This window comes from Mesocricetus auratus, unplaced genomic scaffold (assembly GCF_017639785.1).
Source record: "Mesocricetus auratus isolate SY011 unplaced genomic scaffold, BCM_Maur_2.0 Super-Scaffold_100006, whole genome shotgun sequence".
Classification (NCBI taxonomy): Eukaryota; Metazoa; Chordata; class Mammalia; order Rodentia; family Cricetidae; genus Mesocricetus; species Mesocricetus auratus.
In genome coordinates, this window is record NW_024429190.1 from 15,773,886 (window position 1) to 15,901,041 (window position 127,156).

Consider the following 127,156-nt stretch of genomic DNA (forward strand, 5'->3'; position numbering starts at 1 on the left):
ATCCTGTCCCTGGCCCTTCTCTCCTCATCTGTCTGCTTCCTGACTAACACAGGATGAGCAGCTAGATGATACCATGCCCTTCTTCCATGATGATTGACTCGCCACAGGAACAACAGAGCGAGCCAAGCATGCCCTGAACCCACGGAAAGCCTGAGCTGAGACAAACCCTCTTCCTTCATGCCTCTGTCACCATGACAAGTGACTATCACAGAAGGTCCATCTGAGGCAGGAAACTGACAAGAAAAGGGGGGAATGTAGGTAAAAGGACCAAGGAGAAAGTACCCTTCCCCTGACTAAACCCAAGACCTGAGCCGAGGAAAAACACCCTGACCCTGATGACACCAGGACCAGGACTTGAAATCCCACCAATCTCTGAGCTTGCCCCATGGTCAGGCTGCAGAATTCCACCAATCCGTGAGGTCCTTGAGCTCGAAACGCCATCAGTCTCTGTGCATGAAATCCCAACAATTCCTGACCTTGCCCCAGAATTCAACACAAAAGTCCACTAATCCCAAGGGCCTGAAAAGCTCTGCCCTACAAACTCTGTACCCTGTTGAGCTTGCTGCTGCTTCTCACCCTAGAGACAGCCACCTTCCCAGATTCTTCCTCCCCAATAAATCTCTCGAGTGATATTTGTTGTGTGGTGTGACACTTTCACCCGAGCTTGCCCAGCTGTAATGATTTTCACCAGAGCTGGAGCAGAGTGGAGCCGTATTATAACACCTTTACTGGGGAAATTTTTCCCTGCTAGAGCAGAGTTGTTACACTTGCCCTGGGAAGCCTTTCTCTGGAGCACAGCTGTCAGCTGCTATGCTTACAGTGACCTGTAGTACTCATTGGCTCCTGACTGCCATGATACCTTTTCATCAGAACTGCAATGCTTACAGGGTCGTCATGGACAGACCAGCCCAAAAGAAGATAGATAGATGGGGACAAAGGTTCCTAGGGTTCTGGATCCTGTGTACATAGCACTATGAGGCCCTGGTCCATTTCCTTCCTAGGACCATGGAGGCTATTTGAGAAGCTGAGTTGTATCTCGGATTCACACTCAAAAGTCCTAGTGTAAGGCCCCTAGCTGAGTGGCCACAGGGCTTGCTGAGTCTGAATGAGGTCACTAATTTAAGCCCTGATCTAACTCCACTGGAGTCCTCGTAAGAAGAGAACTTTCAGGACAAACACAGACGACAGGCCCAGTGTAGACCCTGAGAAGGTGGCTCTCTGCAAGACAGGAGAGAGGCTTCAGCAGAAACCAACCCACCTACCTCTGACCCCTTAAACCTCTGGTCTCCAGGTTGTAAGCTAATACTTCTTGATGTTTGTGCTCCCAGCCTGAGGCTCTTTGCCGCAGCAGAGACAGCAAGCGTAGGAATACCTTGGCAGCCCGAAACTCCACTTTGGTTTGGGCTATGCACCCACCTCTCCTAATAACACAGACTAGCTCCATCCCCTGCACACACTGCGCACACACCCTTCTCTATACAATGCACCTAGCAGCCTCAGATTCCCCCCTGCATCAGGCTACATGTGCACCCCTCTCTGGACAGTGAGATGTGCCTCTGCCCCTAACAACAGTCAAATCAAGGCAGATTTTATCCAACACTCAATGTATCTGGGTGTAGAAAGGAAAGGTCCACCCAGTCTGAACTGGCTTGAGGTATATGTGCATAAGACAAACTGTCTTCAAGTGAACTTTTAGGAAGCACCCCCTATTTACCATCATATGTCTATGCATAATTGGGCATACCTATGATTAAAATCAGATATATTATGGGAAAGGATTGAGCAGTGGGAAAAAATGAATATAAGACTCAAGTCAATCAGTCAAAGCAAGAACCACCCGAGCCAGGCCTCTCCGAAACCAGATTCTCCTCTTGAAGGTCATAAACAGAAGTCCAAGAAATAACACACCATTGAGTGTCCTCCCTTCTGGCCTGCTTGTCACTCTTTGGTGTGTCCCTCTTGGATCTGTGCTTCTGTTTCTTCTCCTGAATAGTCACTTGGTTTCTTTTGCAAATCTGTGAACCCTTCTTTTCAGTGCCCAACCCCCTGCCCATGGGTAACACAACCACCCTTGCAGACTGATACCCAGGAGCCCTGGCTATCTAACTGGACCTCAGTATCTATCTTCAGTCACAATGATGGCAAGGATAGTCACACTTTTATAAGTAATGTCACACACCACATACAGGCAGCCTCTACAGCTTGTCTGGTCGGCTTACCGGCCTAAATGGACAGCTAAGACAAAACTGCTCACAAAGCTGTGACACCAAACTCCGCCCTGGGGACAAGGGTCCTTTGTCTGCAGCAGGAACCCAGTAGCCTCCTGCCAGCTGTTGGCCTCTGATGTGTCTGGTCTGTATTTATGTACCTTCCTTCTGTCATGCCAGGCTGAAGAGATGCCTTCAGATCCCCTACTGTGGGGAGGGTTTCCTTCCTTGTCCTGCTCCAAATGCTGTTTTTTCCACAGACCCTAGCCCTGGCCTACATGCCACTCTCGCCTAGTGACTCCACGAGAAGGCTGCAGGGGCTAAAACTCTAGTTTCCCCTCCCTCAGCCCTGCCACAAAGCTCCTATCCCCTCAGCCCACCCCACCCCTCAGCCCCCTCTCTTACCCTGCCCAATGTTTGACACTTACACAGAAGGATGCACAGAGACACTCAGCTCAGTCTCCAGGGGTGTGTCTGTCTTCCCAGTAAGCCAAGCCTGCCTGCCAAATACAGCCATGTCTATGGGCACAGTACATCCAGGCCTACAGGCCCTGCAGAGCCAGCTTGTAGGCCTGATACCTGCAGGGATCAAGTTTCTTGGTTTGCCTGGGCCTGCAGAAGCCCCTGGCATTATGCAAGTTGGGATTCTGTTTCTGGCCCAGAGGCAAGGCAGCTTGTACCAACCTATGTAGAACTCTGTGGTTTGTAACTAATGCCAGCCAGCAACCATGTAATGGCATGGTGACTTCTTATTAATTATGAAAGCTCAGCCTATAACTTAGGCTTGTTTCTAACTAGCTCTTATAACTTGAATTAACCCATTTGTATTCATACATGTTTTTTACCTTTTGTTCACTCTGTATGTCCTACTCCTTCTGTGTCTTGTCGCTGTCTCATGTGCACCTACATTTATCTACTTCCTCTCGCTCTGCCCAAAAGTCCCGCCTATACCTCCTGCCTAGCTATTGGCCACTCAACTCTTTGTTAAACCAATCACAGCAATATGTTTTTCACACGGTGAACAAATATCCCATAACAGTGGTTGGCTCTGTCTGTTGGGGGTATTTAGAGGCCTCATCCAAAGTTTGCAAGTTGGACTGTGATATCGGAAGTTTCTCAGGACATCCCTTCTCTCTGCCTCACAGCTGTTTCTCTTTAATACGCATATGTGGGTGTAAACACACACACACACACACACACACCAAACCAAAACAAAGGGCCAGGACTCAGACGCCTCTGGTTGCCCCACCCCGGCACACACTCAACAACAGCTGCCCTGAAATGCCTGAGCCAGAGAGCCCTGCCTCCCCCGTGGCTTGACTTCACTGTGCAAAGGGTGAGGCCACGTCTGCCCTGGATTTCATAAGGTCCTTTCCAAGCAGAGAGGCAGCTGGCTGTTCAGAACCTTTGCACAGGGTGTTGCTTACTTCCTTCATGGCTCTTGCCCGTTTGCCCCCTTCCTCCCTATCCTAAACTGTTCCCAGTCCAACCCCTGGGCCGCATCTCCATGTCTCTTTAACCAGAGTCTGCAATGGTTATTGAGGTTTGGTAATTGTCTTCTTCCTCCAGGGAGCCCTCCAGAGCCAGCAATGGGGCCCTCCTACATCCTGATCAGAGCATCACTAGGGTATCCTCTCTTCCTCTGGCCTTCCCTATATGGCCACCAGTTCAAGACCCTCCCATTTCTGACAGCTTGAATGTCCATCACCAGCAGCCCAATCCTCATGCCATTATGGTTAATACTGACTTCCAACTTAAGATCTAGAATCATCCATGAGACAAGCCTTAGGGCATACCTAGGAGCAATTTTCTTTCTTTCTTTCTTTCTTTCTTTCTTTCTTTCTTCCTTCCTTCCTTCCTTCCTTCCTTCCTTTCTTTTTTTGTATTCTACAGTCTTACAGACTTTATTAGCAGCAGAACAGAAACATTGCAAAACCTCAAAACACAAATGAAACCATAACATACAGCGAACAGAACACAAAACATCATAATGCTATCAGGAAATGAGACATGTTGCTAACTCCTAATGACAGGATTATTGCTGAGCAGTAACTCACACTGTCTTGGTTTCTTAGAAGAGCAGAAGAACACAGGATGGTAATCACTGGTCACAATCGCTTGGACTGCCAAGATGGGGCCTCACAGCGAGCTGTTACTACAGACAGCAAGTGTCAACATAGGCAGATTAAAAACACAGTCAAATGAGAGATTGGCCTTCTTTGGTCTTTGTTTTTGGGCAATAGAACTGAACACCAGAGGCGTGCCATCAGAGAAAAGAACGTAACTCCACACAGTGTGCATTGACCCCCCCACTTCCTCAGTCAATGCCTACAGATTCTGAGGGAGATCCTCAGAAGGAAAGCTGGCTTTCGTGTTTTCCAATTAGGCCATGTATTTGCCTTTGAAGGTTATCTTACTTGACTAAGGGGACTAAGGGCGTAGGCCAGTTACCACTGACTACAGGGTGGCACAGTGACCCTGCACCTGTCACCTCCTCTCTCACAAGAAAGACTCCAGACATGGTTCGGCAGGGGAAATGGCTGCTTGGGCCTGCTTAGCCTACGCCTGCCTTGGTGTGGGTCACTGCCCACCTGCCTAGCAATGGTGCCCAGGGAGCCCTCCAAATGGACAATAGACTGGGATATGTCCAGGCCTTTGGGACAGGCTGCTGGCCTCTTTTTACTGTCCCTGATGACCTGGCTCCCTGATGCCACAATGCCCACGGTGGGATGAGACAGGTAATGATGGCTGGGTCACTTGCCAACTATCACCTCACCAGACCCAGACCCTGTGGACACATTGCATTCTTGGAGAAAAGAGCTGCTATGGATTTGCAAACGGAAGACAGACCTGGGATCTTGGTCTGAGAAGATTTGGGGCCAGACCCTCATTTGTTGCACATACTCAGACACAAGGCATGCCTGGAACTCACACTAGCTCTCCTGCAGTCAGGAAAGTGCTGGATTAAAAGTAAATAAGAAAGAAAAAAGAAAAGGAAAGGAAAATATAGTACCCTACGCTCCACCAAGCCCTTCTCCATTCACTGATGGTCCCAAGCAGAGGGATGTATGTATAGGAGGGTAGGGACTGACCCACCCTGTCACCTGTCAGGTGGGAAATGTCTTGGGCAGGTACGAAGTGTAGTCCCTGCAATGCTTGGCAGTGTGCAGGGGGAAGGAGGAGGCAAGGGCTGTGCTGATGGCAATGGCACTCCTCCTGGCTTCCTCTTGGGCTGGCAGGAGTAGTCCACCCAGGACCCCGTTGCTTGCCATGCCCAGACATCCTCCCCTTTGCTGGATGCTAGGAAAACACACCCTCAGACGAGGGTGGCGCCTTCTGCCTGTGGCCCAGATGTAAGGAGAGCCAGGGGAAGAGCCACTCTGTGCTGACGTTTCTGCCTTGCTGGAGTGCTCATCTGCCTTGTCGCTACCACTGCTGTGTCCTTTGCTGCCACCAGAGCCCAATTTCTCCAGATGTTTCCACTGTGCACTAACAAGCAACCCTCTAGCAATCTTCTACACCTTCAGCACCAGATTAGCACCACTGAGATATGTAGCCTGGTGGACTAAGCAAACGCTGGGTTCTCAGCCTCTCCACCATGCAGCCGCTGTTGGACAACCCAGCCCACATCATGTATGGCAATCTAATAAATTCTCCTGTGAAATGCATTTATTCGGTGGGTCCCATTTCTCTGGAGACTCCTGACCAATGCACACATGCTCTGTAGGCCCCTGCCTGGTCTGGCCTAATATGAATGCCACAAGTCAGACTGACAAAGAGTCCTGCTTCTCGTGGAAGCTGTGGGCCAGTGGGAAGCAATGAGCTTTAAGACAAAACAAAACGAACAAAGAAGCAAAAATAGTGAATGAGTGGACACATGGACCCAGGACTTTGCCGCCAATGGGCAGTCCCCCAGACCTGCATGTTGGCTCAGAGACACAGACATGGTGACAAGGTTCTAGGTCTTCTCTAGTTCAGCCCTCAGGACTTTGAGACCATAAAGGAAAAGAGCCATCCAAGATGTTTAGCTGGGACAGTTGAAGGGATGGAGGGGCAGTCCTTGATGAGACCACTCCCAGGCTTTGCTTTGGATCCAGAAGGCATCTGGGAGCATCTTTCAGGTCCTTCAGTTCAGGAATAGATGACTTCCCACACCAGGTCCCAGACAATAGGATGAAACCCCTTACCAGCCCTTCCTACCCAGAGGCCTCTGGGACTCCTCCATGTATCATGTATCTGCCTGCAGACTTCAGGGCAACACCCTCCTACCCCGCCCTGCCCAAGCTCAAGTTTTTGTTTCTTGTCAACATCTCCCCTCCTTCTGGGTACTAGTGTTCCGGTGGGTGACTCACTAAAGGGCACCAGCTTGGCAGACTGTGAAGGCCTGGTAGGTTCCTTGTCCCCCAGCCAGAACTGGGCAGCAGCCCAGCCCTCCCCATCCCTTCACCTGCCACAGAGTTTGTTCACAGGGATCCCATTGCTTCCAGTTGCCCCCTGTCTTAGTTCACAGTGATGAAACTCTGTGACCAAAGCAAGTTGGGGAGGAAAGGGTTTATTTGGCACACACTTCCCCATCACTACTCATCATTGAAGGAAGCCGGGACAGGAACTCACACAGGGCAGGCTTCTGGAGGCAGGAGCTGATGCAGAGGCCATGGAGGGGTGCTGCTTATAGACTTGCTCTGCATGGCTTGCTCAGCCTGCTTTCTCTTTTCTTTTCTTTTCAATTTAATTTATTTGTATTTTATGTATGAGTCCTCTGCATGTATAACCACATGCCAGAAGGGACAAGATCCCATTATATATGGTTGTGAGCCACCATGTGGGTTCTGGGAGTTGAATTTGGGACTTCTGGGAGAGCAGCCAGTGCTCATAACCTCTGAGCCATCTCTCCAGCCCTCATCCTGCTTTTGTATAGAGCCTAGGACCACCAGGCCAGGGAGGGCCTCTCACATCAATCACTAATTAAGAAAATGCCCTGCAGGCTTGCCTGCAGCCTGGTCTCACAGAGACATTGCCTTAAGGCTTCCTCCTCTCAGGTGACTTTAACTTGTGTCAAGGAGACATAAAACTGCCCAGCACACCACCCAAGGCAGGGAACTTTATGTCCCCTTTCTCCATGCCCAGGCTCCCCTCTCCTGTTGATTCCAGCTTAGGGGTGTCCTCCTCTAAGGAGGCTTTCTTGAGTATCCCTCACACCTGATATGCCTTGATCTTTCTTTCAAGTGGGCAGTGGACCACATGTCTCTTTCTGTGATACTCAGTTTAACAAGTGTCTCAAGCACATAGTCCTGGCCAGGGTCCATTGTGAGTGCCACCGAGAAGGACTTATCCTTACTCCCCCCAGGGACTTCCTCGCTGCCACCAGAAGTGCAGAGAAGACAGAGAGCCCTCTCCGGGTCATACTCCAGGTGTCTGGGGTCAACCCAGACAGATAACTTGGCTCCTGAACCTCATGGCCTCAAGATGGCAGCCCGTCCGAGCATTGCCTGTCTCTGTTGGCCTGGCCCAAAGGAGAATGGTGTTTGAAATGCAATATTCCTCTCTGATGTACAGGTTGGCACAGGCAATATGCATAGCCCTTGCCTGTCACTGAAGGCCAAGTCCAGCCTGCAGCTGGCACACACCAAATCAAGTCCTGGCTGTAGCTGTCAATTGGTTCCTGGCTGGTATAAGGCTATCACCAACCCTGGCTAGTAGATTTCAGCTTTGAAAGAAGATCCAGGTAAGAATTAAGCCCTTGAAGTCATCGAGCCCAAACCATAATAACATCACTAGGCATTCATTCTAAAGCAGGATCAAACTTGGGAGATCTGAGAGTGTGACCCGAGAGTCTCCTTTCCAATGAGCTCTAAGGTGACACAAAGCTGTCGAACCTTGGGTTCCACCCTGGGAAGCAAGGATGGTCCAAAAAACACCCAGCATAGGTCCAAAGGGTCATGAGTTATATCCCTGACCTTTGAGCCACTGAGGAAGTCAATGGAGACTAATTTTGCAACAACTGGATTTTTGTCCCACCTTCCTCCAAGGATGGAGTGGGCAGATAGCAAGGTGGTAGGTAGGTGCTTCCTTGTCAATTCAGGATTAAGAACCTTAAGTGGGATAAACCAATTTAAAACATACTGCCATGTGGGATTAAGTAAAGCAAGTTTGAACTCTCAAACTCAGAAGGCCCTGAGTGCCAGTCAAGAGCTGTCCCTGCAGGGCAAGTCTGCCATGCTGGGAGAGTCATAACCCTTGTAAGCAGCAAGTCTCTGAAGTGGTGGGTGATCTCCAGATCTGGAGGCTGGAACAAATTCCCCTCCACAGTCCAAATGTGTAGTCACAGAGGCTGAGGCTGGCATGAGTCCCCTCATCTTGAAGTCACATCCAGTCCTGGAAGCTAGCAGGAGCCTCAGGTCCTAGAGGAAAGTTGGAGGTCATGCCTGGTGACCCTCATCTCTTCCTCCTCCATTGAATTCTTTTTTAATCGTTTTTATTTACATTACACACCAACTACAGTTTTCCCTCTCTCCTCTCCTCCCGTTCCCTCCCCCACCTCCCATCTACCCCCTCGCCTCACATCCATTCCTCCTCTATCTCCATTCAGATGGGGTAACTCCTCCCATGGGAATCAACAAAGCGTGGCACATCAAGTTGAGGCAGGACCAAGCTTCTCCCCGCTGCATCATGGCTGAACAAGGCCTCTCACCACAGGGAATAGGTTCCAAAGAGCCAGCTCATGCATCATGGACAGGTCCTGGTCCCACTGCTAGAGGCCCCACAAAAGACCAAGCTACACAATTGTAACCCAGGTACAGGGGGCCTAGGTCGGTCCCATACTGGCTTTTTTGCTGTCCATCCAGAGTCCATGAGCTCCCATAAGCTCAGGTCAGCTGTCTCTGAGGGTTTCCCCATCATTATCTTGACACCCCCCTACTCATATGATCCCTCCTCTCTCTCTTCAACTGGACTCCCAGAGCTCAGCCCAGTGCTTGGCTGTGGATCTCTGTATCTACTTCCATCAGTCACTGGATGAAAGTTCTATTATGGTAGACAATTAGGGTAGTCATCAATCTGATTAAAGGAGAAGGCCAGTTCAGGCACCCTCTCAACTATTGCTAGGAGTCTTAGCTGGGGTTATCATTGAATTCTAATGTGCCCTGTGCTCCAAAGGCCAGATTTATAGCTGCACCCTGATTGGCTGAGTGAGGGGACACAAATGGGGTGAAGAATAGGGCCAGCTGGGAAAGAGCCCTGAGACCACCAAAATTTGCTAAAAGTTAGTTCACAGTCAGGTCTGGGGTCTGTCTCGGCAGATACTTGTTAAAATGTTGACATCTGTTTTGGTAGACCTTGTAGACAACCTGCCACGCCCCTTCCTTCACTTCCTGCTTCCTTCAGCCTGCTGGAGCCTGCGACCTGTCAGAATGCTCTGCATTGGAGGGGTCATCTACTCCCTAACCAGTGTGTTAGGGAGCGGAGCTTGTGCTTGCAGGAGGGAGTATCTGTGCAGATGTGGAGCTTAGCAAAGAAATTGGGTCTGCTGGGACTCAAGGAGAAAGCAAGCTGTCAGCTGTCATTAGAACTGGAGAATCAGCCAGAAATATGGAGGGAGTGATGAAGCCAAAGGATGAAGGGCTGAGATAGGATTCTGCCCCTCCCCCACACCCAGAGATGTTTTTCCCCACCAGGGGACAGGGGGACCAAAATGTTATCTTGTTCTCAGAGTACAAATGGGTCTTGGCCCTCATTCTTGTAAGCTTCCAGCAGAAAAACATGAGCGCTGGCTTCACATCTGGGTGAAAGCAGGACCATGTCCCCTGCAGAAGGCAGGATGGCCAGTACATCCAGCCAGTGCAGCTGTGCAGGGCTGTGTGCAAAGCCAGAAACACATGGCCCCATCCTGGGGCCTCCCTTAGGATCTGTCAGTGGAGGCCAGGCCAAGAGGCCAGAAACAGGTTGTGCACTCTGTGTAGAGAAAAGAGTCCCCATCCCTTACTTGGGACGTCCCTGCACACTCCGGCCTGTCCCTTGGCTCTGCATTACCCCCGCCCCAACACACACATGTTTTCTTTTAGCTTGTTTTAAACTCCTAGTTGCTGTGTAGCCATTCTGAGTCCTAATTCTTTTGTTTTTCAGAGTTTTCATTTTATTTTATATGTATGAGTGTTTGACTGCTTGTATATGTGTACCACTTGCGTGCTCAGTGCTCATGGGGGCCAGAAGAGGTCATCAGAGCCCCTTCAACTGGAGTTTTAGATGGTTGTGAGCCACCATGTGGGTGATGGCAATCAAACCTGGGTCCTTTGCAAAAGCAGAAGGTGCTCTAAACTGTAGAGCCATCTAGCCAGAGTCCTAATTCTTTATATGTGATTTCTTATACAATCCCCTGGCTAGACTGTCTCCCATCTGCCCTCCAATTCTCCATCTTGGGGACATCCCTTCCCTTTAAAATGGAATTATTTAGGAATTTACTTTCATATCCTGATAACATCCCTGCATTGCTGTTCATCAAGTTTGTAGCTTAGCATGTCAGTTATTTCCATATGCTGACCACGGCAACCATGACATCCTGTCCTTCCACACCTGTTCCCTACGACTTCACCCACACATGCAAGGACAGGACGACCCTGTCACCTGCAGCAGACCAGCACAGTGCACTCCATGGAGATTTTCACTTTTTCTTAATTTAATGCTTATTAGTATTTTATGGGGCTGGTACTGGGGACTGAGCTTAGGGCTTTGTGCATGCCAGCCAAGGGCTCTACCAGTGAGCTATATTCCAATCCCCCTACAGATGTCAACGATCTTTATTACTCTATTATATGTGCATGTTTAATGCCAATTCTACTCCCAACTCGTCTGTTGCCTGAACCCCCTGTGGACACAGGGTGTGCTCTACATCTTCCTTGGCTTTGGTGACTCTCCTGTTTTGAAGGAGCTTAGACCGCACCTACTCTAATAAAGGTCAGGGGAGGTGAAATAGCTGTAACCTGACAATGTGTACATCCCAGTTTCAGGCTCAATGAACAGTTGGGTTGGGTGCAAGACTCTTGTTTAGAAATCATTGTGTTCAGGAAAGGGTAGGAGAGGCCCGTTGTGCAGGGGTTTATCCGTCATCACCTTCCAATGACCATAACTAGAGTAGCAACTCAAAAGCTACTCAAATCTTCATACATGCAGGACCCCTCTCTCCTGTTACTATTCTTGGACTAGCAAGTTGGCTCAGTTAGTAAAAGTGCTCACCATTGCAAGCGTGACAACCTAAGTTTAATCGTTAGGACCCACAATAGACTCCTGAAAGTTATCTTTTGACTTCTACATGTGTGTTGTGGCAGGCGTGTGCGCTACACACACACACATAATTAATAGAATTTTTAATATTTTATTTTTAAATTGTGTGTGTGTGTGTGTGTGTGTGTGTGTGTGTGTGTGTGTGTGAGTGCAGGTTCCTGTAAAGATCAGAAGAGGGCATTAGATCCCCCTAGAGCTGAAGTTACATAGCTGGTTATGAGCTGCCCATCTTGGGAGCTGGAAACTGGATTCTGGCCCTCTGCAACAGCCATGTGCTCTTATGCACTGTGCCTTCTGTCCAGCCCTATAAATTTTTTAAATTAAAGTAAAAATGTCTTGAAAGGTCTTATTTTGTACTCATTTCTGCATTCTCCAAAAGGGCAGTCATGGTTTTACATGTGGTCACCAACAGGACTACAGAGTCCCAGAATGATCCAAGGACTAAGTAGTTTACCTAAGTGAAAGGTTGATGGTGTGTCACTGTGGAAAGGCAGGGGGGTGATTACACCATTTCTTACTGTCAATGAGTGTCCTCTGGGTTTGCAGTGAAACTTGGGTAAACTGCGGGTGCTAAGCCACATGTCTGACTTCTACAGCACAGCCCCTAATCCTGCTCACCCACCTGGAGCAGGAGATCTTCCAAGTACAGCTGCCCCAGCCCACCCTGCACCAGCACCCTCAGTACCCACGCCTCTGGCTAATGGTATGCTGAACCAGCTCCTCCTGAACCACTCTAGAAGAGCCAGCTGGGGGCATCTCTTCCCAGGCCTTTGCTGTCCTTACCTAGAGCCGTTCACTAAACATTTCCCTGCATAGCACACTGAAGCAACAACAGAGAGCAGAAACCAGGAGGACTGCGCAGGCGCTGGTAGCTGTGCCAAGGAGGCTGCGGGGGATTGTGGGCTACAGTGCACCCATGACTGGATTCCTGGTCTTTCAGTACAGGCATCAGAGGGAGAGGGAGAAGGGAGAGCTCACCCTGCAGTACCCAAGGGCTTCTGTAAGCTGAGAGCTAGGAGCTGGGCAAAGTACTTCCCTTCCTTGGCAGGCTACGGAGCAGCACCTCACTGTGGGGTGGGGAGAGCCTCTTACTGAAGAGCTCCTACTGGAGTACACTGATGATTGGAAGGTTCTTCTGGGGCCTGGGGCCACCTGCTGTGAACCTCAGGGTTAAAATGGTGGTGAAGAAGAAGCTGAGTCCCTGTACCTTTAGGACAGGAGTTGAGTCTCTTCAATCCTTAAAATCTCAAGTGACTGGAGAGATCTGTCCTAATCAGAGTCCCCTCTTGTATTGGGGTATGGATGAGGGGAGGTCCAAAGCAACAGAGAGGGATGGCCTCAACCCAGTTGAATTCACCCCAGATCCTGTGCCTTGCTGTAAGAGACCAGGAGTACAGGAGGAAGCTGCCAGGGAGCCTGGAGCCTCAGAGACCTCAATGCTGCAGGTCACCCTCTAAGAGGACATAGACTCCTTCCCTCCCATCTACTTTGGGTTTGAAGTGGGATGGTCTAGGTTAAGGGCCTTTAGAAGCAGATTACATCTGAGAATGAACAGCCTGGTCGAGAGCAGCAGGAACAAGACAAGGCTGTCCACTCTCTCCATATCTCTTCAATATTGTACTTGAAGTTCTAGCTACAGCAATAAGACAACAAAAGGAGATAAAGGGGATACAAATGGGAAAAGAAGAAGTCAAACTTTCACTATTTGCAGATGATATGATAGTTTACATAAGTGACCCAAAAACTCTGCAAGGTTACTCCTAGAGCTGATAAACACCTTCAGCAATGTGGCAGGATAAAAGGTAAACTCAAAAAAATCAGTGGCCCTATTATATACAGATGATGAAGTGACTGAGAAAGAAATCAGAGAAACATCACCTTTTACAATAGCCAAAAACAGCATCAAATATCTGGGGATAATGTTAACCAAGGAAGTGAAAGACCTGTATATCAAGAACTTTGTGTCTTTGAAGAAAGAAATCAAAGAAGATACCAGAAAATGGAAAGATCTCCCATGCTCTTGGATTGGTAGGATCAACATAATAAAAATGGCAATCTTGCCAAAAGCAGTCTATAGATTCAATGCAATCCCTATCAAAATTCCATCACAATTCTTCAAGGACCTGGAAAGGGCTCGGTTTATAATGTTAACAGAAGCACACTGGAGACTACCCTCAGGGGCTTTGTCACCTAGGGCCTTGGTCACCTCATCTGTAGACGAAGAAGTGACTGTGAGAACTAAGATGAAATGTGGCTTGATGAACACTTAGTGGCTCTGGGAAGTCCTCATATGTGTTGTCACTCATATCACTAGTTGTCAAGTTGTCTACAAAAGAACCCAGGCCCGTGGTGACCTGGACACAACACACAAGTCCCTTGAACCTCTGTTTGGAGCAGGCTCCAGGCTTTCCTCTAAGAATCCAGAGCCTTCTTCAAACTGCAGGTCCTGTGACTCCAGTCTGGCACCAACACACTATGGGATGCCGGAGAGAGCCTGCCAGCCACCTCTGGTTCTCATTAGGATGCATCACCTCTCCTGCCATGACCCTGTCGGGAAGTGTCTCACTTCTCACTGTCCTCTGGGGACCTCACAGCCAAGTCCAGCGTGCTTGCCAGAGTCAAGCAAAGGAGTCCATGCCTTCCAGAGAGGGGGTGGTGAGAAGCCCGGCTTGTCTATTCTGGCTCTCAGAACAGGCATGGACTTGGATGCTTTCAGCAATGGATCTAGGTAGTCTGGACCGTGCACACACAGGTGGAGTTGGTGGGGGAATATTCCCTGTCCTGTGGGCCTCTGTTCATGGCTGGGGACGGGGGACATGCAGTTGATGGGGGACATGCAACCCCTTTCCCAGAGTCAGTGCTGGATGGTACTGATTTACTAGATGTGTGGCCAGGGGAGCGAAGGAATCCTGATGATTTCTGGCTGACTTGAATGGGATTAATGGATGAAGATTGCTAGCAGGTCATTTGGTACCTAGTGATGTCTTAAATGGGTCCCCTCTGTGCTCCCAAAGGCTGCCTGGGACGCCAAGACTGCTCCCTTCACCTCTCCCCTTGGGCTCTGCCCTGAATTTTCCTTCCCGAGTATGCTCCAGATTTGCCTCACCGCATCCAGGGCTCCTGCACCATGTGCCAATGGCCAGCCTGGTCCTTCATTTTTGGGATGCTTCTGTGTGCATGCTGAATCTGTATGAGCTGTGCAGAGACCAGGTGACTCGACAGTTGTTCATACTCGCAGCTCTGGAGAACAAAGGAGGCGACTGCATGCAGCTGCAGAGACCTTTCTTCCTGGCCTGCAGGTGGCTGGCTGCAGTCTAGTCTTCTCACTGGAGTCTTCTTCCATAGTACACAGCTGGGCTAGCAAGATGGCTCAGTGGGTAAAAGTATGTCACAGAAGTCTGATGATCTGAATTTGATTTCCTGAACTCACACAAAAAGCTGGGTGTGGTGGTGTGCATCTGCAGTCCCAGACTCCCACTGTCAAATGGACACAAGAGGACCACCTGGAAACTCTCAAGTCAGCTAGGAAGAGAACACCATTTAGCAGTTACAAGAGAGATCCTGCTCCTACAAGGTAGGAGAGAACTGACTCCCAAATTCGGCCTCCATACATGTTGTGTATCATGTATATACCTACACACACACACATGCAATTCAATTAATAATAATAATAATAATAATAATAATAATAATGTGATAGGGGTTGGATAGGACACAAGGGTGGAGCTTCATGATGTCATCTTGGTGATTTTGTAAGAAGATCACATACACACACACACACACACACACACACACACACACACACACACACAGCCATAATATCTTAAGCTATTTCTAGACTTTCCCAACAAAACAAGAAAGCCATCACCAGATGTTGCCTTTGACCTCGAGCCAAGACGGAGAACCAAAAAACCAAATAAATCTCTTTTGTAAATAAGTTTTCAGCCTTGGGCATTTCACTATAATGAGGGAAAACAGGCTACCAACACAGATGTTTCTCCTATCATATGGATCCCACCCTCATGACCTCATCACCTCCTGTTTTTACTGTCAATTTGACATCATCAGGAGTCAGGTGGGAAGAGAGCTTCAACTGAAGACTGGCCTGTGACCGTGTTTATGAGAGACTGATGAGTGATACAGGAGGGCCCAGCCTGCCTTGGGCAGAACCATCCCTAGGCAGATGGTCCTTGGGTTGTATACAAAACTGGCTAAGCATGAGCCAGTGAACAATCCTGTAAGCATCATTCTTCCATGGTTCCTGCTCCCAGGCCCCACTCTTGAATCCCTGCCTTGCCTTTCCTCTTTCCTCAGTGATGGGTTGTGATCTAGAAGGATAAGCCAAGTTTCCTCCCCAAGTTGCTTTTAGTTCGAATGTTTCTTTAAATTTTTATTTAAAGTGTTCTTTTTATTTTAATACCAACCACAGTTCCCCCTCCCTCCCCTCTTCTGCCCCCTCACCTCTCCCTGCCACCCCCCAACTCTCCATCCACTCCTCAGAAAGGGTAAGGCCTCCCATGGGGAGTCAACAAACTTCTATCAAGTTGAAGCAGGAACAAGCCCCCCACCACTACCTGTATTAAGGCTGAGCAAGTTATCCCTCCATAGGAAATGGGCTCCAAAAAGTCACTTCATACACTGAAGATAAATCTTGGTACCATAGCCAGTGGCCCCCCAGACTACTCAAGTCTGGGAACTGTTGCCCTCATTCAGAGGGCCTAGTTTGGTCCTATGCAGGTTCCCCAGCTGTCAGTCCAGGGTCAGTGAGCTCCCACTACCTCAGATCAGCTGTGTCTGTAGATTTCCCCATCATGATCTTGACCCCTTTGCTCATGTAATTCCTCCTCCTTCTCTTTGACTGGGAGCTTGGCCAAGTACATCTTACACCTGCCAGAATGGCTAAGTTCAAAAACACTGATGACAGCTTATGCTGGAGAGGATGTGAAATAAGGGGAACACTCCTCCACTGTTGGTGGGAGTGTAAACTTATACAACTACTTTGGAAATCAGTATGACAGTTTCTTAGAAATTTGCAAATCAATCTACCTCAAGACCCAGCAATACCACTGTTGGGCATATACTCAAAGGATACACATTCATACACAAGGACATTTGCTCAACTCTGTTCATAGCAACAAAATTCGTAATAGCCAGAACCTGGAAACAACCTAGATGACCCTCACCTGAAGAATGGATAAAAGAAATGTGATACATTTACACAATGGAGTATTACTCAGCGGCAAAAAAGACATCTTGAAATTTGCAGGCAAATGGATGGAACTAGAAAAAAAAAACCATCCTGAGTGAGGTAATCTAGACCCAGAAAGGCAAACACCGTATGTAGTCACTCATAAGTAGATACTAGATGTAAATCAAATGATAACCAGACTACAATCCACAAGCCCAGAGAATCTAGAAAACAAGGAGGTCCCTAAGAGTGACACACATGGAGGACACCAAAAAGGGGAAGTTGTTAAGATCTGAGTAAACTGGGAAAGGAAGGGGAGGGAGGGGTGAGGGGGAGGAGAGGAGAACATGAGGAAATGGAATGGCTGAGTTGGGGGAGGGACAGAGAGGGAGAGCAAGGAAAGAAAAATATTGATAGAGGGAACCATTACGGGGTTAGGGAGACATCTGGTGCTATGGAAACTCCCAGGAATCCACAAGGATGACTCCAGTTAAGACTCCTAGCAATAGTGGAAAGAGTACCTGAATTAGCCTTCCCCTGTAATTAGATGAGTGACTACCGTAATTGTCATCATAGGACCTTTATCTAGTAACTGATGGAAACAGAATTTTTTTTAATCATAGCAAATTGAAAGCAAACCAGGGCATCCCCTCTAGATGCCCCGCCCCCTAGCACCATCCAATTCAGAAATGATGCAACGTAAAACTCTAGAGGAACATAGACTATTTTATCTATAGTGGCATTTGAACTCAGGGGACACTGTCTGGCCCAGAGCAACATACCCTGAGACATAACAGATGCAACTAGAAGGGACATAATGCAAAAGATGCCTATGGGGATGTTAGCTTCTCCCCTCCCAAAAATTAGGAAAAAGTCATCTATAATAATAGTGTCAAAGAAATCCATACTCCCCCACGCAGTTTTGCTCACCTGGGGGCTAGCCAGCCACAGGCCAGGAAGGAAAGACATTCATGAGCCTACTTGGCACCATTTGGTGCTGAGCAGATGTGTCCCATTATGTTGAGCAAATATGGTTCATGCACTATGGAAAGAGACAGAAAGGAAGAAATGAAGATGGTAAAGAGTAGGCTGATATTGAAGGCTGGCTTGCCACCTGTAACCATGGTGATGTTGGGGCTGGGCTGCTGCCAAGAGCCAAGTCTGAGTCCCTGGTCCTACCACAGCCAGGGTCTGTGTTGAAGTCCATTGCCCATGTTGCCACCAAAGGCCACATGGAAGCCTGGGGGTTGGGCCACAATCTGTAGCCTCTTTATGTCCATGGGCCATGCTGTAGCCAGGACCATACAGATCTGGGTGGCCTGTGCTGCCGCCCTAGGCCATGGTGTCATCCTGGCTCTGGCTGTTGCTAAAGGTCGTGTCTAGGTCTGTGGTCCCATTGCATCTGGGGTCTGTGTTGATGTCTGTGGCCTGTGTTGCCTCAGGGGACCATAGGAACCATGGGTGATGAAATCAGAGGGCCATGCTGAGCCAACCCTGCCTTTCACTAGCCCATGGGAAGCTGGTCCTGTCTTTAGCTGGGCACTGCAATAAAAGAGCTGGCCCCAGACACTCACTGGAGAGTTGGCCCCTGCACTTGGGAGAACTGATCCTACCCCTCACCACAAGAGAGGGAAAACCAATCCTGATGGCATGGGCATAGGGGGGGCTGGCTCTGCCCCTTGCCTAATGTGGATGACCCCAGTGGCCCAGACTGACCAGCTCAGCGACTACCCAGTCCCACAGCCGGGCCTTGGGTCCGCCTACCCTAACATCTACCCCATCTAGGACCTGCTGGATCTCATGAAGGGACTGGTCCTGTGGAAAGATACCTGTAGGGTGTCCATGACTTGGGGTAGCCTAGAGCTATCCCAGAGAAGTTTTGGTGAGGATCCATGAAGATGGTGTGCCAGAAACCAGGGGCCTTTGACCAGACCAGTGACTCGTTGCAATGAACATTTGCAAGTAAGGCTGATTGGACAGAAGGGTGTGCTGTGTGACACACTGTTCCCAGTGCGACGGGAACGAGTGAAGAGGGGTTGGAGAGGCAGTAAGGAAGGTGAAGGGAAGGATTATCTTGGGGGAAGGTTGTTTCATTCTTGTTTTTGCTTGTTTGTTTGCTTGCTTTGTTTTATTTTGATTTTTTAAATTTTCTTTTAGGGGGCACTGCAGGAGTGTGAGGAGGATGTGGGGGACCAGGAGGTGAATGGAATTGAGGTGCATGATGTGAAATTTCCAAAGAATCAATAAAGAAGTTGTTCTGAAAAATAAACAATAGTGTCTGTGTAATAGAGGACCAAACTCATCTTCGTGCCAGCATATCTGAAAACTGAAATTAAATTTGTTTCAATATAAGCAGGAAGAGACCCACTGAAACTAAGGCACCTGTGCCCATGAAGCCATCCATGGCCCTGGGCTGGCAGGAAAGGGAGGACAGTGGGATACAGGGGATTCTAGGCCACAAGGTTCATTCAGCCGCAACTATTTCCACAATGCAGAAACTTCTGCCATCCCGAGGTCCTCACATGGTGGCTCTCAGATAAGAACCCTGACATCTACTGGGTTTATCTGGACTCTGGATCCCATGGTGCAGAAACTCCACTCAAAGGAGCTGAGGCCAGAAGGATAATGAATTGATTCTGTAACCGAGCGTCTGGGGCATGTTGATCCTGACCCAGGCATGGCTGGATCCACCGTTTTCAGTTACCCCATCAGCACCAGCCCAGCTGCAAAAGTGGCAAACACCAGCCCTCCCTGTCTCTCGACACATCTAGTTGGAAGTTGGGAAGAGATTTGGTTCCCAGGGCCCTCGAGGTGGCCATCACTGGGACAGCACCCTGGGGAATGCAGTCCTTGACCTTTCCATGTGTGAGCTGGCCCATTGTGTCCTGACAACATTCCGCTGGCTCAGGTCTTGGAAGCCTCTGCAGAAAGCCTCTGTGGTTTTTGGATGGAAGGTAGCTTTGAAAGTCCTGAACCACCAGGATGGGCTCCAGTGTTCTGCTGAAAGGGACACAGAGTTCTCATTCCTTATTCTGAACATCAGAGGCTCCGAGACAGAGAGGAGGAAGCATGTCAGTTGGCAACTGGACAGGGCCTGTGCAGCTGCTGGGGAGGTGAGCGATGTGGCTGTGTGCACGGGAAGGCAACATGTGTATGTGAACATGTGTGTCGCCACACGGGACAGTCTTCTTTCATGGCCTCTGCCAGGACTGCAAGATGAACCCAGGTCATAGGGTACCCCTGCACACACCTTCATTTTGCCCCACATGGGTTGGTGGTTCTTTCTATGGGCCTTGGTCCTGCTGCCTTCTTGGTTTTGTGTCTTCTGGTATCCACAGGGAGCTGGTAGCCCATGGCGTCTGGCTCTGCTGCTGCAGCTTTGAAGTCTGCTTGCCTGTGACCTGGGGTGTCCCAGGCAGTGTTCGGCTGCAGAGCTGACACTGCTGTGTCCCTCACCAACAGGCTTTGACCTCATCTGACCACAGGGAGTCTGAGGCCATGGGACACAAGTCCTGAGCTGCATAATCCTTGCAGGAATGAGTCTGTGCCTCAGCCATTGCTGCCGGAAGCCTGTGCAGATACTCTGGCTGGCCATTAGGCCTTCTCCCTCTCTGACCGCAGACCCATACCTCACCTCATTGGGTCACCCTCTTCCCATAGGCATGTCTAGTCTTGTTTGAGTCTGAGTGTCCATGGCACTACCTGACACTCACCATGACACCTGAGGCTAGGAGTATTTTGCTGTAACCAAGTGACTTTTACTGTGCCCACAACAGGACTTTTACGTCCTGCAGCTTCCTTGGACTATCTAGCTGACAGGATGCCAGGTGTGCCAGTGGAGTCTGGGGATCTTCTGCATACATCCTTTCTCACAGCATGGCCAAGAGGAAGGAGCTAGATGGAGTCTCCCAGGGCCTTATCTGTGTTCCTGTCTGGGGTGCTGGTTCTCCCCCTAAGGCTGCCTGTGCACTGCCAGGTTCTGCACCTGTGCCTTGACACAGAGCACCAGCCATGGCCTCATTTACTCCAGGAACCTTGGCAATGTCTAGCTGACTGGTCTATGCAGAGCTTCCAACTGATGGTCCCATTCCAGAACACCAGGAGAGTGTGTAGAGCTGTGATCAGCCACCTTTGTGATTTACCTGTGGGGTTCACCATGGACAGAAAAGAGGGGAAAGTAGGGTATGCATCCCTGCCTTGCTGAGTGCAGACGTGTGTGGCACCTGCTCCAGGTGGCCTCAGAGACTACTGGGATCAGGCTGTGGCCTGAGTTACTCCATATTGTATAAAACAGGAGCTTCTCAGACTATGCCCTACTCCAAGCAACTCCATTTTACAGGCAGACTTTGACTCCACTTTGCAGATGGAGGATGACTATGTGCCTGAGTGGGCCTGCAAACCACACTTCTATCTGGCATCGCCTATGCAGCACAGACTGATAAGTGATTTATTCCTGAGAGTAGGAAGGAACCAGGGTAAATTGAGGCTGTGCAAACACATGAGTGTATTATAATCACATGGTGGGGGGGGATCAGTCCCAAGAATGTGTCAGACAGAGAAGACAAAAGAAAGGGTGCAACTCCCTTTCCTGCACCCATGAAGAAGTGGGCGCCTAGCATTGCAATGGCAATGGCTCCATGCCATCCTCACGTGACATCTGGTGTCTGGCTCAAGGATATGACTGTCCCTGAGGCTTTGGCTCTGCATGTTCTGTTCCCTGATGTTCATGCAGTTTGTCCAACCACTATTCACCTAACTACATACTCACCTGTCTGGACACAAATCCACCATCATTTCTGCTCCAGACCCAGGTCTGCCCTTTCCTAGGTGGACTCAACACTGTGTCTTCGCTCTCAACTTCAGCGCTGCGGCCTGGTCCCTACAGTAGCAGCTTCCCTGCAGCTGGTTCTAGCCTTGGCTCTTTTGCTATCTTACTAACACAGACTATTTGTGTTTCTATCCGCTCACTTCTGAAACCTCTTCCCTGCATATACACATACAGATAAAGATTTGTTTACTGTGTGATGTGTGGCCTGGGAGCTGACATTAATAATTAAGATTAGAATAAACATTGTATTTATGGGTGAAATCTCCAAACAATAAAACAAATATTGTGAACAACAACAAAAGATTAGGATGAAAGAACATGCATTCTCCTTGGTCAGGTTGCCAAAGGAGGCAGGATTATCTGCAAACTGCTGTAAGTTGTAAGTTTGATATTCAATCGATTCTGACATTGTGGAGAGACACAAATGTGTTTGTTTAATTCTGGAATAGTGTGCTATGACAGACTCTGTGGTCCCTGAAGTGTGGGTTCCTGGGTACAATGGGTGAGGAAACCAAGGGCTGAGAGATTCATTCAAGTCTCGGGCTACAGATTGGAGTGGAATCAGGTCATTTTCCTGGGAGAGTCAGGCCATGTCCTTGTGTTTCCAGTCACACCTGCCTCTTTTGTGGCCACAGAGGGTCCCATGACCTCCTGGCATCCCATCAATGACCACTGAGTCTAGAGTGGCCTCTTCTAGTGGCGAAAAGCCAAGTGGGGTTCCAAGATGGTCTGCCTGGGGTGGCCTGGGAGCCCCAAGTGGAGGCCTGAACTGAGGAAGGTAGTACCAAGATGGCACCCACTCTTGGGGTGGCATTGCACTTTTAGCCTGCTTCAAAGATCTGCTGTTCCCAGCTCACTACTGGGACCTAGCTGCCTGGAATTCTTAATGAGGCCATGCTAGCTGGGCACCAGAGGGCAGGGCTGAGGTCTGGAAGACCAAGGCCCTTTTCAAGATGCAGGAGGTGGGCCATCACTCCCTGGAGTCTGCTGACCTGTGCTTCTAAGTTCCACCAGCAGGCTGGTCTTTTCGTACGAACCTATTTTCATCTTCTATAGCTGAACAAGGTAGACATCCATGCATGTAAAGCTCATGGCATGTAGCATGTGTGTTTGAGAGATTGCTCCATGTTACCACAGAGAATTTAAAAACTGAAGACAGTGAGAGGCTGTTCTGCAGAGGCAGTAACCATGTGACCTGTGGCCTGGTCCTTCAAGTGTCCCCTTAGGAGGGATGACAGCTAGGCTACAGGAGGAGGGTCCCATCTGGAAATTCTTTTTAAAATTCTAAGACCCCATGGCCTTAGATTCTAAGCATTCCAGGAAATCCACCCTGCCCTCTACTATGCTCCCACCCAAGTTGCTAGGCCATTTGTCACCTTCTGGCTACAAAGGGACTAGACCTCACAGGCCTCAGAGGTCCTGTCATGAGGAGCGTCAGTTCAGTGCAAAGTAGTACCCTTCAGGGCTTTGGCTTCAGAGATGGGAGACCTCAATGGCTAAGCAGGTCCCATTTCCCAGATCATCCCTCCTACCCTACTACCCCGTTCAACTGTACCCCAGCAAAAAAGAAAAGAAGTGTGGGCCGGTTAGGACCAGGAGATCCCCACCTCAGGGCTTCCCTCTCCCAGAAGTGTCCTGAGACTCAAAGGTTCAACCAGACCTAGCTGTCTGAGCTGCTGCCTGCCCAACCTGGGGAAGGGCCACTCTGTGAGCTGCAGGATGCTGAACTTGACTCTTCTCACAGGATGCCAACAGCATCACTGTGTGACAACCAGATTCGACTATGGATGTCTCCAAGCTTTCCCTGGAGGACATCACTGCTACTAAGGAACCTTCATGAGGTTCTCGGGCACCGGCTGCTTTTTCTTCTCTGTGGTCTGTTTTGAATTCCACATGTGCCAAGAGTTTGCCGAGCAGCACTCGGGGATTGGTGCTCACCTCTGGGTGTCTGGGTGTGCTGCAGCCAGCAATGTTTTATTAAAAGAATCATAGCTGTATTAATCAGGCTTCTCTAGAGTAACAGAATTTATATAATGAATCTCAATTGTATATAGTAAGGGGATTTATTAGAATGACTTACCGGCTGCAGTCCAGCTAATCCAACAATGACTGGCTGTGTACAGGAAGTTCAAGAGCCGAGCAGTTGTTAGTCCTTGAGGCTGGATGTCTCAACTAGTCTTCAATATATGCTGGAGTCCCAAAGAAGTAGGCGCTAATGCTAATGAAGGAACAGACTTGCTACTGAGGGTGAGAGCAAGCAGGCAGGGAGGGAGCTTCCCTGTTCCATGTCCTTTATATAGGCGGCCAGCAGAAGGGGTGGTCCAGACTTAGGATCTGAATTAGAGGTGGATCTTCCTAGCACAAAAGATCCAGATCAGAAGTGCATCTTCCCACCCCAAATGACTTAATTGAGGAAAAATCCTTCACTGGGCAGTGCTGGTGCACGCCTTTAATCCCAGCAGTGGGGAGGCAGAGGCAGGTGGGTCTCTAGGAGTTCAAGGACAGCCTGGTCTACAGAGTGAGTTCTGGGACAGCCAAGAAACACTGTCTCAAAAAGAAGAAAAGAAAAATATCCCTCACAGGTGTGCCTGGTCATTTTGGGTTTTAGTTAATTCCAGATGTAATCAAGTTGATACAAGAAGAGCCATCACAGCAACGAAGAAAGATGAAGGAGCTGTCACTAAGGTGTCAGGGTATCTACCAACAGAGCTCTGAGGGTGCCAGCAGGGAAAACAATACAAAAAGGCCCCAAGGAAACCCCTGTGAGCCATGATGATTAAACAGACCTGGCCCAGGAGGAAGACGGCTCTGTGTCCTCGGGCTGGTGTTGCATAGGTACAAGGGGCTGCAGCTATGAGCTCATACATTTAACCGATTCTCGGACTCAAGTCCCTTAGTGCCTGACACCCATAAGGGCTGAGCCATGACACTAAGTCAGTGCCAAGCACATGTGAGATGGTGGCTGGTTGAGTGTTCACTAGCCATTTTCTGAGCTTTGAAAAAAAACTATAGTGTGTGAGTATGTGTGTGTGTGTGTGTGCTTGCACACATGTGTACATGACCTCCAACAGCACATGTATGGAGGTCACAGGACAACTTGCAAGAGTCAGTTCGCTCCTCCCACAATGGACCTGGGGAGTCAAACCCAGGTGGTCAGGCTTGACAGCAAGCACATTTACCCCATGAGCCATGTCACTGACCCCATTTTCACTGAATAGGTTTTGAAGTTTCAGGAAACAAGATAGTCATGCTTTCACTGTTTCTGTAATGTCTGTATGTAACAGAAATCTGGGCATAGCTAACAATGTTTAGGGAAAAATCAAATCTCGCATAGTGTTGTGACAGAAAACAGGTAATGCTGCTTGTATAATATTCTCAGTGCAACAAGATGCCTATGTAAACAACATGCTAAGAAATCAAGATGGTAAGTAAAAGAAGAGGCTAGGCATCCCATGTGCATGGACAGAAAGACTTAGTGTCATCAGAACATCAACTTGGTCCTTTACCTATAGACTCAAGGCCAACATAGTCAAACCCCCAGCAAGTTGTTGTGTGCCTGTATCAAAAGAACAGGCAAGGCAGGCCTGCACTCAGATAGCTGTGGGAATTGTGTGACAGCACATGCTATCACTTGTGCTGTTATGAACAATCCTAATTTTTTTCTCTGTGCTTATATGACTTTTATGCCATGAACATGTGTTACATTTAACATTTGAGAAGAGCCGTAAATTTTTTTAAGGAAAAAATATGCAGAAATATCAGAAAGCAGGCCCAAGAGGGGCCAGGCAGATGAGTTTAGCAGCCGGATCTTTTCAGAGTGGCCTGGATGGGGCCCAGGAGTGTCACTAAGGCGGCTGCCACACGTCTCCTTCCTGGAGTCTGGCAGCCCCTCCTGTCCAGAGTTCTGACAGGGAGGTATCCTGGGGTCCAGGCCCCTCTGTGATTCTCATCTGTGGAGATGGAAGGCCTGGGCAGCTTCCCATTTTCCAGGGCCTAGATGGGTTGGGGGATTATTTCTCCAGCTGGGGTCCTTTATTTTAAAATGCTCGTAAGATGAACGATGGAACAGAGATTAAGAAATTCAACTGCAGTGTCTCAGAATCGTGGCCCCTTGTCTGCAGAGCCTGAAGTAGGAAGGCCCTGAGGAGGCCCCGGTTGTGGAGGTACTCCTCACGCTGCTCAGCCCTCAATGCCTGGCTGTCAAGCACCACATGCCCTGCAAAACCACCTCTGCTTTACTGAGCCCACAAAGCTTGCTCCCTCACAAACCTTCCACCTCTCAACTTGGGTCCCTGAGCTCTTTTTCCCCAGCAGGGGTCCTGCAAAGGAAGGGGAGTGGGCTGAACATGAGACTAAGTGGTTTTTCTGTTGCTACCTGGTTCTGGGAAAGGCTTAGAGTAGACTCTAAAACTCCAAAAGTTGGCTAGGGGCAAGATGATCTCAGGAAGTCCTAACTGGGGAGAGAAGTGACTCAGGGAGTGGAAAGTCCCAGTCACACATAATGCACCTTGATCTCTCTGGACACTGTGTGGGACACACCTAGTGACCACAAGAGACACAAAGAAGTTGGTGTTGCCCATACGCCATTGTCCACCTGTAACAGAAAGACACCAAGAGTACTGCTTCCCTATCACAGGACATACTCCAGGCTGCATCTTGCTCCAGTGTCCTCGGACCCCCTCAGGAACACTGAGCTGTCCCCAACATCCTATCAGAAAGCAACATTTGATGAATGGCCTGTGCTGAGGAGCCCAGGAGTGGCTAGGTATGTGAGGTCACCCAACTTTTCTCTTTGGGCCCAGAGCAGGTACTTGGGGGACGTTTGAAAAACAGTGTGGAGTCAGGGATACCTTTGTCAGCTCCTCCAAGTCCTGGAGATGGCAAAAGCATGAATTCATTATTCAACACATATTTATTGTCGTCTGCACCTGGTCATCCCCAAGCAAAGTCAGCCTGAAGCTGGTAATGGTGAGGAAGTCCCAGCTCTCATGGACAGGTGTGGCCAACACAGCTCCAGCTTTGGAATCCTATTGACTGTGGCTCCCATTTCAGCTCTGTCATCTTCCTGCTGCACACGCAGGAAAGTACCTTTGCCTGAGTTTGTCTCCTCCTTTGTGAAAATAGGAGACAAATACAGTTCCAGGGTCACTTGAGGATTTGATGATATCATGGACATCAGTGTTCAGTACAATGCCTTCCACATGTGAGTGGTCAACACAGGCGTTGCCATGGTAATGGTGGTTAGATGGGCTCCTTTTGCCCAGAACTGGTGTCCCAAAGCAAAGAGTGCTAGATCACCATGCTGAAGGAAGCAGCCAGAAGGCCTCAGAGGAAGCATTAACAGTGTCTAGTGTGTCTTGTATGTGTCAGCCTTGGCCTCCACTGCCGAGGTAAACATAGCTGTTATGCTTGAGTGGGGATGCTTGGGCACAGCTGGCTGGCAGCTGATGTTTCATTCCCAGTTGGGAGGAGAGGATAAGGCAGCTGCAACACCAGGTGCAGCCTCAGCCAGAACCACCCCTCGCTTAGTTAAGGCTGCAGGCATGAGGTGGTTCTTGCAGAGCACAGCGGGACCAGGTGCCTGTCCAGATCTCCACAGTGGATACAACATGCTCCGGCAAGGTGGCTGAAGAGAAAGCTTGTGTAGGCGGTGGCTCCCCAAGCAGGAGCCAGAGGGGCAGCCAACTTACTTAAAGTCACCCTTCCCTCCACAGAACTAAGTCCAGCTGGGCAGGGGCCTGGTTAGCAGCTGGGGACATGGGGCTCCCACTGGCATGGTTCTCTGTGCCTCCATGAACGTGTCCAGGACAGATTCAAGAAACAGGATCACTAAACCCAAAGGAACAAGTACAGAAACCTTCTACAAGGCAAATGGGGTACTCCAAGCGGGAAGGGAGAGTGTCCCATGTGCCCACAGCCCGCCAGTGATAGACAACGTGTCCCCTCAGGGCCTTAACTCCCCAGTGCAGACTGATCACCTCAGTGTTGGATCACTTTAGTTTCCAAGCTCGGAAACTGAGACCTCATGCCTTTCGCCTTGCAGAGATGGGGAAACTGAGGCTTAGGAATGGTAACATGGTAGCAGGTACTCCTTCTTTGGAGTCCCTGCTGGCCCAGTTTGATTGTCTGGCTACTCAGGGTATCAGCACTTGGTGTGGGGAAGATGTTCCCACCTTAGGTCAATGGAAGCCAGAGGCAACAGAATGGGAGAAGGGGCAGAGTCCAATTTAACAACCACCTCTGCCCATTTCCATGGTGTAAATGTTCCTGCCAGTGCCAGTTCCAAGCTGCCCACTGAATGTTGAGGAACATGGCATTGGAAAGATACACACAACCTGTGTCTGGTGGGCATCACCCTGAATGTCCTTTCTTACAGCAACTCCACTTGAATCTGACTATTTCTGTTTTAAAGACAATAAGAGGGTGGAGGAGTGGTGGCACACACCTTTAATTCTATCACCTGGGAGACAGAGGCTGGTGGGTCTCTGGGAGTTCTAGGACAGCATAGTCTACATAGTAAGGTCCTAACCAGCGAGGGCTACATAGTGAGACACTGAAGACAGCCAGCTGGGACAGCATGAGTACTTTACCTCAAGTACAGTAAACTGTACACAAAAGGTGGCGTGGGGTGAGTGGGAGCCCCTCTCATGTGTGGCATCCACTGAGCTATCTGGGTCTACACCTACCTCACCATTCTCTGACAAACATGTGACCTTCGCAGAAGACTCTGCAGGCTGCTTTCCTCAGGAGAATGTTGTGGACCTGCCTGGTACACAGCCTTTAAAGCTTCAGGACAGCCATCACGACTGCCATCCTAAAGGCTCAGTAGGAGACCACCTAGGGTCCCACAGCCAGGTCCAAGCCACTTACTGGAAGATTAGAATGAGAAATTGGGGTGACTCGTCTCCCATGGCTGCCATTTAAGGACCCAGTCACAGGGTGAATGTGACATCTCCAAGCCTTAGCCCCTTCTAGAAACATAGGACAAGATGCTATACACCCAGGGTTCATCAAGATGTAAGTAAACAGGGTGCCGTGAGTGGTCCTGTTTTCTTAGAAACACCTCAACACGTGCGGGCCAGGAAAGGCATCCGTGGCTGTCTGAGACAGACCCCACACCACTCAGGAGAGAAATCTGCTGTAAGACAGGATGAGGGGCACATTGTGACTTGAATCCCTGAGAGTCAAAAGGTGAGGGAATAGGTGGATAAGATGGTCCTCCAGTGAGGATCCTGAGGGGACTGTACCCTGCTGTGGAGCTCTGGGGTCTTTTAGGCCATTTGCTGCAATGCTGCCATAGTGCTTTAGTTATGAATATCCCCACAAAGGTCATGTGCTGAGGGCTTAGACCCTACCTTGTGATGCTACTGAATGGCAGCTGGATAACGAGGGTGCTGATCATCGGTGGAGGCACTAATGGACTAGGCCATGAGGAGATGGGGGCTTGGGGCTGCTTGGATGAAGTAGGTCAATGGGAACATGGCTTTGAAGTGTACATCTGTTCCTGGCACTTGGTTGTGGTGACGATGGTATTGCTGCTGCTGATGGTGCTGATGCTGGTGATGCTGGTGGTGATGGTGATAATGGATGGTAACAATGATGGTGATGATAATAGTTATGATAGTAATGATAATTGCTAACACTTGGGAACACCAAGAACCAGGCAGATTAACTTAATTTCACCTGAATTAACCCATTTAATCCTTAGAAAAACCTCTAAGGTGTGCACTTCTATGGCTCCCTACATGAGCTCATCATGTTCAAGTCATCCCAGGTAGAGAGCAGCTTGTGTGAGAGTTGGGGTTCAGGGGCAGAAAGGAGAGGGTACCTGTATAATCTCACCCTCACTCCCATGGGGAGGGGCACTATCTGCTTTCCTGGTCTAAACCCAGATCTAGAGAGAATGAGCAGCTTGCCTGAGGTCAGCAGAGACCAGGCAGGACTCGGGTAGGTTCAAACTCAGAGCATTCATGAACACATAGGCCAAGTGCTGAGGATGCAAATCTGAGCCAGGTGGACTTGGACCATCAATGTGCATGTCTGATGACTGGTCTGCTGGGGAGACAAATTCATTACATGACGGGGAGGGGGGAGAACGGGACAGGGAAGCCCTCCAGCCAAGGGTTCAAAAGTAATGCATAGTTCTGGGGAGAAGAGATCCACATTTAAAGCATGGCCGTATGGAAGCCAATGGGCAGGGTTATGCACACACCTGCTGCTCTCAAGCCCTCATCCAAGCCCTCCAAGCTCCCAGACGCACCACTGGCGAAGCAGGACTGTGGCCTCGGCAGCTGCCTCACACAGGCCTATTTTTAGGTCAAGTTCAGCAATGAAAGCAAACAGATTGTCAAGATCATGGCCAGCTTGGATCCCACCCACGAACAAGCCTCTCTGTGACATCAAAAGACAAAGTGGGTCTGTGTTGTGGTGACAAGGACTTCTGGCAAAAGCCTTGGCTTCCAGTGGTCGGAGGCCAGATCCCAGCCCAGCCCTTGGGTGAACCGGAAGCATCAAGGCCTCCTCCGCATCCAGTATAAAAACGCACAGAAACAGTGTAACCATTCAGCTTGTGAAATGGCCACTTCCCACCAGTGTGGCTGTGGTGCCAGGGGAGTGGGCAGAGAGGCCTGGGGTGGGGGGCCTGGGGTGGGTATGGGGATGGGTGGGTCCTGCTTGCTGAAGTGAGTTTGCTTTGGAAACTTTGGTGCTGCTTCGTCACTATGTTAACAGCCATCAGCTGTCGTATGAGGGTCTTGCAGGGTCTCTGGACCACCTTAGCATGACAGTTTTAATAGCCTCCAATGGTTTGACACCTGTCCCCTGTGTGAGAGATTTGTCTACCCCCCGCTTTCCCTCTGCATCGCTGCCCATTTTAGAGCTGTGAAGGCAATTTGTTCAAAATTTAAATTCAGACATGATTTGATTTGCACCTTAAATATTCTCAAAGACCATGGTTTCCAGGCTCTGGTGCCACTGGGAGATAGCAGAACCTTCAGGAATTGGAGCCTAGAGGGAGGCAATTAGGTCACTGGGGGTGTGCCCTTGAAGAGGAACTTGAAATGCCAGCCACCCCCACTCCTGGCTACCAGGATATAAACAGCCTCTTCTACTATGTACCCCTGAGGTGCTATCTAGTACCACCACAGGCCCAGTGCAACAGGGACTATTGACATGGACTGGAATTTCCAAAACCATGAGCCCAAACAAACCCTCCCTTCCCTAAAGTTTTCCGTATGGCCACATCAACCTTTCACAGCAACAAAGGTCCAAAGCAGCTTAGAGTCTGCCCACACCCCTGCTCCCATTCATCCAAAGATGAGTTCATACTTCACTCCAGTGAGCATCCTACCCACCTGGCTGGGTTAGATGCTTCCTATGTTGGAGGAGAGGTAATGCTGAGACAGCATCCCCACCAGACAGAGTCCTTACAGCCGAAGATGGTGTGTAGTCCTCTCTACTGTCCCTTGGATCCAGTCCTGACAATTCTCTCAGGACAGATTTGGAATGCAAGCTGGGAAGAAGCAGGGGTTGAATGTGGCCTTTTATTCTATGAGGAAGGACACCAAGGTCCCAGGGTGGGATGGGCCATGCAAGACGGAAGTCAGGCTTAGATTCCAGGGTCAGAGTGACCTAGGCAGCACTCCTCATGCTGCTGGGCCTTAGGCATGCTGCCACGAGGCTGTCAGGTCTGGAGGGTTGGTCTCCACACACGGTCATGATGCAAGCTGTGCCCCATCCCCTACCACGAGCTCCAGACTGAAGACCAGGCCTCTCGTGCCTTGAACACATGCAGAACTGCCCTAGTGATTGCGTATATAGACATCACAGCTTGGTTCCCCTCCCTCATGCTGTCTGCATAATGACAGTGGACCAAGAGTGGCTTCTTTTTTCCTTCTTAAAATTTCTGGGATTGGTATGTAAAATAAGATTGTTTTTAATTTAAATAAAAATTTATTTTAAAAAGTTTAGGTTAAAAAAACACATAATGTGAGCTGGACTTTGGTGGTACATGCCTTCAGTCCCAGCATTCAGGAGGAAAAAGCAGTCAGATCTCTGAGTCTAGGGCCAACTCGAACAACAGAGTGAGTTCCAAGATAGTTCCAGGAAAAAAAAACCTGTCTTGGAAAACCAAAAGCAAAACCAAACAAACAAACAAAAAGCCAATCATACCACAATGTAACATAAAATGTCTGATGCTCACCATTTTAAAGGCAATGTTTAGTGATATTCCAAAGTACTTGTTAGGGAGAAGGAAGGGGTGGGGAGGAGAGGGGATTGAAAGAGAGAGAGAAAGAGAGAGACAGAGACAGAGACAGGCAGACAGACCAACAGAGAGAGAAGCCAAGAGCAGAGTACCTCAAGGACCTGGTCCCGATACCTACTTCCTCCAGCAATGCATCACCTCCCAAAAGTAGCACCACCAGCTGGGGACCCAACATTCACAACACAAGCGTGCAGGGGACATGTCACAGTCCAACCATGACAGGCTGAACACACTGTATGCCTGGTCAGGATGTGTTTCTCCAGCCATCTGCCGTGGATGCCTGTGCTGTTTCCAGGAAGTGGTTTTTGTGACTCTATCAGGGACTCTGTCAGGTGCTATGGAGAAAATTCCAGAAAAGTTCATTCATGGTTGATGCCAGCAAATAACAGAAGTCTCTAAGCACCCGTGTTGGCCAAGTCCTGCTGCCCACAGCTCTGCATAGTGTGGAACTCTGCACAAGTGGTGCATTTAGGGACGTAGCATAAGTAGGTGTGTGTGCACAGTTGTGTGTCTGTACATGGTGTGTGTGTGTGTGTGTGTGTCTTAGTTACTTTTCTATTTCTGTGATGACCAGGACCAAGGAAACTTAAAGAAGTTTATTGGAGCTTATAGTTATTAAGTATGAGAGTCTGTGACCATCTTAGCAGCCAGTTAGCTGGCATGGTGTTGGAGCAGTAGCCTAGAGCTTACATCCTTATCCACAAAGAGGAGGCAGAAAGAGAACTAACTGGGAATGCCCTGGGATTTTTGTTGTTTGTTTGTTTTGTTTTTTGAGACAGGGTTTTGTAACAACCTTAGCTGGCCTGGGACTAGTTCTGTAGACCAGGGTAGCCTTGAACTCACAGAGATCCAACTGCCTCTACCCTCCTCCCCGAAGTGCTAGACTTTTAACCTTAAAGAGTCTGACCTGTACAAGAACCCCACCTTAAGTGATCCGCAATAGGTATTCAAACTACAGTCCTCAAGCCGTGTGTGTGTGTGTGTGTGTGTGTGTGTGTGTGTGTGTGTGTGTTATGTTGAGCCCACATGCCATGAGAGCTACATGGAGGTCAGAGACAGATGTGGAAGTCAGTTCTCCCCTTCTGTTGGAGTCCCAGAGGTTAAAGTCAAGACATGATGTGGCAGGAGGTGCCTTTACTTGCTGACCCATCTTGCCAGCACACTTCTTTCTTCCCTTTTAAGCAACTTCTAAAGAAACATGAAAGCCATTGATGGCTCCTTGTATATCTGTCCTGAGGAAGGGGGTCAGGGCCCATCCAAGGCAAATCAGACTCTGACAACAGGCAACCTGACAGGGAAAATGCCCTACCATTCTCAGAATCCTGAGCAGATGGGTCCACAGAGTTCCAGAGGAACACTGGGTTTGGGGAGCAAAGTCTGCCTCCCCTACATGTCAAGACATAGGCACAGGGGGTCCAACAAGAACATCCTGCCCCCCTAAGAGATCAAGGCTGTTGGTCAGTACTGCTGATGAACACATGAGGGTCACAGCCTTTGCCCCACACCAGGTACAGCCACCCATCATCAATAAGTCAATTCAGAAAGTCAGAGTCATGGCGGGAAACAGCAAAGGGAAATTCATTCAATGTGGCCACATTGGAAGGTGGATTTGAGAGGACTGCTGCTACTAAATATCTTTGTCCCACTCCCCGGGACCTGGGAGAAGGTTCTAGTCAGAGGAGTCACTGGACAAAGGCCAGGCCTGGAAAAGAGCAACCACTGGATCCAGGAAGACCTGAAGACCAAGATCCCTGGGGCTGTGTGAGGGAGGAGGGGTGATAGCAGGTAAGACGGAGAGTCGGTGACTCCGTGGTAACTTGTACTGCTCAGGTCAAGGGGCAGGCACAGCCCAAGGCTCCTACTCCCCTCAACTGGGTCTTATTCCAGAATTTTCATCTTTGGTTACCCTTGTGACAGGGAGGACATAATGAACCCTGAGGGTCAGTGCTGGTACATGGCCACCCTGGGCTCCTTACTGAGGAGCAGTTTGTCCTGCAGCAGCTGTTGCCATGGCTCACTACCTGAGGGATGGGTAGAACCTTCCCAGGTCGCCTGAAGATCAGCCATCCGTTCATGTATGACCTGGAACAGTCTTCTTCCTCTCGAGGCCTCAGTTTCTCCCACATCCAGCAGGGTATTGGAAGGCAGGGCCCCATGCTGGTTAGTCTGTTTGTGAATGGAGCTCCAAGTTGGAACTGCTTGTGAACGCCCCTGTTTACTGTCTCACGGGACACACAGTGGAGGGCGGGTAGGAACTTAGCTGTTGGGGTTCGTGGGAACCCAAAGAGTTGCACAATACTCTGGCGGCAGCTGGCTGACTCTGAAAAAGTTGTTTTTCACGAACTGCAGCTGGCTGAGCAGCTGAGGGTCAGCCCACTTGGCTGGGAGCGGTCAGGGACCACTCTCCCAAGCCTGGGAGAGGACGGGGACTGCTATGGCCACCCACACAGGAATCTGGGGTGTGGGGATTGGTCCCCGGTATATGGTGAGCCTTCTCTAAGAACTCCTGGCTATCTCTGGGGGTATACGTTGTGTGTCCATGACCTCACTGAATACCGAAGCTCAGAGCTAAAGGGCAGTGGGTCAGATCCCAGACAGTCCATCCCCCTGAACTCAGAGACTCCACCTTCAGCCTCTGATTTCATATAAAGTCAACCAGAGGCCAAACCAGAGAATAGTGGCGTAGGAACAGGAAGAGAGGAGACGGGTGGGTGGCACTTTGGAACCCAGACACCCCTGTGTGCCTTTTCATCCAGGACAACAGTATTAACTTCACTTTACAGCTTGGGAAACTGAGGTAGCCACACCACCTGGTACTAGGTCTGACTATTGTGGAGGTCCTAGGGGGCTTGTGGGTGCTACAGCCAGTAGGGGTCCAGGCAGGCCCAGAAGAGCACAACTTGACTGAGTCGGTACCTGAGAGAGGAGAGGTCTGTGAGCCCCTATCTCTCAACTGCTATGGGGTGGACAGGGGCTAGGAAGTAGGACTTATTTAGGGTGCCAAAGCCTGCCTCAGTAGGCGTGGGGATAGACATTGAGGGGAGCTGAGCTTCTGCCCACCATGTGGAAGACACTAACACATGGTATAAACAGCAGAACGTAGACCTGGGTCTGAAATGTTTATGGTGACCTGTAAGGTCTTTGTGTCAAGGTCTCCACAGAAGCAAGCAAGGGCCTACTGGGTTTGGTCCAGCCCGGTGGGAGCTGGCAGGCACAGCATGCTGGGAGGGGCAGATACTGTGTGAGCTATACCAGGCTCTGAAGCCAGGTCTGGTCTCTCAGAAGAGGGTAGTGGCGGGTGTACTGGAACAAGGGGTGGACAGAAGCGGGGAGCTGATGGGCAGCTATTGCGGGGTACAGCGAAGGGTTGGGAAACGTTGGTATAGCCCTGCCGTGGTAACTTGTGCCTGTGCCTCAAAGCTGAGAGTGTGGCATGTGGGCTAGCAGGCACCTTCCTTACAAAGGTACTTGCTGCTCCTTTCTAGTCCTTTCTGCCTGGGTACACTCCCATCTTCTCTTCTGGTTAGCCATACAGCACGCAGCCAGCTATCCCTCCACAGCTGCCAAACATTAAGACATCCGTCTCCAGAGAGTCCCAGTACAAGACACTTCTGCTGCCCTGGGGAACTTATGAGGCTGGGGAACAGGAGCCCTAGAGTGGATCGCTCAAACGCCTGCAGTTTATGCTGTGCAGACCCTGCCCCTGTGGGCAGGCTGAGCTGGAAGGTCCCAGATCCTTCTGAACTCCAGTAGAGAGAAGCATGGGTGTGGGTCTCCAGCCCCAAATCCCCACTCCAAGCCCTTCTGAGAATTTCCTCTCGGAAAACTCTTACTCCCAGCCACTGTGGGCTGTGGGTAGTATTCAAGAGAAGAAAGAAATAAGAGGGGCCAGGGAAAGAGCTTGTCCACATGGCCAAGCTGCATGGAAGGGCTTGGGGACCACATGCCTTTCTCACTGATGTTGCTTCCCACAGCAACCAGGAGTTGGGTAGTGTCAGGAGGGAGATGGGAAACCTCAAAGCTGGATGCGAGGGAACTGTCCCCAGCTTCAGGCTGCCCACAGCAGCAGGCTGCCCTAGGATCGCTGCGTTCCTTGCTACTTGTGGCTGACACATGGAGAGGCCACTTACAGGTCTCAGACCGGCACCAACAATGTACTAGGTGTGGAGCCCCAGCAAGAGCCCGGTCGGTGGGGGTGCAAACACCTCTCCGTGACAGCTATGCGCTTGTAAACTTTAATTTCGTACAGTAGAGAAACATACAGTACAAGCAACACGGGCAGTGGGGGTAATTTTACAGCAAAGCTCACAAATACACTTGAAACACTAGGGAGAACGAAGATGCCCTCGGGAGCCTGCTGGCTGCTGGGTGGCAGTCTCCAGAGACGCACCAGAACTGTGTGCCTTCAGAGGTGAAGTGGCTCAGTCCTTGCACCTCAGGCAGGTGCCAGCTCCCTCTCTGGTCACCACATGGTCACCTTGGGAGAATGAGCTCTCAGGATTGGGGTCTGTGATCAAGACACTCCTTCCTGCCTGCCTGGGCCAGCACAGGCTCAGCTGGGCAGTGAGGGACATACCTGCTCCAGGTCAGGACCTTGGCCTCTCCAGGAGACAGCTGCAGGGCCTGACCCCCAGGGATGCCAGGTGGCAGGGCGAGCAGCCCCTGTCTTACTATGAGGGGGTGCTGAGGCAGACGGAAGGCAGGTGGGGTCAGGAAAGCACTGTGAGGGGAGAGGTCTAGGTCTAGGCACTGGGACACCATGGAGACGAGTGGGATGGGAGCCAGGTGGGCCTTCCTGAGGGTAGAGGCTGGGAGCCGGGGTAAGGGCAGACTTCCAGGGAAATTTCTAGGAGCTTGTAAATCCAGAGAACTCAGAAGGTGACATCAGGAGCATTTGGTCCAGGGGACACTGTGCTCCCTCTGTTGGAAATGGAGTTCAGGGTTAAGGCTGAGATCCAGGCCCCTGGTTAGGTCCAGCCTCTGACTCAGCCCCGGATGCAGAATAGGAGCCTGCTGGCCCTTCTGAGGACCACAGCAGCCCATCATCCTGATCTCGTGAAGGTCGGGACCCCGCCTTCAGCAGGCTTTGGCATGGCACTGGAAGACGGTAACTTCACATCACCACCTCAGGGGTGATGTTGAAGAGGAGGTCATCATTCCCCCGCCGCACCTCCAACAGCAGCGGGGATTCACTCAGGACTGCCTCCTGCAGCTCACTGGAGTCCGTCAAGGGGCGTCCATTGACTTTGACAATGATGTCACCATCTTGGATGCCTCCTCTGCAAACCAGGAGAAAGACCCTCAGCATGCACATACCCCCAGGGCTCGGGTGGTGCTCACCTGGGCTCAGCAGCAGCAGTTTAACAAAATGATTTTGAGGAAGAATGCCCGTGGAAAGTCAGAGGCACTGATGTTCAAACTGCAGAAGAGGAGCAGGCCCACCTCCCCACAGCAGACTACAGGCCAGTGGGGCCCCTCTAGATCCCAGAGCCACAGCTCAAAATAACTGATGCGACCTACCCATCATGGCACTCACGGTGACCCAATACTTAACATCGCTTTGTTTACTTGTTTGTAACATTTGTTTGTTTGTTTGGATTTCATGGGTTTTGTTTGTTTGCTTTTGAGACAGGGCCCCATGTGGCTTAGGCTGGATCTCTATCTAGCTGAGACCAAATTGAGGATACACTCTTGTGCCACCATTCCAGGGCTGCACCTAACGTTTCTATAGTTCTTAAAAAAACAAACAAGGGCCGGGCTTTGGTGGCACACCTTTAATACCAGCACTTGGGAGCAGAGGCAGGCGGATCTCTGTGAGTTTGAGGCCAGCCTGGTCTACAGAGCGAGTTTCAAGACAGCGTCCAAAACAATACAGAGAAACCCTGTTTTGAAAAACCAAAAAACAACAAACAACAACAAAAACCAAAGGCTTTATCTCATTTTCTGTGACAAAGTCTCTAGGATGGGGGTCAGCAGAACAAGATCCTTTCTACAAATGAGAAAACTGAGGCCCCAGCTCTTTCTGTAGAGAGGGAGGCTTGGAGACAGCCTCTGCTTCCTGAAGGAAAGATCCCTCTGCTCCAAGGACAGGCGTGGCCAATGCTCTCAGGGACAGTTCATCCCTCCCATGGCTCAGAAAGGAGGCCAGACTCCACAGCTCCTTGCCAGGAGGCTTGTGGGTCACATAAGGTCAGCGAGGAGGCCCAGCCCAGCCCCCAGCACACACCTCCCCCCCATGACTGAGTGTCAGCAGCCCTCCCTCTGCTGGCCAAGCATACCTCTGAGAAGGTGAGTTGGGAACGACCTCTTGCACGTATATTCCGCTGCTGACTGATGGAAAGTCTGGGTTGGCGGCCTTCAGCTCCTCCACCAAACTGAAAGGGCAGTTCTGTGTCAGCCTCTGCCTCCAGCCCAGGTCCCTGGCATGTGGCTGCCCCTTTCCGCCACCACTCAAGCCAGACAAACAGCCTCCTGTGGGCTCTCAGAGCACCTTGAACCCCATGAGACGGGGCTGTTTAGTGGCCATAACTGGCTGAGAGTGTGGAGAGGAGACAGCTAGACGGAGGATGGGTTCTAAGGGGTGGAGGAGGGAGGGCAGGTGGGCGGGTGGACGGATGGCACTGGGTGGAAAGGCGGAGGATGATCGGTCATAGAGTGGACAGAGAAGACGGGACAGATGGAAGTGGATGAGCTGGTCTGCTGGTCTTAACTGCAGATTGCTTAAAATCTGCTCCCTAGATTGACAGCTGCCGAAGCAGGAAGAGTGAGTTAGGGGTGGCTAGTAGATATCCCAGAGTTATCCCCAGAGTTCACAATGCAGTAGAGCCTCCTTCACAGCCCTGGGCTGGGCTGTCCCCCCCTTCCTCCTCAACCCCCTTCTTTATCACTTCATCCTGTAATTCCAGGCAGCTGTCCTGTTCTGAACCTCTACCAGGGCCAGGGCCAAGAGGAGGGTGGGAATACAGCCATCTCCTTGGAACTCACAGTCAAGGTGGCAGGCAGGGTGGGAAGGTCACCAGACAGGCCATTCCACCCCGGTGTTAAAGGAAAGTGGGGTGTACAAACAAGGGAGGCTCTTCTACGTGAGTGGCCTGTGGAGGTGGAGAAATGTCCACTAGGACCTCAAAACATGACCATGTTTGGAAACAAGGTCTTTGCCACGCTAGTTGGTCAGGGACCTTGAGATGAAGTAATGGACCTGGGCAGCTCTCACATCCAGTGACTGGCAGTTTTGGGGCTCAGGCACAGGCTGGAGAAGGCCATGTGGAGATGGGCGAGGATGAGGGATATGACAGCCTGCTGAGGAAGGCCCACGGCCAGGGGAGTCAACACACCCAGGAAGGATGCACTCTGGAACCTCACAGAGTGAGGCTTGTGGGCACCAGAACTCTCAATATATTTTGGTTGTTTTAAGCCACCCAGTTTTAATTACTCATTGTGGGAACCTCAGGAAGCAAAGTCTGGAAGCTTCCTGGAGGACGGGGCATCTGGATAGAGCTGGGAAGGAGCAGAAGGAATCCACCAGGCAGTGGTAGTGGGTCTGTCCCCTCTAGGACCTGCCGGCAGATGGCCATAGTGGTCAGCATATGGAAGGGTCTCGGGAGGACAGGACAGGGAGATGTCGCCCATGGCATTCACCTTGGCGTGATGGTCCGCATCCGGATGCCAATGAAGCGCTTCTTCCAGTCTGGAAATGGAACACATTGGGCTCAGTTAGGCTACACAGTCTCTGCCCTTGAGAAGGGAACCCCAAGGGTACTCAGTAGGGTGGGGAACCAGGAGTCAGTTTGCTATTGAGCAGGGGCCTGGGGCTGCCCTGTCCTGACTGCTCTCTGGATGTGTCTGGCTCTAATCTGCTTCTGGCAGGTGGGTTTAGTGCCTTCCCTCCCCTCCATCTGACCCCTCCCCTTTGCCCCGGCTGAGCTCCCTCCTCACCCCAGCTCTTCCAGCTTCCCCACCGCTGATGCCCCACTGGGGCCTGAGCCCATACCTCTCTCTGCTCTCTCTGTAAAGGCCACCTGACTATGCACAGAGAGCACTGGTCACAATGAGGTGCAGTTCTCAAGGGCCTCCCCAAGCCTCCCCCACCCTCGACTGTCCTCGCCCTCAACCCTGGCTGAAAACACTGGGACAGGTTCCGAACCCAAAGCAAGGCTTGACACATTTCAAGTTTTCATTTCACTAGAATTCCCTGAACACAGTGGAATCAGACCAGAAACCAACAGTAGAAAGAGTCTGTGAAACCCCAATGCTTAAGAAGTAAGAGACAAGAAGCCTTACTCAGAGATGAGAGCAAAAGGAGAAATGAGAGAATATTTTCAACTACATCAATGAAAATATTCCTAACTAAAACTTTCATGGAACAGAGGTTGTTCTTAGAAGTAAAGAGCACAACTAAACACCCATGTTAGAAAAAACATGACTCAGGTAGGCAAGACAGCGCAGAAGGTAAGGGTACTTGTGGTACAAGCATGGTGACTTGAGCTTGATACTCAGAACCCATATAAAGATGGAAGCGGAGAGCTGACCCCCACAAAGTTGTCTTCTAACCCTCTGCATGCATGCCATGGCACACACACCCCTCCTGTGGAAATAATAAAAAATGTAAAGAGATTTAGTAAGTTTTGTTTTATATATATATATGTATATATATATATATATATAGAGAGAGAGAGAGAGAGAGAGAGAGAATTTTATGTTTTACTTGCATCCCATGCATGCAATGCCAATGTTGGCCAGAAGGGGGTATCAGATCCCCCTGGAAATGGAGTTAACAGCTGCCATGTAGGTGCTGGGAACTGAACCCAGGTCCTCTGCAAGATCAGTAAGTGCGTTAAACTGCTGTGCCATCCCTCCAGACCCAGTAATTTTTTTTAATTTAAAGAGTAAAGTATCAAACCAGTGGCTTCAAATTCCCTTAAAGAAAAGGCCAAGAGCTGGTGGTGCATGCCTTTAATCCCATGTTCAGGAGGCAGAGGCAGGTGGATCTCTGTGAGTTCAAGGCCAGCCTGGTCTGCAGAGTGAGTTCCAGGACAGCTAGGGCTACACAGATAAACCCTGTCTTGAAAACAAAGAACAAAACAAAACAAAAACAAGAAAAAGGTGACCAAATGAAACTCAAAGACAGCAGAAGAAAAGATGAGAGCATGACCCAACGAGCCACAAAACAGCCCAGCAGAGATAGAAATGAACCAAAATCCAATCCTCTGAAATCAATAAAATGAATAAACCATTACCCACTGTGATCATGGGGAAAATACAGATAGTTACCAATGTCAAAGATTCGAGATGAGTTGTTGCTGCAGACCTCAGACCTCACAAGGCTGCTAGGGGAGCTATCCACTGTTTCATGTCCATGCATTCCACCACTCAGGGTCTGGAAAGCCCCGAACACTTAGGTCCATTCAGGGAGAAATGAATGGCCTCCGTCTAGTAAAGAAGCTGATGAGTGGCTAAAAATCTTCCCACCAAGAGCCCAGATGATATCGCGGCTGAAACTGGTAGTTTAAGGGAGAAACAGCCTCCAGGGGAATCAAAGTGCTTGGAGATCCTGGTAGCAGGCCTCAGAGATTGGTCAGGCCATCAGAGATTGGTCAGTATAGTGTATACCCACTATAACATGTGCTGAGAAAAGCTAGGTGCTGTGATCCTGGATCTGGGGGTGTAGCACTGTTAAACTGGCAATTGCCCCCAAAGTCTTTAACAGACACACTGCAGCTCCAAACAAAATGCCATCAGGCCTTTGATTTCTTTCCATACAAATCAAAAAGCTGATTCTCAACTGTATCTGGAACAAAGGGAGCTCAGAGAGCAGAGATGATGAGGAAGAACAGAGTGGGACAGCTCAGACCTCCTGCGAGAGCCACAGGCACTCGGACCACCTGCCTCAGGACCTCCTGGGAGAGCACAGACCTCAGGACCTCCTGGGAGAGCACAGACCTCAGGACCTCCTGGGAGAGCACAGGTGCTCAGACCACCTGCCTCAGGACCTCCTGGGAGAGCACAGGCGCTCAGACCACCTGCCTCAGGACCTCCTGGGAAAGCACAGGCGCTCAGACCACCTGCCTCAGGACCTCCTGGGAGAGCCACGGGCACTAAGCCATGCAGCACTGGGACAAGGATGAACGGCTTGATAGATGGGAAAACTAGGAAACCACTGGGGGTGGGAGTGGGGTTGGAGTCCTTTGAGCACATGGTACTAGAATAACCTATTATCCAGAGCAAACGATGAATGGATAGCAACAATGCCCAGGGGAGCTGGGCTGGGAGGCTCTGGACTCTACCCGAATCCCAGACACACTCAGCTGCCGTTCTGAGGCCTGTGGGAGGGACTGCGGTGGGGCTGGAGCGGCACCACCGTGAGCTGGGGCTCTGGTGATGCTGAGTGACGGAGTAGTCGTGGGGCCAATGAAGATCTACCCAGGAGGGAGGGCACAGGGACTTGCAGATGGGTGGCAGAAGGGCACAGGACTCGGGGAGAGTGGAGATACCCTTAACCGAGGGATTTAGGTACAGTGCCTCTTATACTCATGTGAGTCCCATAAGCACTTGTACATTCAGCTCATGCAAGGAGAGGCTGGGAGGGGAGGTGGGGAGTATGGTGCTTCACTGTGGATGCCACCTAAATCTAGGAACCAGTACAGGATGAAACCCAACTCCCAAGCTTGGGTATCCAGGAAGCCCCTCCTTCGACACCTCCACTGGCCTTTAGCCTAAGGCCATGTTTAAAAAGCACAAAGTTCAGCTTCCCATGGGTGTAGGGAGTGGGGCCTTATCCCTTTCCAATGTGGGATGGCTTCCTGGCAAAGCAGCAGCCTGGGGTACCTTTGAGGCCAGGGGCGTCCTCAGACAGGGGACCACCATTTCAGGTCACCTGGCAGTACCACAGCCCTAAGCACAGAGGCTGGGTATTTAGACACACGGCTGGGGTGTGGCACAGAGCTGGGGCTGGGTTCTGTCTCCAAGGCTAGAGCAATTGTGTCTGTCAACCCTTCCACCCCGCCCCGATCTCTGGGAAAATCACCTCCGTAAGGTACGTGCACCCCAACGGGAAAGGGACTATGGGAATCTTCACTTAGAACATCCACTTTAACGAGCATCAGGGCATCAGCAACAGAATCCCAAGACAGGGAAGGGGGTTACCTTAAATGGTTGAGACAGCTGGATACCTGAGAATGTTCTGGACCTATAGAGTAGTAGCTACAATAAGCACCACTACATCATATTTGCTGCTGTAATTCACGCCTCCAAATAACATCAAGGGCAAGGCTCCAGCCAGGGTTTCACACATTTGAGGGATCGTTCTGAGATAGCTTGGTGGGGCACCTGACCCTAAGGATAAACAGGGGACATGGGTGACATTATTTCCATAAAGGTTCCTTAATGTAAGCAGATTTTAATGTTTCTGGGTTTGTTCCTTCTTTAAATAAGGTGAGCATTTAGGAGTAGATCATTTGGTCACCTGAATGACAGCTGACAGGCCCTTGTGCCTCACAACCTTGAGCAGGGCTATAAGCCAGACAAAGCCTTCTTGGCAGCCCCTTTGGTGGTTGTGCACACTCCATGGTCCTTGGGGTGGGGGAGGGGTGGGGCCCTCCACTCCAGCTGCAAGAACCTCTATAGCTGCAGCTGCCTCTGGAGCCAGGAGGAGGTCTCCCTCCAGTCAGGCCAGCTCCAGACGGTTCTGGGATGCCTCACTCAGGCCTTGAGAAGACTTGGTGACCTCCACACAACCCTGTCCAAGATGCTCCAGCCCTGGCAACAGAAGTCTTCAGCAAGTTCTGGGTGGAGTGGGGTAGGGAGGGGGTGGGGCAGCATTTCCCCCAGTGGGAGCTATCCATCACAAACTGCTTGCGATTGACAGAAAAGTGGCTATGCTCCTGAGAGACTTGTGATTGGTGGACAGGAAATTGTGCTGTGATTGGTAGAATCCTACCATGCTCTTTCTAGCTATATGAGGATGCATCCCTCAGACCCTATAAAGGTTTATTACTGACTGGTTTTTTTTTTTGCCTACTTCTGATCTTTATCACAGACAGAGGGGGCTGAACTGGATGCACAAAAAGCAGATGAGAAAAACCCAAGTTCCCAGCTCAGTTGGCAGAAGCAAGAAGACAGCTTAGAGCTCCAGACAGGCACTGAGCACTACAGACCCTGACACCCAAAGGCACTGAGCACTACAGACCCTGACACCCAAAGGCACTGAGAACTACAGACCCTGACACCCAAAGGCACTGAGAACTACAGACCCTGACACTCAAAAATCCGATCTGTAGCCCCACAGGGAGTTGAGAGTCCCAGACAGACACGGAAAGCTACAGACCCTGACACCCAAAGCTCAAAGCTGTAGCCCCAAATGGAGCTTAGAGTTCCATACAGACACTGAGAGCTATAGACCCTGACACCCAAATCTCAGAGCTGTAGCCCCAGTGGAGCTGAGAGTTCTAGAGCGCCACCAAGAGATACAGACCCTGACACCTGAAGCTCTGGAGAGTTCTGGAGATCAACAGAGGGGAGACCCAGAAAGAAAATGGCCAAGAAGCAATACTACAACCTGGAAGAGCATGAAGAGCTGAGACTCACTGCCTCTAGATGTGGAGAGTGCTGAGGAGAGATGAGGAGCAGAGGGTCCCCACACCCACTGCTCTGCAGCTGTAACTCTCGGAACTTTAGATGCCCAGTCTCTGAGGCCCTGCTTCTCAGGAACATCAACACCAAGGGAGCCGCCCTTTGCTTGTCTGGGATTTCTCCCAGGTCAGATCAAGGAACCCCAGCCAGCTGTCTGCGACAGCTCCCCGGCATTTGGTTCCCTCCTGCTTCAGCACATAAGCCCCTCCCTGGCGCCTATACCAACTCTTGCAATTGGTGAACCCGTGTTTCAACCTGCAAACAAAGGCTGACTCAACCACGAGAAAGGGGCTGTGCCCTGATGTCTTCTTGCCTCCTTACTCCTTCCCCAAGGCCCCACAACACCTAACCCATGTAGGCCCCCTGCTCTGGAAGTTTCCTCAGTACCACCCCACACACTGGCCTCCTGGGATGTTGGGCTAACCTACACTACCCCCATCTGGGATAGGCACGACCCCATCTCCTGAGCTCCTCCGCTCCCCATTTTCCCTACCCAGGTCCATCATTCAGATGTCATATCTTTCCAAGGTCCTCTAGGTTTCCCTCCTGGCTACAGCGAAGGCTCAGAGGGCTGTGTGCTCAGTTTGTAACAGGCAGGGCAGCTCGGCCAGTCATATACTTGCTATGACTGCCCAGCTTTAGGAAGGAGCTGAGATGAAGTCAGACCTCTGGGTCCAAGGCTAGCCCATCCTCAGTTGTCATGGTTCCCAGAGCTGTCCCCAGCAGGATACAGGCTCAGGGCCCAGCCCAAGCTCCTATCCAGCCCCTGATTCTGTGGCAGGTCCTGTGTGTTCCCTAGGCCACCTCCTCATCTGGGACTCCACCAAGCAGGGAGTTCCCCAAAGGGAATCTGTGAGCTGTGGAGGTAGGGGTGTACCGTGACCACTGGCTACCTCTCCTGTCATCCTGAAGCTCCTGGCTCACAGCCAGGGGGCCAGCTCCCCTGAACAGTACTGCTGCGGTCACTCAGGAATCTGAAAACCCCAGAGATCACCACACTAGCCCCTGGATGAGAAAAGAGGTAGATGTACTCATTGCTTCCCTGATTTAATAAAAGGAACATGTTAAAGAACTTAGATTAGCTGGGTTTAGGTCATTCAATGATTTTATTTTAAAAAAGGAAAAGCATAAATAAGCACAAATTTCCAAAGGACTTTAAGTCAACAGACTCCACTTAGCTAGGCCTGGTCAGACCCTTGGGTAGTAGGCACTGTCCTTACGTGATAACACAGCTCTAGATGAGGGTGAGCATTTCTCCAGAACCCAGGGTAAGTGACTAGGACACTTGTGACTAGGACAAGTGCTCTCCAATGGAGGAGCAGATCTGGGACAGGAGGCCACTGGCCATGTCCAGCAGAACAGTTACACACAGGCCAGTCTGTGTAGGGTGGAGCTCTGATCCTATGAACAGGATAAACTGGAAAGTCCTGGTCACTAGAGAAAGGGGCCAAGGCTACCAATGGAGCAAAGGTGGAACCCTGGGCTAGTTCTGAGCTTCCTACTAGCCTCGAGAAAAGGTGGCTAGTTCCCACTGTTCACCAGAAGGTGCCTTGGATTCTTGGGAGGGACAGGCTCTGCTCCTGTCATCTTCACACAGGGCCACTTGGAACAGAACGAGGCTCCTCAACTGCAGTTCTTCAAGGGACCAGTCTCGGCTGTACTGGGGTCCACTGTGTGTCCGGCAGGGCCGTAAAGGAAGGGGCAAGCATGAGGAGGGCCCCTGCTCTCAGTGCAGTGCTGGTGAGGGGGCTGGGAGGAGACAGGGAGGCAGTGTGAGAGGGCATGGGCTGCAGGGTGGGGTCAGACCGGGGGTCCAGCCAGAAGCCGGGTGTGGGAGACATGTGCTAATTGGCAGCTCGCTGGGCTGAAAATGGGAAGGTGAGGGTCACCAGGAGCCTGAGGTCGGAAATGGGGCCCTTTTCTGGACAGTGGCCTTTATCATCAACTAAAAAGATGAGTATGCTCTCATCTGGAGAGCCACCTTGTCCTTGGCAAGTCCTCTCCCTAGAGGGATGCAGATGTCCACGCAGAGGGCAAGAGGGACTGGAAAATGTTTAGACTGGGATGAGGGGTAGGGGCTGGCAGGAGGTGACTCCCAAGCATTGGGTTTTTGGGCTTTGCTCCCTTGGAACAGTGGATACCCTTCTAGGCTGACTGTATAGACTGAAGAGAGTACTTAGGGATGGGTAGAAGCATAAACGGATAGGAGAAGGAGAATAGGTGGATGAATGGCTGGATGGGTAGATTGATGGATGTGTGAATGGATGGGTGGGTTGTGAGCGTGGACGAATCACTGGGTTGTGTTCAAGTAGGCGAGTAGATAGGTGGAAGGATAAGAGATGGATGGCCAGATTAATGGGCGGGCAGATTGGGGAGGGACAGAGGAGTGAGTGGGCATGTGGATAGACGGAAAGATGAATACGTGGATGCAATGACGTACAAATGAACAGACAGACTGGTGGGTGGATGAATGGGTGAGTGGAAGGGTAGGCGAATAGATGCATATATGGATAAAAAACTGAATGGGTGAGTAGATAGTAAATGGATGGGTGGCTGAATGAATGGGTGGACAAATGAACGAGTGGGTGGATGTATAAACTGATGGATGATAGATGGAAAGATGAATGGGCAGGTGAATGAATGTATAGATTAGAGAGTAGAGTGGTAGATAGGTTGATGGACAGATGGATGGATGGACGGATAGATGGATGGATTAGTGGTGAATAGATGAGTGGGTAGGTGAGTAGATAAATTGGTAAATGGATGAATAAAAGGGACAGTAAATAGAATGGATGGGTGGGTTGGTTGGCATACAGATAAATGGGTAGATTGGGGAATAGATAAATAGATGAATTCATAGATGGAGGGTTGGATGTGTGGGTAGATGATTGGTGGATATAGATAGATGGATGGGTGGGCAGGCGGGCAACAGGGAGGAAACAGCTAAGAAGAATCCTGGGAGTCCAAGCTTGGATGGTGGGACATGGGAAGAAATTGTCTGGAGGAGCAGGAGGTGAATGTGGCCATGAGCTGAGAGGCGTCGGGGAAGGCTCTAAGACAGGCTGGGGATGAGACACCCTGGGGTCTCTGACTTGGGGAGAGTGAGGGACCTAGTCTAGGAGTAAACAAGGCTTACACAGCCCCTGCAGATGATCCCTGGCTATCCTGGGTAGGGCTGGGCCTCGTCCTGGGAGTGCCCTGCCTTACCTGCCCCTTTGGTGAGTTCTTTTACCTTTCACATGCTTGTTTTGGAACTCGGAGAGGAAGCGTGTGATGCGATCCGAGGGGATGGCAAAGGAGATGCCAGCTGCAACCTTGAGTGTATTGATGCCGATGACCTCACCATCCTGGGCAGGGTGAGCAGAGTGTGGAGTTACTCAGAGGCGTGCAAACAAACCACCAGCTGCCAAGCTGGGTGTGAGAGCACCCTTTCCAGAGGCACAGCAGGCTGCCAGTGCACGCACCCTTTCCAGAGGCACAGCAGGCTGCCAGTGCACCACGGAGATGCCCCAAGCAGCTCCCAGCTACCCTGGAAAGTCGGCTGTCTGCGTTACACTGGGGTCAGTGACACTACCCCTACCCTGTGTAACCTCCAAATCCTGGGGACTTCTCTGTTTTACCCCTGGAGAGGGCTTCGGGGGAAGTTATTAGGCCGAGCCTGCTTACAAGCCCCAGCCCCTCTGCCCTAGGAGCCAGTATCCACTGCACTCAGGACATCATCTATTCCCATCAGAGATGCAGACCTCTTCTATCCCTTCCTTATGAAAGCAGAGTGAGTGGGGCCAGGGCAGCAGCCTGTAATCTGTTTTGAGCTCAGTTTCCACCCTGCCCAGCTTCAAGCGGCAACTGCCAACAGAGCAGGAGCTGGTCCAGTCAATGGGACCCACTCCTAGGCAGGACCTTTCCCCAAAGCTGCCAGGCCATGGGAGGGCTGCTGGATGCTTTCCCTAGACAACCCAACCAGGGAACTACCAGCTTGTCAGGTAAGCTCTTTGGGGCTTAGAGCACAAACTTGAGAATCTGGCCCAGTTCCTACCACATGAGCCTCTCTCCCTTAGCAGCTTTGCCTGGGAAATACTTAATGTGGAGGAGACAGCCACCTACAGAAGTGGCCTAAGTGCCAGCTCATGAAGTGACCCATGCTGTCTTCAGCCACCCTGGTGTGACCCCATGTGCTGTGTCTCATCCTTGGCATCTCTTGCCCACCTATTCCTTCATATCCACACTCTCACTAAATGCTGTCTTCTCCAGGAATCCCTCCCTGGTCTGTCTCAGTGGTGAGGCCTGTATCCCTGCAGACATTCCTCAGGTTCCCCTGTAGCACGTGGGCCCACCAAGTCTGGACACTACCCATTCTATGATAAGTTTCCTGGGGCAGGCTGCACTAGTCTTCAGAGTCTGGGATCCAAGATTGTCCTATTCTGGAAAAATCTCAGCCAGGATGAAGCAGGGCCTGCTCCAGAAGGAGTGAGTGTAACATAGCTCACGGGGATGGTTTCCTCTCCCCAGGGTAGTAACAGCCTGATCTGTGCCCCCATTGTCCAGTTCCACCATGGGACACATGGTCTCAGTCTGGCAGCTGTTTTCAGTTGTTGCTGAAGGTTCCAGACAGCACAGGCCTGGTACTCAGGTCTTCCTGGACCTCCAACCCAGTCACATTACTGATCTCTGGACATGAAATTCCTAGGGCTGCACCAGGGTCTTGTCCCTACCTCCAAACTGAGCTTCTGTGTGAGCAAAGCCTTAGAAAACCAGACACTCCACCTTAGTGGACACTTACCAAGTTCACCAGGGGTCCTCCAGAGTTCCCATACTGCAAGGAGAGAAACACTGTGTTAGCTGTGCCACGAACTCCCAGGTGGTCCCCAAGAATTTTCCCCACCACTGACACCAGGAACAAGATGGGTCACTGGAATTGACTTCCACTGCCTTGGTGTTCAACCCACAGGCATCAGCAGGCAGCTACCTCATTAGCCCTCTGGGTCTCTGCATAAACCATGCACTTTTGTGTCTGCACAACTCACCAGTTACTAGGTGCCTGCAGAATAAGCAGTGTCTGAGGTTTGGTAGTCTCCACAGACATAAATGGCTCCAGCAACCAGTCATCGCATGCACCGGGGTACATACCAAGGCACCCAGGCTTGGAGCTGTGTGAATGTAGTGGTACCATCCAACATAACCTTAATCCAAGTAAAGTGCCAAGCTGTGTAGGGCAGGCTAAGACCTTCCAGGGATATGACCATGTCACCCCATCTCTGCAGCTGTCCAAGGTGGCCCATATCTGGGAGGCAATCCCTGGGTGAATGCTCCACATGGGATAATGAAAGGCCTTCCTAGATAGTGGTGTGCTGTATTATGGGACAGGGAAAAAGCTGGCCAGAGGTCACTGAGGCCAGCCTTGCCCACAGGACTCACATTGATGATGGCATCTGTCTGGATATAGTCCATGTCTGAGTCCCGGAGGCCCAGCTCCTTGCCATCCCGCTGGGCAGTGCTGACAATGCCCGTTGTCACCGTGTTCTGCAGGGCAAAGGGGCTGCCAATGGCCACCACAAACTCGCCAGGTCGCAGGTCTGCTGAGTGACCCAGAAGCAACACAGGGAGCTTTTTCTGGAAGGAGAAGAGGGGTGTGAGAGAGGGCAGGCTCAGACCACAGAGAGGGATCTGACGGGCTAGTCTCTGGAGTGGAAGGAGGCTATTCACAGCCCCAAGACCAGGCTGAGGCAAGCTGCCAACGTGACCTGAAGCCAGGCCAGCCGCTGACTGAGACTGGACTGGAGCCTACAGAACCAAGGCTTATCTTAGGAGGCCACAAACGTCTGTCGCGGGGGGTACACAGGGCCTGGCCTCTGACATCCTTGAGCCCAGGGGTTTGTTAGGGTTTTGTTTGTTTTCTGAGACAAGATTTTTCTATGTATCTCTGACTAATCTTGATAGAACTCACTCTGTAGACCAGGCTGACCTCAAACTCACAGAGATCCACCTGTCTCTGTCTCCCAAGTGCTGGGATTAAAGGTGTGTGCCACTGCCTGAGATTTAGTGGTGACAGTTTGCTCTGCAGGTCCCAAGGCTTGGTGTGTTGCACCCAACAGAGGCATGTAGGAAGGGTTTGTAGCTCCCCAGAGTCCTGCCAAGGGTTTGGGAAACCTAGTTTGGAATCTTTGATCTCTTAATAGAGACACACAGGAAAACTGAGGCCAGGGAAAGAAATACTCTGCCCTGCCATCTCTGGCACACTAGGTACCTGAACACTGTTTCACACAGCTAGCAGAGCCCATCTGTCTGTGAACTCAACTATCCAGCCCTGTGGCTGCTGTGGTCTGAGAGAGTAGGTGCATGTGAATATCTGTTTTGGGGAGCTGCGGGGCACAGGCTCTAAGCTTCAGAGGCTCCAGCAGGTAAGTGGTGTGTGTGTGTGTGTGTGTGTGTGTGAGCGCACACATGCACACATGTGTGATGTTGTACACACATCAAGCTTTATTACCAATGAAAGCCAGGCATGCTCTACCAGTCACCTTAGGGCAGTGTCCTTGATGTCCACAGCAATCATTTATGCTCTTAACACCAGGGAAACTGTGGAAGAGCTGTGGCATCCTGTGCTTCCCTATAGTTTCCTGTCCTATAGCTTCCTGTCCTATAGCTTCCTGCAGCTGCACAGGGTTGAGCACCAGCCTCTTGTAGCCTGGATACTCTAAGCACAGCAGAGCTGCATGCTGGTCACAGAGAAGTGGGCCTTCACAGTGTGAAGAGTTCCTGCCACGTCAGCCCTCCTGTCTGTCCCACCCATCCTCAGTTTCTGTGTCATCAGGAGGAAGGGATGCACCCAGATTCAGCCCATGAGAGGGCTCAGGACTACAGAGGGTCTGTATCAGGGTGGTCCATTATGGATCCTCCATCTTGGTAGTGAACCTGCAAACACCTGTCACCATGAACACTGAGAACCTGCATCCAGGAGGGGCTAGGCTCCACATAGCCACACAGACAAGTAAAGGAAATTATGTGCCTGACCCCGAATGAAGGCACAGTGACATGTTTGATGGTGGACGCAGGGGACACAGGAAACTCCCATGACCATCCCAGAGCCATGCAATGGTACACTGGTTGCAATAAATCCAGTTTGAGGATGGCTTGCACCTAGGTCTGGCATGCTGGCCCTCCCACTGTTAGCTGTGGTCTCAGCTCTGTAGTCTAACCTCTTTGGGCCCCAGTTTCCCCTCAGATTCCAAATGAAGAGAATTCTAATCTTCCCAAGACTCCATTTCTCCCTGAAAGAGTCTAGGTGATGAGGGGGTCTCCCTCCAGTGACTGTGCCGCAAACAGAAAGAACACCACCTGGGCTTCTAGAAGTTGCTGGGGACCACAAAAGGTCTTGTGATAGCCAGAGTAAGTATGGGCACAGAGGTGGAAGGTGGAGACTGACTCCCCTGATCTGTTAGTCTGCAGGGACAGGGAACCCCACATGTGGGCCTAACTAGGACAATAAAGAGGTAGGGAGGCTTGGGATGACGACCCCCTCCCTCTTAAGTCCTGCTTGCTCCTGGTGTTGGCACCTCAGGCAAGGGCAATTCAGAGCTCCAGGTTTGATGTGGCCAGTGGCCCTGGGTCTCAGATCACTGCTATCCTCTGGGAAGGCTGAGCTATCATGCTGTGCAATCTGAGGAGGGCACTTCTGGGACAGGCCGAAGCACCCCATCCCATTCACCTTTGGGTGGATTACAATAGTGGCGATGTCGGACTTCTTATCAATGTCCTGGATGGTTGCCTCATAGGCATCCCCATTCTGCAGTTGCACCTTCAGCTGCTGCCGGCCTGAGGCGGTGTTGGAGCTGGTGACCACGTGGGCGTTGGTGACAATCAAACCAGCCTCTGACATGATGAAGCCCGAACCGCTGGACAGTGGCACATTCCGGCCAAACAGAGGGTGTCTGCACGGAAAGCACAGGCGACACTCAGGGCCAGGCCTGGGCCTGGGGAAGTCAGCATGGTGGAGGGAGTAGAACCAAGTGTAGTGAAAGAACAGGAAAGAACAGGCTTGGGGGACTGCTCCCTCCACCACGGGGTTTGAACTGAGGCTGCCACGTGGGTATGGCCTTGGCAACACTGACGCTGGACCTAGTTCATGGCCATAAAGATATGACCGTCATCTCTGATCTGCAGTTTGCTGTCGTGAGACACAGTACTTGTTGACATGTCAGCATGCGCCAGCCCACAGTGGCGCCAATGCCTGACAGCAGGGCCCTGGAGACAAACAGCCAGGACACTAACTATTAGCCCAACCCCACCTGTGACCTAGCTGCCCTCAGGCAGGCTCTGTAAGCCCTCTGAGCCTCTGTCTTTCCATCTGGGAAATGGGCCATCTGCCTAAGGAGCATTGACCCTGCTTTCAGGATGGGAGGGGGCAGAAGGTTGGAGCAGCTTGGGATCTTCCTCAGAGTAACACAAAAAGTACACAGGACCTGAGGACACTACGCAGATGAGGCCAAGTGTCTATCTAGCACCCTTGAGCATGTGACAGTCTTTTCAAAATGTCACCTCAGCCTGGCAAGACCACAGAAAGCAACAAACATCCTAAGGGCTCCCTGGAGTCAGGGACAAGTTCATCCAAAGTTCACAGGAGACTTGTGGGTCAGTGTCCCAGAAACAGATGTGATCAAGGCCTGACCACAGCTCCATGGTGTGACCTTATTTGGAAGTGGGTCTCTGCGGGTGTGGCAGGACTGTGACATTTTGATGGAGTAGGGGCGCTACTTCCAAGCATCAGTACCTTGAGAAGTCAGGAAGCCAGAATAGGCACAAGGGGGCATGGGAGAGGCGTAGGGAAGATGTACTCCACCAAGGGTGCCCAGAACTACTAGAAGTTAAGAGCTAGCCCAGGGTCCAGGGGCAGTGTCCTGCAGATACCTCCAGAGTGGGGTTTAATCCTCCAGTCTGTGGTACTCTGTAACTTAGCCCTAGGTAACCACTGCTATACAAAACTCTCAGGGGAGACTGAGGCCCAGAGATGTGGCACTACTTGCTGGGGTCAGGCAGGGGGCAGAGCACAGCAGGAATCCCACCATGCCAGGCTGCTTAGCTTCCTGCTCTGTAACTGCAGTGTCTGTTTCCTTACCAGTCATGTCTCTCTGAGAAGCCCTGCAGGGCTGCTACACCCAGCCCCTCTCAAGGCTGCAGACAGGGCCCAAGAGAGTCCTCTACCCAGACACCACAGGTCAAGGGTCGTGGCTGGAAGGCTCTGTGCTGTCTGCCTGACCTGGTCCTTACCCACCCACGAGGCTTTGGCTTCACGAGTCAGACATCGCTGCTTCCCAGATGCCTTAGCCTGTGATTAGCCAGCTCAGGGTTAGTGCCCTAGGCCCTCTGGAGATACACAGTCCCTCCTTAGCCCCTTTTGGTTGAGACAGCCTCCTAGTGCATCCATTTGTAATTTCCTCAATGACGTGTCTCAGATTTTACCCCAGGGCCAAAGGCAAGAGCAGGGAAAATCACACATGGCAGGTGGATGCTTCTGCTCCAGGGTCAGACAGACTGGAGTCAAACCCCCGCTCCAGGTGGGATGGTGCGTGCGTGCGTGCGTGCGTGCGTGCGTGCGTGTGTGTGTGTGTGTGTGTGTGTGTGTGTGTGTGTGTGTGTGTGTGTGTGTGTGTAAAGGCCTTGGGTAGCATAGGTCTATAAGTTGTCAGTCACAGCAGGGACCTGGCAAGCAGAAGGGTCCCACAGTCCCACCAGGGCTGAGTCCACATCTGCCTCTCTTATCCAAGAGCAGGGGCCCCAGGATGGCTTAAGGAAACAGTTTCAGAACTGACATAGTTCAGAGCTCAGGCTAGACCCTAGATGAGTACTCCCCATCCTCCTCCCCTGACATACCCCCCACACACACACCTTGCCACTTCGAGGCTCTTGCCACTGTTAGTGTGCAGGAAGTTGAGTAGCCTGACACTTTGCTGGCCATGGAGCACAGAGGGAGGGGATGGTGATTGACATCAGGAACCAGGAAGCTCCAGACCAGAGTCAGACTAATAAGCTGCTCGGTCACCAGCAACCCTGATCCCTATCAGGTGGGCTCCTGTCTGGCTCCCCCATCCCAGCTGGCTCTCTCCGCCCAGCTGCAGGGCGAGAAGGGTGGAGATTGTTGTGTCTATAGAATCTTGAGGCTCCCGACACAACCGGCCTCTCTCTAGGGGGTCTAAATTGAGACCTCAGGACCGGATGTGAGTGATGGGACCTTGGCTGGTGTGTCTGGAAGGCAGGGCCTCCTCATCCAGCACAAACATCTCTGGGATGGAATACTGGGTGTGGGAGGAAGGAGGAGGCTCTGCCCCTGTCTGTGAAGAGGGATCCTGCCAGGATGCTAGACTACACAACGCACAGTGGGCTTCCTCTCCCATAGACAGACCTGCTTCCCTCTCTACCCACCTCCACCCAATCAGTCCTCCCTCTCCTCCGCATGCAGTCATGAGTCCTCCCTCCCTCGTGTCTGCTTCAGACACACTTTGTACTGTTGAGCTGGCACCTCAGTGGGATTGTCCCCTATTCCTCTCTATCTCCCAGACGCCTATGCTCTCACTTTAGGCTAACCTTCAGCCTCCAGGTTTCCATAGTTGTGTCTCATCCCGCCCCACCTGTTGCTGGGCCTCCGGCTGCCGGAATCAGGTCTACTTTGAGTGGCAGCAGGCAGCAGGACAGCTGGGAATGGCTGGGAACCCCACGCACCTCAGGAAGAGCTCTATATGGACCACAGCTGGCGCGATCTTCTCCACCACATCAGCAATGAAGTTGAACTTGTAGCGAGGGCTGGTCAACTGGTGGAGACCTGCGCTGGCGGCAAGGACCAAGGGTGTCAGTGAACGTTCCCAGAAGCCCCTAGGCCCAAGGTGGAAGAGGTCCTGCTGGAGACCCCTGTCTGGACTCAAAGCCAGTGTCAACATGCTCTGCACCCCGTTCCCCCCAAGCACAGGGCCACCCAGACATATGAGATGGTGGTCCCTGTCCTGGAGAACGGTTAACTAGAACTTCTGGGAGTTTTCTGCCCATTTCCCCCACTGGGCTCCTGGGTGTTGAGCAGGAGTTGTAGAGCGGTTTGGATCTTTGCTCCAGGAAGCACAGGACTGATGCTAGGGACCAGAACCCCCGGGTCCCTGTCTGCTCCCACGTAACAGAAGCGTGTTGGTGAGTGGACCATCTGCCTTTCCCTGCCTGAGGACCAGTGCGCTGACAGACAAGGGCAGAGTGAAAGTCCCTGAGGCCTCCTCTCCTGAGTCACCCCTATCTGGCCTCCGTGAGGCCCTTCCACGTTGGCTGGGCTATCAATTCCTGGGTGGACAGAGCACCCCGCCTTTGTCCGACTTGGCCACAGCCCAGGCCTACTTGCCAGACAGCTCACAAACGTTCCCCAAACCTTAATCACCGGCTCAGATTCCTGCCACCATCAGCAGCGGGGCTGCAGCCTGCCAGGACCACAGGCCTGAGGCATGTGGGTGGCAGGGGCCAGTGCCGAGACCTCCAGGTCCCCGTCTCTGACACCATGCTGGTTGGCACTGCTTCTGAGAGCTTCGTGGGCTCTAAAGCGAACACGGGACTGGGAGATGCACACACCGGGCTCAGCTGGACCTACTACTGTCTTCTGGCAGTGGACCAGCGACAAATCACTTTCCCTCTATGGGCCTTGACTTTCCCATCTGATAAGTGGGACTGAAGGTGACCCCTCATGGGGCCTGGGTAAACTGATAAGAATGTAAGCTGTGACATTGCCTGTCCCAGGAAGCCACCACTCAGCCTGGTATCCGATGGTGTGAAAAGACCTTGTATGGCTCTCCGGGGCTGAGATTCCCTCTCATAAACCTGCTTTCCCACACCATCAAACAGTCTACAGCAGCAGGTATGAGAGGGGTACAGACCACAGCCTGTGCTCTGAAACAATCAACTGTGGGCCAGCGCTGTCCCCACATACAGCCTGCAATGTACCTGACTCCCAGAGTGGCAGCGGGGGGGGGGGCACAGCCGCACATGTAAAGGTGGGGAGGGTCCCTAGCCAGGCTGTCCCTTTACCCAGTCACACCCGCCCACAGTGAGAGACAGCAAGTGACCAGCCAGGGATGAACGCGTGTGAACAGGGCTGGGGAACACGGAACCTGGGGTGAGATGGGGTGTGCAGAGGGTTCCTCTACGGGCAAAGCCACCAACTGCCCTTGACTGGCAGGAAGTGATCAGAGAAGTTGTCTAAGTGGGTTGAGACCTAGGCCCAGGGTGCCTGTGACTGAGGAGGAGGGAACACTGCCCTTCTCACAGACAGCGTGGAACGGATCACCCCGTCTGCCTCACTGCCGAGTCCATCCTGGGGCTCAGCACTTCTGGGACCCTCCCTAGGCTCTGCCCACATGGCCTGCCAGGCCCACTATAGGTATCAAGGCAGGAGCCAGGGCCTCCCAGTCCCTGTGTCCCTAGGCTGTTGGGCTCTGACCTGGAGGCTCAAGACAGTCAGTAGACCCACCGTGGTGTTGCCCCAAGCTCTTAAGCCACTTTTCATTCCAGAATGAGGACCAGGCCTTCAGAAGGACCTCGTCAGCTAAGACTCTGCATGGTAGGTAACTGGGGAGACGCCAAGGCCTTTTGAGCAAGGGCCTAGAACAGCCGAACAGCCAAAGAGATACTACGCATGGCCCCTGTCCCCCGGCACTGACACCCCAGCACAGAGACATGTTTGGCTCACCCACAGCCCAGCAGTGACGGCACAACAGGCAACCCCATGAGCTTCCTGGAAGGAGGGACGAGGAGGAGGCCGCCACCAGCCACACCACAAAACCAGAACTTGCTCAGCCCAGCCACCAGTTTGGAACCCCCACCCCAGAGCAGCAGCCATGACCCATTTTACAGCCCAGAAAACTGAGGTTGAGTGCCATCTTAGAATGGCAGGCCTAGCCCTGTGCCAGGTTAGGGAACCCTGTAGCCCGACAGGCATGGCCCTTTAATCCATCCGGCCCTACTCTCAGATGAGTCACCATGAGTCACACAGAGGGCCCCAAGCCCCCACCACAGGCTTCCCACATGAGCTGGCTTGGCTGGGCCAGGAAACAGCACTGTTTATTTGGGGTTTCTTGACAGCCCCACCCCCATGCCAGGCAGAGCCAAGTTCTAAAGGTCCATAGTCTCAGCACACTAAGCTGTGGGGGTGTTGTTTTTAAAAAACAAACAGAATCTGGAGGCCTGGAAGTTTTGTTCAGCTGCCTGACACAGCACAGCCACCAGGGCCAGGTGTCTGGGGCCTCCAAGGAAAGGAAGGGCAGAAAGAAGTAACCAAGGGAGGGAAGCCTCAGGGCTCCAATCGCCAACATGCCTGCCCAAGTGACAATGGAGGACCCTCAAGCAGGATGCTGTGCGAGCTTTTGGACAATCAAAACCGCCATGGAAGAGACGAGGAAACAAAGGCACAGAATGGGAAAGTGAATGACCGAGACATCACGGACACACCCTACGACACCGCATAGTTCCGTCAGTATTATCAACGGGGATCTGTATCTGTGCCCGTATCCCCTGGAGTTGTACAGTATACAACATGTACAATTGTGTTAGCCCAGAGACAGCACACAGTCGACACTTATAGAAGCCTGGCTACGCCAACTCTGTCACTTCTTAACTGAAAGTCTCTACAAGTCTCCCGAGTCCACTGTGCCCCAGTTCTCTTATGGGGGACAGCAGTGGTATCCCTCCCTGGATTGCCAGCCAGTCGCGATTATGAATGTGTAGGCTTGGTGTGGTGTGGGACCTAATGGGGCACATCAAATAAATCTAGGCATGGCGCATGTTTCCTGACAGGGCTGGACAACTGAAGGCAGCAGTAAGCACGCCATACTCGCCAGTCCTTACTGCCCCCTCCCCGCTCAGTCACGGGTGGAAGGGCATTCCGTAAGGGGAGCTGGGACTCTCTGTGAAGTGAGCATGGCCTCACCGCAGCAAGCAGAGTGGCGGGCAGACAGCACCTCCTCCAGAGGTTGGCTCAGCCAGCAGAGCCTGGAATTTCACAGCCAGAGGCTCTGGGCTGGCCCCAAGCCAGAGACGGGTCAAGGCTGGGATCTTCTGGAAGCTAACCAGCTGTTACACCCTCCAAAGCAGCAAGCAGCACAGACATGGGATGTACCTCAGTTTAGGAATCTGGCTGTGTGCCTTGGGCAGGCCACCTGATCTTTCTAAGCCTTGTGTCCCGAAACAGCCACTGTATCTGCATTGGAGAGTTCAGTGAGGCTGACTCTGGGTCTAGTGCCCTATACCTGGTGTACTCTGCTTGATACCTTGCACCTGGGCTGGTGCCCTGGGCTGTGACCTCGAGGAGAGGTGGCGTGTCTGTGCTCCAAGCTGGGCAGCTGCTCTCCCCCTCTTCCATTCCCTAGGAAGGACCTGGGTCTGACTGAGGGCCGCAGACAGCAGCGTGGCTCCCTGGAAACCACAGAGAGATCTTAAGCTGATGTTTGTGGCCAGGGGGACACGGGGCACCTAGGGACAGGCAAGCTTTTAGGAGGAGGAAAAACAGTGAACCGATCGGCCCTCCAGGCAAGAAATCTGCAACAGGTCGGAAGCTGTGGGGCTGTGTACTGCAATCTTGCTGCTCACTTCTAGGGCCAGCCCAGCCTGGGTACCCAAGCACTGAGGACACTCTTGGATTGCATATCAGATCTTTACATAACGATTCATCACAGTAGCAAAATGGCAGTTATGAAGAAGTAGCAATGAAATAATATGGTTGGGGGTCACCACGGCATGAGGAACTGTATTAAAGGGTCACAGCGTTAGGAAGGTTGAGAACCACTGCCCTAGCTAGAGAGGGTACAAGTGTGACCTTAGGGTTGGTGCCCTGTTGGCCTGGGTCTTGAGGAGTGGGAACCAGCACACCTGGCGAAGGGACTGTGTGTGCAAAGGCAAGTGACCCTGGGAGAAAGGGACTGGAGCTGGGACAGGAGGTTCCTGAGTAGACAGGGCAGGGATATTCAGGTCCCGGGCCTCTACTGGAGGAGTTCGTGGTCTGCAGGCCATGCTGGCACCACAGATAAACAGGGACAACTTGCCGTGTCCCAGGTTGTCACGTAGCTGAGGCATACATGTCCGGCCATGCTTCCACAGCCCCAACAACACAACAGGGGCTTGTGACTGCATTCTGTCACTCACAACTTAGTCACCTCCTCACCAGTGTCCTCCAGGGTGGCCACCTCCTCATGGGGCTCAATGACCATGGTATGTCAGACCAGCAATAGGGAGTCAGGGGAGATAGGTTTTCTGGACTCTCCACAGACACATCAAGCCAAATCAAAAATCCAGGCTTAGTGAGTCAAGCACTTTCAGGTGACTCTCAAGCCCCCCAGAAGTGAGGCAGGGGAGAGAGGAAGAGAAATCATACAGCAGGTCTAGGGACCAGAGCTTCAATACCCTGTGGCTATGGTCTTGAGCTTTGGGGGAAGAGCCTGGACTTTCGGTGGTCTTTCTGAGTAGAGTGGGGTTTGGAGAGGGAGGAGTGGGGCTGATATGGAGTCTCCAACTGTACAAGGGGGACCATGGCTTGGGGCAAGCTCTCCCTTACTTTGAGAGCCCTAGGGTGGCACACTACAGCATCGGAACCTGTCCTTGTAACATTCTCCCCATGATGAGCTCAAGGCTTCAGAGGTTGTGGCAGGAGTCCGAGACACCTGACCCTAGGAGGTCACCATGGTAGCCACCTCCCCCAAAGTGCCAGGCTGTAGGTATCCTGCCCAGCCTGCTGTGGCATTGCACAGGTCTGCCACCTACAGTGAAGCCCAGGGAGGCCACCTGCCTTTCTGTGTCTAGTGCTCCTATAGGCCAGTGAGTACACAGATTCTTGGTGGTCTAGGACACCAGGGTCAGCAGGCAGACCAGCACGGTGACTGCCACTCTATCTAGGCATCATTATCCCCACACAATCCTCTCCACGGCCACCTCTGCATGCCCGGGAGGTACATGAAGAGAGAGACTTAGGGTTTGAAGTGCTTCTGGACTCAGGTCATGGAGCTCCTCCTTGTAACCGACCATGACACACAGTCCTATCCATCATCAAATACATGTGTGAAGCCACTAAAAGCCCTGCCAGTCGTCACTGTCCAGCTCTTCTGTCCAGCAGGCAGAGGAACAGATAGAGGATACATCTTCTTGCCTGGGTAGTCTCAAATGCTGAACTCCAAGCCCCTAGAAGCTGCTAAAAAGACTGAACACAAAAGCCAACCAAAGCTCTTATATAAACAGGCTGGGAGAGACCAGCAGGACCTTGCACATTAAAGGCTGCCTGTTAAATCTGTGTGGGAACTTCCCCAAGCTGCCCCCAGTTCCAAGTTCCAGAAACAGGTAGGTGTCTACTGTCACAAACAGGCTGTGGGGCATATACTCCAGGAAGTGAGCAGGCAGCCACCCGCAGATAGATCCCTGAGTGCTGGTCATCCTAGCAAAAGGACCCTTCTCGTGAGAATGTGTTTCCATCATGCGGGTGGGCAGCTCCTATCATTCCCACGGAGCCATCTAACAGGAACCAGGAGAGCTACAGGGACCCATGGACCCAGACACTCATATAATATCAGCTACTGCATGCAACCAGGTGCTGGACCCACCTTTACCATGAGTCCCAGAGTGAGCAAGATTCAGAGAGAACAGACAGGTCAATGGACAGGTGGTGCAGGCCTCGCACGGTGACCGGGAAGGCTGCTCAGGGTGGTGGGACATCTAAGTCCAGGAAGAGGAACCCTACTAGGTGAGGATGAAGGAGGGAACTGTGGGCAAAGACCCTGAGGGAGGAAGAAGGGGAACCAGTAAGGTGGCCAGAGAATGAGAAGGTCGCCGAAGATGGCAGTGGAAGTGTGTGTGTGTGTGTGTGTGTGTGTGTGTGTGTGTGTGTGTGTGTGTGTCAGCAGCCACAGAGCCTGAGAGTCCAGGTAAGTCGCGGGGCGGCGTGTTGGAGGAGGTCTTGATGGTAACATTCAGGACAGACTGACCTGTCTGCCAGGTAAAGTGATAAAGAATGATAAAGAAGGAGGAAGCCAGCAGAGGCAGTCGTAGCATGGTCTCCCTCTGCTACCCAATCTGTTCTGAGACCCCAATGCCGCAAGAGCCCCCCTCTCAGATATCACTCTCAAGTGGGGCTCACTAGCTCTCCCTGCCCCCCAGACATTCATGAGCCCAGAGCGTCTGGGCATTGTGGTTTGTGGTCAGGCTAGTTAGTGACCACACTCACAGTGGACAGGAGGCGATGACAGGTACAGTGGTGAGGGAGGCTGAGACATCCATGTCCTGGGGCGGGGCTGTCAGCTGAGCTGGGAGGACCGGTTAGGGACAGCCAGGCTGCCTGAGCCAATCTCCATCTGCATGGAGCGAGCCTGGCTCTCGCACTTGTGTGTGAAGATTCTGAGCAGCCAGAGACAGCAGCCAAGAAGCACAGGGCGCCTATGCGAATGATGACCCGGGGGTAAGCAGCAGCCTGGACTGTCCGGGTCCAAGTGGGCAGTGGACAGATGTCAGGCTCAAGGTCACTGCCCTGTCTAGCTGTAGCCATCTAGAATGGAATGAAGATGTTTTGAAGGGCACTTGGCCCTCCCCTCTGACTATCAGACTACTGAGACAATGGGCCCTGAGAAATTGGAATTTCCCCCAAGAATCGCATGCTGGGAGGAGAGGGCTGCAGTCAGTGAGAGGGATACATCAGGCCACCTTGCAGGAGAGACTGGAGCGGAGACAACGATGGGTCTAGGATGCGTGGGAGCTGTCCCTCTATTTAAACCTAAATCTCGTGTCAGGACACCTACATGGACTTGGGGAGCTGTCACTAGACTGCTTTGCTCCTCTTCCCATTGTGGTCACATTGCTTTAGTTGGCGCTTTGAGGATGGGTGATAGAGCCTGGCTTGTTAACACCCCTGGTAATGCGTCCTCCCTCTCTGGCGTCAGAGCTTTGGTGGTGGTCAGTGCTGTAGACCAGATCTTGGTCTCTGCTCTGCCCAGGCTTCCCCATCCTCCCCTCTTTGCTAGGAGACCCCTGCTCACTGTCGCAACTCAGCACCTCTCCTAGGGGCCTCATCGCACAGCCCTAGTCATGCAGCCAGCACAGGAGGTAACACCGGTGTCCAGTTTGCACCGCCCTGGGGCTAAATATTCCTTGTGTGGGTCTCTCCCAGTCTTGTCATCAGATCATCTATGGATGAGTACCCAGAATACAATGAAGCAATATAACTAAGGACGGTGGGTCTGTGAAGCCCAGGGTCCTGCCAGCCGCGTTCTTAGTGATGGACACCTGCCTGATCCTTGGGCTGACTTCCTCCTCTCTCCTTGCTCTGTGCCCTCCAGGGTCTAGAAGTCTCAAGCGCGCTAACAAGGTCTGCTTTGTGCCAAGTACTGTTAACAGTTAAGGGACAGCCAGGCGCAGAAAGGATTTTTCACAAATGGCTCAGTCTGTGAAGAAGGTCAATCTCCATCCCTGTCCGTCTCTACCCAAAGCTTGATGCTAACAGCATCTGCCACATGGGAGACCAGGGGAAAGGTACACCAAATACAACCAAGACGATAGCGGGATAACAGAGGAGGCCAGGTGCCTGGCCACCCTGAGCCCTCCGCATCTCAGACAGAAAAGCCCAAGATGGGCACATAGAACCAGCACCCAGCACACCCTGGGTGTCCATGTAATTTATCACAATTTCCCAGACAAGACAGCACTGGACTGCTGTCCCTCATGTGACCTGTGACCCCACCCATACCAACACACAGTCCCTCCAAAACTTAGGTGTAGACCCTATAAGACCCTTCCACTTGCGAATGGGGACTAAGGCCATTGTAAAAGGTACTGTACCCTTTGGGTCTCTCACCAAGCCACCTGCTTACCTTCTGCCCCACCACGGCATCTGAGCACACAGCAGCCTCCCCGTAAGGCATCATGGCTCTCACCACCCTGCTGAGTCCCGTTGGGCCTCAATCATGGACTCCCAGGTCCCAGACTATGAGACATGAATGCGTGTTCGTGATAACCTGCCTAGTCTCCCGTACTTCATTGTAATACCACAAAACAGATAAGGACATCCTCCTCCCAACTCTCCTGAAATGGCTTAGCCATGTGATCCATACAATTCCACATGACACTTTCCAGCCTGAGCACCTGTGGCCACCCAGCCTAGGGAGAAGGCAGGTGTTCACCAGGAAAGGGCAGTGCCCTCTGGTTGTCTAGAGCCCCTCCAGCCTTATACACTTTCTCCCCAGGAGAATGTTCAGCTTCCTGGCCTTTTGGGGGCACAGAGTCTTAGTATTCAGAAAGTTACACAGCTGTGTCTGACAGGGCAAAGCCAGCCTCTGGCACTATACTCACAGCCACCAAGTCCCAGTGCTACCCAGCTCTGAGCTACCTGCACTTTCCAATGTGTCCAATGCACACAGCCAAGCCCACCCCGGTCTGTTTGTGTCAGGGCGTCTTTCCAGGAAGCCTTCCACACAGCACAGATAAAATGCAGCATTGTTCTCCCGGAGAGGGCTCTGGTGACTCTCTGCCTGGTTCCCAGGTGTCCTCTGAGTGCCCAGCAGAGCACCTCAGGCTAAAGACACACAGGGGTCTGATTCCACATGAGCCTGGGGGCTGGCTGAGCTGCATTGAGGATCAGTTGCTGGGTCCCCATCACATCAAGAGCAAAGCTTGGCATCCTAAACAATGTCCCAGGCAAGATGCAGATTGGCAGGGTTTTCTGGCAGTTTCGTGGATATACCTAGAGTCACCTGCCAACCAGGGGAGGCTGTCCTAGGCCTGTTACCCTGTACACTTGAGCCTGAACGTTAACACACTGGTTGTAGCTCCAAACTGCCCTCCAAAGATCACCTAGCTACAGACAGAAGAAAAGAAAACCCAAAGAGCAGAAATTGAAGACAGACCAGAAAAGACGGCTCTCCATTCGTTCCTTTCTAAACCACTAGAAGACCCTAAGAAATGGGAGAGTGGCTGGGTCAGAGCCCACCAGACCCTACCAGGCTGCCATACTAGGTTTCAATTCTAACTTCTTCTGTGGCTTTGGGAAAAGCATTTACCACTTGGGCCTCAGTTCCTCCATCTAGAAGGCTAGAGGGTTGTCTCAACTGTTTCTAAAAGGCTGCCTAGTGGTACTCCGGGAGCGGGCAGAATCCCTTTGGGCCACCGTTTCCTCAGGACAAGCCTTTGGATTCCTGGTGGAGCTTACCCGAAGGGCAGGCGCCCTTCTGCAGCTGGCGCACCGGCGTCCCGGAGATCTGCAGGGCACGGCGGCTGGCGGCCTGCAGCGCGCACACGTCGGCATAGGTGTGCCCATCCGTGCCACACACTGCGTGGGTCCAACGACAGCGGCACACACCGCGCACGCACTCTAGACTGTCCCCGCACGGTGAGTCCAAGGGACGACCACAGGGCTCGCCCTCGCTGGCAGCGCACACCAGGCAGCAATTGCAGAGGTCGGGGACATAGCCCCCGGGGCAGCGCGGGCTCGGACAGCGCGACACGTCGCAGCGCGCAGGGCACGGCGCCGTCGGGGGCTCCCGGGCCAGCGCCAACACAGCCAGCGTGGCCAGTGCGGCCAGCGCGGCGGGAAGCAGCGCACGCGCCTGCATCGTAAAGAGGCGGCAGCGCGGGACCTACGGGGACACCGAGGCCCGAGCGGCTCAAGCGCACTCTGACCGGGATCGCAAGAACATGGTGTGGGGACTGAACGGGAGCCTCTCCTTTGCCGACAGTTCGTCCACAGGCGTTTAAAAACCAAGGCCGCCCTCGCTAGAAGGGGCGGCCCTGCCCGCCGTCAGCCCCGCCCCGGCCCCAGGGGACCCCGCCCCGGCTGGTGGGAACCCACCCGGCGGCATCTTCTGCTCCCGGCCTGCCTGTGTGTGTGGGGGGCATGGTGGAGAATATGCAAGGCCACAGTGAGAGCCTGGAGAAGGGGAGCTGCCACGGAGTAACCCAATCCTAGCCAGGAACCTAAACAAGTCCAAAATCTGTCCCTAGATTTCCTCCATAGAGGTGACCCTCCTCTACCCTCTTGAGCAGGAGAGCTCAGCAAGTCCCCAAACCCAGACCCACTCATGCTCCATATCCCTCCCCCTGGGGACATTGTACCAGATACGTAGGAAGCAGCTGGGTGCCCCCTCCTCCCATCTTCATCTGGAGGGTGTGCCCCCAGCTAGGGAGGGGGCCCATCTGCCTTCTATTAGGGGTCTACTCTGTGCTCTCCCAGATCTAGAACTCTGGTTGCTGCCTGGTGTACTTCAGTTTCTTCTCCTACAAGGAGGATTGAGCGCCTCCCACCTCAGGGTTGTTGGAAGTGCCAAGGTACCATGCAGTGCAGGAGCAGGAAGCGCCTGCCTCAGCTCACCCCGCCTCAGCTAGCTCTCCCCCACATCTCACAGTGCCTCCTTGTGCCTTCACCAAAAGCTACTTCAGACCCAGGCCAGGGGGCAGGGCCACTGGTGACAGGGATGTCAAGTTGCTGGCAATTGAGTCAGAAGACCCAACAGAGCTCCCTTCCCCCAAAGGGGATCCTAGATTGAACACACAGCCCCAGGGTCTAGAAAACCTGGTCTGCAACACAGGAGAGAAAGCAGGCTAGCAGGGGGTCCGGGCAGGAAGCTATTCCCTGCTTGCAGCTGCCCAGCAGCACTGGAGGGTGTGGTGCAGTGTCCTGTGGCAACGCCTCTGCTTCCATGGGTGATGAAGCCACGGGTCCCATGGATGGCTCGTGCTGGGGAGCTGGGGAGATAGGGTTGAGGAGCAGTCTGGTTCCTGGGAACTCTCATGCTTTAAGGCCTTTGCAATGCCCAGTGGGCAGGAAGCAGAGTGACCTCATCAGACTGAATTGTTTGGGGAGAGGAGGTGGGGCTCCATTTGTGGTCTCCTCCCTGTTTAGGGGGAGGGGGTTGCCTTGCTCTAGACTTTTGTGTGCCGATGGGGAAACAGAGTCTCAGGCTCCTGGATTGGATGTTCTACAGTGTGTAAGTGGTCCTGGCTGCTGCTCGGCAGGCTGTCCCACATGTGTTATTTGGCTTCCTGTGCCCTCCTGCCTGAGAGGTGGGGGGGGGCTCAGAGAGAGGCTAGGAAAAGACAGTGGGCCGCACTCACACCCATTTTGTCTGAAGTTCAAGTCCAACTTTTCCCCTCCAGTTCTCATCATTCCCAATGGTCACCTGATCTCACCTTTACTATGGCTGTGTACAGAGCTTTAGTCCCTGTGCAGAAGGGAAACTGAGGCTTAGAGTTACACTTCCCTTCTAAGAGGGAGGTTGTTCCAGGCCCTGTCTTTGTTCTTCTGGAAGCTTCCAGGGAGTCTTCAGCAAAGGCAGGGCAGCGGCTCCCCCTGCTGTCAGAGCCCTTTACAGCTTCTCATTCAGTCACAGGGACACCCTGGGTTTGTCTCTGGAGTCGAGTGGCCCTCGGGCCTCTGGCCTTCAGGGCCTTAATGTCTCCTGCATGGTCCACAGGGGAGGGGGCAGCCCCTCCTACTCTCAGGACAGATGGAGGCACAAGGCATTTGGCAGCCTTTGTCATCCGCCAGCGTGAGTGGGCTCTGGCCTGGCTGCTACCCTCTCTTGAATCATGGTAGGTGGCTGGCTTGATCATCCAGCACCATCAACCTTTGTTTTCCCTTCCCCTGTATGCTGTAAATTCTTCACCATGCTGAAGAATTGCAACCAGGCTGAACCACGGTCTGCCTCCCTTCTGGGCACCGCAGGCTGTCCCTCCTGCTAAGCCATAGCAGAGCAATAGAGCCAAACTGGACCTTCCAGACCCCTATGCCTGACCCTTGCTGCAGGCCAGACGTCATCAGATGAGGTCACAGCTTACATGGTTTTGGGGGCCTCAAAGATCATCCCTGGCCACACCTGGCATGTGATAAGGTTCCTCAGCCCATGTTAGCTGGTGACTCACAGGGTGGGCCCTGCTTGGGTCATGATATAAAGCACTGTCTACAGCCCCTCCTTTGGGAGCTCCCTCGTGGGGTGCTGAGAAGGACAGGAGAGCCACTAACTGTTCCTGGGGACCCTGTGAAGGACACTACTAACCCCAAAGATGTGAGGAGAAAGACCATCGATTCACATCATCGTGAGCAAATTAATTAAAGAAGCAAGTTTTTGATTCATGTACATGGGATGCCTGCCCCTAAAGTGGGGCCCAAGAGCTCGGTCAGTACTGGACATGAGGAAGACAAGGTTTTTATAATGCAGGGGTAGGAAGTTTCCAAATTAGGGGGGTAGCAGGCAAAAGAGGTGGGGTTACAGAAGCAGAATATAACAAGGTCGTCATAGCAACGTTTTGAAACAAAGGCAGGGTTGCAAGATAGTCTTTAAAACAAAGACATGGCTGCTGTCTCCTGGAACAGGCAGTACACAACCATTTGTAGTGAAGGTTACATGTGGGGTATAACCCAATTCCTGAGACACAGGAGTTTAATCATAAATAGGAATGAGCCTAATTTGTCTTTACTAGAAGATGGCTTTCCAGCCTAAGATGGAGGCAGGCTGGTTCATTATTTTGAGTCTCTGTATGGACTGCCTGCCGCTGCAAAAAGAAGCTTCTGTGGTTAAGGGTGAGAACCACACTAAGCTATGGTTATAAGCATAAATATTTAGAAGGCAGTATTAGAATGTGTCCATTCAACAAAACAGCCTAGGGTCTGTGAATGCCTCAGCCATGGACTTTTGATCAAGTTTACAGTGTCAGGCATGAACTCCCTCTTATGGAGCAGGCTTCAGATTCAATCAGAAACAGCTGGCAACTCTGGTAACAGTAGTGCCAATATTGCACCTCTGGGCTCTCCTTGTCTGGAAGGTCGGTGTTGCAGCATGCAGAGGTGGTTGCAGGGTAAGACCATCATGGTCTCTTCTCCCCCAGCAGCCTGCACAGTACCCTGTAGCATTCTGAAAGCCCCCCCCCCCAAAGTGTGTGGTGTCTCCAGCAATGAGGAAAGCCAAGAACAATGGCAATAGCCCACGCTGTTTGGGGAGGGATTCCACATCTGGCACGGAGAGTTTCATTTAATAATCTGTGTCTTCTAGGAGCACCACTGTCCACCTATGCAGAGTACCTACGTTCAACTTTATTTAACATACTTTTTAAGATGAGCTTTCAAAGTAGTGGGCTTCCATATGGATTTCTCGTATCTCCTTAGTTTTGCTAACTCTCCCTCATTCTTCTCACCCCATCCCACCCCACCCATCCTTTCCCCCATTCCTCTTATCCCATTCCTGGTTAAGCATTTGACCCTTAGTATACATCTGTCTACTTGCATACACAAATCCCCTTTTAAAGTGTGGTGTGTGGCTGGTCATTTTTGGTATTGCCATAGAAATATACAACTACCATTACAATTAGAATGTTTTCACCTCTGTGAGTTAGCTGCTCTGTTTCCCCTTGAATAGGATCATGTGATCTGTAGTCGTCTGCCTGCCTGCCTCAGCATCACGAGTCCAGGTTCATTTGCACGGCAGCATGAGTCAGTCCTTCTCTATTCCTTTGCATGGCTGAACACTATTCCACTGCATGAGTAGACCACATATGTTTGTACATTCTTCTGCCAACACACGGATTTTTCCCCCTCACTTTTCAGTTATCGTGAAAAAAATGCTGCCCTGAACATTCCTGAATGGAGTCCTACATGGTCTCGATTCTCCTGAGAGTATTCCTGGGAGCACGATGACTAAGCCATGGAGTAGTGTCATGCTTGTCCATTTAAGGAACACCAGGCTTTCCCACATCTCCATCATTTTCCACCCAAAACCATGAAGCTCCATTTACCCCAAACCTTCAACAACTCAGTATTTTCCATTAAAACTAAAAAAAGACAAAAAAATAACCTTTTGTTGCCATTCTAGTAGCTAAGATGTATGGTCTCCTCGTGGTTTGATTTATGTTTTCCAGGGAGTGGACAATACCACAAGGGATGTTGTTGGCCCCTTGTGTCTCTGTCTGGGAGAGATGTCCCTTCATACCCGTTGGTAAGTGTGGCTAACACAGGCATCGGGTCCTTTGACCAGCAGGGCTCTGCTCCCTGCCTCCCCATCCCTAGGCCCTGTCACCGCCTTCTGTTCTCTGCTGCAGTGACATCAGCTTTCTTAGATCTCCCGTGAGTGGCATCACACCACCTTTGCCCTCCTGTGCCCAGCCTGCCTTCCAGTGTTCAGCTGTCTGGGTTCCTTTGTGTTGTTACCTATGACAGAATTTCCTCTTTGGGGCCGAATAGTATTCCGCTGTATGCACACACCACGTCTGCTTTACCTGCCTGCTGATGGACACTGCACTTGCTCCCATACCTACCGATTGTGGACAGTACATCAAGAACACGGCACTGCAGATGCCCTCGGAGAGGAAACAGAAGCCCAGGGAGCTGCTTGGCCAGCCCATGGACCTCCTCCTCTCCCCATTCTGAGCACACACCCACCTCTGTCCTCTGATTCCTTGGTATCTTTCAGAGACTCATCTTTCCCCAGACCCTTCTGCCTCAGCCCTGTCCCCTCCCTCACCTGATCTTCACACCACTGCCCCTCCTGGTATGGGAGAGCTGGTGCTGGCCATGCCATATGGTTCTCCTCTCCCCAGACCATCTCACCTTCTCTGATACATCTGAAGGCTGAGTGCAAACTCCTACACCCTCCCCCATTGCACCTTCCCCAGCGATGCCACTGTGTTCTGGGATTTTCATTCTCAGGTACTTCTAGAGTTTCACAAAAATTGAATTGATAACCCAAAGAAGATGTCCCTGTGATGAGCATCCCACAGTCAGCACTTTATTGCATTTGCTTGGTCCTTTTACAACATTCTGACTACCCTCCTAAACTTCACAAGTTGGAAACAATCCCTAAAGTCAGATTGGATGAGGAGGCTGGGCCTTTGAGAGGTGACTGGGAATAAATGTCGTCAGGGGCATGGGGCCCTTGGACAGCATTTGTGGCCTTCCAAAAGGACAAGAGTCCTGAGACAGTAGTTTGCCCTGTCTCACCACGTCATGCCCAGTGCCACATCAGGACATGGCCCGAGGCCTCGGCAGACACCATCAAACACCACTGCCACACTCTAGAAGTTCTAGCCTCCAAAACTGCGAACCAACCATGCCTCTCTTCATTAAAACCTAGCCTCGCTCAGATGTTCAGTTACGGTGGCAGAATGTGCATTAAGTCATCTCTCTCCTCCCCTCCCTCGCCCTTTTCCCTCTTCACACATGCTATTTTCAGCTTGTCTCCAGTGAGCTGTGAAGGCTTCCTTCTTCTGCTGTCTTCCAGCACGCATCCCAAGAGCAGGGTGGCCTCTCACACGCCCAGTGACAATGGTCAAAGTCCAACTCAGGCCTGCTTCTGTGGAGCCAGGAGATGAAGTGAGAGACCAGACTGGGCAGAGCTCACGGTAACTGAGAGTCCAGGCTGGGCAGAGCTCATGGTAACTGGGGCCTCTACCCACAGTCACTCAGAGGACAGAGCTGTGCACTGCTCCAGTCTGCAGGGGCTCCTCTCCGAGGGAGAGGGAACAAGCTTGACCTCCCTCTTCCCTGCCCTGCATGCTTCACCCTGAGGGGCAGATACATGAAGCCTGAACATGGGGAATTGAGGATCGAAGAGGTGGAGCCTTCTGCTTCACTGAGGGTCAGTGGAGGGCCACGTCGGCTCCCAGGACTCACTCCTGCTCAAGAGCCTAGAGTTGGGCAGGGCTGTCTCAGGTGGCTGCAGGATTGTTTTTACAGGCCCAGCCAGGGTGTGTGGGGTGGTGAGGTAGACAGTCCCGTTCTAAACATGGAATATGGCTTAATGCCTACTCCTTGAAGAGGGTGACAGGGGCGTGTTGAGAGGTCATGCTACCTGACAGTAGCTCTGAGGATGAATGTGAGCCTAGGCCAGGTGGGGAGAGGCAGAGCTGGCAAGGGACTCCAGCTTGATGTCAAACTTGTATGGTGGCTGGGGCTGGAGAGTGAGCCTGTGTGTGTGCTCAGACAACCAGGCTCACATGCTTCCTGGGAAAGTAGGGCTAGGCGCTCAGGGTAGTCACAGAAGTGCCTCTGCCACCGTCATCCCCAGGGACACCTTGGTGGCACTTGGAGTTTCAGACCCAGTGCCCCATTGACCTTATGCCAGTGTGATGTGGTCAATGACAGCTCCATAGACTGTGACACAAGGGGTAGCAGACTGTGCTGGCAGCAGCAGAGTGTGGGGCCCCTGTCAGTGTTGGCCTGTAATTTTCCTGTTCAGTGGGCAGGAAGCTCCAGCCACACATCTAATGTGGCTGCCCTGTGAGAGAGGGCCCCTTGCCTCGGGGCTCTGGCTGGGGTCACCACAGGGCCCTCTCGGTAGCTATGTGCAGACACAGCACTGGCAGCGAGTGACTTCACCCCTGAGGCATCCCCTTCCCACAAACCCAGACTGGCTCACGCTGTGGACAAGGGCTGAAGCCTTCTGGGAATCCTAGCTCAGGTCATCCCTCTCTTTGTGTCTGCTATGGCTCCCCAGGACCTAGTCCTCTGCTTCCTGTCTCCATGAGCGTCCCCAGTGATCTCTGTTGTCCCTCTCTCCAGGGCCTTTGCTTTTGCATGACACCTTCTTCACTGTTCTTGCTTGGGACTCTTCTCCGTCTTGGGACAGGACAGACCTCTGGGCCCACATGGTCCTGGGCTCCCCGGAAGAAGTCAGGCCAAGTGTGACCGGCCATCACAGCCCACTGTCAGCGAACCTTTGCTGTACCTGTTTGCATTTGCAACCCTCCCTCTAATGGCACGTTCCCGCCTCTGGTGATCCTCGGAATTCAGGACACATGGCCCTGTGGCTTGTCTGAGCCTCTTTTGTGGCAGGGTGACTGTGCCTGAGTGCAGAATGAGCTGGCTCCTCTCACTGTGGCATCTGGGAGCTGTTGTGGAGAACATTGGTCTTACTCCCTGCTGCTCTGAGTGCTATGGGGTGTGGGGAAGGAACAGAGGGGTAATGACAGAGGGCCAAAGAGGAGAGCCTCTTATATGACCCCATCAAATTGGGAGGAACCAAACACTGGCTACCAGGGCTCTTAGCCTTCAGGACAGTGGGCAGGCAAGGACATCTCTAGCTGGGACATGGTGGGACCCTAAGCATCAGTGTGCCTCTTTGGATTTGCTTGCACAATAGCTGGACAGAAGTTGACTGTGGTCCAGGGCAGACCTTCGGTCACAGAATCACGGGAAAGACAGGATGGCCTACAGCTCCGCTGTGGCTCTTGGGCTCTCCCCTCAGTAGACCCTTTTCCTCACAGTCAGGAGGGAATCACAGTACACAGCATCTGTCTCCATGAAGATGCAGAATGGTCAGCCACGGGGATAGCGAGAGAGGTTGCATAGATGCCTGAGTGGTCCAGAGAGCAAGCTTATCTTCCCCCTCCCATACATACACACATACACACCCTGGGGCTCCTGTTCAGAAGGATAGTGGGAGGGAGGGTCTCAAGCCATTGAGAGTGTAGCAGGAAACTTGTTTTCTTGTTGATCACCCAGCTCTGAGAAGCTTGTGCAACGCCTAGAAGCCAACCCCACCACTGCAGGTTGAGAATCCAAGATACTGAGATGACCTAACATGACCCAAATCACAGGACTGGAGCTCAACTCTGAGGTCAGGGCCCTGGGGCTCAGAACACTAACTACTGCTCGCTCTAGCTTCATGGGTGTCATAACCTGGCCCTGACTACTTCTGCCATGACCCCCAGAATCGCCCTGTCTTGAGGCAGGCCACTGATAACAGAGTCAGACAATATGCACTCCCTGGAAAACATTAATTGAGCAGCACCATATATACCCAGGAAAAATCGGGACATGTTTTCTGGTCTACATTCAGAGTGGTCAACTTTGTAAAGTGTCCTACACCTGAGCTCCAAGTCACAACCATGTCACCCCCAAGCTGTGCGTATCAAAGCAAATGATGCCACCATTCAATCTGCAGTCACCTCAGCTGTGCAGTGGGAGATGAAGCCAGCCTCCCAAGAGTTGGGGACAGTGTAGGGCTTCCCATCTCTGTCCCTGTCATCTCAGGGACACTGGCTCTCCCAGATGGCCCCATGTGCACAGGAAATACCTTTGTGATGATATCATCCTTCCAAGCTACTCTCTTGGGCAATGTCAGCCCTTTGTAAAAGTGGGAAGGAGGTTTTGCACCCAGTGGAGACTAGGGAAGGGGACAATTTGTCCTGAAAGGGTCTAGGGAAAGAGTCCATTAGGAGAAGTCAATGAACGTGTCCTGCAGGAGGGTCAGGGGAGGAGTGAGTGTTTGTGGATTGACTGGCAGACCTACAATGTCTTAGTCTTTTAAACAGCTTGATTCCCTGAGAATCCTCCCAACTTATCACATGCTTTTTAGAGAACTGCTTCTTTCTGATTTTAAAACATATAGTACAAAATGCATATTTATTTTACAGAAGTTGGATGATTCAGAGCTAGAGACACAAGGAACAAAAAATACATTTGACGTCACCCAAAAGCAAGGACGAGCTTCGTTTTTCTTCTCATTTTGGGTTTTGCCCAAACTCTCACAGGAGCATCTGGGAGATGGACCGGTGGATAAAGTGCTTATCATGCAAATATGAAGGCTGGAGTGTGGAGCCCCAGCACCCTCATAAGAAATCGGGGCTGGTGACTACCTGCAACCCCAGTGCTCCTGATGTGGACACAGGGGATGCCTGGAGCAAGCAGGCTGGGGAGACTAGCCCAGTCAGTGAGTTCTGGGTCTAAGTAAGAGGTTCTGACTCAATAAATAAGGTGAGTTAGAACCCCAGGGTAGACAGAGGAAGTTTGCCTGGTGCTTGTCCAGCCCAGTCCAGGGCTCTCCCAGGTTGAGCCTAGCAAGAGAACTACAGGGAGAAAGCTCCCTGACTGGAGCAATTGAGGAGGGGGTGTCGCCAGCCAGCAAACATAAAATCCTGTGCCCCCTCATTTCTCACAGTCTGTTTGCTTCCTGCAGGGGCCTTCTTGCTGCATCATCGTCATGTTGACTGTTATCTTGAGAGGACATTTGTCATTTCATCTCTGTTCCTGTTCACGGTGCTGGACTGACACACTCAGACCATGGCCAGGGGAAGAGGACAGAAAGCCAGGGAACTCCCGCTACTCCGTCATCGGGACTCTTATCCTCCCTCAGTGACCCTTGGTCGGTATCTGCTCATTCTCCAAACCCTCCCATCTGGCAGCCGGCTTGATCAGTCCCTCCCGGCAGCCCGCTCCACAGGCACGCCCTGAAACTCATTGTCAGCCAGGAGTTACTGGCACAGTCTGGAATCCCTGCCTGCTTCTGCCTCCATCCGTTCACCCCCGGCTCCCCCAGTCACATCCTGAGTCCTGGGGCTATGTGAGCTGGGGGCCAGGGAGGTGGAAACATCTAAACGTCTAGTGCACACTAGTCCTCACTGAGCTTCAACTTCTTCTGAGGCTCAGGGGTCCAGGTAGGAGGTCCACAGTGTTCTCTGTGCCCCGTGTCCCGCTGTCTGTCTGCGCGGAAGGTGTCATGTCTTCCACACGGCACCAGCACTTCAGCCACTCTGCATTGCTCTAGACCAGGAACTCAGACCTAAAACTGGGCAGTATAAGCAGACTTGGAACTACTCCCTGAACTGCTACACAATGGCACATGGTTACCTTCGGCCTGGCCTGTCTGGAGCCCCCAGAGAGCACCATATACTTTTGGAATGGGGAACACATACTTTTGGAACACACTTCTGTTCACAGCCAAGTAAGCGAAGAATCAGAGAGGAAGGTGACCTGCCTGGCCACGGGCAGAGTGTCTGGTTATTCCAGGGACAGCCAAGGGTGTGCTGGCCTGCCAGCCTGGAGAGCTTGTGACTGTGTGGGAAGCCTTATGGAGGTTGGGGATCTCCTCCTGGCTGTGTGTCAGGAAGGGAGAATGGCAGGTGATCGTGTGGATCCATGATTGGTCAGAAGGAACCGATCCTGGCATCATGGTTCAACATGGAAGACCCTGGTTATGGAGCAGGGCAGAGCTCCAAGTCATCTGTCGAAATCCTGACCCCTAAGCCAAGGGTACAAACCAGGAGGGTCCTGAGGGCTGGAACAGGCCTAGAGGGTGAAGGGTGTGGGACACAGAAAGGCTTGCCCACTGTGCCTTGTCCTTTTCCACAGACAGAAGCCAGAGCCTGTTGTCTGTCAGCCACATAGACCACGGAAACAGGCCACAGCAGCCATCATAGGCAAGACAGCTTCTCCCACAGTAGAACGCTGTGGGTTTTTAAACAGAGAAAAGAAGCAGGCCTAGGTGGGCAGGGCAACGAGGGGATTGTTGGGGAGGAAGAAAACTGCTCCCTACCACACACACACCCTGTTCCCACTGGCAACCTCAGGTAGACCGCAGGCAGCTGACCCAGGAGCCCAAAAGCTCAGGCCAACTATTGAGATGATCCAGATTATAGGAAGACATGCAGGGGCAGAGGAGGAGGCTGCCTGGGAATCAGAAACTGGTCACCCCCCAGGGCTCCAGCCATGACTAGCTGCTGGTGAGAGGAGGTGAGCCCGTCCCCTCAGGTGGGGACTCTATAGTCAGAGGCTGGGCAGCCGCGGCCGTGGGACCAGGGTTCCTCACTCTTACACAGCCTCAGCGTCCACTGTGGATGGGATTGATGAGGCTGCCTGCACAGAGCTAAAATGATATGTGTTTAACTGCCTGAGAGGTAAGGAGCACTTTGACCGTCTGTGTGAGTCCCCGACTGCCGGAGCCAGTCGGAGTAGGCCTTGTATAAGATGGGACATCAGAGCTGGGTTTAGGAGGGAGCATAGGAGTTTGCCGCACAGCTTCTCGGGCCGCATTTGAGCATCATCTGAGCAGGCGACGCATGAAAGGACCTGAGAGGAAACCTTCATCTATTTGGGTCTCAATGGGCTGTCATCCTCGGTGGCCTCATTCCATCACACAGGCGTTGGTGCCTTAGTGAGCAGGCTGGGAGCTACTGGATGCAAGGAACCCTGCTTGGCTTTGTCCTCAGAGCCACCAGGTGAATATTGATCCCCAGGTCTTTCTGAAGTCTCAGAGGAGGGAGCTGAGGAGTCCAGTGCCACGCAGTCATTCACAAAGGACAGCAGTGCTCAGGGCCAGAGGAGCCCCTCCATGGAATGTCAGAGGGGAGGGGGGACCCTGGGGGCACCCCCATGACTCTGTGGATCCTGGCTATGTGGAATGGTGGATACACGGCAGCTCGAGGTGCAGGGGTGAAGAGAGAGGGGAGTCTCTAAGCATCTGCCAAAGGGAAATCTGTTTCCACACACTGCCTGCGCCTGGGACCTACAGGACCCTGCGGCCTCTGCAAGGGGACTGACCCCTCCAGGCCATGCCCTCCTGCGGCCTCTGCAAGGGGACTGACCCCTCCAGGCCATGCCCCACCCCCCGCTGTGATATGCCATCCACCCCTTCCCACCTTTTATCAGTCACCCCTCACCTTGCAGACAGGCTTCCACTACCCCAGCTTCTCTGCCTCTACCTCACCCCACTTCTGGATTCCTTAACATTCTCCTTCCTCCTCTCTGTTTGAGTCACCCAGCCAGAGAGCCAGAGTGGCCCCGAGAGACCAAGGCACCAACGACTACCTTGCAAACATGATCCTCACCAAACATGTGTTTTTGGAGCAAGGCAGACTCCTAGGTGGGTGATGGCCTGGGTCATCCAAGTGGCCCCGACTGCCTTCCTGTGTCCTTGTCCCCACATTTGGGCATCGATGTGACTGGAAGGATGCAGAGACTAGAATGGTACCATCAGCAGAGGTGGCTGGAGCCTCCCAGAGCTGGTGTGGTCCACACAGCTGTGGCCTCTGCACTCCCGAGTGCTGCTACTCAGGTTTGCCGAGCACACGGCACAGCTCAGGAGCTAAGCTGGGATGCTCTGCTCTTCCCAGCCACCTCCCTCCTGGCCTTGGCTCCCAAGGTCTGTTCTCCACCGTCTCAGGAACACACCCCCCCATCCCCACAGTGCAGCACCTCCGGCTACCCACCTCAGAAGTTTGGGGCCAGAATTTGGAAATGTTCAGTTGTCAAACATAGTTGACACAAGCAGCCTGTGGGCTCTGCTCTGGCAGAAATCCAACCAAGGTGGCTCTTCCAAGGAAATGTAGATCACAGCAATGTATCCCAGACCTATGGCCTGGAGGGCAGCCTTCGGACTTCTGGGAAGCCCCACAGAGAATCCTCCAGGCAGCCTCCGGCTCTGGCTTAGTGTCATTTCCTGCCAGATCTCCAGAAGCTTGGGGACTTTCAAGTCAACCTCTTGCCTCTGGGAGCCCTCCTGACCTCCTCACAGATCACTTCTTCAAGGATTGGGCCAGCCTGTGCTGGCCAGCACAGGTAGCACTTGAGACCCAACGTGAACGTGTCAGAGAGATGAGGTGCAGACAACAGCTCTTGGGGTGTCAAGTGAGGAGAGACTAAACAAAAAGGGGCAGGGAGTGCAAGACAGGACAAGCTTGTGAAGGAGCTATTGACATGGGGTCCTGTGTGCTGAAGAGGGGTCCATAAGCCCAGGAGCATGAGCTGTTCATGGGGAGCATGAATGATGGCCTGTGTGGTGACCTCTCTGTTGAAGCTTTTTTGCAGTAAAAGACAAGTGACATGAGCACAAACATCGAGGGTTCACACCCTCCCATGGTTCCTATGATCAGGCCCGAGATGGGCCTCAGTGTTCCTGAGATGGACCAGGACCCAGGGGAAGCTAACTTGCTGAGAACTATGTGGATTGGATGTCACTATACGCCAAAGGCCTGTGTACTGATGCCATGGTCCCCAAGTGGCATTGCTGGGTGACTGCACCAGGGACACCCACCGCACACTCTTTGACTTAAGTGGGTTTTTCTGATGCCCCCTGCTGGCAGCGGTAGGACTCTCAGCTCAGGTGGCTACGTTACCGTTGATGACTGAGAGCCAACATAGAGCTGAGTCCTCTCTGCTGTTGGCTCCCTCTGTCCCCACAGAGCCCCTGATCCCCATGCCCTATGGGGGAAGGGAATCCCCACCTCCAGTGGGCACTGCTGAGATCAGGGCTAGTGCAGCCTCACTTGGCCGCGGTACAGGCCATTCTAGAAATGGGTGTGCCCACAGTCATCACTGAATGATGACCGTCTGGCCGAGCCTTTATGCTGGCCCCTGGTCTAGAGTGAGTTCATTGCATAACCGTCCTTTTCCTAGCCCCCTGAGGCAGGCATGATGGGAAGGTGAGGAGAACTAGCAGGTTCTTGGAACAGGGAAACATGGGTGAGGAGGAGTCAACACCCACTGCCCTCCTCCCAGGGCAAGCCTGTCTCTGTCCTCAGACATATCTGGAAGTCTCCCCTCCCAGGCTGATGGGTCCCCACAGAGATGTTCTCACCCTGCTGACTGGGTCATAGAGGCATCCTTGACCTCCAGGAGCAAATGCCCCTGCTCTCTACAGGTATAAGCCTAGAATTCCTGTCTCCCTAGGACACAGGGTGTCAACACGAGTCTGGTCAAGAGGACTGGCTTTGTAAAGATGCCACAGTGGGCAGGGAAGACTGAGTGGATGCCATTTACACACTAAACAACCCAAAGCTCTGACCCAGGTCACATAGAGGGACCCGGTGATCCTGCCCTCATGCCTGCTCAGATCTATCTGCCCTTGGACAAAACTGGTACAAAGAGGGACCATGCTCCCAAGAGAGTGGACACAGCCCTGCTGGGGTGGGGCCCCATGGCCTCACAGTCAGGCCATCTGTGAAGGTAGTTGGATAGACGTGGCTGACACTGGGCATCCTTCTAACCCTGAGCAATGAGAAATGGGCAATGGGTCTGCTGGCTTCTGCACCCTTCCTCAGACCCATGCTGATGGAAGAGCCCTAAGGAGTGTACCAGGCCTAGGTGGAGTCCCAGCTTCCACCATCCACTCCTGCCTTGGCGGGGATTCTGAAGGCTGCTCTGGGCCATGTTGTCGTCCTCCCGTCATTCACAGAAACTCAAAGTTGGGCTTCTTTGGTTACAGATGATGAGACAGAGGGTCTGAGAGGTTAAGACAGTGGCCAGTATTACTAAGCCTTGGAGCAGCATAGTATGGCTGGTGAGGCATCCTGGGATCATAGGCATCACAATAGCCCAGGGAGCACCCTGCTACCCAAGCCTCACCTCAGCCCTCAGGCAGTCACTTTGTTTCAGGGCTGACCAACCTGGGCTCAGAGAGATTTACTCCCAAAGGCCCTGCACCCCCAAGACAGCTGGCAGCTGAGAACGCCCAGACTGCAAAACTCCTTGTTGAACCGCAGGCAGGTGATGACCTCAGCCAAGTGTCCTTAGTTACCATGATGACTGGCTGACTACCTTTCATCTTCAAGAAGGCTATCTCCTCTCCCGCTGTGGCCCAGTCCACCCGAGAATGGGACTGTCAGCAACCTGCAAAGGGTTTGCATAGGGGAGGATCTGGTTCTGCAAGTTCTCTGCTGCCCCCTGGTGGGAAGACAAGGAGGAGCATCTATTTCAGTAGGGCTTTGAAAAGTGGACAAGTCTCCTTGGTGTTTAGCAAGGTTGTTTGGAGTGGACACCCCAGTTTCTGCCTGCAGTGTCCATTTTAAAGGGGGATTTGGGGAGAGTATGGTGTTCTGGAATACACAGGGACTGCAAGACACTGTGACACTGTCAATATCACCAGAAGTCATTAAGGTGAGAAATTTCACTTATTTAAACATGACTGATGGAAGGGTTTGGAACATTGCAGGTCACTTTCAACCTTGCTGTGCCACAGTGTCTATGCTTAGGAAAGAAACTGTCTAAATCACCTTGCCTGGGCTGGAGATTTGAGAGACACCAAAGGTCTTGGGGACTAGGTGACAGCAGGCAATAGCAGGGAGTGTGACCATGAGTCTGTCACATTTACCAGGCATAAGATTTCAGCACTCTGCAGGTCAGACAAGTCTTGGACCAAGGGACACTGGGCAGGGAGGATCTTCCTTCTGTTGCCTGTGGCTCTCCTGACACCATCAGGAGTGGAGAAGTTCACAAGCTGCTCTCCAGGTCTTAGGGTCTGTGTCCCTGTAGGCAGGGTGGGCAGTCACTGTACTTGGCTGAGGCTCTGTTCCTATCCACTGTGACAATGGATAATCTGGGTCCCCACATCTCCCACTGCCGATAGGGGCTGTCATGTCCTGAACTCCTCTCGGGACATGTCCAGTATTGAGAGAGTGAAAGATAAGCTGTATCAGACACATGAGAGGGTAGAGAGGGAAACAGGTCACCTTAGGTTCTGCCAAGGGGCTCCCATAGCCATCTTACCTTTTATAGACAAGGTGACAGAGGATTGGGGTAAGTGGCTACCCAAGGCCACACTGTGAGACAGCCAGCAGGAGGAGGGTTCAGTCCTCACTGGAGACAAGGTGTGGGCTGGCTACAGTGTGATGGGTCAGGGAGCTGGGAGGGGGCAGAGCCAGTGCTCAATGGGACACATGCCACACACCTTGAAGACACCACAGGTGCTGAAAAATATTTACTACTGTTTGCTCCTTCCTTCAGCAACCCCCCCCCCACAAAACAAGTCACACGCACCCGAAGAAGAGTCCCTTGCATAGACCCTTCTCAGGTTGTCAGGATGGGTAGCTAGGGGCCAGCCAGGGTGTTCCGCCACAGAAGCGCTGGGGCACCAGGTTGGTCCTGCGGAGGTTCAGTTCTGAGGCAAAGGTCCTTGCTTTTTGGTAGAAGAAGAGGGACATCTCACGGTCCATGAGGAAGTGGTGGTAGATGGTGGCCAAGCGTGTGTAGATCTTCAGCTGAGCTTTCTTGTGGCCCAGGTCCACGGCTGCTGCCAGCGCCAGCTGGTAATACCCAGCTGCATCAAAGGGATCCTGGGGATAGATGTGTTTGACTGGGATTTAGTTGACTCACTGCAGAAGGGCAAGGGGTGGGGGTGGGGAGGGTGCCAGGAGCAACCCCCAAGGGCTACACTATCCCAGGGTCACTCGGATACACCCACCCATAATGGTTAACCCACAGGCCATATCAAGGTACTATGAGGACATTCCAGCTTGCCCCATCACAGTCACAGCTTAGCCTTTTCCCCCAGCAGGGTTAAAGCCTCCTGGCCCTTGTGTTTGGATGCTGGTTTTTAATAAAACTGTCCCAGCTAAGGGCATACCATGTTAGGAGCTGGCTCAGAGCAGCAGCAGGCCTACCCCAAATATGATCCAGTGATCCAAGTGGCCCGGAACAGCGTTATGGCTGCCCCTCAGCTCCTTCCTGTGCACATATCTGTGCCCCTCTTCTGAATCTCCCTTCCTCCTCCTAGATTCCAGAGCCTAACACCTTGACCTATCGTGGCCTCCGCTTCTTCTTCCCTGAGCCTTCCTGCTGCCTGGATCTTACCTTGCCTCACCCCAGTCATTCCCAGAGGGATGCATCATGCCTTCCTTGGAGGAGGTGGGGCCCCTGGGACTGCAGGGCCTCACCCACTCTGGGGACTTCCTGGCCCCCTGTTGTTGAGTGATTGTACCAGTGGCCCATGTCCCTGGGTACTAAGATGAGGTGTAAGACACACCTCACTCTCACATCACGCGTACTTTTGTCTCAAACTCAACGTCCCAGTAGGATGCAAACTCCCTCTGGACCCACCCCATAGGAGTCTCCCACCCTAGCTTCTCTCGGAGGTCTCTTCCCAAAAGAGTGACCTGAGGGGCTTGGGCTTCCTGAGACCCCACCCAGCCTGCCTTGTGCAGCATCTGTGACAGCTCCTTCGGTTGGCAACAAAGTACAAGAGCTACCAACGTCTCCTCTCGTACCAGCCCCACAGAGCCAGGACCCAAGAACCAAGAAGAGTGGGCCATGTACAGGTGGTTGGCACTCCTCACCCTAGCTCAAGGCCACCCCTCCCTGGCTAACTCTGTGACATGAGGAAACATGGGAGGTACCTGGCATCTCAGGGGAATAAGAAGCTCTGGAGGAAAGGGCGCCCAGCTAAGTGGGAAGGACAGCCGAAGCATGTGCGTCTGCACATGTGTGGCAGCTAGGACTCACGTGTGTACCTGGAGCTGTGACCAGGAAAGAGTGTACCCATTCCTGAATCTCAGATTCCTTCACTATGAGGCAAGATGGTTATATCTCCACCCATTCCTCCCAAATGAAGAGGAAAGGCAATGCCACTTAGAATTCCAATAAGGAATTGTTGAGAAAGGCTGGTACTCCAGCTGGGCTTCCTAGAAGAGGTACTAGGATGTGGACTGGATTCTGCAATGTGAGTCTCAGGGGACAATGATAATAAATGTCCTTGTCCCTTTATGTTCCTTTAGGAGGTCCATATCCAGGAAGCTCCTTAATTACTTTTCCATATACTGCTGGCATATGGTAACCCTGTACCCTCTGCTTGTCACATGAGAGGGCCAAGACTGACCGGCGCAAGAAAGTAGCCCTGTCTGCTGACCTTGGGGGCTTCTCACAGCCCCGCCGTGCTCCATGAGAACGCAAGGCCATTGCTGGGAGGCAGTGACTGCAAGTGCAGACCTCACACTCAGGCAGAGCAATGACTCTACCCCAGGCTGAGCCCCTTCTTGCCCACCTTCAGGTCATAGAAGATGATGTCACCCAGCACCAGATACACCTTCACGTAGTACAGGGTCTCCTCATCGAATTCCAGGGGTGAGCTGCAGAGTGACAGAGCCTTGAGGAAGAAGTGTTCAGCCAGTTCTCCGTGGCCCAGTTGGTGGTTCAGGGTGGCTAGCCGGTGGTAGGCCACTCGCTCATTCAGGCGGTCACCTGGGGATGCAGGTGCAGGGGCAGGTGTGAGGGTACCGCCCACTGGGGCAAGCAGGGCACGAACCAACCAGGAGCGAGCATGCACGCAAATGCAGCAACAGCTCACAGAGCTGTGTACACTCAGTCTTAAACCAGGCCGCTCTAGCCAGTCCTTTCCTGCCCCCTGGACTCATATGCCCATGTGTAAAGTGAGCTAAGGACAGCAGTTCCCTTTCCAGTCCCAGATCTGGCAAAGCTGCAGGCTCACATGCCCCACTTTGTGTATGCATGGAGCTGCCTGGGGTGCCTTCCTCGGCACAGGGCTCAAGGAACGGCTGCAGCTGCCGCCTTCCTTATATGTTCAGCACAGTCTGTCACCTAAGGGAGTCATGCTCAGAGCCCGGGGCTTGTCCCTGCAAACAGGTAACCTGTGTGGGTGGGCTTGAGTGCCGGTTCATGGAGCCTGTGCTCAGTGCTCCTGCGGGCCTGAGGCCACAGTCAGGGTTCCTGCCCAGGAGGAACACAGACACTCCCAGTCAGTGGTTCCGTACTGGAGAGAAGGTAGCCTAGCACTAAGAAACAGGCTGCAGATGGTAAGGACAGGAGGGGCGGGGAAGGGATGTGGAGAGCAGCTAGCCAGCGTTCGAGCAGCAAGAGAAAGCAGCAAAGAAAGCCTCAGAGCTCTGCTCTCCTTAAGTCCCTGCCTGCCCTGGACTCGGCTAGGGCTAGGCACTGCCAGCTCAGCAGAGCTGCTGTGGGCCTCCGCCAGCCTTCACAGGAGATGGGAGAAACCGAGCAAGGTCTCCTTATTCTGCAGACCTGGGGCTGGGGACCTACTAGGATGGAGTGCAGAGCAGGGCACGGGGCTGGGGACTCACCCAAGGTGATGCTGAGTGCTAGGGCCTCGTGGGCGAACTCTAGGCCCTCCTGGGGAGCCTCCAGCGCAGACAGAAGGGCCACCAGCTTGTTGCACAGGCGCAACTCTGCCTCTTGATCTCCTACAGTCACAGCCAGGGGCAGCGCCCGGTCCTGTCCACATATTGAGATTAGGCTTCTTCAGTGCCCACCATGCAACAACTCCCGGGCCCACATGTGTGCAAGGAACTACCATTCCCCCCACTGTATGGTCTTTTCATGGGACAGAGGATGGTTCTGTCTTGATACCCCATGCTGGGAACTGAGATGAACCCCCACCTAGTCAACTACACCTTCAGCCTCAGACCAGGCTGTGCCTCTCTGCCCAGGAGACAGGGCTTGAGTGGGACAATCGAGTACTCTACTAAAATGCATGACATGTGAGCCCAGAGCCAACTGCACACTGCGAACCATGAGGTCAGAGAAGCCCGTGGCACGCTATGTGTACTTTACACATGCCTATGTCTCTCAAAGCTCAACATCCTCATCTGTAAGGTGACAGGATTTCCCCACCCAGGGCTGCTTTAGCACAGGCTGTACTTTACAGAGGGCTCAAAGATCGCTCTAGGAAAGCCAGCTACACTGAGCTCTCTACCTCCAGGTGGGGAGCCTCTGCCTGCCACTGGCCCACTGAGGGACACCCATGAGGCGCACATATCACCTGCCTACGGTGGCCACTCACCCGGTAGAAAGACACAGCTTTCTCCCGTTCCCAGGTTCCATTGAAGAAGATGTCTCCAGCTGCCTCAAATAGCTCCAGCCCCAGCTTGGGGTCCCCAGTATACAGGGCTGCATTCTGTGCCACCTGTAGGGACCAGAAGTTCTCTGGTGATAATAGCCCCCGGGGAGGTCATGCCTCTGAGATGGGCAGCCTCACACTTGGAGGAGAGCAACTTTCAGGACCTGAGAGCTAGGAAGTGTCGGTCCAGCTGCAGCCCAAGATTCCAGCAGGTGTGGAATTCTCAGGTGAGCAGGGAAGAATGCAGATCTGGCCTCTGGCCTGCCCCCCATGTTAGAATCACAGTTTCCTGCCCCTACATTGTCTGTAGCTCCCACCAGATCCTATTCCTTCCTGACGCATCCATGCCTGCCTTCTCCCCTATCAATGCCACAAGACAGGGCCTGAGGCTGGCTGAGGCTCCTCTGCTATGTCCAGGGGTGCCTGCAATGCCTGGTGAATAGTAGATGCCCAACAAACGCTTGCTCAGCGATGAGAATAAGCCTACCCACTCTCCAGCTTCTTGGACTTATTCTCTTCCAGAAGGTGGCGCTAGCCCCATACTCTGACTCAAAGCTGTTGGACCTCAAGTTTCAGCTGGCCCTCCCTGTGCAGCTGTCTGCCACATGGCCCATGAACCCTCTGAACCCTGGACTCCTTGATCCTAGATCCTCAGCTCACAGTGTTGCTCCTGTGCTCCTTAGCTGTCCAGATCACACTGTGTTTGGGAAGCATCACAGTTCCTATGATGTGCATGTACCAAGAGCTGCTAAAGCAAGTTCTTCTGTGTACAGACAGAGCAGATACAGCATCCCTCATACACCGAGCACTGGCTATGTACTGACAAGAGGTGGGTACTATGAGGAGCCTGTCTTCTGCCCAAGGAGATCAGATGGTTGTCAGATAGTCTGGGCATTGGAGGAGATTGAGGGAGCCACAATGGGAGAGAGGCAGGCCCTTGGGATACAATAGGCAGTCAACAGTGATGGATGGGTGAGCAGATGGACAAGTAGATGAACAGATGGGTGGATAAACGGATGGATAGGTGGACGGTGGGCAAATGAACGTGTGGGTGAACGGGTAGACGGATAAGTGGATGAGTGAGTAAATGGGTAGGCTGAAAGATGGGTGCGTGGATATATGGATGGATTGGTGGATGTGTGGGTGAGTGGTGGACAGGTGGATAGGTGAGTGGGTAGTTAGGTGAGGTGAGTGGGTAGTTAGGTTGGTGTGAGTGGGTAGTTAGGCGGGTAGGTAGACGGGTATGGGTGGGGGTCAGTAGGTAGTTAGGTGGGGTGAGTGGGTAGTTAGGTGGGTGTGAGTGGGTAGTTAAGCGGGTAGGTAGATGGGTATGGATGGGGTGAGTGGGTAGTTAGGTGGGGTGAGTGGGTAGTTAGGAGGGTAGGTAGATGGGTATGGGTGGGGTGAGTGGGTAGTTAGGTGGGTAGGTAGACGGGTATGGGTGAGGTGAGTGGGTAGTTAGGTAGTTGAACAAGTGGATGCGGGGCAGGCGAGTGGGTAGTTAGGAGGGTCGGGTGGTGAGTGAGTGAGCCAGTGCACACAGCAGCATTGAGCACACCTGGATGTACAAGTCCACCAGCTCATTCTGGCGCAGGATGTAGTAGATCTTCCCAGCCTGCAGCCAGGCACGCGCTTCCTTCTCCTTCTGCTGCAGGTCGATGAAGATCCCCAGGCTCCGTTTGGTGTAATCCAGAGCAGACTTGTAGGCCCTGAGATCAGACACAGGCGTCAGAATAGGATCCGCCTCCAGAATGGTCTGGAAGGTCAGGACCTGAGGGAATCCTCTGTGGGCAGCATTCTGTCCTGCCCCAGGCAAGCCGACACAGTACGGAAAGACAAAGGGAGTTCTTCAGAGGGAAGATGGGCAGCGGCGTGTAAGTATCCTTATATGTCCTGTCAACCCCCACATGCAGAGAGTCACTTGGGGATATGCCCCACCACACGTGCCTGTGGGCAAGCCCGCAGAGTTTCTTGATGATGACTGATGTGTGAGGGCCCAGCCTATGGTGGCTGGTACCATCCCTGGGCTGGTGGTTCTGAGAAAGTATCGTGAGTAAGGCAGTAAGCTGAACCCCTCCAGGGCCTTTGCATTAGGTCCTGCCTTGACTTTTCTCAGTGAGGGGCTATGATATGGAAGTATAAATAGAAATAAACCCTTTCCCCCTCAGATCGCTTGTGTTTTATCATCGCAATAGAAACCTAACTAGGGGCTGGAGAGAGGGCTCAGTGGTAGAGAGCACTGCCTGCTCTTCCAGAGGACTACCACATGGCAGCTCACAACTGCCTGTAACTGCAGTTCCAGGGACCTGACACCCATGGCAAAACACCAATGCACAAATAATAATAATAAAAAAAGAAACGCTAACTGAGACACAGTCTCTGTCTTTTCTGGACACTAGGGAGACATTGCATAGGGCAGAGTTCGGATCCTAGGCCAGGGCTTATCAAACTTGCATACACTATAGCAGCACAGAGGACTGCTCTCAGCTGCTGTCCTTGCTCTAAGTATTTGACCTGAGGCCTGGCCAGGGCTAAGCACCTCCAGTAAGCTCTGAGGGAGAGGGACAGCAGTCCAGGGACACACCCAAGAAGCCTTGCTCTAGGCCGCTAGCCCACGGCTCTTGATGTGAGATCTGTGTTGGGACAAGGGCCTCTCCTGCTTCCTCACAGGCTCTTCCCTGCTCCAGTGTCCCTGCCTGAGGGCGGTGTCACATAGATGATTTTACCAGCTGAAGGCTAGTCAGAACTTCAGTGTCGGTCACACCCTGAGACCTGGAGGCAGGGAAGTTGGCTCCGCCCTCTGTGGTGGGAAGCCTGGAGAACATGTGACCACCACCGTATGTCTGGGTGGGTGAATGGCACCCAACTGCCCTGAGCCAGGCAGACAACTAAAGACCAGGGGCAAGTAGAGGTCAGCTCACAGCAGCAATCATCGCATGGGCGGCCTCGAAATGCCTTGTAGCAGTGACTGTGTGTAACTGAAAAAGTGAGCTTAGGAGAGCTAGTCTTTATTGAGAGGCCTATGCTGGGGCTCATATGTCATGATGAATGGAATGATAATCAGCCCTAAGGGGTCGGGGCCTGACTGGTTCCTGGGGGTGTGTGCGGCTTGGCTGGTTCCTTGGGGGGGGGCTCCCAGGCCTTCTCTGTGCCCCTTACACTGCTGCTCTTACCGCTCAGTGCCCAGCGACAGGTAGAGCTGGCTGATGGCCTCCAGGAGCTGACCCTCTAGCCCCTTGTCAGCTGTCCTGCGTGCCAGGGCCAGTTGGAACTCATGGTAGATGACACATCGCACCTCGTTGGGCATGACCTTGCTGTAGAAGTGGCACAGTTTTTGCACAGCCTGTAACTGACCTGGAGGGGCGGGGGCAGAGAGAGCGTGTTACCCTCCGTCTCCTTTGAGGAACCCCAGTGCCTCGGCTAAAGGTCCCAGGGTATGACTGCCTCTTTACTTCCAGGAGTCAGATCCTCAGAAATGGGAATACTGACCCCAGAGCCAGGCTATGAAGTCTGCAGAACGGCGCGCCATGAGGATCCCATTAGCTGACATACCAGCTTAGCCTGTAGCTAGTGCTGACCATTTCAACCACTCCAGGGAAGGGTCCTGCCCCGGCTCTTGCCCGGCCCCACACCTTTTGTTTCTGTCTCACCACACTCTCCCCACCCCCACCCTGGCCTAATGGCTCTGGCGACATCTATGAAGAGGCCATGGGAGGTGTTCAAGGCTTCAGGAGACAGAAACGGAGGTCTAGCTCACAGAACCCCAGGCTGGTGTTAGCTCAGTGTCACCTCTAAGGTAACCTCCATTCCAGCGCTGGGGGCAGGGGTGTGGAGTCCCTAGAGTAAGGTTTTTCAGTGCACCCCCCCACACGGTCGTTAAGTCTGGCGCAGCATGGGAGGAGGCTGCTTCAAAGGTAGTAGCAAACATTTCCAGGTTTCTACTGCTCAGTAAGTAGGGTGCTCTGAGTAAGTAAGGAGTGACACACTTTCTCAGAAGCCAGTGCGACCCACGCAGACCCCAGGAGGTGTGGAGAGGGGACAAGGGTGGTACTTACTCTCCACATGGTCCATCTCCACAGCCACCAGAAAGGCCCACTCGTAGTAGCACTTGGCCTGCTGGGGGAGGGCCCGGCGGGTGCATAGCTGGCCCAACCACAGGAGAACCTGGGTGAAGTCCTGGCCACACACACTGCTGGGCAGCCGGGAGAACAGTCCCACGGCCTCCCGCAGGTAGTGCTGAGCCAAGCTGCGTGCACCAGCTTGAAGGCACAGGGCCCCAAAGTTGGCCAGGACTACTGCCTGGCTCTGCAGGTGGCCCTGGCTGTAGGTCATGTGCAGAGCTCGGAAGTAACCTTCGGCAGCCTGCCGGGTCCTGCCCGTCCTCTTCAGGGCCATGGCTACCATATTGGTCATCACACACTCCTGGTCTTTGTTGGCCACGGCTGCATCTGAGATGGACTTCAGGATGTCCATGGCTACTAAGTTCCTCCCACAAAGCATGTGCAGCCAGGCAAGCGCCACCAAACGGTCCACAACAGAGTGGGCCCCCGCTGCAGTGTCAGCTTCTGCAGCCTGAGACATGAAGGCAATGGCCTGGCTGTGTTGCTGATGGTGGCTGTACAGTTGAGCTAGGCTGGCATAGAGGGGCCCACACAGTGCCTGCCCCGTGCCCGGAGTGAGAGAGGCCAATGCCTTTCTGAGGTAGTAAGCGATCTGGGTGGGGAGGCGGTGGCTTGCACTCCTTTGGCTATTTGGACCAGGAGCATTCCGGAGTACCAGGTCCACACCCCTCAAGGAGCCAGTCAATGAGCACCTAGTCCACAGTGAGGACACCCTGAGGCAGCTCAGTGCCAGGTGGGGCAGGCACTTCCGGCCATAGATGTCCGCCAGGAGGAGGTAACAGTCCTCGGTCCATGAGGCCTGTGGGGTCCCCACATCCCTGTTGAGACGAAGCAGTCTCTCCAGGTAGGGCAGTGCCTCCTCAGGCTGCTTGAGGTGAGTGTAGTGCCTGGCCAGCAGGAAGCAGGCGCGGGCCTCGGCCTGTGGGCTGAGGCCGCAGATGGCCCTGCGCAGTGCGTATTTCAGGAGCTCGGTGTCTGTGCTGTGTGCGTGGCCAGGTGTCCCCAGGAGGAGGGCTGCCGCTTTGGGTGCTACCTGAACACACTTCTCCCCATTCTTCTGCTTCAGATACACAGTAGCCAGGCTGGTATACACTGCTGCCACCAGGGAGAGGTCCCCAAAACTGCCTTCCAGAGCCCCCAGCGCTTCCTCAAAGTACACCCGGGCCTGGGACAGCTTGAGTTTTCGAGCACACAGCCGCCCCAGCAGGAGGCAGAGCCTGGCCAGGGCCATGCCCAAATTGACTTTCTTGGCAACGCCTCGGGCCTGTGCCAAGCGTCCGGCCAACTCCTCTTCATCATCAAAGCCACAGAGGGCAGTGCCCAGCCAGGGAAGCGAGATGTCATACAGGCCCCGGAAGTGGATCTCATAGCCAGGGGCATTCAGGACCTGCAGCAGCGAGTCCAGAGGTTCAGGGTCTGTCCAGTCATCCTCAGGATCCAGGCAGAACGGAGGCTCCTCAAGGTCTGGTGAATTCACTCTACTGGACACTACTCCGAGGCTCCAGGATACTGGGTCTTCAGGGTGGTCAGGGCAGGCCTTGCACCGTTCTAGAATGTCCTTCACCATGTGCAGAGTCTCATGCGGTTCTGGGTTCAGGTGAGGCAGAGATAATTCTGGAAGTCACAGAAGGACCATTTGGATTAGCTTTGGACCTGAGTCCCAACTTCGACTTGTGTGGTATCCCACATCTCTGCCCCACCCACTATTCCCCTAGCTGCGTGTTCTGGATGACACTTTCCCACGCTGATTCCAGAGCACTGGGGCCTGAATCAGAGTCAGTCTTGATTCCTTTTGTCAACTTTTCTACCCAGAAGCCCCTTCTCCTTGACCTGTCCTTGGATAGCAAAGTTTTCAGAGATCCCACGCATCAGAGCACAGGGGTGGCTTGCACATGGTTTCTCTTTAGAAAAACTAAAAGTCACCTCACCATCTGGCCCACAGTCAGAGTCCAGCCACAGGTGTGTGTTTCTGCAGGCCCCTCAGACTCTAGAAGCCATGAAACCTCCTACAGCCTTTGGCAGAAATAATCAGGGGATCTAAAAATGTGAACCCCTGCCAGGTGGTGATACACACCTTTAGTTCCAGCACTTGGGTGGCAGAGGCAGGCAGGTTTCTGTGAGTTCAAGGCCAGCCTGGTCTACAAAGCAAGTTCCAGGACAGCCAGGAATGTTATACAGAGAACCCTGTCTGGAAAAACCAAAACAAACAAACAAACAAATGTGAGCCCCTGAGGGTCCTGGGATATTCCCTAGCAACAGACCCAGTTAAGCTTAACTGGGATTCAAGGAAGAGGACCAGGAGGAGGCTGGTACTGTTGGGATGGGCCCTAGGCCTCCTGCTCTGGGCCCAGTGAGCAGAGAAAGGTAAGGTTGGAGCAGCTTTTCTGGGTAGCCCATCCTCTGCCCAGGTCCTGACAAAGGCCCTGGGGCTCCTTCATCTGTCCAGGCAGGAAGGCAGTTGAAAACCTCTGCGGCTGGAATTTCTTAACCAATCCAGTAGACTTAGGTTTGCTCTAAGGCTTTACAGAATAGTAAAGCAATAGATTTAAAAATAAAAATTTAAATAGTGATCTCAGGCTGGCCTCAAACACAATTTGTAGCAAAAAAGAATCTTAGACACTTGCTCCTGTTTGCCAAATACTGAACCTTAAGTTACACTACCACGCCTGGTTTCAGATTGTGTGAGCATAGTTTTTTAAAAGTTTTATTTGTTTTTATTTTGTGTGTCTAAGTGTTTGTCTGCATGTGTGTATGTGCATGACATGTGTGCCCAGTGCCCCTGGAGGTCAGAAAAGGGCATTGGATCCCCACTGGAACTGGAATTATGAAGTGTCATGTGTACCAGGAACCAAACCTGTGTCCTCTGGATAAGCAGCAGGTGCTCTTAACTGCTGAGCTATCTCTCCAGCCCATGTTTTGAGCATATTTTAACTTTCAAACTTGAAAGCAAAGTGACTGTTTAATCCTAGTGGAGGACTCCAGAGTCTTTGTTCGTTCATTTGCTTCCAAATAACTGCAGGTTAAGATTGTGTTTTCCCCAGTTGAAATAGGAGTCTGCTCTGCCCCATGGAGGGGTGTAGATTTGAATCTGCACCCATCTGAGGCCAAGGTCCTGCTAGCAAGTAGTGGTAGATTGTTCTCAATGGCCAATCGATAACTCTCCATGGGATCATCTGCCAAGGAGACTATACCGTTTCCATGGTACAACTGAGATGGAAAGAGCATTCTGGAATGAGGCCAGGAGGGAAGGACCTCTAAGGTTAAGTTGTGGGGGACTTTCTCTTCAACCCCTAAATCCAACTGGTGCACTCCCCAAGCAGTGTGTTCAGGAGCACTGTGGGAAATCTGGGTAGTTTCATCTGGTCTTGAAAAGCATGGGCTGGAGCAGGGGGAGGGGTGCCCTGCCTTCTCAGGAGGTCCTGATGAGGCCATGCATCTACAGGAAGTGATCTGGATCCCCACGGCCTGCACATGTGCAATAGTTCCAGGCCACCCATCCCACGTCCCCCACATCCTGCAGAGGAGTGGCATTGGTGGCCAGTGCCCATGGCGTCCCACGCTGCTGCCTCTGCCCTGTGTTCACATCTGATACCTGAGACTCAGCCCGCAAGGGGATACCTACCTTGTTGTTCCAGCTGCTCTGCCTCGTCTTCTTCTAACCAGTCTAGGAAAGGGAACAGAGAAGCAGTCACTCCTCCACGTGCACCCTGTGTCCTGCCTCAATTGGCCAGGTGAATGCAAGTTCGCCAGTCACCGGCACTTACGATAATCAGGACCTGAGAATCCACGTTCTCAGATGTCTCCAGGCAACAATGGAGCACATGTCTACCCCTGGTGTCCCATCCCCACACACCTAGTTAGGATGCCTGTGATCCTCATCAGTTTCATGTCGAGGAAAGGCACAGATAGCTGCAGATCAAACTAGGCTGAGTCCCTCTGCTGGTTGCTCATCACCCAGGGTGGCACTCCAGCCTCATTCCCACTTCCTTGGGTTGGCACTAACTGCCTGCTGGCTTGCCATAACAACCAAATGAGGAAATGAGCTTGAGAGTGTAAAAACCAGGAAGTTATGACATCAGGCAAAACTTTGAGGCTTGTCAAGCAGAGAGGAACTGCATTGCCTTTGGTAGTTCTGGTCCTGGGATTCTAGGGACCAAATGTCCCAGGCCAACCAACAACCATGGAACCAGTTCTGTCTGGAGCTGGGAGAAGTGAATCTGACCAACACTGGCAGAGGGGCCAGCCCCATGTACTGGTCAGATCACGATGGGGGCCCCAGGCTTCCCTGCCCTCAGAAGCTAAGGGCTCAGTGTCATCCGGTGCCTGGTGACAGTGGAGATAGGTTCCCTCTGCAGCTAGCGCCTCAGGACTACCTGGTGTCACCATCTCCTGATGTCTTTGGTTGCTGAGCCTGGCTGCCTGCACCCAGCCCTGAGTGTGCATTATTGGCCTGCCTTTCTGTGCTCCCTGGTGGGGCTCTCACTTCTTCGGAATGCCCTGAGAGAGGTGGTGTAGTTGGAAAGGGAGGGGGAGGAGCGGGTTCCTGGGGGAGCTTGGAAAGAGCCAGAAGCATCCAACCAGCACTCAGCTCCCTTGGGACTGAGGCAATAGTACACTGGCCCAGGTCTGGCAGGGCGGAGTGCAACAGCCATGGTGGCCTTAAACAGACCCCTGGGCTCCACCCAGTTGCAAAGCATTTGGACCACACCCTTCAGTGAAGTTCCTGCGCTTCCAGGAATCTGCCCCAGAGGAGACGCTAGGTTAATATGACTCAGTCAGCACAATCTTGACGTCTCCAACAGCTCACAGAGAGAACATCTGTGCCACCTCCCAGCACCTACCCAGGCTGCACGTGGTACACACATCTGTGCCAGACGTCCTGCTCAGGAGCCGCCGAGCATCCTCATCTGAGAAGTGGCCCTCACTGCGGAAGAATGACCTTTCTTCCTCACTAAGGAAAATTGCACTTTCCAGGCTGGGAAGACAGAAAAAAAAGCCATATTTAGAGGAATTAATTCTCTCCAAGCCCAGGGGAGAGTGGGAAGAATGGAGTCTGCCCAATGGAGACGCTTGTCTTCAGGTTAACTGAGTTTACCGTCTTTCCAAACTCTGGAACAGAGAGAGCCTCGGGTCAGTTGAGCTACCTCCTGTAAGAGCCAGGTGGTCACTCCAGTGCATTTCCTGGCTCCTGGCTCACAGAAGACAATGCCCACTGGGGTCCAGATTCAGGAATCACGATCAGCAGCCCTTTATCTCTACAGTTGAACTTGTGGGGTTTCTTTTTGTTTGTGTGTTTGTTTGTTTAACAAAAGTCAAAATTTCACAGTAAGACCCATTTCTTCTCTCTCATTCAACTGCTGGCCCCACTCACCACAGTGGAGACACTAAATATATGCAAAGCCTGCCTAACTGGCTGTTGTGGCCTTTAATTCCAGCACTCAGGAGGCAGGGGCAGGCAGATCTCTTAAGTTGGAGGGCAGCCTGGTTCACCCTGTGAGTTCCAAGACAGCCAGAGAAACACTGTCTCAGAAACAAACAAACAACAACAAAACCCAAAGCCTGCTCTTGAGAGGACCCCTGTTGGCCTAGGATTAAGAAAGACTTTTTCAGTGGGCTGGAGAAACCTCTCAGAAATTAAGAGTACTTGATGCTCTTGTAGAGGACTTCTGGGTTTGGTTCCTAGATACAACCATCTATAACTCCAGTTCCAGGAGATCCAATGCCCTCTTCTGTCCAAGCACCCATTTGGCGCTCAGAGGGACATATACACAGGCAAAACACTCATGCACATAAAATAAAATAATCTCCAATTTTTTTTAGAGATTTGGATTATAAAGGTCCTGGGAAGGTGAATGCCCAGTCAGATTCTTAAGCCCCATTTGAACTGAAACCACCATTCTTCCCACAGTCCCTAACATAAGGACAGGGCTTATGTGGCCATGAAGTCAGGCAGGGGACACAGAAAGGGACAGAGAGACAGAGGGAAAAAGAATGAGGGAGGAGGTTATTTTGCCTATAGGAGTAAGTTAGCAGGGCAGTGTGAAACCTTAAAATGCACCTTCTAAAACCTTAAAATGCACGTTCCATCAATCAAGGAAACCACAGTGCAGCCCTTGGACCTCCTTAGGCCCACTGAGGCTGTTGGGGTGGAGCGAAGCAGGTGATGCAGTGAGTGTGAAACACATTCTGGAATCATCTCTGGCTGTGAACAGCATGGCGGTGATGTGAATTTCTTGATTTTTGGCACTTGCCCTGGGGTTATACTCTAAGAGCCGAGTAATGTTGTGGGGTAAAGGGCCATGACTTGCATAACTCATCCTCAGAGGTCTGAAGACAAATGGAAGGAAGAGAGAGAAAGGACGAAGCAACTAGAATGAGAAGCTGGTTTCAGCCATCCGCAGGTAATGGGTGGAATGTTGCTGTCCGCTCCTCCGTTCTCCGTAAGTCTGAGATTATATCACGAGGGAAGAAAAGAAAAGTCACTGGGCTGTGCCTAAGGTGGGAGCCCCCAGGTTCAGGGCAGGAGAAATGCCAGAAAACATTTGAGTGACAGGGAAGTGGTCACAGTCCCTTGCTGTGAAAGATGATGCCACCACCGCCAACTCCACTCTGGGGAGACACAGGAGAATGGGCCAGACCCCAGCTCTTTTAGCCTTCACTTTTGTTAAGTTTAGAACCATTGAAGCCACTAGGCATCTGTCAAGAAGCCAGGGACAGAGGAAGCATTACAGGGAGAGCTGCACCATCTCTGTAATAAGAGACCAAGACACGAGCCATGAGCCACACCGTGGTTTCAAGGACCCGGCTGAGCTAATGAGGTTATCATGGGAAGCAACATTGCCCAATACAGAAAGCGAGAGCCCAGATTTCTCTGTCCCTGGAGCTGGGTGGAGAGTCTGTGGAGGTCACAGGGGTGTAGATAGACTGTGTCCCCATTCCGCACGCAAGCTGACATTTCAATGGGGTACCAGGTAATGCTGTTCTAAGTATGATCAGTACACAGGACCAGTCAGTGTTTTCCTGCTCTGACTGAGAGGTTCATGAATCAGGGGATAGAAGGGAGAGGACTCATACAGATGGTAGCAGCCTTGGAAACTGTATCCCAGAGTTGGCTATGGTATCCCATCTCCAGCAAGGTCACTAAAAATGGTTGGTTTGAGGGAGGCATGGCTATAGTAGGGACAGGAGCAGAGGACAGGATTCTCTGAATGCACCGGTATCTCCAGGCTCTATGACTGAGGTCTTAACCTGGCCAAGTGCAGGGTAACCAGGAAATGAGCAACAAACAGTGGGCTCAGCTAGACTCACTGGACACTCCCCAATCACTTCCCTCCCAGCATTGTCCGAAGCTATACAGAGTTGGTCCAGAAATGACCAAAGCACTCCTCTGGAGACCCCTCAGCTAGTGCAGATGCAGGCATGACTCTCTCAGGGACAGAACGGGGCCAGGGGTTAGTGACTAAGGATGGGAGTACAGCCTGGCAGGATCCCCAGGGAACCAGGTGACAGGGAAGAGTGAGAACTAAAAAAGGCTGAGCTGTCCCGTGTCTTGGCCTCAGGAGAGCTGGTGGCAAGTGGAATCTTCATGGAGACCAGGTGCAGAAGCTTCACAGGGCTTTTTGTTGAGAGGGGACATGCAGAACCCTCAAAATGTCTGTGCCCCTGGAACCTGGGAAGGTAACTGGTTTGGGACACTGGGTCTTTGTGACGGTTACTAGCTAAGCTGAGGTAGATAGGAGTTGACTTGATGCACAGTAGGATAGTGTCTCAAAGGTAGAAACAGACATGGCTGAGGAGCCACCAGGACCTTGAGGGTTCATCCAAAGCCAGGGAGACCCAGGCTGGTGGCCGCTGAGCTCAGGCAGGAAGGTGTGCTCCCCTCAGCTCGATGGCTGTGCCTGGCCTCGGGCTGCCACCATGAAGGTTATACCCAGCATGTAGAACAACACTGTAGATGGCACCCTGGATAGGCATACAGTGCCCTCTGGTGGCACCCTGGCAGGGCCGAGTCAGTGGAGGAGGGAAGGGACAATGCCCAGGTTGCTCCTGAGAGGCCAATGGAGGGTGGCAGGATCCCTGCAGGGGCAGTGTGGAGTTCAGGAAAGGGGCCTCTGCCACTCACTCAGATGCCGGGCCCTGCATGCTGACGAGGCCAGTCCTCACAAAGCCCACCTGGCCAGAGGCCACGTGCCGGCCCACACACCAGGGCAGGCCAGGCACCTGGGCACCGATGATCTCGATGACATCACCAACACAGAAGGACACCTCTTCAGGCCCTGAGCCCTGGAAGTCACCTACTGCAGAGGCCAGGCCAAGCCCTGCAGGAAGAAGGCCACGTGGTCAGATCTGAGACTCTATGGACAGACAGGGGAGCCCTCAAGCACCTGTTGGTGTCCCTAAGATGGTCAGAGGTGTTGGAAATGAAGCTTGGCTCCGGAGGTCTGAGGAGCTGGGCCTCTCTGTGGTCCTCAGAGGGGCTGTCTGACCCTCATAACAGATGGGCCACCAGAGCTGAGACACTGGTTTACTCAGCCCTAGGCTATCAACCTCCAGGAACAGGACTCTGCCTCATGCAGCTTGGACCTTAGGCTCTCTCCTCACTCACAGGGCTCTGTGAGCAGGCAACAGGCACAGCAACCATCCAACACCAGCTGGCTCCACAAGGGGCAGAGAAATCTGTCCCCACCCCTGCCCTAAGGGCAGCCTGCAGGACCAGCTCCTCATGAGGAAGGCCTAGGACAGGGTCAGAGAGGCTATCCATTTTCCATCCTGCCCCACAGACTGTAAGCCAGCCAGCCAGCTAGCCAGCCAGCCAGCCAACCAAGCCTAGGGTCTTCCAACGAACCAGACTTAATGGGGCATCCTGTGACATCACATTCCTGGCTCGGGGGTGGGGAATGTGTGTGAGAAGAGTCCTGGCCCATTTCCCCAGATGCTGGGCAACTTAGTTGGGCCTCGAACCTCTCTGAGCTTTAGATAATTCTGAGTATTGTAGAAGGGATTCTGGCCTCCTCTTCTGACTTAGGAAACATTCAGGACAAATGCAAATACTAGTCCCTGCCACCTTCTTTTGCCGCCTCTCCCCCAGAGAGGGAAGTCTGATACTCACCCATCAGCTGGGCATCAGGCGTCCCAGATCCATCCATGGATTCATCGATGGGATCCCATGGGACCCTGAGAGTCCACCTGGAGTGGGGAGAAGAGGTCTACACTGTAGTCTCAGACTGGGAACAGGAGTGTCCTATAGAATGGTCAGCAGGTCTACACTATAGTCTCAGACTGGGAACAGGAGTGTCCTATAGAATGGTCAGGAGTAGCAGCCTTTGAGGACACACATGAATCCCACCCTCCTTCAACATACCTGCCCAGGCGTGCAACCCTGAGGCTGACGTGTGTGGCGATGCTCAGGTTGGGTGCCTCATCCTAGGGGACACTGCCACCCCTGTTACCATGAGCTCTGCAGAACTCCCTATCCCCTGGCAAAACACCTGCCCTGCCAATCTCCCGGAACAGCCGAGGCCAGCAGCGTGAAGACCTGCAGCATGGGCAAGGGTCTAGATTTCAAGTCTGGGTCTCCTGGACTCTCATCTGCTGTGTGGCCTGCTCAAACTGCCGCCACCTTGGGCCTCAGCTTCTCCAGAATTCTTAGTTGACAACTGCAGCCCCTCCTCAGTTGAGAACTTGTAAGTGAAGGGCACACTCTGTCACCAGTGGGGCCACCGTTAGCCCCAGTACATATGGAGTATTCCAGGGAGAAACTCCTTCCACTCTGCAAGGAGTGGTCTTTTGCCACAGCTGTTACTTCAAGGGCATGGTCACTCAGGAGGTGGAGCTCCTCTTTTTCCTTTGGTGGTCAGGAAGCTTCTAGCAAGCTTACACTCCATGCATTGCAGTCAACAGGAGCTCTCTTCGTGACCCCTGGCTTTACCTTCCTTTAGTCTTTATTCATGCAGATTTTGTGTCTATGTCTTGAATGTGACCCTCAAAGGCACTCCAGACCGAGTACAGCAAGTAGCACGTGCCACAGACAACTGGACTCTTTCCCCGACTCAATACTGCCTAAGAGATGCCATTGCTCCTTTCAAGCAGATGGCCACTTGACTGCACTTCCAGACACACCACAGGGAGCAAGCATCAGGAGGGCCTGGCATGGTCTGCCATCTGCCTGCCTCATATGTCTCTCGGTTCTGGAACAGGGTCTATGAAGCCCCACACCACCCAAGGCCTCAGGATGGAGATTAAAACTTGGTACCTACTGGTGAAATGGAGTCAAGGGCTCTGGCTCAGCCTCTGCTGCTTCCACCTTGGAGGACGTGTTGGGCGTGGGGGACGAGGAGTTTGTTTCCAGGACAGCCACTCCCAGAGGGACCCCTGAAGCCCGCCTGAGGGCCTGAGGGCCCTTCCCTGCACCCTGAGGTCCCATCATCATTCTCACACGGTGGTCGGGACACAGAACAAAGAGGGGCCCTTTGAAAGACAGAGATGATCAACAGGGTGACCAGCAGGGCAGTCATGGCTCTCCCTGTCAAACAGGAAAGGTGCCAGCCCAACCCCAACGAGACCCACAGGGAGGGCAGGGACCTTACAGGATCCCACGCTACCCTCTCCTTTCCAGGATACCCATCTGTGGAGGCCTAAAGGAAGTTACAGCCTCACCTCCACTGACTGTTAGGTAGACTTAGACTCATTCTGGGCCTAAGTTCCCACCTGCACTATTCAGGGACAAACATGGGATTCCCATGCCCCTTTGTGCTTCGATGATTCCCAAGGAGCCTGGTCTTATCTGGGTGTCCACCCATGGTCAGGGAGGAAACGTAGCCCTGAGATTCCTTCCCAGAGACTCAAGCTTCCCCCAACCCCCCCCTTCTACAAGGCCAACAAGATCAATCATGGGAAAAGGGTTCCAGACAAAAACCCTTTCTCACCATTCTCCTCATCCCTCACCTCTTTGAGAGCCACACATATTTTCGTAACCAGTGACAGTGTCTAGGGCATCTAATGGTACATCATGCCTCCCACCCAAGACACTCCTGTGTCCAGAGCTGTCTTCCCAGTGTCCCCAGCCCTGTGTGATCTAACCAAGGTCACCGTTGCTGCCCACCTTCCTGGGTGAGGAGGTTCTTGTGTGTCTGCTTCAAGGCATCCTTGTTTACATACATGAGAATGGCCGTCTCCTCCTCCTCACTGGGCGAGAGCAACCAGAAGGTCTGGTCCACCAGCAGATTCTCCAGGCAGTGGTGCGTGAAGCCTGCAAGGCCAAACTTTATTACCAACAGGCCCCAGGAGGGGCGGGGGACCCCAAGACCTCAAATATCTGGGGAGGATCTACATATACTGCTCTTCCCTGGGAATCTCCCAGCACCTCCACACCCTGTGGGTTCCCATCTCACTGTCCTGGCTGTTAGGGTTACACCTGACCACCCACTATATCATCTGGCCTTATGTCTTGGGGTTCAGAGAAGTCAAGAATGCAGTGCTCTGCACACTGCGATGCCTATGCCCCAGTGGCATAGCCAGTGTCCTCCATGCCCATTTCCATCAATCCTGTGTAGGCCTGTGGGATGCTGGGTGTCACCGCCTGCATAGGGACCATCCCTTTATCAAGTACTGCTTTGCTGGGAGGCGTAGCCTCACTCCCTTTATAAAGTCAGGGCGAATGCTGAGAAAATCCTTCATTTACAACAAATGTGGGTGAACACTGAAGACAGGAATTAAATAGGCCACTGTCTTCTGGATGGAAAAGTCCCCTCCTGTTACCTAGAGGATAGACAAAGGGCAAGCTGACTCAGAAATTGAGCAGTGTACCAACTTCTGGTGGCTCCTCCCCTGCCTGTCTAGAGGGCTAAGAAATGGTGACTTAGTGGACTCCACAGAGACAGCAGGATTGTACATGTGAACACATCATTATCATCTACAAAGGCCCTCAAGCCACACTGGAAAACAACTGTATAACTGATTTTTTAAATCTCATATTTTTAGTTAGTTTGTTTTTGTTTTTCAAGACAGAGTTTCTCTGTGTAGCCTTGGCTGTTCTGGAACTTGCTCTATAGACCAGGCTGGTCTCAAACCCAGAGACCTGCCTGTCTCTGTTTTCCAAGTGCTGGGATTAAAGGGTGTGCCACCACCGCCCAGCCAAAAACTCATGTTTTAAGTAAATTTATGAGTCTGTGTTAGCCTACATTTAAACCTTCCTGGACAGCATGTAGCCCACAAGCTATAGGTTAGACAGGCTTGGGTATACCAGGGTATGCGTGGTGCAAGAACACAGCTTCCCTCTGAGAAAGGCAGGGAGGGACCACAAAGCTCAGTCTCATATTCTACAGCAAAGCCCTGGCCTGCCTCAGCCTGGCCCATATGCTTTTTTGGTTTCTGTTTTTTTCTGGAGTCTAGGATGATGTAATGCTAGGTTTCTCCAAAGGGGGAGCCACGCTGTGGGAAGGCAGCTGTCTTACCAAGAGCGTGGTAGGTGGAAAACTTCCAGATTTCTTCGAAAGTCTTAAAAGTCACCACGATCCGGTCCTGGTCACTGTGGATGGACAGCAGCCTGGCTGACAGTTCCTTAAGAGGAAGAGACAGTGAGTAACAATATTCCCCGTGGCCTCAGTGCACCCCGTGACTAGAGACCAGGGGCATGGCTCCGGAGAGGTTGAAAAATGGCTCTGGTTGGGATAAAAAGTGCAGAGTTCATTCCCTTACATTTCAAAAACTCATTATCGATATCCACATGACAAGACAAAACCAAGACTACTTCTTATTGTAAATGGTCAGCTGGGATTCAAACCCTGGAGCCAGCAGCCCAGAGGCACGGTTTGCTGAACAGCTTGCAGGGCCAGGGCTGTACTAGGGGCTTTGTGGCGGATATCTGATATAGCGCCTCACTGAAGACAAAATTCTAAGTGTTTCCAGTGTGTGGCTAAAGGAGCTGGTTTCACACAGGTCAAGCAAACATTCTACACCAAGTCTGTAGTGGTGATACACAGCCCAGCGCTGTCACTCACTGGCCCCTGAGTGACTCCTGCAGATCTGCCACCTTCCTCCTCTGACCTTCCTTTGAAGGGAGGGTCCCTACTTGCTCCCTAGGCCTCTGAGGGTGGACTCACTCCAAGCACACGGGCCACTTCCCGGCTGTCATTCTCCAGCAGGCGGAGTCGGCTCCTCAGGGCCTGCTGCAGGCTGGGGCTCCGCAGACCACTCTTCCGCCTCACAGCCAACAGTTGTAGGGTCAGGTCTGGAGGAGCAGGAGGTCAGTCAGGCAGCTTGTCTGGCCTGAAGGGGTAAATGTTCCCCACCAGCTTCCACCCCTCACCAGAAGCCTATAACCCAACACACTCCACAATGCCTGTAAAGGCCTGAGTGGCTGTCCCTCCCCAGCCTTGTTTTCTCAACTATTTGTCTGTTTCATCCAGAAGGGGATGAACCCTGGGCCATTGTTTGCCTCTCCAGTTTTAGTTTTCCTAGATGTGCCTACCTTGCACAAGGAAGGGATTCGTGTTCCATCCTTCCCATGAGCCAGCAAGGGTTTCTTAGTAACTGTAACCTCCAGCCTCCCATTCCCACAACCCAGCTTCAGATATGGGTCCAATTCAAACCACCATGGCATGCCAGGTCCTCTGAAGCCTCCATACTGGCTCTTTCCCGGGTCCCACCTCATACCTTATCAATCCACCACAAGTTCCCACCCTTAAGATGCACTGGCTGGGGAGGGACAGCTGAGCTTCAGCTAGCTTCCCTGGGCCTCCCTCAGACAGTGTTCTGATCTCCACACAGCCTGAACCTTGTGCACTGTGACCTGGCCTGGCTCCCAGCACTGTAGGGTAGCACAGTCCAGGAGTCGTTCTTCATGGTGGGTACCCCATTTGCCCACACATTACATGCAGTAGCCACCAACCATTTGGGGCTGCAAGACTCTTGAGAGCTGCGCAGTGGGACTGAGGTGCCAGCCTTTTCATATATTCCAGTAAATCTGAATACAGGCTGCCCTTGTGATTAGCATCTTCACCTCCCAGAATATAAAATCTGCTGACCTCGTGTGATCCTTTTTGCTGCTTCAAGACATCTGAGTATCCTCAGCCCTATCTCCGGTCTTCTTCCTTCCTTGCCCAGCTGCTAACCTGGCATAGGCCTCCCCACCCCCCACTGCCATCTCCTCTAATGCTTCTTGTCCCAGAATCCAGGCTCCTGGGCATCCTGTTTGCCTGTCTCAGTGTTTGGAAATGCTATGAAAACTGGGCTCCTGACCCTAAAGGTCAAGTGAAACTGCCAATCACTGGCAGCAGCCTTCTTGGAGCCATTCTTTCCATGGAGGACACTAAGAGAGGGAAGAGTGAAGGAAGGAAGGAGATGCTGGGTCCTACATCCTTGGGATATTTCCAGAGCACGTGCCTGTGTCTTCTGGCCTGGGGGTTCTAATGTCAATGTTCTCAACCTAACTGGGGAAGGTCCAGAGTCTGAGCAGTGTGGAAGGGGCTAGACAGAGGTTCTCAGCCTGTGGGTCGCGACCCCTTTGGAGTTGCCTACCAGATATCCTCCACATCAGACATTTACATTACAACTCATCACAGTAACAAAATTAGTTACAAAGTAGCAACAAAATAATTTTATGGTTGGGGTCACTACAACATGAGGAACTGTATCAAAGGGTCACAGCATTAGGAAGGCTGAGAACCACTGCTCTAGAAGCTCACATTTTACAAGCATCCTGAGCTATGGTTGCTTCTGAAGTTCCTCTTCCCTACAAGGGCAGGCTCTGCATCTGCAGTCTGCACAATGGTTCACGTACTCCAAGCACTGACCATCCCAAAGGAGAGTCCAAGGGTGGCGCGTATAACAGTAGAAGTGAAAGTTCAATGACAGAGCTGGGTGCTCAGGCTCCCCACAGCGGAGACAACTGCGAGGCTCCAAGGGGAGCTTCCTTAGTCCAATTCTATATGCAGTGCTCCCCAACTGTCCTCAGTAGATGCTAGGGTGAAGATACAGAGGCAAACACAGGCTGACCCCACCTTCTAGCCTTCTGTGTGTGGAGGTACTTAGGATCTGAGGCCTACCTCAGCACCCTGAAGCAGGAACCTACATTTTGACCTGTTCCTGATTACGTTAATGTGGGAAGCTTCAAGCCCCAAGGAAAAGTTCTGGGTAGGTACTTGTGGGCTCCAAGACACCCTACACTGCTTACTGTGTGACTTGGAATGACCCTCCCAAGGCCCAAGTCTTGGTTCTTAGCTTGTGGTGTTAGGAGGTGTTGGAGCCTTCAAGAAGGAGGGCCTAAGCTGGGTGTGGTGGCTCATGCCTTAATCCCAGCACACAGGAGGCTGAGACAGGAGGATTGCCTTGAGTTTGAGAGCAGCCTGCTTTACAGAATGAGACCCTGCCTCAAAAAACAAAACTAAAACAAAGCAGGTGGGGCTGAGTGGGAGTCACTGGAGAACAAGAGTGCAGGACCTGTCTCCTCTCTACCTTTCAATTCCCAGCCACCGGCAAGTGCTGTTTCCTGCCACGTGCTCCCACTGTGGCTTGCTGCCCCAGATCCAAAGCAAGGAGCCAGCCAACCATGGTGAGTAGGAGGCAACTCTACAAGCCTACTCCTGTGCTGTTACAGTAACGGCCAGTGAGCAGCCCGTAGGTCTGGCCTGTTGTGACACTCAGGCCCTGATGCTCACTTACCTGTGGGATACCCTGCCCTTTGGCCGGAAGGGGTTTTAGCAGCCAGCTCAGCCACGCTGCAGGGAGGAGCCACATCTGCAACACACCAGGTGATGGCGATTAGGGGGACAAGTGATTCCCCAACCCACCTAGTCCCTCAGGAGGAAGGGTTGGCACCCACTGGACTCCTTTCTCATCAGCCATCTCATGCCTCATAAGAACCCCAAAGGGGGTAGGCTGTTAGCCTGGCAGCATGCTGTGAGAAACTGGTCCTAACCCAGCAGCTCAGTTCTGGAACCCGACACAGGCATTGGAGTGAATCGAGGTGCAGTCAGTTGGCATATGCGGCTCCAGACAGAATTCTTCCCTTCAGCTTCAGGACACTGCCCATGTCCCATGACTCTGCCACTCTCCAAGTTCAGATCTCTGGCTCTGTCCCGCTTACCAGCTGTCTTTCCAGATGCAAGGGCAGCATGTCTAAAATTTGCTCTCAAACAATTCAGAAAAATTTATCATGTCTATATATACCCTCAGAGTGAGATGCAGTGAACACAGAGAAATGCCACATTGGAGACATTCACTGGAGGAAATGAGAACCGTTTACTCTGTTTCTTGTGAGAGCTGAGGATGTCCTATCTACTGAGCAGCCTTGCTGCCAGTGGTCCCTAGGACAGAAGCCCACAGGCTGGATGGACCTGGCTACAGTCGTTCTGATGCCATAGTGCGCGCGCACGTGTGGTGATGGTGATGGCGGCAGTGGTGGTAGTGGTGACAGCAATGGCAGTGGTGGTGGTGTTGGTGGTGGTGGTGACCCCAGTGATGGTGGTGTCCGCAGTGGTGGTAGTGGTGACAGCAATGGCAGTGGTGGTGGTGTTGGTGGTGGTGGTGACCCCAGTGATGGTGGTGACAGCAATGGCAGTGGTGGTGGTGTTGGTGGTGGTGGTGACCCCAGTGATGGTGGTGGCCGCAGTGTCAGGAGTAAATTTACAACCCAGGAATTCCAATTTCTAAGTATACTCAAAAGCAACCAAGAATCAGGCTGCACAAAGGCTTATACCCGAGTGTTCATGGAAAGGGCAGGTGAGATGTCCCCGCTGGTAAAGGCACTTGCTGATGAGTCTGACAACTTGCATTCAATCTCTGGGACCCACAGAGATTGCATAGGTGTCTGGCCACATGGTTCCCAAATGCTTCCCAAGCTCTCCCTCCCACTCAGCTCTGACACTGGCAGTCTCTCCCCGGGTAGTCTGGGGTGACTGGCAGGACTTCCCTGCTTATCTGCATGTTTTTCCTTCTGTTTTCCTGCCCAGGCCTCTCTGGAAGGAGAGTCATGGCAAGCTGTGGGTTCCCCAGACCCTGGCCTCACCCAACCCTCCCTTCCTGGGAGGACCATTTCCTGTTTTTGAGTCAGTACAAGACCACCAGGCTCCTCCTCCTCAGCCAGGGTCAGAAGGACAAATGACAAGTCTAAACTCTGCAGGTGCCCACCCTCTGCTTGTGGCTGAATGGCTCCTGCCTCTGTCATATGCCCTCCTCTTCTGTGTGTCTTGTTCTCTGTAGAAACCCCAGGCACCAGGTAGAGGACTCACTCCTAATCTGGCATGACCACTTAGTCCATTAGGACCATTCTAATCCAACATCCAACAGGACCACGGGCCTAGAGGTCAGAGACAGGGCAGCTGAGCAAGTAACAGTCATATAACACAAGGAAGTTAGAGAAGGGGTAAGGGCCTGTCCTCCTCTTCTCTCTGCCAGGGACCAAGGATGGCATCGAGGAAGATCTTGGGGTTGCTAGGGTTGCCTAGCAATTCACCCTGAGTAATGGAGAATGTCAATGAGGACAAGGTGGGATAGCACTGTGTAGACTAGTCCATCGGGGTTATTTCTAGAACATTGTCCCGATAAGTAAGTTAGCCCCAGGACGACTTCGCTATCACTGAGGCTCCTAGAGAGGCCCCTGTCAGCAGGGGACTCACTGGGCATAGCTGTACTGCACCCAGCCCAGAAGCCTGGCCCAATATACTGAACCCTCAGTGCGGCTGGCCCAGTGGGCCCAGTGAGCATTGCCAGGGTGTCCACGCCAGCTCAGTTATCATGGAGGAGTTAGAAGTATGTAGAATGGACAGACAGGTGGACAGGAGATTAAGATGGGCTTCAGCAGTTGTACTCACCACTTCTGACTGCTTCCTCAGGACCTGCTTTCTCTTGACCAGTGGGCAAGCTCATGGATACACTGTGGATCTGGTCCCCACGGTTACAGCTTCCTGGAGGCTCCTCGGGGGCCTGTCCCATGGTGGATAGCTCCTCAGAAGTTGCCTCCTCCTCCCTGGAGCTCCTCATGACACACAGTAGCCTCAAGGCCAAGATCCGGGCATGTTGCTGGCCTTCTGTGGAGAGAGTACAGTGGTCAGTCAGAGGCCTCTTAGTGACAGGGTGTTGCTGTAGAGCCAGGTCAAGAGAAGACTGACAACACAGGCTGACCAGCACCTCCAAGATCCAGCGGTGAGTCGCCCCCCATGGGAGACCCCACAGGCTGGGCTGGTGACCAGACCCACAGACTTCTGAATGTCCTTGTCACACCTCTTCAGTCCCTTGTGTCTGCCATGTTTTTAGTATGTGGAGTCTTTGTGCAGAGGCTGATATGTCTGCCCAGAGAACCCAAACCCTTCACCAAGTGATTCATGGAACTTTTCAGAGCTCCAGTTGATAACTTCCTCCCCAGCTCAGTCAAACAGTTGAATTAGGTTTCATCAGAGTCTGACACCAACATGGACATCAAATTAAAGTCACCTCATCTGACAAGACAGAGCTAGGTAGGGGTGAGAGGTGCCCTCCCTTCTTGCTCTCCAGGTGGTCCCTGACAAAAGACTGAGAAGCTGCTCAAACATCCTTGTAGATGACTCAACACATGTACAGGATGCTGTGGGAACAGAGATGAGTTCAAGTCTCCGTCAGACACCTGTGGATCCTGGTTTTCAGTTGCATGACCATATACCTCATCTAGCTAGTGCTGGGAGAGTCAGCTCATAGTGACAAAGAGGGAGAGCAGAAAGGGGAGAAAAGGGCAGGGAGGGTGGAAGGAAGAGAGGAAAAAGGGAAGGAGAGAGAATGAATCTCGCTGTGAGCAGGGGAGGGATTTCGGTTTTGTAGGCTATGTGGTTCCAGTCCCCATGACCTCAGCTGCACTGGCAACCCCAGGGCCTGTCATTGTGCCTCACTCTCCCCTGTTATCTGAAGTGACAGAAGGACGATGTAACCTGACAGCCATGCTCCTGAGAGGTTCTAGCATAGTAAGTAGAAGGGAGGGGCCACAGGCTGGGCTATGGAGCAGGGGTTAGACTCTCAGCCTTAGTAACTGTGACAGGGCTAGCCACAATACCCTGAGAAAGGACAAAGGGCCCATGGAGAGGTTGGCTGAATGTAGTTCTGAACACTCCAGCAGGGGGCTTTCATCTCTATATGCAGAGCAGCCATGGGGAGGGACACCGTCTGTACTGACTCCACAGCCTGATCCTACCCTTTCTTACCACATACTAAGGAGTGGGGTGCCAGATACAGACCCAGAAACCCAGCTGGCAGAATAGGACCAGTGTCCACATGCGACACCAACTGTTGCCATTAATGCCCAAGTCTACTGATCTGTGGTGGGGAACTCCCCCAGCAGAGGTAGATAGGAAAGTGGGGCATCTGGGCTCCATCAAGATCTAGGATACAGGCTATGGGACCAGACGGGCAGGAACCCAGGCCTATGATGCCAAAAGCAGAGGTACCATTAAAAACAAACCTTTATCAGAGCCAGGTGGTGGTGGCGCTCACCTTTAATCTCAGAACTCGGGAGGCAGAGACAGGCGGATCTCTGTGAGTTGAAGGCTAGCCTGGTCTACAAAGTGAGTTCCAGGACAGGCTCCAAAACTACACAGGGAAACCCTGTTTCCAAAAATTAAAAATAAGTAAATAAAAAATAAATAAACACTTCACCCAGATGGTTGCTGCTGTGTCTGAGGCTTTATTCAATGTTTGTATAGGGTGTTGTAGAGAGAAGAAGTTGGAGTAGAGAGGCCAGTTGTGCTGGGACTGGTTTTTCCCCCAAAATAGGACACAGAGCCCTTATGAGACTCATTATACATCAGGCACATCAGGACCACCTGGCCCGGTTCCTAATCCCTCCCCAAGAACTGCCCAGGAGCATGGAAGTGGGCCAGCTAGCCAAGCTTGACTTTAGGAGGTTCCCAGAGACATAGGCCGCACACCTGCTCACCAGCCATCTACTGCCAGGGGCCTAGACAGGCTGCTGAAGCCAAGGCCCATGCAACTTCTCACTTTACAGATGGGGAAAATGAGGCTGAGGGTATAGAATTCCCATGTGCACAAACTTCCATTGATGCGCTTTTCTAGTGGTAGGGAGGCACGTGGAACTCCAGTCACTGCCTGATGCTGACTGTGAGCCTGCGGGCCCTGTTGCTTTCAGGAAACTGGCCATCTCAGGATTTCACCTGGGAGCTGTCCACAGAGACCCCAGCAGGGATTCATCACAGAGTGACAGAGCCCTTGATGGATGAATCAGGAACCGGGGGCTGGGAGTCAGTGCAAGCTCCCATGGGTGCTGCTGACACATGAGGACTAGCCCTGGAGTGACTCATGGCATCTCCCCTTCTGCAGGACAGAGGAAGCCTTCCTGTGTGACAACACACACTGCTGCCCCCTACCCTATTCTGGTCTCTGTGCCAGGCCACTGAGCAGTTGGGAAGTCAGCCACATAGTAAGGAGTGACAGCTGCAGGTGGTTAGCTCTATGATGAGAAGATAGAGTCCCCTAGTCTTGGGGTAGCAGAAAGGGAGACTCACAGGGAGGAGACTTGGGTCCCCAGGAGACAAGGGTTTGTGGAAGCCATAGCCCCACCTCTGAAAAGTGGCCTCAGTGAGCCCCTGACCTACCTACCCATCTGGCCACTTGCCTTTCATGGAATCCAATAGGTTTATTTGTGGACAAATCCTCCTCATTCTCCAACCAGGCCTGAAGGCTAAGATCTGAGATAGGCAGATAGGAAAGAGATATCTCCTACCAAAGACACCAAGAGGACCCTGGGTCCCTGCAGACACCTGTTCACCTCAACACTCAATTCCAAAGGAAAAACAAAACAAAAGCAGAACTGCAGGCACCAGTAGCCTAGCATGGCCCAGTTCTCAACAACACAGGGACAGAAGCAAGCAGCAAGTCCGCCCTCCTGGCCCATGTCCTAAGGCATCGTCCCAGCTGGTCATGCCTGAAATCCTCCAGGCATCCTTCAGGCACTGACCCTCTCAGCCTGACCCCTGCCCAGTCTAAGTCCAGCCTGAGCCTGTACTCATGTCCTTCCCTGCCTTGGTTTACCAAACTGTCGCCCTGGCTCCTACCACTGCAGAGGTCCACTGCCTTTCTTGCCCAGGTCTGTGAGGACCAGAAGGTAAATGGCCATGGGGTAAGTGACTCCTGATCCCCTCTGTTGAAACACATCAGGGCCCTCAACCAAGCACTTGATCCAGTCTCTTGATGAGTGGGGTCCTGGTTTGTAGGGTCTCTGGATCCCAATCACTGCCCCCCAAACCCACTCCAGTGCTCTTACTCTTCTCTCCCTGACACTTAGACCTTCAGTGTCCCTAGCTCCAGGCTGGCCAGTGTCTCTATAGAAGCTGACTGATGCCCACTAAACTTACCATCCCTGGGTGAGGCGTCTCACACAGACCTGGAACTAGCCTTAAAGTGTTTCCGCAGAAATGGGGCTCCCAGCTGAGGGAACTTCCTACCTGCTCATTGAGAGACCAAAAGCTGCAATCACAGCGGGACTCCAGAGCCCCAGGGAGGAAGTAGGCCCTGTCTCCTCCCTGCACAGACCTTCACAGGCTTGCTTGGCCTGCTCCAGCAACAGAAGCAGCCCAGAGCCCAGCTAGCCCAGCCCCAGATAGTGTCCAGAAGTCTCAAAAGTGTACTTGCTGAGTTCAATCAACCGAAAGCGGCTTGCAGAGTCTCCTTCTAGACTTTGTCTTCTGCCCAGGTGGCAGAAGCATCAGGTGACTGCAGGTCAGCCACCACAGGCTCCTACCTCCAACGCCCACATAGTTTACTGCTGGAACACAAAGACCTAGGGCCAATCTCAGTGTGTGAGCTGGGGGTGGAGGATGCTCTATGCCTCAGTTTACCCACCCATAAAATGAGAATGAAGACACACACTCAGGTGGATCAGGAGGATCAAGCAGACAGATAGCATCCTGGCTTACAGCCGCATAAGTAAGGTAGGCTGTATAGAGAGGCCTCTATGGTTGGCCTTGCCTGTGTTCCACAAGATCTTGCCAGAGACCCACCAAAGTATATCCTAAACCTATGGTTTGCAGGACTGTTGAGACTTTGCCTGGAGGTGGCAATAGTCTCCACAGTCACACTACCAGGACCTTCAGGGTGGAGATTTGATTGGAAACAGGTGGTTTCAGGTGACATTGCCCGCGGTCCTGTTGGATGTTGGATTAGAATGGTCCTAATGGACTAAGTGGTCATGCCAGATTAGGAGTGAGTCCTCTACCTGGTGCCTGGGGTTTCTACAGAGAACAAGACACACAGAAGAGGAGGGCATATGACAGAGGCAGGAGCCATTCAGCCACAAGCAGAGGCTGGAGGAAGGGACCCTACCTTGGAATTCTGGAGTCTGTACCCTTATCTCTGACTCCTGGCCTTCAAACCATAAGAGAACAATTTCTGTCGTTCATTATGGCAGTCGTGAACATGACGACACACTGAAGGTTTCTTTCCTGGGAAAGGAGCTTCACACACCCACATCATGGCATTTGTGGTTCCACACACTTAAGACTCAGGTGTCCTGCCTGATACAAGAAGCTCTGTGAAACCAGCAACTTGTTGACAGTCACATAAAGGTGGCACCACTCACACCCTTCTCAGTCTTCACCTTTAACCTCAATCTAGAGGAAGACCCTAGATGTGCAACGAAAGGTTTGGCCCAGTCAGGGTCCCAGCAGCGGGGCACTGTAAGTCAGGTGGCAGGAGTCTGTCCCCTCCCTCGGAACACATTTTACTTTTATCCTTGTGCCAGTTGTAGGTAACTATTCTTCTACTGTAGGGCAAGGAGGGTCAGGAGGCCCTGGAACCCTGGAGTCCTGGAGCCCTAACACAGGCTGCTTCTGCCCAGGTCTCCAGAGACAGAGGTCAGTGACCCTAGTCAAGTTATGAATCTCATTGGTTAACATAAAGAGACCCCGAGTGACCTCAGAGTGTCCAGGTCACAGCCACAAGGACACCACGATGCTCCATGCTAGCACAGGCATGCTTGCCATGGCCTGCAATGAACCAAGGTCCATCACTTGGAGTCCACTGGCTTCTGAAACCCATGTTGTCTCTCAACTCCCAAGTCCTGTCCAGACCTCAAGGACACATTGACAAAGGGTGAGTGTGAAGGCCAGGTCACATAGCAGTCGGTCTCATCCGAACAATCTTGACAGTCTAGTAGAACCCTGTGGTGCTTAGTGCCAGGCTCTAACAGCTTCCTGGCAGGGTTCTATCATAGCCCAACCCTACACAAGGCAGAAGAAAGAGGAAGGTGGAACACTATTCTTAGATACAATTGTGACAAAGCCTGGCTCTACCGACCACAGCCAACTCACCCATTCCATACCCCCCTGTCCAGAGCCCCCTTACCGGCACTCTGTTCTTCAGAGAACCGCCTCCCAGGCCCAGGGACGCAGGTGCCAGGTGGCCACTTCTGGCTCAGCTCCTTGCTGACTGGCCTACAGCCTGTCTGTCTCTAGCTGGCCTGGACAGGCAGGGGCCGCCCACAGCCGGCTGGGTGACTGCTCAGTGCTGCCACCGCCCCCTGCTTCCTGCCCCACTTCCTCCCTTAGCCTAGGGGCCTGGAGACCCAAGGCAGGCCGAGTCTACAAAGACTCCACTGGCCAGTTGATCATTAGCTCCTGTGGACCAGAGCCAGGCCCTGCCTGCCCACGGCCAGCCCTGTGCTCTGTGCTGAAGGCTGGGACACCCTCAGTGCTGAGATTGGGAAGTCCACCAGAGGCCGGCCCTCAGGCCCTGCAAACCCCGGCCAGCTCTCTGTTCCCTTTTCCCTTCTACACACGTGCATAAGCATGCATGCAGACACGTGGGTGGCCTTAGAGACGTGTGTGGGTATACAGACTTCCCATATGTCTGCATGCATGCACACAAAATCACACGTGCTGCTTCTCACTCGGCCCCTAGCACTGTCTCAGCCCGCTGATTCCAACAGGAATGTTTTGGAAGGGGCCAGTGTCCTCAGCTCACAAGTACCACATCGATGGAGCTGGCCTGTTGGGGCAGACATTTTACTTTCTCACAGGCTATAGCCTGACCTGAGAACTTCCCCATGACCCAGAATGAGACCTGCCTCCTGTTCTCAGGCCCTTGCAGTGCTCACCCTGTAAGATGGGGCTGGTCTGCTCCTCACACTCACTAGGTGCTGTAGGTATCTCTCCTCCCTGCCTGTCTCTGCTTGTGAGGAGTTTTGAGAACGAAGGTCCACTTTGCTTCGCCTCTCTCCCCAGAGAATGCAGCCCCCTGGGATGCTAGCCTTCCACCGGACCTATTTTTCCGAAAGCTGTGTCAACAGAGGTCCCTGCAAGCCCACACCCATACATGGGTCTGGAGGCATTTCCTCTCCCGACTATTGTCCCCACTGCGCCCAAGCCAGTATCCTGTTTGTCTCAGAAGCTGCTCTCTTGGCCCAAGGCCAGGGGGATTTTCTGAAAGCCTCCCCCAGAATGTGCAGTGGGATCTTCCTGAAGTTGTGGGGTACAAAGCAGAATCACACAGTCTTGACTTCCAGAGGGCAACCCAAACCCAAACCCAAACCCCAGCTTGAGATCCCTCTGGATCTGGATGGACCTGTCACTTTCCTGAGCCTCAGTTTCCCTTTGCAAAAGGTAGAACTGGGAGGCACTCAGCTCCCACAGCTCTGATTCATAACAGAGCTATAGTATGTTTGAGTTGTCATTGCCATGATGCTGATCCTTTGGGTAGATCACGCCATGGGACTTGGTGACAGCCCAATGAAACTGTCATCCCTGTGACCCCCAACAGGCTTGATAGCAAACAGACTTAGAGAGGTATTTCCCCAAGGCTCCTCAACTCAGGCAAGCACTGGAACCTGGGTCCTCGCTCCCTTATGCCTCCACTCTTTGGTGTCTGTGTCTAGACAGGCAGCAGGCCCTATTCCTAGGAACCCCAAGAATCAGGTCCTACCCTGAGAGGTGAAGTCTCCAGATAATCTCAGACCCATGCTCTAAGCACCAAGCCAAGCAGCAGTGACCCATGTCCCTCGTCTCTCTTCAGCAGATAACTTCACAGGTGCTACTGAGATGCAGTAGGTATGAGCATGCCCAGTGGTCAGTTGCTCCTAACCCTGCCCCACCTCTCATCCCAGCTCTTTTCCTCACCTGCCCCAGGAGGGGGAGCCACGGATGGAGATACCTGGAAGGTATGCTATCCTCCTGAGGGAGAGCTCGCTGACAGAAGCTAGCCTTCTGAGGTAGGTGCTCCCTGCCTGCCATTCAGGCTAAGCAGGATACAGGCCAATGATGCCAGAGGCACACATTTAATGAAGTCATGGCACAGCTACTATTTTGTACTGTCTTGTGATTATGAATGCAAGAGCAGGATGCATCTAAGACCAGGGTAGAGCCATCTCTGGGAGACCATGGGGCCATTATTTCACAGCAGGGACAAAGACAAGTTCCTGGCATGGCCCTCTCATGAGACTGTAGATTTTGAGCTGGTAGCCAGCACCCTTGTTCTCCTCAAACACACTCTGAGGCTCTGATCCCACCCCTCTGCATAGAGTCCCCTTGTGTGACACACTCAAAGGCTTCTTTAGAGACAAGTGTGCCATTGCAGGGATCCTCTGCTCCAGGCCCCACCAATGGGAGAGTCCACATCCTGCCTACCAGGATCCTGCTATGGTTTGAAGCCCCAAAGCTATGGTGGCCCTCTGTACCAACTCTGATACCAGGATGCTACGACTGACTTGGACAGTGATGGAAAGGTCCTTAGAGGGCAGGCAAGGAGGACAACAGAGGCAGGACTTTCTGGAAGTGGGAGATCCTGAGCCAAATTCTAGAGGGAAACTAGGCAAAGATGAATCCTGAGGAGTCTCCAAGGGGACAAGTGAGCTCCAAAAAATCATCTAAGCCCAGGTATATCCCAGAGGACTTAAGCCACTCACTCCTTAACACTGACCAGTAGTGTCCAGTGATGTGACACTGGCCAGTGGTGTCCAGCATCACCCTCCAGCCTGGGAAGTCCCTCTTACTGCAACTTACAAAGTCCACAACCACTTCTCTCCCTTGTGTGAGCCTCAGTAGGCCAGGTCCCAGATGTGTCCCAGTGACTGCCTTGAACAGTGCTCTCCATCTTAGTCAAGGCAGTCAGAAGAAGGGTGTGGGCCTTATACCCCAGATAAGGAGACAGATACATGGGAAAGAAACTGACTAAGAGCTCTTCTCAGGCTTTCATGCCAGGGCCATGACCCCATCCATTTCTTAGCAACAAGAAAGAACTCCAGCAGCTAGTCTTCAACAGTGAAGAGTGGAGATCCAATAGGATAAGGTCACAGCTGGGAGGGGCCAGGTCATTACTCAGTCTGGCCTGAGTCCTGAGTGCACAGAGGACTGAGTAGAAAGTTCTAGACTGAGACCATGTAGGTACTTCATGGCTGCCACTTTCCCAGAGAGTTTAGGAAAGCCTTGTTGCAGTTTGTAGATGAGATTTCAGGATACTGGGCCCCAAGTCCCATGGGCTCTCACCTCCTAGAGCCCCTGTGCTCCTGACACGGTGTGCAGGTCTTGTCTGGAATTCCTAGCATTTCCTAGAGCCCAGTCATCCCTGGGATGATCCTGACCACAGCTCATGCAAACATTAACCAGTCTAAGTGCACACTTCCCATGTACCTTTGTGAGGACCAAAGTTGAATCAGCTAAGACCTCTTTCTGGAAACTGAGGCCTCCAGACCACACCACTGCGCTCTAAAGTGGGCAGGAGGTGTTGAGATGAGGATTTCTGCAGCCCTGCCACTCACTGTCAGCCTCAGGCTTATTGGGGATGTGGGACCCATAGCCCTGAGGCCACTTTGGCTGTTAAGGAGTGCACCTGCCACGCACACACCCCGAGATGCCTTTGCTTCAGTCATGAGCCCAGTGCCAGCTGTGGATGCCGAAGGTCTCCTTGCCATCTCTCCAACCAAGCAAACTACATGTACCCAGGCCTCCTTTGGTCCTGCTCTGGTGACAGCTAGGTGGGAGAGGATTACTTACCTGGAGCCTAGAGACAGGCTCAGCTCCTATGTTCTCTTCTGCCTCCTGTGGGGCATCATGATGAGGTGTGGTGCTGGACAGACAGACACTGAGTGACGTCTGCCAGCAAGCCCTCCCTGAATTCTCTGAGCAGCAAGCCCCAAGGTGGCAGCCACACCTGCACCCTTCACAACCCAGGAACCCAGCTGTGGTGTTTCCCAAGTGATGCAATGGAGGAGTGGCCAGAGGGAACACTGCTTTGATGACAAGCCAGGTGTGTGCTGTGGGATCTCCTCTCGTCTGCTACAGAAAGGGGCATGACCTTTGCCTCCGTAGAGCACTATTCATACACAAAGGACAACCCGAAGACAGAGACCTATCTCCCAACTATTCACCCCACACACACGTAACTCTCCTCAGAGGTGACTGAGGAAGAACAGGTTCTGGAATGAACAGCTCAGGTGAGTCCTCTAGGTAGTTACCTCAAATTCAGCCTCCAGGTCTGCCTGACTCAGTACCTGCTAGGCATGGAGGAAGGGGCCCGCAAAGGAAGCCATTATTATCACTGCTGTTATGATATTTCAGCAGGGCCAAGAACAGAGGAGATGGACCAGTGCTGAGCTGCTGAGCATTAATGACGTGGGCAATGTGGCTGAGCCACATAGCCTGAACCACCCATCAGAGCTCACAGCCAAGTGGCAAGGATAGCCATAGGGGCCAGACAAACAAAATAGCTCTACTTCAGGGCTGGGACAGGGCAGGCATCAAGTGACTAGATCTTGGAAGGTGGCTTGGAGATGGGGTGCCCAGACAACTGTGCCTCATGAAATGTGATTGAATATATTTCCTGGAAGGGTAGGAAATATACAGGTGGTCATGGAGTAGCTGGCGGTGCCAGCAGGTCATGGATAGGTAGAAAAGCTGATAGGCAGAAAGAAAGAAGGGAGGGAGGGAGGGAGGGAGGAAATGAAGGAAGGAATGAAGGAAGGTGAATGAATGATTGGTGGTGGCTCAACAGGTCCCCACTGTGATATGACTATGCCAGGAGGACATAGGCACTAACGGAAAGAGGTCCCAGTGGAAGCAGTGAGAACAATTTAAGCAAGAAAATAAAGCAGCAGTGGATGACAACTCGGTGTGCGATATCTTTGTTGCCAGCTCGCTACAACTGCAAGTAACTAAAACCCAAGGGGCTAGGCACACCTGCGAGATTTTTTTTCTTAATTAAAGCATTGAAGTGGGAAGGTCTGTTTTTAATCTGGGAAGACCCACCTTTAATCCAGGTCACACCTTCTGCTGGCAGCCTACATAAAGGATATGGGAGAAGGAAGCTTGCTCTCTTTGGCTGCTTGCTCCTGCTTACTCTGGCAAGATCATTCTTTCACTGGATTTGGAACTCACTTCTTTGGGAGTCCAGCATATACTGAAGACCAGTTGAGACATCCAGCCTTGTGGATTGGAAAACTACCTCCAGACACTGTTGGACTAGCTGAACCACAGATCACATAATATATATAAAATTGAAAAACTTATATTCATTCTATCAGTTCTGTTCCTCTACAGAACCCTGAATAATACACAAGGTGTGAGATAATGTCCCTAAATCCAACCTGGTATAAACAAGGCTGGCTAGCTAAATGTGGCGCTTTGAGTGAAAATGGCCTCTGTAGGCTTATAGATAGGACTGTTTGGTTCCTGGTTGGTGGACTATTTAGGAAGGATTAGGAGATGAGGCCTTGGAGGAGGTGTATCATGGGGACGGGGTGGAGAGGGGTGGGCTTGGAGATTTCAAAAATCCACACCAAGCCCTGTGTCAAGCTGCCTCCTGCCTGTGGTGGATCAGGATGTAAGCTCTCAGCCACCGCTCCAGTGCCACGCCTGCCTGTTAGCCCCGCTGTCCCTTGCCATGAGTGTCATTGATGCTTTCATTTGGAATTTGCCTTGGTCGTGATGTAACAGCAATAGAAAAGTTACTAAGACAGTGTCTTAGGGTTTACTATTGCTGTCAGGAGACTCCATGACCATAGCAACTCTAATAAAGAAAACATTTAATTGAGAGTGACTTGCATAATTTCAGAGATTCAGTCCATTATTTTCATGAAGGGGAGCATGGCAGTGTGCAGGCAGACATGGTGATGGAGCTCAGAGTATGACATCGTGCAGACATCAGGAAGTCAACTGACTGTCACACTGAGTGAAGCTTGAGAAAAAGACCTCAAAGCCCGCCCCAACAGTGACACACTTCCAACAGAAGGTATGGCTCAGATTAAAGGTATTCCCTTTAGCCTCAAGGTCTGGATTAAAGGTATGCCCCCTCTCACAAGACCACACTTCCTCCAACAAGGCCACACATCCTAATAGTGCCACTCCCTATGACTCTATGGGGACCAGATACATTCAAACTACCACAGGCTGTTAGGTAATGGGGGAGAGCAGCCCCCTGGCACCCAGTGCATTCTACTGAGTATGTTACTCCCCTACCCCGACTTCAAGAGACCTGACAATTATTCCCTTAGTGTACCACACGTGGTGACCTCCTTAGGACAGTGTAGAGGGGATCAGAGCAACCTTACCACACAGATTCGTGGCTCGCCAAACAAGGGGTCAAGGTCAGTACCTGGGAACTTATCATCCAGTCCCACGAACTCAGGCAAATCATGCAGTGTATGTGGATCAGGGTAGGAAGACAAGTGGGAACATTCATTCTGCTCTGCACTCAGGGAAGACTTTTGGGACTCAGTTCTGTGCCTCTTGAGCAGGGTCTTGGAGGCTGTGTGGGTGTCAGAGACTCAAGGTGGACCAGTCCCGAATGGACTTGACAGAGGGAGGAGGTGGGCCTAAGCAGACGCCATGTCAAGAAACATCTGTAATGGCAGTCTCTGCTCTCTTTACCCCTGAGGGAACAAGAAACAGGTGGGTAACCGACCTCACCAGACACCGTCATTTGAGCAACTGTAGTCAAAAGGGGACTGATTTCTCCATTCCTGCCTATTACCTTAAAACATGACATGATGTTGGCTAGCCTCAAGACTCCCTTTGCCACCGCCAAGGTTAGATGAGCAGCACTGACATCTGCCACCACATCCTTGGCACGCAGCCAAGATCAGAGTGCCACTAGGTCACCGACACTTGGAATCACAATTGCATTCACCTTTGGCCAGCAGCCTCATTCCTGGGTACTCGCTTTCAGATTGCTGCCTCTATCGTGGGGACAGGTGCCAACCAACCGAGCTGTTTACGACACCAGCACCTTGGATATAGCCTGGTGTTAGATAAGTCACACTCCCTCCCGCACTGCATAGCAAGAGCAATGATAAAGAACCAAGGCTTTCCCTGCATGCCCAAGAGGTATGCTCTGAGACACATCAGGCAGGAAATGAGGCAGGAGCAGCCACATGCCACCTGGGCACTGGAGCACACTCTGCTCCTCTGCATGTGAAAAGAGAGCAGGTACCTAGGACGCAGAGCATGGGGCCAGCAGAGGGGGTGTCACAGGCGAGCTCAGGGGACTTTGGAGCGAAACTATTTGATGACATTGTGAAGGTGGGTGTGGCACCCTGGTGTTCTCAGGAGACACTGACCAACACAGCACAAAGAGGTGGACCTCAGTGGGGACACAAATCAAGAGGACAGAGGGGCACCCTGGAACATTAAGGCTAAAACAAACAAACAAACAAAAAATAATCCATGGGTTACAAATGCATGGCGGATTTTGTTAAAACTGAAAGAGGGAGGGAGTCCTGGAACAGGATAGGACATTCTTGGATTTGAATGTGGAGAGGCCTCCAGCTGTAGTAACATCTGCACTAGATCCTGAGTGGATAACCCCTTGTGTTGGTTACTTTTCTTTTCCTAACATAAACTGGGTCATCTTGGAAGGAACCTCAGTTGAAAAAATACCTCCATAAGATTGGCCTGTAGGCTACTCTATGGGCCCTTTTCTTGATAAGGAATTAATGTGGGTGGTCTTGGGATGTATTGGAAAGCAAACTGGCTAGGCATGGTGGCATTCATAGTTAATCCCAGCACTTTGGAGGCAGAGGCAAGTGGATCTCTGTGAATTTTACATCAGCCTGATCTACATAATGAGTTTCAGTTCAGCTAGGGTACATAGTGAGATTCTGTTTAAAAGGAAAAAGCAGGGCTGGAGAGACAGCTCAGCAGTTAAGAGCACCGCTCTTCCAGAGGACCCAAGTTCAGTTCCCAGCACCCACACGGCAGCTAGCAACCGTTTGTAACTCCAGTTCCAGGGAACTCAAAAGCCATGGCAAAATACTAATGCACATAAAATTAATTTTAAAAAAAGAGAGAGATTCAACATTTTAAAAAAAGAAAGAAGAAGCAGGCCAGGCTGTGGTGGTGTTCATCTTTAATCTCAGCACTCAGGGGGCAGAAGCAGGTGGATCTCTGTGAGTTTGAGGCCAGACTGGTCTACAAAGTAAGTCCCAGGACATCCAGAACTACATATTGACACCCTATCTCAAAGAAGAAGAAGAAGAAGAAGAAGAAGAAGAAGAAGAAGAAGAAGAAGAAGAAGAAGAAGAAGAAGAAGAAGAAGAAGAAGAAGAGGAAGAAGAGGAAGAAGAGGAAGAAGAGGAAGAAGAGGAAGAGGAAGGGGAAGGGGAAGGGGAAGGGGAAGGGGAAGAGGAAGAGGAAGAGGAAGAGGAAGAGGAAGAGGAAGAAGAAAGCAGCATTCCTCCATGGCTTCTGCTTCAGTTTCTTCTTCTGGGTCTCTGCCTTGGCTTCCCTGCACGATGGACTACAAGCTACAAGACAAAGTAAAACCTCTCCTCCACCAGCTGCTTTTGGTCTGGGTTTATCACAGCTACTGAAACACTAACATCCCAGCACCATCTGATGTGAGACACCAACAACGGGGGACAAACACCAACACAAATCCTCCAGTCCTCTCAGCCCTAGGGAGCAAAAAGTGGAATTCCTGAGCTTATGGTACCCTGGAACAAACAGATTCTCAGGAGTCTACTCCTTTCTCTAGGGCCTGAGCTATCCTTCTCAGCTACCGTACAAAGTCCACATTCTCACCAGCCTGGGGGCAGCCTTAAAATCCAAGGGCCAACAGACTCACTCAGCAGGACTACCATCAGTCCTGGCCTGGGAGGGGAGGGAGGTGGGGGGAATCACAGTCCTACTGTTCCCAGGGGCTGATAGCTGGCAAGAACTTTAGCCCCTGGGGAGGAGAGGGCTGTGTTGGGCTGAGAACAGGGAGATTCAGAGCACAGCACAGGATCCCTCCCTGCCTTTGGTGCTGGTGTCCAGCAGGTGGGGTCCAGCACCCTGCTCCAGACCCCAGAGCAGGACTCCTGCTTGTCTGCAGGGTGCAGCTGTGGTCACCGGCCACATGCAGACACTGCTCTGGGTACCCAACAGCACATCCCCAGCGGGTAGATGGGGAGACTGATGTTCAGAGGACACTCACCCAGCAAGTGCTTTACTTAGACCAGAAGACAGGTGCGGTTGCCTCTGGCACTTCACAAGGCACCAGGCCCAGTCTGGCTCTGAGGATCATGGGGAGACCACACCCTCTACCTCAGACCTTCTGTCAGCCCTGACAGGACCCAGTTCCACACACACTATTCAGACTGGAGGATACCAGGGTCCCTCTCCTTGACCACAGTCAACTGAAACCTGTCCTCCTTGCTGCTCCAGATCAGACCTGTCCCAGTGCTCACCACCCCAAGCATGCCTTCTCTAGCCCTCAGCAGTCCTCACAGTGAGCAGACTGTAGCCCCCTCTGGGGCAGACCCAGCAGAGAAGTCTACAACTTACCGTGTTGCTGTAGATGCTGCCAAGGAGAAGGGGGGTGGCAAGGGGGACTCCAGGTCCCTCACCTGCACAGGATGACTGTCTCAGTCCTCAGGAGGGAGCCGAACAGGCCCTGCCCAGGCCACTGGGCTCCAATCAGACAACCTGAGTCATCAGACAGCTGGGCCCGCCCTGCTGGGAAGGGGCCAGCCTCCTTTTGACCTTCCTTCTCCTTATCAGCCATCAGAATGTCAGCTCCTGGTCAGCATTCCCCTGCAGGGCGCGGAGGAGCAGTTTAGGAGCTCTTCCCGGCTTTGTGGGTATGAGAGGGGCTCGCAGGTCAGAGAGTAGAGGCAGGGTGTTGGGACAGCTACCTTAAGAATGGCTGTGCTAGGATTCAGACAGCGCGGTCACTGTCACGCCTGGTGTTTAAAGCTGGGGCTGAAACAGCTGACTGGGGAGTTTAGCCAGCACTGATTGAGCACTTTGCCTCCAGACCCCAGAGCCAACAGAGCAACAGCAAAGATGGGTAGAGCTCCCAGGCGGTGTCCAGAGACACTACTCCCAAATGTGGTTGTTCCTGAAGTTAGATCCTGGCCCCTTCACTTGCTCCGTGAGCGTGACAAATTTGGGTTCTTTTAAAGAATTGCTAAATGATCCTTGTCACCAGTTGAGACTGTAAATCCCTGCTCTAAATAGCACTCCTGCCTTTGGAGAATTAACAGGTAGCCATAACCCTGCCCTCTAGGGCTCCCTAGCCACCAGGGTGGGGCTGCTGCCTCCTGGATGGGTGGGTGAAGCCAAGAATGTTTCTCAACCATTCTGTGTTTCCCTTTCTTCCTGTTCCGAATGGAAGAGCCCAAGGAACTCCAGCATAGTGGAAAGGAGGAGTTAGTAAACGCAGAGGATTTGGCCTCATGCCATGCACGTGTGGGCGTGCTCGTGTGGGCGTGCACGAGGTTGTACGGGGGGGGGCACCCCTGCACCCCTGCCTGTATTTTTTATCAGTTATCCTGTGGATTCTGACTCTATTTACTGTTGTTTGTACTGGCGGGGGCGGGGGGGGGCAGAGCCAACTCAGCAGGGAGGCAGGAAACACCTGACGCCAGTTAGGCTCAGGGCTTGTCAGTTAGGAGCTGGCCACTCAGTCTTCCTTCCTTACCTGTGCGAAAGGATGAGTGAACCAATGGGATTCCAGCTGTGTGGCAATTCTCTTTGCTTTCCCCCATATCTCTAGTCCATGATGACACCATGTTCTCAGGGGCCCCTGACACTGTCCCTCTGTCCAGGCCTTGTCTTCCTTCCTGCTGTGCTCTTTGCCTGCTTGCCCAGGGTTCTAACATGCTGCTCCAGGCCCTGGGATTCTGCCAACCCTAGCCATTAGCACCCCAGCTAAGCAGTGCAATGTTAGAGACCTCTCTCACAATTATCCATCACCATCTAGGCAGGGGTGTTGCTGACTGACACCCTGATTAGATGGGTATGGCAGAGCCTGTGTGACTGGGAGACCATCCCCTCCCCCTGTCTGGTAGGAACTGGTAGCCCTGGAGTGCACCATCATTAGCAGAGTGGCCAGGCCTGGGCCCTTAGAAAACCTTAGTTCAACCTGCTCCCCCACCTCTCCAAGGTCTTGCATACTCCCTTGTACCTTCAGTTTGGGCGTCTCCCGACCAACAAGGTCTGCAAAGCCGTCCCTTTTCCAGGCTCACAGATTGCCTTGAGCAGTGGAATCGATTTGAGGGAATGCCATCCTGGAAGGTCCCAAATGGGGGTGGGACACCTGCAACAGAGCAGGCAGCTCCCGTGGCTCCTCCAACCCCAAAGGGCAGGACCAGGAGGCTCATTACCCTTAGAGGACCTGACTGGTCCCCTTACAGGGCCCACGCCTTCCCTCCCAGCTCCACGGCAGGTGACATGCACCTCTCTGAGTTTAGGGTCCCCTCTGTACAGTGGGCAGGACTGGCCTAAAGCTCTCTAGGTACCCTTTGGCCAGAACCCTTTGGAACTCCTGGCACTGAAGCAGGTGTCCTCTTTGTCTTCCAGATTGTGGCAGCATCATGTAGTGCTCCCTACCTTGTTCCCAGGCACACCATGAACCACCCTTTCTCATACTCTAGGGTTCTGGCTACAAGCTTTGGCTACAGCAGCCTGGCACTACACTTGCCTCCTTCAGGCTAACTTCTCTGGGCTCAAAATTCACAGGAAGAACCAATGCATGAAACACAAACTTAATTCACTTTAATCTGCCAATGAGGACTGGCTGTGTGGATCCCCACTTCATTTAAACATTTAAAACATGGATCCATTGCATAAGTCCTAAAGCTGATGTCTTAGCCTAAGAGCATATTGGCCAACCAGGCAATGGTGGCGCACGCCTTTAATCCCAGTACTTGGAAGGAAGAGGCAGGTGGATCTCTGTGAGTTCAAGGCCAGCCTGGTCTACTGAGCTAGTTCCAGAACAGACTCCAAAGTTACACAGAGGAACCCTGTCTCAAAAAACCTGAGAGAGCCGGGCGGTGGTTGCGCACGCCTTTAATCCCAGCATTCAGGAGGCAGAGGCAGGTGGGTCTCTGTGACTTTGAGGCCGAGCTGGACCGACAGCCTTCAAAACAATACAGAGAAACCCTGTCTTGTAAAAACCAAAAAAAAAAAAAAAAAAACCAAACCAGAGATAGAGAGAGAGAAAGAGAGAGAGAGAGAAGAGCTGGGTGTAATGGCACACACCTTTGCATTGCACAGGCTAGGGCAGTAGATGTATATGAGTTCAAGGCCAAGGCCAGCCTTGTCTACATATCGAGTTTCAGGACAGCCAGGGCTATGCAGATAGACCCTGTCCAAACAAAAAGCATTTTCTTTAAAGTGAAGCTCACTTTTCCCTGTTCAGCTTTTGCCCCCAAAGTGCTTTCACTTCTTTCCAGTGAACACCTGGAAGACAGACAAGTGCTAAGCTAAACAAACGGGACCAGAGACAAGGCTTAGATCCTTTCTGCTGAGAACTGTCATGGTAGAAACTTCACCCCAGGCTCTGGCATTCATATACCCAAAGAGTCTGGGATGTCATGTGGAAGTTCTCCCCAAGCCCCCCTCTCCCATCTCCCCCCAAACCCTGCTGCATCTCAGAAAGCCCACCAAATAATTGTAACTTCCCCAGAGATGCTCAAGACTACTCCCACAGGGTATTTAAACTGCCCTCCAGAAAACAGACCTGTGGTTTTATGGTCTCTTTCCTATCTCCTTTCTGGGGGACTGGAAGGCCATCCGGGAGCTCTGTATCCATTAAACGTGGGCTTTTTCTAATTTGGTCTGATTTGGGTTGCTGTATCGGCAGGGAGGCTTATCGGGGTGTAGAAACTTTTCACTGACTCCTTCAAGTTGTCCTCTGACACACACAGACACACACACACACACACACACACACACACACACACACACACACGTGTATATACAGGATGGCCTTGATAGAGGTCTAAGGGTGGAGACAGGCTATTTGATGAAGCAAGAACAGAGTTCTCAGCTAGAGGCCTAGCTTCAGACCACCTCACCCAATACCAGTTCTCACCTCGCGTGTGTTCTAGCACTGAGTTTGGACTATGTGACCTCAGCCAGGGCCCTCACTGTCTATGAGCCTGAGTACTCCTGACTGAGGTGGATCAACCCTGTTTTTCTGTCCCTGGTATGTGGCCTCCTGGATTCCTGCTTTTTCCAGTCTAGTTTCTCAAGGAGCCAAGACTGTCCTGATACCACCCATCAGTCAATCAAGCCCTTCTTGTGAAGGCTGCAGCCCTGTCTCTAAGGAGCTTTCTGTCAAGGCCTCACAGTTCCCCAACTATGTCCTGTTATCTACCTCACCAGCAACTGCCCCGCAAGGCTTAATCCTTCCACGGGGGGGGAGGGGGAGGAGGGGGATGGGGGGAATAGGGGGTGGGGGTGGGGGAGTGGGGAGGTGGGGGGAGTAGACAAGCAGTGAAAGATCAAGAGATTTCGTCAGGTCATACAACCACTTTTAAATGCCACGCCAATGACACAGGAAGCCAGGCCACAGACTAGGTGGGGCAAGAAACGAGAGAAGGGGCAGGGTTCATTGTAATTTGCAGTGAATGGTGACTCCTACCCTTAGGTCTAGTGCTGCAGAGTCCCTGTGTCATCTGGCTTGTGCCTCCTCTCCTGGCCTTGGGCTCTGAGGGGCTGTGAGGGCACCTCCGTCCTAGATACCAGTGGTCTGAAGTAGAGTGTCCCATTTAAGAAACTGTAAAAGCTGTTTCTTGGAAGGAAGCAGGAACAGGCAAGTACAGACCCTGCAAAGTGGATGAGCAGGCCATAGCTTTGGCAAAAGGCACTGCTGTCTAGAATATTCCAGAATCCAGAATGGTCTAGCAGAGAAACTTTTTTTTTTTTTTTTTTTTTTTTTGCTATGTACCTGCAGGGAGTGGTAGAACTGGCTGTTGGATGCCAATGCTGTCACTCAAAGCCATGTGGCCCTGGAAGTTCCCTCCTTTGGGCCTGCTATTTGTTCACCTGTGCAAAGTGGACGGGACACGGGGTCAGTGAAGGGTTATAAGTAGTAAGTATATGGGACTCCACCATCCACCACACAGACAGCCCTTCTTTCTTTTGCTTTGTTGAGACAGGCTACACAGCCCTGCCTAGTCTTGAACCAGTAGGCCTGGCCTCAGACTCCCAAGTAAGAATATATATGCCAGGTTCTGTTTTGTTTTCTTGAAAGAGATTTTAAATGTCTCACTTTTAGCTGGGTGGTAGTGGTGCACACCTTTAATCCCAGCACTTGGGGGGGGCAGAGGCAGGTGGATTTCTGTGAGTTCAAGGCCAGCCTGGTCTACAGAGCGAGTTCCAGGACAGACTTCAAAACAACAATACAGAGAAACCCTGTCTCAAAAAACCAAAAAAAAAAAAAAAAAAAAGTCTCCCTTTTAGAGGCAGAGTATCCCTGCTGCCCAGACTAGCCTTGAACTCTTAGCTCAAGGAAGCCTCCTGACTCTGCCTCCTAAACACATTGACTACAGATGTGTGACACAGCACCCAGTGTTTCAGTTCTCTGTTTTAATCTGCACAGTCATTCAGCTATCCCTGCAACAATAAAATCAACCCACTGCTCTCCAACAGACCCTCAGTGAACCCTATGGCATCACAGGCTGTGGTCAAGCTAGTTAGGTTTAGGTAACTGTCCTGGTCTAAGGACTGACTGAACCATTTGTGATGTTGTTGGGAACAGAGTAGGAACAGGTCGGGGAGCATGCAAGGCTTCCAGCTACCTCTCCTTCATCCAAGCATGGGGACTGGAGGCTGCAGTCTGCCCTTCACAGGCGTTGGGCCTGTTTCCTCAGCATCTGCTCATGCATACCTTATAGGTGGTCTGCCAGGTAAAGGGGAACATGCCCCATTTTAAAGATGAAAAGAGTGAGGCTCAGATGGGATATCAGCACCATGGGAGTCCCACAGAGACAACTTGAAGGCCATTGACCTTGATTAAGACTTGAATTGCAGCGCCCTCTAGTGTCTGCCTATCTCTTATTGCAAGGAAGCCCCTAGTTTGCTCTCTGAAAGGTGAGACCACTGTATCAGAGACACAGCTCCCATCCCTGCTTTCCATTTCCCCAGGATTC

The 127,156-nt window shown here is 52.3% G+C and overlaps 2 protein-coding genes across 7 annotated transcripts; both read right to left on the reverse strand.

Annotated features, from left to right (window-relative positions):
* Positions 1–32,076: 32,076 nt before the first annotated feature.
* Htra3 (HtrA serine peptidase 3) lies at positions 32,077–65,117 on the reverse strand. 5 transcript variants are annotated; one of them, XM_040746962.1, is made up of 9 exons: positions 64,579–65,115; positions 55,101–55,200; positions 52,093–52,315; positions 49,806–50,000; positions 49,171–49,203; positions 47,623–47,737; positions 39,402–39,450; positions 38,042–38,137; positions 32,077–32,098 (listed from the first exon to the last, which is right to left on the reverse strand). In XM_040746962.1, exons 1-9 carry the CDS (start codon positions 64,979–64,981, stop codon positions 32,092–32,094), a joined length of 1,221 nt encoding a protein of 406 aa, XP_040602896.1. In that variant the 5' UTR covers positions 64,982–65,115; the 3' UTR covers positions 32,077–32,091. The 5 variants fall into 5 exon arrangements, with proteins under 5 accessions (XP_040602896.1, XP_005068910.1, XP_040602895.1 ...); XM_005068853.4 differs by lacking the exon at positions 32,077–32,098 and adding an exon at positions 35,985–37,042 and having other exon boundaries at positions 64,579–65,114; XM_040746961.1 differs by lacking the exon at positions 32,077–32,098 and adding an exon at positions 37,682–37,935.
* Positions 65,118–80,811: 15,694 nt separating this feature from the next.
* On the reverse strand, positions 80,812–121,682 carry Sh3tc1 (SH3 domain and tetratricopeptide repeats 1). 2 transcript variants are annotated; one of them, XM_040746964.1, is made up of 18 exons: positions 121,560–121,682; positions 106,644–106,859; positions 104,494–104,568; positions 101,934–102,061; positions 101,286–101,391; positions 99,935–100,081; positions 99,090–99,300; positions 97,943–98,019; positions 96,956–97,151; positions 93,675–93,808; positions 92,456–92,497; positions 88,768–90,447; positions 87,886–88,066; positions 86,271–86,421; positions 84,656–84,778; positions 83,937–84,087; positions 82,883–83,079; positions 80,812–81,179 (listed from the first exon to the last, which is right to left on the reverse strand). In XM_040746964.1, exons 2-18 carry the CDS (start codon positions 106,810–106,812, stop codon positions 80,922–80,924), a joined length of 4,026 nt encoding a protein of 1,341 aa, XP_040602898.1. In that variant the 5' UTR covers positions 106,813–106,859; positions 121,560–121,682; the 3' UTR covers positions 80,812–80,921. The 2 variants fall into 2 exon arrangements, with proteins under 2 accessions (XP_040602898.1, XP_040602897.1); XM_040746963.1 differs by lacking the exon at positions 121,560–121,682 and adding an exon at positions 112,153–112,477.
* Positions 121,683–127,156: the final 5,474 nt, after the last annotated feature.

Coding starts and splice junctions, on each gene's coding strand:
- Htra3 (XM_005068853.4), bottom strand. CDS start 64,981: ATGCAGGCGCGTGCGCTGCTTCCCGCCGCGCTGGCCGCACTGGCCACG. Junction 49,204..49,805: donor AGACAGATGCCATCATCAAT/GTGAGTCCTGTG, acceptor CTCTCCTTGCAG/TATGGGAACTCTGGAGGACC. Junction 39,451..47,622: donor CCAAAACAAGCATGTGAAAG/GTAAAAGAACTC, acceptor TTCCATTTCCAG/ACTGGAAGAAGCGCTTCATT.
- Sh3tc1 (XM_040746964.1), bottom strand. CDS start 106,812: ATGAGGAGCTCCAGGGAGGAGGAGGCAACTTCTGAGGAGCTATCCACC. Junction 99,301..99,934: donor GAACCTCCTCACCCAGGAAG/GTGGGCAGCAAC, acceptor TGTCTTTCAAAG/GGCCCCTCTTTGTTCTGTGT. Junction 83,080..83,936: donor AGCACTCAGCATCACCTTGG/GTGAGTCCCCAG, acceptor CTGCATCCCCAG/GTGACCGCCTGAATGAGCGA.